This window comes from Drosophila elegans, unplaced genomic scaffold (assembly GCF_018152505.1).
Source record: "Drosophila elegans isolate 14027-0461.03 unplaced genomic scaffold, ASM1815250v1 contig_183, whole genome shotgun sequence".
Classification (NCBI taxonomy): domain Eukaryota; kingdom Metazoa; phylum Arthropoda; class Insecta; order Diptera; family Drosophilidae; genus Drosophila; species Drosophila elegans.
Window position 1 is genome coordinate 3,878,933 of NW_024545550.1, and position 121,742 is coordinate 4,000,674.

Below are 121,742 nucleotides of genomic sequence, written 5' to 3' on the forward strand. Positions count from 1 at the left end.
TTGCGCTAATTAAACAAAATTATGAAACAAGTGAAACGCTCAACTGACTTTTCTCAACACGTGTTTTACAGCGGTGTTTTTGAAAACTAACTAATGACTGGTTTTTTTGGCTTAGCCAAATAAATACTAGTATTCGCTGGTCTGGATATGCCCAAACAATTAGCAATTTGAATATATGGGATCATATATATTTGAATTATTAGTCATCGGGTATATTGATTTACATTTTAGCACGAATTTGTGATATTTTGTTTAAAAATTTCTCGGTTTCTTTTTTTTTATTGTGGGGGGCTCGAATCGCATGCGATTTTTTTGGCACGCTATCAGAAAGCGTAAAAAAGCCAGTCGACCGACAGTCGACGACGGTGAGCTTCAACCGTCGACAACAATTTAAACAATTTTTAACCGTTTTGCGCTGCTCAGTCGCTGCTGCTGCTGCTGCCGTTGCCGCTGAAACTGAATCTGCGACTGCGACAGCGGCAGGTGGAAGTTTTGCTTTAAATCGTCGCCCAAGTATATATGCCATTGGCAGTCGCCGATTTAGCTTCATTCGCCGCGCGACGTTCTCAGCAGTTTGATTCGATTCGATTCGATACGTTTTGTTTCGGCCGGCGAGCTGCCAAATCCAAATAAGTACCAACTAAAGCATACTAAATAAAGTGAGTTTCGGTACAACCTGACCACCCAGCCATTAACGCACTATTTTCTCGAACCTCTCAACGGGAAAGTCCAGTTTTTCGAATTTTGAATTGGCGTAGTAATTACGAGCGTAGTATTTGGCGCCACAACTCCATCCGATATTTTTTTGTCGGGGACTGTGGTAAAATTCCATGCAAAATGTGTGCCACGAAGAAGTTCGAGAAGAAATCATTAGCAGAGATCACCTGAGATGATGGCTTTGAGTGTTTTGTGATCGCGAATCGCTGTTTGTGCCAATAGTGCGTATCATTGCTAATTTTCCATAACAAATCAATGGGGGACGGGCCCCTTAGATCTACATTTTAGGTCTAGCTAAAAAGATATTTCGATTTTCAAGTTTAAAAAAATGTATTCAAAATATATCATATTTAGGAAAATTTCAACCGCTCAAAATTTATTACAAGAAATGGAGAATTTTAAAAAGTGTTTATATTTTTGTGCATAATATTGGAAAGTAAGACAACAGAATAGGCCGTTATTATGCTTGGACTGGCGCTTATTTCGGCTTCGACCGAATTTTATTTCAGTTAGCGAAAAATTTGCATTTCAAATAATAACAGGTTTCGGTTATTTGGATTCATTGAACCGCGACCACTATTCGAAACAATTTCAATTTGTTATGTTTCTGGCTTTCGGGCAAGTAGTGATCCGTGATCCGTGGGTTCCGCTAATTCCAGGCCTTGGCAACAACCCGGGAAGCTGTGACAGCCAAATTGTTGCAGTCGACTGACCAAACTAAGGATTTGTGGCTTTAAGCCGACTGATCGAAGGAAGTATCTGGGTTAATGTGCAGGTTTGGGTCTTCGCGAAATATTCACACAACCTACTGATTTATGCAACGATCTTCGATCTTCAATCTTCGATCCGTTTGCCCAATCAACTTATGTACATATATTTTCGAATCGTGAAATTATGAATAACTAGGGACAATATTTGACAGTCGTGATTTTTATTAACATGTGCCTGCAATATTCGCAATTGTCGCATTGATTTCGCACTATTCAATTCACCGAATAAATTGACAGGTATTTACAATCATTATAGAGTGTATATCAAACTTTTTTTTTACATGCGCCACGTAATTTTCCGAAATTTAATTATAACGTGCAAAAATGCAAAAACACAAATTATATGATTTCAATGGGAATTGGTGCAAAATGCCAGTTCGCTGGTGGGTGACTGAGGCTATGAGAACCGAAAATGAACAAAAACAATGATCTACAACAATAACTGCCAACTAACTGGGTTCATTACCGGTCTTGATTTGTTCGCCAGTTACGGTTGATTGCCGTCGACTAAATAATTTGCAGAGTTCTATGCCCAAACACACACCACTTACACCCTACATCAGCAGATAAGTGACAACAAATGGGACTTTAATGGGTACTCTGTTACTGTTACTGGTACTGAAACTGGAGGATCGATCCCAAGGGGAAGGGAAGGGAAGAGGGCGAGCAACCTCGAACCAAATACTCTATTTACAGAGTCTCCATAATATAGAGTCTTTGCTCGAACCATGTCAAGCGGTTATGTAAATGGAACGCATGTTGTGAATACCAAATGTTTTTGCTTCATATAGGGGCCCTTTAAGATCCTCCAAAAACAAGCGCTTTCCGATTGTAAATCAAATCATTTATCGGGGCAATACTTGTTAACACAGTCCACCAGCGAGGTCCACTGCGATTGCGGCTAATTGACGATTAACCTGACTCTAATGACGTTCGTTTACAAGCGGATGGCTAAATTATCACGACCATGTCCATGCGTCGCATTCGACTATAGTTTATCACTTTATGACACCTCTTTATGGCCCATAAATTGTCGAGCTGATTTGATGGAGTCAATGATGGTGGTTACTCTGCTGATAAAAGCGTAACACTGCAGATTAGAGAACGAGAGGCTGGCCCGGCATTAACTTAATTTCCCCATATAACCGACAAGGGGAAAAGCCACAAAAAATAACCTGCTTTTGGCCAAATGTCATATTTGTTTGCACAATGCTCTCGGTTTATCCAGAAACAGATCGCTGTAAACAATCCCGGCAATTAGCGGTTCTCCAACTTACTATTAAGCCCAAATTAATGCCGAAGGTCATTAGCTGCGTTCTTTGATCTTCTCTCAAAAGGTATAATTAAAAACTTTCAATTCACGTATTGCGAATCAATAATTCCGATCTAGTGCCCAAAAGGTGTTCAGTTCCGATTGTCTGCCAAATTAGTTTCCCCGAATCAATCTGCGGGTATTCACAGCCAAGTCACGTCAACCAAACCCCAAATCATTGCGAATTCCGGCGGGTCAAAGGGGTAGATTGCTTCTGGGTTCTCTTCTTTTGTCCATAGATACAGTTATCTAGTCGTAGGATACGACGATATGATATAAATGGAGAAGCTTCTATATTCGGAACGAAAAACAAGCTGAGAAGTATTTTTACTACCCACTGTTTGCATCTACTATATGTTATTTGTATTTGCGGGATCGTGCTGCTGTTAAAGATAAGATGGCGTTAGTTTAAATTGCAATTCCTTGGTTCCATTCAGTAGAATTGATTGGTTATCACGCCGTTTATAGGGTATACCTATATATTTATTGGGCCTCTTACCAATAAAACACATAATCGTATTTTATGATTTAAGGGGACAATTCACACTGTGTGTTGAGCAGGGGAAGTTCGTTTTTGGCACTATAGCTTTGAATTTTGGCCGGATATATATAGGGCAATAATCAAGCAATCCAACAAGTGTTCGACTTTAAACTCCCCATTTAAACTCCGCCATAATTCACAGCCCTGTTTATATGCCAGTACGCCAGTGTACGCCTTTATGTACGAACGTTGAAAAGCTTGTGCGCAAACATTTCTTTTGTGCAAAGTGCAGCGGGGCAGCTGTTTAAATGCTTCGATTAGCAGAAAATGCTATCGTAGCCGCAGCGTTGGGTTCCATCTAAGCCATGCTATCGCAAAAAACGTATCCCACAGATTGTCCCGGATAGAATGATTTGAAAATGGGGCTAGCATGCTGTCGAACAATTACCATATTTACCCGCTCAGCTTCCCCGAAACTCCGACACTTTCGAGGCACGATCGGCATTTGAATTTGTTATGTATTTTGTTTTGGGCCGTTACTCAATTTGCCTAAACGGGGCCACTCACGTGCCGACTCTATATAGTGGCAATTGGGACGTGCTTATAAAACTTGACAACTTGCACTGCACGCAGATACCGCCGAAAGCACTTTCGAATGATACGGTTTTAGTGGCTAGTACCCACACAAATGTCGGAAATGCAGGGCTAATTCTAAATAGACTGCTGCACTTGCAGTTGTGATTGTCGAGTTTTAGAAACAGTTACGAAGACATCTCTATGCAGCTAATCGGCTATCACTTTTAGATTGCACCTGAAATTGTAGTTTAATTGAGCTGAATTACTGAAAAATGTTACCTTTTAGTTATTTTGATGGGATTGTAACAATTAAAATTATATACACATTTTTTGTCTATTAATTTATATTGTTTTAAAACTGTGTTAAGAATAGCCTATGACTACTTAGCACTTCATTGTAAAGAATTGAAGATTTCAAAAGCCAAATGAATTATAACTATTCGTCTATGTTAAGTTATTGAAAGATATATATGTATTTAAAATTTTGAGGTCGAGAAAGATAAGTTCTAGTGCACACTAATAAATAAGAGCAATTTATAAGTTTGATTATAAATCTGAATTAAATAGTAATGATTCAGTGGAGTTCTAGTGATTAATTTTGTTTCTTAATCAACTTCAGTTGGGAGTTGTAAGCCTTACATTATTGATTGAAGAATAATTGCTTTTCGAATAACAATTAACGCTAAGCTTAGTTATTTTTAAACCTAATAAAATAAATTATTCAAAAGAGGGAGTTAAAACTAATGGTTATTTTATACAAAACCGATTATAAACTTTTACTTTAAGTTCCGATGGACAGCCAATTACCAAACACAACTGACACCGACCATTTAAATGATAATTTATTTAAACTAACAGGCGTCTTCGAGATCAGGTGTTTCCGAAAATAGCACACGATGACTGGGCACTTCCTAGTAACTCATTAAATTTATGCGGCAACAATTTTTTGGCAAAAGCCTCGGGCTTCGGGGAATACCCCTGAATTCGTAAGGTGATCTGCATAAGAGTCTTGCTAACAGCTTCCTGTTGTTGTCGTTTCAGCTGACACCTGACGCGAGCCACCGGAGCCATAACAAAAGCCGCCGAAATGGCCTTCATGCCATGCTGTAAGTATCCAAAAATCCAAATATATACTCCACACGAGTCATGTGCGAATAATGTCCCATCAATATCAATAACGACTCACGTGATCTTCGCTCGGCGGTGTGAAATCCCCTTAAATTCGTATCGAACTCAAACATTGAAATTCGCGCATGCGCAGTCCATTAGAGATCTGTGACCCGCTGAAACGGGAATTGGGATCTTTTTTCGATCCGCTAATTACCCTAATGTGCGGCGAGGGGCCTGTGCCTGTGCTTCTATCGAAAATTGAATAATGGATCCGTCAATAACCAATATTTGCTGTCGTTCGCAGTCTATGTGCCGAAGCGCGTCAATCTGGCCATCATGCTCTTCATGGCCTGCCTTCTCAGCTACATGATGCGCGTGAATCTCTCGATCAACATCATCGCCATGGTGGAGGACACCAGCAGCCACGAGAATGGAACGGAAGTGGAGGCCCTGCCCAATGTAAGTTCCCCAGGCTAATGCGTTAATCAATACCTTTTATTGAAAACATTAGCATTAAACATTCAATCTTACCCGATACCTCAAACCTTCCTAAACTAAGTACTCTCTAGGAATAAAATCTCTTATCAATTATCCTCAGAATACTGAAAACAGTGTGTATCTTTTACCCTTCCTATTTATTAATATTACTTATTTATTTTTGAAAATTCCTTGTACCTTACCTATATACCAAAAACTAGTGCATTGTACCAGCACTGATCCTAGTGCAATAATATAGTTATAGTGCTTTATATATATATGTTTAATTAACGATTCCATTTCTCACAGTATGGACCTCGGTATAACTGGACGCAATCGGATCAGGCCCTCCTGCTGGGTGCCTATTTCTACGGCTATATGATCACCTCCTTGCCCGCCGGCACCTTGGCCGAAATGCTGGGAGCCCGGAATGTGGCCGGATACAGTTGTCTGGTGGCCGGAATCCTTACGGCTCTGACTCCGGCGGCCGCGGCCTGGGACAAGTACGCGGTCTTCGCCGTGCGCTTCCTGATCGGCTTCCTCAACGGCGTGGTGTATCCGTGCTGCCACAGCCTGGTGTCCAAGTGGGCACCTCCGGACGAGAAGGGCAAGTTTGTGGCCTCGCTGATGGGCGGCACCTTCGGCACTGTCATCACCTGGCCACTCAGCGGAGTGATCATCGAGAACATGGGCTGGGACTGGGCCTTCTACATGGTGGGCATCTTCGTGTTGATTGTGGTGTCCATTTGGTTCTTCCTGGTGACCGATACTCCGGCTCAGCACAGCACGATCAGTCTCAAGGAGCGGGAGTACATCGAGAACAGCTTGGGCAGCACTCTAAGCAACAAGAAGGTAAGATAAAATTATTTCCTTACACTGACAAACAAAATGGAAAAGTGAATATAAATATCTGACTATTGAAATCTTAATTTTATATCAAACATTTAACTTAAATATTAAATACAGTGCATAAGGCATTATTTAATATTAAACTATTCAAATCAATGTGGAAAATAAAAGATTAAAAATGTTTCCTGTTTGGTTTAAATGCCTTTTAAATTTAAATAAGATTTGCAGATATTAGAATCAATTTCGAAAATAGTCAAATGATAAACTTGAAAGAATTATAATATTGTCGTATTTAAAATATCTAAAAATTGCAATGTACTAAATCAAAGTGAAAAATATTGAAATATTTTCATGTACCAGTGTATATATTTTCTCATTTGTAACTTTCCGAAGATATCTGAATTATTTAATTATTTATTTAATGTATTTTAGAATTTTTTCAAAATGGTATAAACTTAAATTCACTTCATTCCAGACATTCATTATTACATTAAGAGCCTTTTAATTAATTGTGATAAATTAGTATGATGTATTTATTTTATAAATTGGCTTGATAAAAAAATTAAAATAACAAAAAGAAAGAGGACTCAGACTTTGATATAAAAAATATATGTTTATGTGTGATAACCAACTTAAATATGATCCGATATAAAAATGTTTACCTTTTTGAAGATAAACTTTGAAATTAACTTAATTTGCGGTATCTTGACATTATAAAAGACTTAAATATATATATTTTTTTTTTAATTTTTGCAGAAGTGGCCCCCGTACAAGGAGCTAATCCTGTCGCTGCCCTTCTGGTCGCTGATGTTGCTTCACTACGGCAGCATGTGGGGTCTGTTCTTCCTGATCACCGCCACGCCCAAGTTCTTGAGCGAGGTCCTGGGCTTCAACCTCTCATCTGCCGGCTTCTTGTCCAGTCTGCCGCATGTGGCGCGTCTGCTCTGCGCCTTTGGATTTGGCGCCGTGGCGGATTGGATTCGTCGCCGGGGCTGGTTGTCCGTGACCCGGATGCGCAAAGCATTCTGTCTGCCCTGTAAGTGTCCTTGAAAGCTTTAAACTGAAAGTATTGTATAATATAATGTTCTTATTTCATCTGGCTTAGCTCACATTCTGCCTGGTGTGATGCTGATTATCCTGGCCTATTTTGGTCGCGATCCTTACGTTTGTGTGGCCATTATGACCATATCGCTGGGCTTCAACGGTGCCGCCACTGCCTCCAATTTGGCCAACTCGCAGGATTTGGCGCCCAACTATGCAGGCACGCTGTACGGAATCATCAACTGCGTGGGCACCACTCCGGGAATATTCTCGCCCCTGATTGTGGCCGCCTTCACGAAGAACGAGGTAAGTCTTGAGCACTTCTTAAAACACTTTATCAATATTAATACCCAATTTCCCTTGCCCCATAGAACACGATCGATCAGTGGCACTGGATCTTCATCATTGGAGCCGCTGCCTACATATTGCCCGCCCTATTTTTCTGGGTCTTCGGATCGGGAAAGATCCAGAAGTGGAACGAGGTGGAGACCACCGAGTCTCGCGAGGATATTGTCAACACAAAGTTGTAGTTTGTGCCCTGGCAATCACCTGTGATGTTGTGTTTTTAGTATTATGCCATAACTGCGATGCGTACTTGTTTATGGAGAGTCCTATTAAAGCTTTAGCCGTGTATTTATTATTAATGACAATGATGGTTTCATTTAGCACACGGCAGTTCTGATTCACGCATCAGGTGAGGTTGAAACCAGTTCGGCACAACGACCTTAGCCTGGTTTGGTAGAAAACACTTTGGCGAACTGGTTGCGCTTTTTTTGCAGAACTTTATTCAATTAGGCAGTCGGGCAAAAAACGAAATTGACACTCATTATTAGCCAAATGCTAATCAAGTTTGAGGACATTTCTACCCAACAAATTCCCGTTTTTAATTCCGAATTAGCTTCACGTCTATACGACTTTTTACTGGGCTACGAGTTAAGCCGAAACGCCATTTATTAGAAATTTCACAATAAATTTAGATTTATATTGGTTACTCACAGACAATGTGTGGAATTATAATATGGCTATTAGTGGGCTGTCGCTTTTAGAAGTATATCATAAAATTTCTTATATTTTTTTTTCTAAGTAGCCAAAATGGCAGCTTTGAAATATTTTGTAAATACATTAATAGAAAATTAAGAAAAACATCCATAATGCCATGGAAAAAACTGTAGTTTTGGAGACTTTCAACTAAACTTAACTTGCATTTATACTCCCACTTTTAAAGACTTTGCTATGGAAGTTTCACTGTATTTGTAATTATTTATTTTAATTTTTATATCTCACTCACAAGCAGGTTTAACAAGAAAAACATTATTTATATATTTTTACGGCTGTTCCTTTTTATGTGTTAAATAATTACTGACGAGCTTACAAGATATATATCATCGATTCTTTAATGAACACTAATGACCACAACAAATGAGATACTTTCTCCAGACAAGTTAGCCACTTTACCAACCCATAATTAGCACCCAAACTTTGGGGCATTAAGGACACCATACTTACCTATAAAAGCCTGCGCATTGTGTGTCATCACAAGTTAGTACGCAATGATAGAACCGGGAAAGTGGCCAACACCTGGCAAAAGGACCTCCGAGACCAGTGGCTCCAGGGAGAAGAGGAAAGAGCCATCTGTATGGAAGGATGCCATGATGGCCACCTTTTGGGAGTACACGGAGCGGACCAAGTTGAGCGGCATGTGGCTGATGCGAAGGAATCGCACCCACGGCCTGTCCAGGTTCATCTGGTCCTCGGTTCTGGTGCAGCTGCTCCTGCTGAGCATCTTTCTCACCCTGCTGCTGTGGCTCAAGTTCTACTCGTACCCCATCCTGAACACCATCTCCAATGACCTCTCCATCACGGACGTTGCCTTTCCGGGCGTGACCATTTGCAGCCCCAAGGTGGTCAACTCGGAGCGGGTGGATCGATATGTCAAGACGCTGTGAGTAGAATGGTGATGATCCCTGGGGATTGGGTCATAAGAGGTGTTTCTTTTTCAGCAAGATTCCCAAGGAGTACGACATTGCTGAGGTGATTGCTGGCTTTGACTTTCTCAACGCCTTTACGGACCAGAGTTTTGAGCCTCCGGCTCACGAAAGCTATCGAGCCACCGATGCCGTACTCCGGCTGAATAATGTGAGCACCTGGGAGGCGGCCATGGCCGTCAGTCCGGGATGCTACGACTACGTGAAGCGGTGCTTCTGGGGCCACACGGAGTTCCAGTGCAACCAGAGCCACGAGTACTTGTCGTTCATTCCCACCACCGCCTACCTGGGTCCCTGCTGCTCCTTCAACTACAATCCGCGCAATGCCAGCTTTGTGCCCTTCTCGGCCAACATCTTCGGCATGGATGGAGGTCTGACTTTTGTGGGTGCGGAGGGCAGCGAACGGAACCTCAACACCGGCCTCATCGTCCTGGTGCACCATCCCATGGACTATGTGACGCAGTCCGCCGCCTCGGTCACAATCACAGCCCAATCCGAGAGCTTCGTGGAGGTCTCGCCCACGGTGCAGAGCTCCTCGGCCGAGGTCCTGGAACTCTCGGAGCGGAAGCGGGACTGCCTCATCTCGGACGACCTGCAGCTGAGGAACTATCGCCAGGCCGCCTGCCTCCTCGCCTGCCAAACGGAGGCCATTGTGGAGAAGTGCGGCTGCCATCCGTACCTTCTGCCCATCGAGGGCAACAAGTTCAAGGAGTGCAACCTGAACGACACCTTCTGCTACTCGGACAACTATGGTGGGTTAGCTTAAGCAGACTTTTGCCCATATCTTTTCTGGTTAGCTGGGTTAAGGATCTATAACTTATTTATTTCTTACAAATTATTCTTTAACGAATTGTTCAACATTAGGTAGTGCATCCCAATATTCAATACTTAAACTTTTTTGAGAGAGATTTATTTAAATAGTAGTACTCAAACTACAAATGGCTTTCAAAACAAAAAACTCCATTTAAAGTGTTAAAACTAAAAACATTAAAAACCCTTGATATTATTAATATTTTTTCAGTTTATTTATATATTTAAAATACACCCAGAGGCTAAAATAAAAATACAATTTATTTCAAAAAGTCTTCATTTTATAAACTCGTTTTAAGAAATTAGAACTAGAAATTGTCAAAGGAAATACGGTAAAGGTGCATTAAAGGAACCATAAGAATTTTTTTAGTTATTAAAATATATTTTTAAACTGTTTATTTTTTAATTAAAAAATCTTTTATCAAGTTATGTTTTTGATTTTAAGAAAAACCGAACTTGGGTAAAAGATGCACGATCATATGTAATATTCTGAAATTCATGTTTGAAATTACATTTCGCGTTTTAAATGCATCAGCTGTAAAAACTGTAAATACTGTAAGACCAACTCAAATAAATCATCTTAATTTCCCTTTTTTCAGACAACTTCAAGAGCGTGCGATGTGACCAGTGCCTGCCCAATTGCTACGATGTCACCTACTCGACGCTTTCCTACAGGACGGATCTTAACCAGCACCAGTTCTCAGTGAACCGATACTAGTGAGTAATGATTACTTTATGGGATCCTACAGCTTAAATCCTTTCCCAAAAGCTCGCAGGAGCTGCTCAACAGCGACAGTTTCGTACTTCGGGTCTATTTGGCCAAGCAAGTCGTCCCCGTAATCCGGAAAGTGACCGTTATGTCATGGATAGGACTGCTATGTAAGTAAATAAATCTTTTCTATTAATGAGGAAATAACAACAGTCATTTTCAGCGGATTTGGGTGGCATTTTCAATCTCTGCTTGGGACTGAGCATGATATCTGTGGTTGAGTTTTTTTACTTCTGCACTTATCGCTTGTATGTCAATTATCAACTGCAGAAGGCTCAGCTGCCTAGACAGGCATGGCAATAAAATTATTCGTTTTTCTTCAAATATATCAATTTTTAAAAAATGTTACACTGGAATAGCTGCTTAAATAAATATGCAGGTGTTCCAATCGACTATAGCGAAAATTCAATATAACACTAGGTTGGGATTTTAACTTAAGGAAAATTCAAAAGTACGCGGCAAAGTCAGAAGCAGAGATATCGATAACAAGGTTGTCGTTGATATTTTATTGTCGTCATTTTGCTGAAAGTGTGACCGTTTCATCAAAATGACAAACATGAAATTTATTTCCGTTAGTTATTCTTTAATTAAAAACACAATCTTTACCAGTAGACTGATATCGAAAATGAAAAAAAATAAACAGGAAGCAAATAAATTATGTGAGAATGAAAAATAAATAAAGTAATAAATTAGTTTAATTAATGTTGTAACAGAAGTTTTAAAGATAATGCTTTTTTCCTATTTTACATTTTTATAAAAAACGTCATTTCTTTTTGTTGTTTACACTTACAAACAAAACGGAATTTAAAAATGTGTTATTCACCCTTTTATTATACGGTCACACTAGTGGCAAACATCGATAGTTGCAGCAATCGATATGTAACGAAATAGAAACCATCGATGCATCGATAGCGGTCACCGCTTCTGTTGGACTCTACATTTTAATTTGTTTAACAAATTCTTCGGCCAGTACGCAAGGCAACGCGGCGCCGCAAAAAACACTTTTAGCACAAATACCACAAAAAAGCGCGCAAAATGGCCGAGGTTGAAGCCGTGCAGATAATTGCCGAGTCATTGAAGCAACAGGTAAGAGGATCACCTGGTGCTCCGTCCCTCAGTCTGTCCATCTGTCCGACATTTTGGCAATGCAGTTATATATGTACATACATACATACATATATGCACTTGCAGGGGGTAATGAAGTGTATATCTTGGCTATAGGGAATTGTGGAATCTGCGGAGCTGGCGAGAACAATGGAGTGTGGTCTTATCTGGAGGCACCTGTTTGTTGTGCAAAGTTCAAAAACACCTCCCCGATTACTCCCGTTAATAATTTGATAAAGACCGTGTTCCAAAGGTTTGGGACCACGACCCAAACACCCCCTCTGCCTACAGCGGCGATTACCCCCGGGGGTTCAGATTAAAATCAATAAAACTTTAACCGGATTCCGGGCAAATCACTTGAGGACGTGTTTGCACATTGCCTACTGATTTGGTCTATAAATTGACCAAGTGATGTGACTTAATATCTGATCGATGCCCAAGTGGTCGATATAAATAACCCTAAATTATCTGTAATCCGCTACAGGGCGTGGAGTATGTCTTTGGCATCATCGGCATCCCGGTCATCGAGCTGTCCATGGCCTTCCAGGCCGCCGGATTGAAGTACATCGGAATGCGGAACGAGCAGGCCGCCTGCTATGCGGCCCAGGCCATTGGCTATCTGACTGGCAAGCCGGGAGTCTGCCTGGTGGTTTCCGGACCCGGACTGCTCCATGTAACAGGTAGGAGCTGCACGCAAATGAGACCTGTATAGTTACTAACCACTCCCTTTGCCAACCAGGTGGCATGGCCAATGCCCAGGTCAACTGCTGGCCCCTCATTGTCATCGGTGGAGCCACCAACCAGGATCACGAAGGCATCGGCGGCTTCCAGGAGTGCCCGCAGGTGGAGCTCTCTCGGCCGTACTGCAAGTACGCCGCTCGTCCGGCCACCGCCGCCCTCATTCCGCTGCATGTGGAGAAGGCGGTGCGGTATGCCACCTACGGACGCCCTGGCGTGGCCTATCTGGACTTCCCCGGCAACATATTGCAGTCGAAGGCTGAAGAGTCGCGAATCTACAAGGCTCTGGCGCATCCGGCTCCGCCACTAGCCTATCCCCCACATGATGATGTGATCCGGGCCGCCAAGCTGCTGCGCCAGGCCAAGCGACCGCTGGTGATCGTGGGCAAGGGCTCCGCCTACGCCCATGCCGAGAACACGCTGCGGCACTTCATCGAGAACACCAACCTGCCCTTCCTGCCCACGCCGATGGGCAAGGGCGTGGTCTCCGACACGGCGCCGCAGTGCGTCTCCTCGGCCCGCACGTTGGCGCTGCAGAAGGCCGATGTGGTGCTGCTCCTGGGCGCACGCCTCAACTGGATCCTGCACTTCGGGAAGGCGCCGCGCTACGACAAGGACGTCAAGTTCATCCAGGTGGACATCAATCCCGAAGAGCTGCACAACTCGGTGGTGGCCTCAGTGGCCATCCAGGCGGACATCCGCCCCTTCGCCGAGCAGCTGTTCGAGCAGATGAACGCCGTGAACTTCCGCTTTGGCTACGAGCAGGACTGGTGGAAGCAGCTGGCCGTCAAGTGCAAGCAGAACCGCGACACCGTGCAGAAGATGTCGCTGAACACGGAGACGCCGCTCAACTACTATGCGGTGTTCCACCACCTGCGCGAGCTGCTGCCCAAGGACACGATCATCGTCAGTGAGGGCGCCAACACCATGGACATTGGTCGCTCCATGCTGCTCAACGAGCAGCCGCGCCATCGCCTCGATGCCGGCACCTTTGGCACCATGGGAGTGGGTCCCGGATTCGCCGTGGCCGCAGCGCTCTTCTGCCGCGACTTTGCCCCCGGCAAGCGGGTGCTGTGCGTGGAGGGTGACAGCGCCTTCGGCTTCTCCGGCATGGAGATCGAGACCATGGTGCGCTACAAGCTGCCCGTGACCATTGTGATCGTGAACAACAACGGCATCTACGGCGGCTTCGACAAGGACACCTTCGAGGCCATTCGCAGTGAGGGTGATTTGACCCAGATGTGAGTGCGCTCGCCGCTTATCGGCCTGGTATCTGGTACATGGTACAACTACTTACTACTTGCGGTCTATTCGGCCTAATCTTATCTTGCAGCACACCACCATCGGCGCTGGGCGTTCAGGTGCGCTACGAGGAGATGATGAAAATGTTCGGCATGCAGGGCTACTTTTGCACGGAGATCGAGCAGCTGCAGGCGGCTGTGAAGGCGGCCAACCAGCTGACGGACAGGCCGACCATCATCAATGTGGCCATCAGCCCGTCGTCCGACCGCAAGCCGCAGTCCTTCAACTGGCTCACCGAGTCCAAGCTGTAGGATACCACCATCGATGTCTAGGTCTTAAGCACAAAGTTCACCATTCCGAAAGTTATATTGCCACGAATTTTTCTGTATATACATGCAATTTTTGATAAGCGCCTCCTTCTCGACTCCCTAACTGTTGGCACGCTTCAGTTCCTCCTCCAGGCCGAGGTAGTCCAGGAACCAGGTGAAGTCCACCAGACGGCCCTTGTGCAGGAACGGCAGCTTGGGGCACAGCTCGAAGGCGATGTTGAGGGGAGCAATGTCGGGCACCTGGTCGCTGCGCATGTTGAAGAAGGCCAGGAAGTCACGCACCTCGATTTCGTTTTGCCCGTTGCGCTGCAGCACCATCAGGATGTCCTCCACGAGCTCCAGACTGAAGGGCAGCCGGCAGCCTCGCAGGGTGGATCGCACCTGAGACTCGCTGATGTACGGCCTGCAGGCCGGATTGATGTGGCTCAGGTGGTCGTTCAGTTGTTCCACGCCGTTCCACAAGTTCCGCTTCAGCTCCAGCTGGGCGGCCGCCCGCACTCGATTCCTGTCGCAACTGGGGGGCATTGCCTGCTCAGCCGAGAAGTAGCGGCACACGGTCACTATTTCGTGGTTGAGCAGGCACTCCTTGGACAGGTAGGACTGGAGGGTCGAGCGCAGGGTGTCGAAGCTGACGGTGGTGAAGTCGCCGAGGTCACCATCCGGCTTGCAGCGCAGCACAAACTGCTTATAATCGGGACGCACTGCGTCGCGGATCTTCTGCATTATCAGCCGTATGTCGGCCACGGGGAACTGAAAGAAAAACCTTTTTAGTTGGGATTTTGTATGTTTTTTAAAAGTTGGATACTATAACAAAACCCTAGTTTCTTTTCATTGCCAATTTTCTAAACTATATGTACGTGGTTTCTTACGGGTGCATAAGAAACTATTGATCTATGCAAATCATTTAAGAACTGTTCAACTGTATCAACTTAACAAATTGCCTAATCGAATGAAGAAGCGTTTCTTCGCTGTAAATATGATCCCTTCAGATTTAGCTTGATTTTGGTATTAAGAACTGTAACTCAAAGTGTTATTATCATGATACGCTTACCTCGCTGGGATGCTGTTCCATGTACATTAGTGTAAACTCATCAGCCGAAACAATGTGAAAGATGTGATCCTTCAGAGTCATAGTGCGTCCTATGTAGAAGTCGTTGGCTTTATAATACTCAGGTCGCGAGGAGCTGAACATATCTTGACCCGGTAGAGGAACACGTGCCTTTTTGAGGAACTCGCCGCCCAGGAAGCCCGAGTTCCGACGTGACGACTCGTAGATCTGCACCGTGTCGTCGGCCAGGAAGTAACTGATGACAAAGTCTCGTTCCCCATTGTCCCGAATGGCCGAAATGAGCTTGGCTCCGAAGCGCAGGATGCAACCGTCGTACTTGAAGAGCTTCTTGAAGTCGGCCTGCGGTGGCTTGGGCTCCACTGTGATGCAGTTACCCTCGGAATCCTCGTGGCTTCCCCAGCCATTGTACGGTGGCAGTCGACGGGATGCCATGCCACCTTGAGTATAAGGTCTAATATCGCTTCGTTCTGGTATGGGTTGAGCGCAAAATTCCTGAATGCCATACTTAAGAAGGTTAGGTATAGAAAATGATTATTAAATTCAATAGATTTTTAATTAACACACTCACCTTCTCCCTGTAGTAACTCTGGGTGAACTGGTCGCAGCCTGTCAGGATGACAGCCCGTCCAAAGACATTTAAAGTGGCCCCTATCTGCAAATCCTGGTCGGTGTAGTACTGCTCCTGTTTTTGGCCCGTGTTCAACGGGTCGGCTACGTAACGCACGTCGCGCATACTGTTGCCCAGCACATTGAGCAGTGTCAAGGCCGTCTGTTGACCCGGCAGCGGGAGTCCCGAGAACTCCTTTGGCAGCTTACCTCGTTTCAGGAAGGTACTGGGTCCTTCGCGACCAGAATTTCGCGGGAATTTCTCCTTAATATCAATGGTGTCATCGGCCAGATAATAGCAAATCTCCAGCTTCCGCACATCACCAAACTCGCTGCGGTCATTCCAATATCCCTGAAACTTGAGCACTCGTCTGTCGAACTCCAGAAACTGGGCGAACGAGTGCTTTTTGGGCACAGCCGAGGAGCAGGAGCCAGCAGTCTGCTTCAAACCGGAACGCTTTCGGATCTCCGTGGTTGGATCACTAAGGAAAAATAACAAAAAGTTTAAATACTTAAAAAATAATACAAAAACAAAATATCTTTTTTCGACTAAAAGATAGGGAGCTTTCGTAAAAAATTATTACATTTTGTAAAGTTCCTAAAAGACAAATGGAATTCCAGATAAAGCCTTGATTTTTATATAAATATGCAAAAATTAATACATTTTTGCTGGCAAAAGCTAGTTTAAGTATATAGAGGAATGTCTAGAATGTTTTAGGAGATATTTGTAAAGTTCCAAATACACAAATGGTGTTCCAAATAAAACGGTGATGTTTATATAAATATCAAAAATCACAGTTTTGCTTACAAAAGCATGTACAAAATTTTTTGAAAGCTCAATAAATTATAAAATTTAGAGGAATGTCTAAAGTACGTAGTACGTAACGTAGTAGTCGTAATGTTTTACTATTTTTTTGGAAACTGTTTAAAGACTTTGGAATAAATAAATAGTTTTTTAAACATGTACTTATTTAAAGAAAACTAAGTTAATAATAATTGGCCATCATCTTACTTTGGTTCTTGCTGCGCCTCGGGCACAAAGATGCCGGCTCGATTGAGGAACTGGCGCGTGAACACGTCACATCCGCTGATGTGGTAGACCCGATCGAAGATCTGGATGTCCGTGTCCACGTTCAGGTCGAAGATGGAGATGAACTCGCGGTCGGTGGGCGGGGCCCGCGGGATGCGCTGTCGGTGGACGAGGCAGCCCTGCGGAATGCCAGAGTTCTCCACCTTGGGCTCGGTGACCTGCATGGTGCCGTCCTCCAGGTAGAAGTAGATGCGCACCTTGCGCACCTGGTAGGGGGCGTGGTAGACCTCGGTGAGGTTCTCCTTGAAGTAGGCGCTGAAGCAGAGCACCTGCTTGTCGTAGGCCAGCCAGGGTGGCAGCTTGGTGGTGGCCTTGGGCGCCCACAGGCTGTTGAGCTGGGCGGGCACGGGCGGACACTTTGGGTCGGCCACGATGCCATTGGGCTCCACCAGTTCGGGTTCGCGACGGTCCGAGAGCATCTGGATGCCCTGGTAGTGCATCAGTGTCTGTTGCCTCGGATGACGACGCTTACCACGCTGTTGAAAAGGTTTTAGGTTAACGCATAAGGGACACTCCACTGTACCACTCACATCGTAGAATTGCGCGCCCGGCAGCATGGGCATTCCAGGAAGTCGCATCATCGTCACGGATAATTTTGCACTCCTTTGGATATTCCAAAATGTAATTTTGTTGCCAATTCCCTTGCCAAATCGTTATGGTTACATTTGCCTCGAAGCCAAAATCAATTCTGTGGCAGTTAACGCCACGCAACAGAATTCTGGACTGGTCGAGTGCTTCGACATTTCCGCTGCTATTCGATAAATGGAACAAACGCAACTATGGCAATGCCAGCTCGCCATGGCAGCCCGAAAAGTCAACTGGCCAACAAGTCAACTAACTGCAACTGGTAGTGGTTTCCATGGAGCGTTTTGAACAGCCTCTACTTCTACTTATTCATTGTGCTAGCTTATTAACTTATTAAGCCTTTTGGAGATGTACTTATCCCTTTTTTTCTTAAATTTTAAACCAAATTAATAGAGCAATAAAAACAACTTTAAACCTAATTTTGAAATTTTCTCATCATGTTATGGATGTTTTTTTTAAGTTATTTTACTAACATAGATATTTTTAATGGAATTTAAATTAAATTAATATGGCAACAAGATTAACTTTTGGCATAAGCCATAACCATAAGCCAACTAACTGCAACTGCTAGAGATTTCCATGGAGGGTTTTGAACTGCCTCTACTTCCACATAGCCAAGACTTAATTAATTGTGCTAAGTTATTAACTCATTAGGTTCTTTTGTGACGCACAATACAAGCATTTGTTTTCATAAGATTTAAATTGGATTAATAGAGCAACAAAAATAACTTTCGATTTAAATCTATTTTGATGAAATTTTTTTTATGAATTTTAAATTTAAAAATAGCGCAAATAAAAAACCGTAAGCTACAATTTTGATCCTTTTTTTATATTTGCAATTAAGGGCGACAACTTGGAATTTCGTCTCAGATCATAAAAGTGTTAAGCTAAAAAAATTCTATATACCAACACTTACCCATGTTAAGTGTATCACTCTATCTTCTCGTTAAGCTTAACCAACCTTCAAGAGACAGTGCCACCTGTAGTTGACTCATGTCACACCTACTTCCCATATTGTCTTTGAACCTGAAAGCGGTCCTATGACTTTCTAGAGTCATGGCCACAGTAGGCTGAAGTCGCAGACGCAGTGCTCGCTAATTAGTCGGGCAGGCATAAGTAGGAAACCCACCGAAGCACGTGCTTTTTCTCACATCTCACTCCAACTCAAAGCCGTACCCATATGCCCATCTACCTGGGCTAACAAAGCATCTTATAACGATGCCAAGACACTGAAGCTGTTCGAATCTCGGCGGTAAACGCTGACAAGAGCTCGAGCGGACAGCACAAGAAGCGGCAAAATGAACCTATTGTGAGTTGACTGAACCGTGAAGCGGTAAATGTTTGATACCCACTGACAAGTGAACCTCCAATTTAGAGCCAAGATGATAGTTTTCCTTGTGATCCTGGAAACGGCGGCTGCCGTGGACGCCAATCTCACGGCATGGCGACATCACAGGCGACAGAAGCGCTTCCTGGTCTATCAGAACGGTGGCGTTGTAAAGGTTATAGATCAAATATTTATTCAGGGTATAGGATAAACATCGATTTGTATCTTTACAGTTTGTTTCTGGCTGTGCATTTCCAGTGCCGTTTATGGAGAAAAAGGTCTGGCGACAGTTGGTCTGGCTGATGAACTTCCACTACCAGTTTAGTGAGCCGCAAACGCCCATCTACTGGTGGAAACTCTGGGACAGTTCCCGAAATCTTAAGGGTCCTTTGGCCAACCAGCCAGCAGCTCCATCGATTCCAGTTCGTCTTTCGGTGGATGAGCCGCAGTTGTTGCTCTTCAAGTTCGCCGAGAACTATATGAATCAGTTGGGTCAGAATGGCAGGGCCTGTCTGGAGCGACTGATCTGCGAGAATGGTCAGGTGGACGAGCACAGTGGTCTCTATGCGCAATTGCTGCACAGGCTGTTAAGGTGAGCTGACTTTAGTCTAAACTAAGAACAGAAATAATGCCACAAAACCCATTAGACCACATAGAACGCTGGACAGGCGTTATTTGGATGCCTATAGGATGGGTCGACATGGCGTCCACTGTCGCAGAGCTTTTCCAGAGGCCCATCACTGCGTTTTGGACGACTACGTACACCTCCATGAACGGGGACCCACACAGAGTTTTCTTTAAGGCCTAGTTTTAGATTTCGCGCGAGCTTTCTCTTTGAACAAATGGCGCCGGTTGCCAGTTGTTCAATAGCATTTACATGACATGTACAAAACTAATTAATGGTAATTAAAGATAATAATTAAATATTTATACATGTATGACTATATATATATAGTACAATGAGGTCAGGCGAAATCCATTAGCTCTACTTGCCACTGGACACGTGTGCAGCATCGGCGTCGTCGTCATCATCATCGGACACTCGCCAAGTCACTTGGTAGTACTTTTTGTCATTGCTGGCCAACCAGAGCAGAGCACACCGGTTGGTGCAGAAATTGCAGGTGAACAGCTGCTTGGAGGTGCTACCACGCCTACAAAAAGTAATTACAATAATATTGGGAATTAGAAATATTGGTTATTCATGGAAGAAAGTTCAAAAGTCATGAGTAATCTAATTCAAATTGGATTAAAATCGATTGGAAATCTGACTTTTGGAAAATTCATTACCTTTGCATGTAAACTAGAATCAAAAACTTAACTAACACAAAGTAAAAAATAAAATATTTGAAAATTAATCTAAAATGGAATTTGGTTTACTCGAAATGTAGGTGGGTCTCACTTCCTGCTTACTCATTTGCTAAGAACTTAGATTCTTATTTAAATAGTTGTAATTATTATCACTTATCGAACATTATTACCTTATACAATAATGTATAATTGTGAATATAAATTACGTAAGTATTAAATAAAGCATGGAAATTGTAAATGTTCACATCTGATTTTAAATTCATTTTATAACTTATTTACGTTAAGAGTTGAGTTGCTTTTCTGAACAATAGCCATCGAACTTTTAAAAATATGGGTATAAGTAAAAAATTAAATTAAAATGTCTGCCTATTCGAAGTAGGCAGTTCGCACTGTACTTCTTGCGGTTGTGATAGGTCCATGTGCCCCAATTAGGAAGCGGACCGGTTGCGGCGGTACCAAAACAATGACCACATGACCAACGCAACTCCGACCCACCTCTTCACGACCATGAAGTAGTACGAGGTGTACAGACAGCTCGAGCAGGTGGAAGTCGTGCAGCGGGCGATGGGTCCGTTGTTGATGTGTGCGCCGATGTACGGCTCCGGGAGCAGGCGGTGCAGGGCGGCGTTCTCGTAGACGGGCACGGAGCGGTTCAGCGACTGGAGGGCGTGCAGGCAGTCGTCGTAGAGCGTGACCCGGTTCTCCGCCGACGGAACCGGAAATACTGTGCGGGTGCCCACCGGAAGCACCAATCTGGAGTTCGTCTCTAGCTCGCGCACCCAAAACAGACCCTTTCGACGAACGGCGCTGTTAAAATAAAAAAAAAATGGTTATGTTGGTGTTACTAACTTCATTTAGATATTAAAAAAAAGGAAGGAAATCGAGTTAAATAAGTTGCTAAAAAGAAAGTTTGCAAAAAATCTATGAATATCTTTTGAACTAAGCTCAATTGAGTACTAAAACAAAATTTGACCATCAACAAAAGCATTTAATTTGTTCTATATAAGCTAGATAAGCAGCTATTATTTAATCTTAATTAAACTTTAAAAATTTCCTTATAACATATTTCATCAATAAAAGTTTGAACAGTTGATCCTTTATAAATAAAAGTCTTTATGCTTTAGTTAAAATTGTTTAACCAATGTCGCTGTGCTCTTAAAAATTCTCTTAGTCATTCCCAAAGGCAACGTGCCAAAAAATTCGCCATTTCTTTATCGACAAACATTTTCGGGTGATATTTTAGCTACGTAGATAGGATTTCATAGCCAAATATTTCTTTACAAACGGGAAGGCATAATGATCAATCAACTGGCAAGTTATTTAAATCTATGCCATCCTTAAAATTGTAAAAAAAAAGTAAAAGAAACTTCTTACATGGGAGTGCTCCTCTGGCGGTTGTCGTAGAAGTTTTGGTAGAACTTCTCGTAGACCATGGGTATATAGTTGATGGCCGTGTTGTGGAAGATGCGCACATGGTTCATGAACTTGGAGAGGGCGGCCGGCAGGTAGACAAGAGCACAGCCTGCCGAGAAAGAGAGATCGATGATCGGCGAGATGATCCCCGGTCGACAGGTTTACTCACGATCGGCGGCGAGGGACTGCAGCATGGGCAGGTTGGAGATGCGCTCGGGAATGTGGACCAGCGCCTCGTTGTCGCTCACGTTCAGCTCGTTGAGACGGATGCACTCGCTCAGCTGAATGGGCAGGCGGCGAAATTGGTTCTTGGCTATGTTCAGGTGCTCCAGATTGCGCAAGTTGCTCAGCTCTGAAAGGGGATGTAAAGGTGTAAGCTCCATAAAGGTCCTACTCAATGGGTCCAACTCACCCACTGGCAGTTCGGCGAGTTGATTGCCCGAAACATTCAGCTGCTGGAGACTCAAAAGGAGACCTAGAGTGGGGGGCAGCTGCTTGAGCTCATTGTTGGACACGTCGAGGAACTCGAGGTTCTCCAGCAAATAGATGTCAGCGGGCAGTTCGCTCAGATTGTTGCCTGCCAAATGGATAAACTTGAGTGTGGTGATGTTTAGCAGCCACTTGGGTATGACCGAGATGAAGTTCTCCTTGAGGTAGACCTCCTCGAGATCCTCGTACAGAAAGAGATCCATGGGCACATCCTTGAAGTTCAGATAGCTCCAGTGCAGAATCGTTTTGTTCATCGCAATGCCGTTGCAATTACACAATGCCCGCACTGCTGTTATTTGGTTGATTTGGTTTATTCGGTTTATTTGGTTTATTTGGTTTATTTGGTTCGCGGCGCCGTCAGGTTTGTCTTGCTTATAGTTTGGTGGTGTTTCAATTATATTTATTTGCGTCTTTACGCGGTCACGATCATCATTTGGCACCGCCGCCCGCCAAACAAAAACTGCCACCACCGCCACCAGCGCCACCACAGCCACCCAGTGGCTCAGGCCCAGTGGCAGCACCACCAGAATCAGCAGCAACAGTTTGCTCTCCGCCGAGAACGAGTATCTCCTGCGACACGCGGTTCGGATCGGTCAGTCTTGGCTAAATTTGTCTCATTCGCCACACGAGCACCGCCTGCTTTCTTCGTCTCTGATTTTTATTTAATATTTATTCGCTTATCGCATCAATAGCGCTCACCCATCTTTCACCCACCTTTCACTGTCGTCCAACGACGTATACGTAATGTGGCTGAGTGCCCGAAAGTATACCGTTTCGTTTCGGAGGCGTTTTAATGCCGCCCGAGCTTTGGCACTGACATTGAATTTTCCGGCTGCATTGATTCACTACCCCAACCAACCCCATCTTCAGGTTGTTGCTTTTGTAGCCTTTGTCGAATTCAAGGTCGTTGTTGCAAGCCAAATGCAAAGGGCAAGCTTCGGAAGCTTCAACATCGAGAGAGCTTTGTGGTAAAAGAATGTGGGCTGATTATGGCAAGTTCCCATAAATTGACCAACGGCACGAAGCACACTTGGTTGGCAAATCCAAGCTGAGCTTTCACGAGAAAAGCCATAGGTATGGAAACGACATAATATTGTGATAACCTAAACAATATGTTAATATGTTTCTGAAACACATACATTGTTCGTTTGTTAACTTTATTTTTATAAAGAATTTTGCTGGAATAAATCTATCTTCAAAAAACACAGTTAAGCAAACAAATGAAAACTCAGTTTAAAAAACACTTTTCCCAAGCAAATATTTCTTAAATATAAGAAGTAAGTATATATTAATTGGATGGACGTAAACTAAAAGACAATAAAATAGAAGGAATTACATAGAAGCAATTTAATAAATAGATAACAAAATAATAAAAAAAACTTTAAACATTTTTTTATAAATAATATAAAATAAATATTGTTTTATTTTGATATATCAAGGTTTTCATAAGTTTTACGCTTGCGCCTTAATCTTAAACAAATTTTCACTCTCACGCATCGTATTCCTAATATCCATAGTTTCCGTATCCGTAATCGTATCCATATCCTGGATGATGGTGATGGTGGTGGTGATGTGGGTACGGATAGTAGTTGTAGGACGGTGGTGGAGGCGGTGGAAGTACTCCGAATCCCACGCCAATTGGCAGCGGAAGAGGTAATCCCACCACAATAGGTGTTGCCATTGCTCCAGCAATGCAGAATACAAAACCGATAAGAGCGATCACAGCTTTCATGTCTCTGGCAAGATTTCTTAGCAAACTGACAAATCTGAGCTGATGCTGCTGGCTTTTATGCCTTTGGGGGTATTACGTTTTTGGGAATTTCAACCTTAGCGCGTGCAAACAAAATGAATTAAATTTCACCGGCCGAAAGGTGCGAATTACTCCGTGAGTTGTATTTCCCCCTCAAATGCAAATTGACAATTGTTACCGATATTTGCTTTATATCACATACGAGATTTTGGCAATCTCTCTCTTGCAATTTACTAAAATTTGTTTGATTACAATTTGGTCTTTGAATTTTAAACACCCTTCTTGTGAGTTTATTTTATTTGAGTACAGTTGTAGAAATTATAATTTGTTTTCTTTGATTCAATCAAATATTTTGTTTTGAAAATCAACACTTTTCAGTAATGATGGTGGTGGTGGTGATCGTAATGCGGATCGTAGTGGCTACCGTGGTGATCATCGTGATGATAGTCGTGGTGATAGTCGTGGTGCGGATTGTAATGTGGATCGCCTCCAAAATGAGGAGCCGCAAATGCGGCTGCAATGATGAACAAAAGTCCAATGAGGGCGATCACAGCATCCATGTTTCTGGCAGCTCACTTTTACAAAATGATGCACCTGCACCGATGCATTGGCTTTTAAACCATTTTGGCATCTGGATTTTGGATATTTCACAACAAGGTGTGCAAACAGAAACAAAACTCAAGTAAATTTCATTGTCCCCCTGGCAAATTGTTAATTGTTTTCGATATTTCTGTACGCTTGTATAGTAATGTTTGGGTTATTTATTAAAGCTCTACACCGTTTATCACAAGTCTTAGGGGGAGGACACTGGAGAATTCTAGGCTCCTGATTTAACATTCACAGTCAGCTGTTTGAAGTCACGATCGCTGAGCAGCTGCCATTTGCAGCCCAAGATCTGTGAGATCTCCCGCTCAACAGCCTCGTAGGATCTGGAGTTTCGCTTCAGCCAGGTGTTAAACTCGTCACTCCATTCCGGATGTCTTGGCCAGTCGCATCGCAAAATCACCGCAAATCGTCGGACATGGAGATGCTGCAGATTCTTGGCCGTTTTGGCAATAAGCAGGAGCGTCGAGGTTGAGACTTTCTCACGGATGATCTGGGCGATAAGGCAATAGGGTGTTAAGTGGGCCTCTTATATTAAAAATACCCTACAAATTGGTCATCTTATTGCTAACTCTTAAATTAAATTTATTTAAGTTAATGTTAACTAATTAATAAATAATTAATACATTAAAGATTGGCCTGCCTTGATACATTTGTCCTTGGCTTTCATATATATGCTTGTTTTAGATAAATTGTTAACTTGCTCTGAATAAATATTTTAAAATTCTATAAAAATGTTTGCATAATGTTTGCTTATTATTTGATTTGAAAATAGTTTCAGATATATGTACATTAAAGATCAATCTGTTTTTAAGATTTGAATTTTCTGTCATGTAGTTAAAGATTGTCGTCAGATGTTTTTATGGCAAACATTAATAAATTGACATATTAACAACAGTTATGGGTAAGGAATTAATGCCCAATGAATCAATATCTCTGATTCACTTTCTCATTGAGGCTAGCGCTTGGGTTGTAAAGACCTTTACAGCCCTTATCAACAGCTTTCGGCCGCAATCGTAGTTTTTTTTTGCATCTAACTGATTGTTTGAACTGCATATATAGACTCACCAGAGTGTCCATGTTGAAGCACTGCCGGCACAAGAGCAACATCAGACTGTCGATGCGGCTGTGAAATGGCTTGGGGCTGGAAAAGCGCGGCAAGAGCTCGTGGCCGTACACTGCCAGGGTGTTCCTATAGTGGTCCACCATGCGGACGAGCAGCTCGGCCCGTATCCGTGCCTGCGGCGCGCAGTACGTGATGCTGTGGACAGGCGCCTCCGGCTGCAGCACCACCTCGCCATCCGCCAGGTTCTCCACGCGCAAATGGACACGCAGGCGCGGATTGGTTGTCTTCACATTGCGCCAGGCCTTCACGCCGCAGGCACTTATTGTCAGGTGGTTTGGCGTATAGCAGTTTTGCAGTAAGTGCAAGTGCCGCAATTTGGTGTCCGCCAGCAGGGACAAAACGTCGTCGTCAATGTTCTGCGGCGATATGGTGAGCACCTAAGTCGAAAACTTTTTTTAGCACTGTGATAGCACACATCCGGTACAATTGCATTCACCTGCAGATTGAGGAACAGACCCACATGCATGATGGGACAGTGCGTCGTGGTCACATTCACCAGATTGAGAACCCTCATCTTGGTGCAGCAGCTGCAGACGACCTCGTCCAGCAAGTGATTCGCCTCGAAGCGTTCCAGTACGAAGTCCACCAGCTTGAGTGTGTGAAGGTCCGTCAGCCGGAGGAGCAGCTCCTTCAAAACCCGCAGCAGCTGACCTCCGGTGCCGAAGAGCTTGATTCCCTCCGGATCGTTGGGCTGCGACATGTTACACGGGAAGTGGTAGACCAGAGTGCGGATCCGGCGACCCATGCCAAAAAACTCCGGTCCAGCATTCTCCTCATTGGCCTAAAGCGTTTGCGATTATTAATATGCGATAGGAAAGATGTTACCATCATTTTAATACCTTGTCAATGTTCCAGGTCAGCATGGTCATAAACTGGAAGATGTTGTTGAAGCTGTGCCACGGCCGAAACTCAATCCCTCGCATATATCTGCCGATTCTCGACAGGCAGTACTGGGTTCGCATATGATCGAGGCAGAATTGCCAGCCGGAGTAGTAGTTAAACTTAGGCTTGGTCAGTGTGCGATCGTCCACCAAAAAGTTGTTCCAAACACTTGGCAAATAGAAAGCTCTATACCACTGGCGGCAAACCTAAAAAAAAAAAGAGTTAAGAATCCTTAGATATTGAATGCTAGGTTTATAAAGCAGAATAAAATAAATTCGAAACCAAATTATTATATATTGTTGGCTGACATGATTAACATGAACATGATTAAAAAAAAAAAAAAAAAATTTGTTTTGCATCGGCCGGGAATCGAACCCGGGCCGCCCGCGTGGCAGGCGAGCATTCTACCACTGAACCACCGATGCTCGGTGACAAACTGGATTCCCAAAAATCTCCATATTATGTTAGTTGTTCTATTAAATCGCCTAAAAATAGATTTATTGGGGAGTTGACACTCAAATAATTTAAATTATTATCAATTTTAGAGATTTACTTGGCAAAACAAATTGGTGAAGCGTTTTAATAATACATAAAGAAAAGGGAACTTTGAATTCAACTAGAAACCAATTTTTAAATGTCATATTGAGACGCCTATGTTGTAAACTATTTTAATGTGAATAAAGCACCCAATTTATAAACAGATTGTGTGCTATTTCTATATACGCACCAGTCCCGCATAGTAGCGCTCTTTGGGGCTGAGGTAGGTAAAGACTTGCTCTAGTATGAGGTCAGGTAGTAAGCTCCACTTCGACTCAATCATTCCTTCGGTGTCCTGGTCGTCATCCTCATCGACATCTATGTAACAGGCTGTTTTTTTTTTGGGGGGAAATTCAGATTATTTGGATGACATTGCATGGAAGACTTTTAGTTTACCCTTCTCATCGCCATCGATCTTCCAGCCAGCCTTTTGCATAACCTCCAGCTGGCCGCTGCCCTTTCGCCCCATGCTCAGTGAGCTCATGTTGGGATATTGTTATTATTATTCTTTCAAATCGGCGTATTATGATTTTACAACGCAAACAACCGCACAGAACTATATGTACTCTAATTTTGAAATTATTTTGGCACAGCCTGCGCTGACGGCTTCTTCTTGCTTTCGGTTTATTTTTATATAGTTGGACCGACCGACTGTCCGCTGCACTCGCAGTTGCGTCGCGTTTGGCCAGCGACTGTCTCCCGAATAGATTGTGATTCCTTCACGTATTCAAATCGCTCTGCTGGCTATTTTCGAAAACTGAAACTGAAAAAAAAAACGGTTTTCAGTTCTCGTGTTCGAAATTGTTAGGTTCTCGCAGCTCGCAATTGCCAAAGACCAGCGATCTTGTCTTCTCTTCATCGCGCTTTCGATTTATTTTGGTTATTATTTCACTGTTGATGTTTGGAACTTCGCTCGAGATATGGCAACTGTTGTGATTCCAATTCTCTATTGTTTTCGTTTTCCGATGTTAAAATTAGATGCCGGCACTTTGGGCAAGGTCTTAGGGCCGTCGTTTCGTGGCACAGAACTGGGGCAACTTGTTGATGCTACTGGCTGGCTTTTGAGGTGTAAATTATAAATAAACACTTTCGTTGTTTGGACTTGTTGTGATCCGATCGATCTGTAGTTCGTTGCATGTGCATTTTTATGCATACGGTTTCAGTGTATATGCACGTGTCTGGAGTATTTGTTGCACAGAGAGAAATACTTTAAATTTTTTAAATAGTCGTAGATTTTCCCGACTTGAACATTTTTTTTTCATCTAAGGGTTTGATTGAAATATTTATCGCTTAAAAAGGAGAATATATAAATGTCATTGTAACATTATCATCATAAAATTTTTGATAATTAATTGAAATGCTTAAGAATCTTGTTATATGTAATAAACAAGTAAGATAGATTTCTAGGTAATATTTGAGTGCAATCTAGACCTGTTTAAAGATATCAGAGCTTCCGAAATTTCCGTTTTCAATCGACCGGATGACGTGCCCATTGATGGTAATTAAAAAAATAATAATATCTTTTTTACATAAAAGCGTTTTTAATTTGAAATTAGTCAGTTTTTAAAATTCAGGAAGCCCGTATGAATCTACTAAAAAAAAGCTTTCCTGTATTTAAAGTAACTCTGCGAAATATTTTTTGTAAAAGAATTTTTCTAAGCAAGGCTTCAAAGCCTCTAATTTTCTATCTGACACGATAAGTACCACATTATTTGAGCCAAAACTGCTGTAAGCTACTTACCAATCCTGTCGCTATCTTGCTCGGCGTTGGTGACACTTGACCCCACTTTGCCGGTAGAAGGCGGAAGAAAATTCCATCAGGCCACCAAACGACGACATCGTCGTTTCCTTGACGATGCCACCAACTGAGCCAGCTCTTATCCCGTTTTCCGATTTTCCGCTGTCCACTTGTGCATGTCCGTTCGACGCTCCACAAAGGAGCATTGTCATTTTCCACACACACACACACACACACACACTCGTATTGTGTGGGAAAACTCCTCGAGTGTCCAGGTACACTTAGCGGAAACAGCTGTTTATGTTGATGGGCAGAATGCAGAAAGCAGAATGGCCATTTTACTCCTTCCTTTTTAGCCCCGCGGCTTTCTTTTTTAGCAACAACTTTACCGTACTGCAATTTCCTTTTTGCGTTGCATACTTTTAGGATCACGGAATTTTTCCGCGCCCAAGCACTTAAAAATATGCTGAATATTGAATGAGCCCGGCTGAGTGGGAATGCGCTGGCTGGAGAGCTGTGCTGCAACAATGCGCAATACGGGCTTAATTAAAACAATTTTAAAACCAGTTAAAACACACTCGCTGGTCACACACACACAGCCGCACACACCCGCACACATTCACCCACACATATGTACCCAGCCAACCGCTTGACAGTTGGCATCGCCCTTCCGCCTACGGTCGCAAAACCGAAACATCAAATATGACAGCGCCCGGCCTGCGACCAAAATGTTGCCATGCAAATTTAAATGTCAACAAAAACTTGCAGTTTAACCCAAAAACCCTATTTGTGTCTGCCCGGCAGCCGGCCATCACGTTAGGGTTTTCCAGGGCTACCCAGTTGTGTGCAAACTCCATTAAAAGCGTGCAGCGATTAGAGATGAGTACGTTGGCTAAATTCTAGAAAAGTCAGCAACATTTGAAACGATTTCAAACATATTAAAATTTAAAAATTGAAAAGAAGTTGCATATCTCTCAAGCCACTAAATATGAAATTATTTATAATCGCCTTATTCATCTTACATTAATTTTTAATTTAATTAAATCTACTACTTGGCTTGCTGTCTATTTCGAACTTCAAGTATGTAAAATAAACTTTTTAATTTGATTTGTGAATTATATTGCACTTTTAAATTATACCAAATTAGTTAATGATAATAATAATATAAGTTAAATTTCATTTTTAGTTTAAGTTGTAACTTTACTTGGAACTATTATTTTTAATTTGAATGTATTTAAATGTAATGCTTTAAGATTTATTTAAGAACTACAAATTCATTATTAATCAAAATAATGTATGGAATGAATAAAGGTATCTTCCTATTATTTTTATTTAAGATTTATTTTAAAAAGGTATTCAAATTAATAATTCTCATTCAAAATTTTAATAAAATATTAAATTTCTTTAAATGTTTTTCAGTTTACGCCCTTAAAAATATTTATAATATTAAAAAAGAAGTATTTTTATATATATTTATTTAGTTTCTTAGCATCATCTATTGCCTTCAACGCTCTCGCACCTCTAGCACGCATTTGTGAAAATCATGGGTCTGGTTTGCCGGTCGAAATATGCATATGGATATTCCTCTGTGCGTGCCGGTGGGTCGGTGGCGGCTTAAACTGGAGAACAGGAAGTGGCTGGTTGGCTTGGCTAACCAAGCCGGCAGGAGCCGGCCAACAAGTCCTGTTATTGTTGTTCCTGCCGGTTTGTTTGGCTGGCCTTGCTCAGGTGCATCGCACTGGCAGCTGTTTGGGGCCATTGTTTGGCCATCGGATGTTGCCAAGTTTCGGAATTTAATGTATAATTTTGTAGCATTTTAACTACTGCCTCACCCGTTGTGGCCCATTCTGCATTCTGCCACACTGCCATGTGGTTATGTAAATTGTTGACTGCTGCTTAGGGGACAACACTAAGAAGGTTGATGTGTGACTGGATTGTGCATTTGTGAATTGCATTTTAATGGCTTCTTGGTGGGCATTCAGTTTGACTGGCAGTTTAGATGTAGCATTCATTGGTGACTCTAAAGAGAAATGGATTAACAAAATGGCCTACTCATTTCCTTTCAAATTTCATTTATTTTCCTTTAATATTTTCCATATATTTTGTGGCGGAAATAATAAAAAAAATTATTTTGCATCGGCCGGGAATCGAACCCGGGCCGCCCGCGTGGCAGGCGAGCATTCTACCACTGAACCACCGATGCTTAGTGAAAGCGGCGATCCCGTAATGTCTCTAGTTTATTTCGGAAGCATTATCAAAAATCTAAGAATAGACTATTAAGGGAGTTAACTTTAAAATTGATTAAGTAAAGATTTATTGTAACCAGTACATTTGAAATTAATTTTTTTTTTGGTTTTAAGAAAATTTCTTCAGAATTTTGTTTATTTTTTTTACGAATAATTCATTTTTTGGAGCAATATGATTTCTTTAAGATACATTTCAAACACTCTGTAAATTCCTACCTTCTTTCTTGAGGTTTAAATTTGCTTCACCCGATTGCATACTGGTTATTTTGTTCATTTTGTCCATTTTACAGCCAAACTTTTTGTGACAGCTCGAACTGCCTAAAAAAACATTGAAAGTTGTGAGCGCAGCTGCTGCTTATGCAAAGTTCTGTGGTGAGTGGATAGCTTAAAGCCCGAAAAGTTTGAAATAAACATATAGGGCTCAATCACATCAGCAATTTCCACCACTGCGCTGGTGCTCTCGACTTCCGCCCTATCCTGACTCAATTGTTCTGCCATTGTCACAGCAAGCAATTTGCCTTGACAATAGTCATGCATTTTAATTGTGCAGCAGCTGCGGTTCATCGGAAGGAATTCCCCGCCCCCTCGATATGGCGACTCTGCTAAACGCAGCAAATTGTGTGGCCATTAAAAAAATGGCGTATAAAATAGAAACTTTTTCGAAATATTCCGATTTTGGTGCGGCAAGCAGAGGGGGGAGGCGATGGCCGGCAATTATTTGTAAAATATTTATTTTACAATTGAATTGAAAAAGTTTCTGCCTGTGGCAGTTGCCCCAAAAAGTACAGAAGGAACAACTTTGGCCCACTAATCAAATGAATGGGAATTAAGGCAGCCCCACTAGCCGGCACTGGTTGAAAAAGAATATTTTCGCTGGCGTGTGCAAAACAATTAAGCTAAAATTGTTATTGCAATTTGAAAACAATTGTCAAATTATGCAAATTCCGTCTGATTGCCTCGAGTATTTTCCAACAGGGCCCCCGAGTCCCCAGCTAACAAGGTAAACAAGCCCAAGACTTTTCCAACCTACTCCCACCAGTTGCCGCTGGGTGGGTGGAAAACACTGCTCAAAGATTTATGGCGCCGCCTCAAGTGTTTGGCGGGGTGGGAAAAACTTTTCGGAGTGCGTCGGCAGCTTCACTTGGTGCCGACGTTGTCAACTGCAAGGCGACTGCAATTTGCATAAAAATTCATTGCCTTCGCGGCAAGTTGACAAAAAAGGTAGCGGCAAGGAGCGGAAAGAGAAATGTCCCTGGGATAACAAAATGTTAATACTGCTTAAAGAATATTTTGGTGAATTAAAACTTTGAATTAATTGTAAAAGTTTATATATCAATGGGTTGGTTGGTCTTGTCTTATTTGTTTGCTTATTTTGAGAATCTGTCTTGTTTTCTGTGAGGAAAAAAGTTTAACATTTTGTTTACGTTATTCGAATGAGCGCAGAAACTTTTTCTTTTTGCGGAATTGGTTGATTCTGCTGCCACCCTAAACACATTAAAAATAAAGTCAGTATCAGGTTTGTCATCAAGAATTACAAAGATATACTTTTACAATCTCAATTATTGAAATCCAAATTAAATTTGTTTAATAATTTCACATTTCAACGGTAAACCTTTAAGTAAATATATAGGTCTACCTATATCTTTTAACTGTTTTATTCTTGATAATATTATTGAATGATTAAAATAGTGAAAAAAATTAAGTACTCAATAAGATATATACGCTAGCATATTTGGAAGTTGATGTCCAATTCTGTTCAATATTTAGATACAAATTTAAACTAATCTGCTTAAGGTTTTTCCGTGGAAAGTTTAAACATCTTGAACACTTATATTTTTATAATAATTTTGAAAGAGTTCAGCTGGCAAGTGGATTCCTGGTGGCAAACCCTTAGAAACCCGTAGAAAAAAACATAATGGCCAGGATCAAAACATGTGCCACCAACTTCCCCGCAACATTTCCGTTACATTAACAAAGCCCCATTGTGCGGCACGAACGGCAGCAACAATAATGGCCAAGTCAAAGGACAGCTGCGAAAATGGCGCACACACTGCGCTTTACAAGCGAAAACTATTTTTTTTTTTTTTTGGGCCAAGGAGTGGACAGCAAACATACTTCCCCACTTTCCCTTTGCCACCGAACGTGTGAAGTGCGTGTGTATTTTTCGGTCAGTTTTGTAATTGAATCACGTTTTGTATTAAATAAACTTTTCAAATTATCGAAAAATTGACTTGCACTACAAACGGCGTTCTGCCTAGTTTAATTTACTTGTGTGTGCGTGCCACACTCACACACAGAGGCAGTTGTGCGTGTGTGTTAACCATTAACATAAAAAAGCAACCTAACTGAAAGTGCTCCCTCCCTCAGGCTTTTTGGTCGCTTTTTTTTATGCAAAACACTTGACAGCCTCATTAGTATTGAAACGGTCAAAGTTGTTCGAGCGGTTTCCCTTCCTCCCTCTAAAATGTTGCCCTCCTGTTCGCGCATTCACGCGCCCGCAAATAAGTATGCTATGAAAAAACAGGAGAAAGTGGAATTGGGGATGGAAATAAGGATATATTTGAGTAAAATTTATGAAATACCATATCTATATATAAATAATAATATAAATTTTAATACAAAAATAAAAGAGTTTTTATTAAAGTAATTTTAATCTTACATACAAGGCGAACATGAGTATCGTAACCTAAAATAGTATGGGTTTTTGTGTCAAACTTATTGGTCGTGTCCTGTTTTATTTACTTTTATATTTTATAGCTTTTTTACAAAATAATTTTTATTGATTAATGAATAATATGCTTTACATTCAAGAATGCATAGTTAAGAACCTTAAATTTAAACCAATATCATTTACAACTTACATTTACATTTATTACCAGAACATCTATTTAAAAATTACGTTTAATTGTTAATGTATTTAAATTCTCAATTTGGTTTTGAGTATTTCGAAAATCTGATTTAGAATCAAAGAGATTTTTTAGAACATGTAGCCACATGTCATTATTCGTTATTGGCAATGCTCTCTACTTTCCAGCTTTTCCAGAAATGCACATTTATTTATGCGCATTTATTTTCGCTCGTGTTGTAGCCTTTAATTCCATTGTTTGCGCATAATTGAGATAAAATGAGTTAACAAACAAATGGATTAATTTTTGTGATCACGTGCGTTCCGAGGCGTCCATGCACTTGCTCACTTATTGGGCGCACGGGCTGATGTACGTGTCCAACGTGTCCGACCGGCAACCAGAGCACCCAGACCACCAAGAGCAACAAAAACCACACTGGTAATACACAATACAAGGTCCGAATTCTTTTCATAACATATTTTGCATGCAACACTGCGTGTCCGGCAAAGCTTGGCGCCATCATTTTCACCCATGCAATGGCTCTGCGTCCAGCCGCCCCTTTAAGCCACTCCCAATTTGGCCCACACACTCGCGGGCCAACTTGTTTTCGCGCCATTTGCACGCGTCATGAATTTTTCATAAACATTTAAAGGGATTTCATTACATGGCTTGCACACATGCAAACACCAGAAACTCCATACGCTGCCATATTTAAACCGTTCGACTGCCCTTGTTGAAAAGTTTTTACAGTCGTTCTACGAAAAGTTTTATCTTGAGGAACTGGAATCAAATTGAGTGGTGATAACTATATAAAACTTGAATTTATTTAATTTATACTAGCCCAGTTTCAAAAGCTAAATTAAAAACATATTCCAAAGTTAAGATCTTGAAAAGAACATGTTTTACAATTATATGGGCCAAGAAGCGTTTTGTTTTCCACTGCTTTAATTTTTAAAATTTTCACAAAAACCGTTTTATGTTCTAGAATTATTGATTCCAAGTTGTGATACAGGATTATTGCACCCTTATAGTTGCGAAATGAACACAGAATTGTTATTGATTCTTATGGTGAAGCTTGACTGTATGTTTACATACAACTTCTCTCTCTCTCGGTCTCTTTTCAAGAATCATGTAAATTAAAAATTTAATTCTGTTCACAACATTCGTTATGCCAACAGTTGTTATTATTGTTGTTGCTGATACGTTGGCGTCCATTGTCCATCGTCCATCGTCCTTTATCCTGAAACCTGACGTTTGCTCACAAATGACAAATATGTATAAGCCGACCAAGGCTATAAGTGCGGTTTTCGTGAGACGTCATTCAAAGCGGGCTGCTGGGAGTTGAAGCCATTAAGAAATTATCATTTAATGATTTTCCACCCGCCAATAAGTATTCAACTTTTTGAGAGAGATTTAATTTTCTCTTAATGGGGCATACTGTTTGCTAATAAGACATTAAAATATAAGAGGCTGCAGTCTTTATATTAGATCAGTGGACTGTTTGTTTATTGAATAGTTGTGCTATTTATTTTGCAAACCTATTAAAGCTTAGTACAATTTAATTAATTTAATATTATCCTACAATTTATTGACGAACATTCGTTTTGTTTGCAACCAAATTTGTTAAGTTAATTATGAAATTATAAGCTGGCAAAAATTGGTCGTGCTGGCCTAGAAATATTGAATAATTTAAATGCAGTTTTCTGCTTAATATGCAATTTGCATAATATACTGTGTATATTGACACCACCTAGTTGGTTAACAAAAGAATCGCCCTTGACAATTTTCGCATCAGCGTTGACATGTGTTGTTCTTTGGTGCAGCAGGACACGCCGACGGACATTTCGTGACATCCTGTGGATGACCCCAAAGGAACATGCCACATTTAATTGCATACCGAGAAAAAACAAATATTTGAAAGGTATATTTTGTATAGTTGAGTTGAGTTACAGTTGGTTCATAACAATAAGCTGTTTTTGCTGGAAATTCTAAAATAATTTGAATATTATTAATGTGAATGTAAAAATTGTGACACTTACTAAATACAGAATCGTTTTAAAGCCTTAATATAATTTGTAAGATTGACAATTAATAAATGTCGCTGGCTCTCATTCCAGGTCGTCTTCATTCTAATGCATTCTCATAAAATTTAATGATTATCCCTGACACTTGCCATTCTTTTTATCAGCCCAGAACAGGTTGTCGTCGAGCACGGAAACCTAAGCCATCTTTACTTGACTACGCATTTTAATTACCATCACGTGGCTTCACAAATATTCAACTGTCAGGAGTAAAATGCAAATACCTCTGCCTGTTCATCCGTTTTTCGCCGCGTCACCCGAGATGTTGGCTTAAAAGTACGGGCAATTTGCAGTTACGAGCCCGTGAAAGTGACTCCGCCGCATTTCATTAAAAATAACAATCCAAACCTTGGCCAAGTCAAACTATCATCCCCTTGAAGAGTCACCCGCTGGCAGCGAATTAAGCTAAATTAGTGTGGCAGGAAGGGGGTTCATTAAATAGGTTTAGCAAATACTACGCACATCAAACTGAGCACTGAGCACTGAGCACTGAACACAGAGCACCGAGCACATGCAGCAGCTCAACTGTGGCTGGATTGCTGGTACTGACATTATTCATATTTCATGGCCCCAACGGCGGCTGCTGACTACGACACAAAAAGCGAGGAGCGAACTCAAGTTGCCAAGTACAACAATTATGGTTTCGCTCTATTTGCCCTGCACAAGCACGGTGGATGGGGGTTTTGGGACGGGATGGCATTAGGATGGGGTCTTAGGAACCCTTCTTTATGGAGGTGTGTTTGTGCTAGCGATTAGCCTGACGTGTGCATAAAAGTCAGCCTGACATTATAATGCCTTTAGTTTTTATGCCCATTCGGGGCTGGGGCTGGGGCTTGGGTTTAGGTCGGGTTATGGCAAGACCTTTGCCAACATGCACAATTCTTGCATATTTATGCACTTTTAATTGTGTGTTTGTTTGCACGCGCTTGTGTGCTAATTATTGTCAGTTAGCTGGCGCATATGGATTTTAATTAGCGGGTGTATGGGGTTGGGAGCTGATTCCGAAGAGGCGGTAAAATGTAAAGCCGTAGAAAAATACACTGATTTCGGTAACCATTACCAATCATGAGCGAGCGATGAAAACTAAGGAAAATAGTCAGTGTGAGCAATATTTTCATGAGCATTTTTCTATTAAAAAAACATCTGAAGAAGCAACCACTGATTCCAAAATTTCTGTATTAGCATCACCATAAGATTTGATAATCAAAAATGATTGAAAGAGAAAATCGGTTTTGAACTAGAAGATAAAATACAAATTTAGAAAGATTTTTCAACAAGTGAAGAAAATAACAAATACTTCATCGATGTCAAAGATTCTTACATAAAAAGTTATTTAATATTAATGCAACGAATTAAAAAAGTCTTCTTTGAAGTTTTTGGGCAAGAGATGGAAAAACATTTCAAAAATGAAGTATAAGTATTCCAAAGAAACTTTCAATACTTTAACTGAATTGTTTAAATAAAATATATATTTTTAGTACAGTACCTCTACCATCCTTTTTATTTAGTTCATTTTAAGGGCTGACCTAAGCATAGACCAGTAACAGTCGTTCGCAACAAAGCGAATACAAATATATACGCAAAGCTCTTTTGTTGCCTTTGCCTTCCAATTTGCAGACACATATCAGAAACGCATATTGAAATGTAATATACAAAATGTAACTAAAATGTTTTGAAAGACAGCCAAAAACACAAAAAAGGAAGGGATGCGAGGCAACGTTTATTTCATCGTCTAAATGGAGTGCAACTGGGCGAATCTGAAGCGGGCGAATCGCACTGGGCTTCATGCCATTTGTTAAGTGCAAGTTCAATAGCATTAAGAGTGCAACACAAATAACCATAAATTCGGAAAAGCTGCAAATTTTGCATATTTTTGCAAGTCGCCCTCGTCGAGAGTTTTTTGGGGAAACGGGAGTGGAACTCCTGATTGGTAAGCCAAAAAATATAAAAATTGCGCTTTCCCAACGCAGGGCAGCTGGAGTGGCATTTGTTTGCCAATGCCATTTTCAAATAGATTACGTATGCGCCCGGTGGTACTGCGTTCAATGCTCTTTTTCGTGTGATTTATTGGGGCGCCTCGATGTCCACACGACCAGACCAGTCGGCCAGTCAAGGAATTCCTAGCCGACTTCCTTAAGTTATTTCAATATTTACACTCGTGTAACATATGGCCAGATGGATGGGGGCGGTACGATAAATTGCCAGGCCAACCGCAATGATTTACTGCCCCAGTCCGTCCAAATACATATATAAATATATATAGGGAATAGCTGTACCATGTATACCATGTATACCCCTCCCATGCGTGAATGTAAACGCACCTTTGTGTGCGCCAAATGGTCCTATGTTTCTATTTTCTACTCAAAACCGCATTTATATTTATTACTTTGGCATAAATCTTGTCGCATTTTCACATTTGTGTCGAATTTGTCGAGTTCGCATGTGTTTATGTATTCACATAAGACCGGACCATCGCCAAGGATATTTCCCACCCCCCGAAAGCTATTGGCACGTCCACAGTTTTTGCCATTATTGCTGCTGTAGGTGTAGGTAAACAATAAACTGACCCCCAAGTTCGGGTCAACAGGCAACAGCAGCAGCAGCAGCAGCAGCAGCAGCAGCAGCAGCAGCAGCAGCAGCAGCAGCAGCAGCAGCAGCAGCAGCAGCAGCAGCAGCAGTCTGCACCTGATGTGAGTTTCCTTCACGGGGAAAGTGCGAAATATATGGCGTGTGTTTCTTTCGTTATTGTACACGAAATGAAGTGTACATAATTTGGCAGCGCACATTGAGTTGCATAAATTTAGTACGGTGTCCCAATAAAACCATTGTAGTTGTCAAATACAAAGAGGGAGTGTGGAATTTTTACGCAGTCGTTGGAGGGAAAAGGTCAATTGGAATTTTGGCGAATGAACAAGGAGCACTAAATATGGCTGTCAACGTTTTTTCTGGTAATTGTTTTCTTTATGGCTGCAATAACCGTATAGTATTAAATTCCTTTCTAGCTAAAATAGTATATTTCTGTAGGAGATTTAATAGCAAACACACATTCAGATAGGTGTCTGAATTAAAGGCATACGTCGTGAACCTAAACTACTACGCTTTGTTGATCATAACTCTGGTATTTAATATGTTATGCTCCAAGAGACAACTAAAACAAACAGTTCATAATCATTTTGCTAACTCACCTGATAAATTATAAACTTCCTCTTTAACACTTTGCCATCGTTATGGCACTTTATTAAACTTTTTTTAATTATCTAATAATGCAAATAGAAAACAATTTAAATTTAATTGCTTGACATGTGCAGTGTGAAATTTTTGGGCATAATTTTGCATGTCGACCAAATCAACTGCCAGTCAAATTGTCAAAGTATTTGTACAAAAAGTGTTGGTCAAATGTCAAAGCCAGGAAAATGAAAACTATTCCACTTCTGACCATGACACGACTGTCAAATATGTAAATTTGCCTTGCACCCTAGAACGCTGGTTGGTATTTAGAGCTCCTAGTTTTCAGAGAGCGTGGAAAATGGGAAATTGTTGGCCAATTATTCGAAATTGGTTATGGCTGCCCTTGCCTTTGCAGTTTCTGCAAATAATATTGCATGTTAGGCAAACAATTGCAAATATTAGCACTATTAACTGCTCGCCTGGAAGTTTGCTTCAAAGTGGAACTTTGAAATCAATTAGGACTGCGTCAGAGGAACTCAGAAAATCATTGGGAAAACTTGGAACCAAGTGAAAATTGTGTCAACCGAAATCAAGGGAAATCGCTCAACCTCCAAGGATGCGGTATTATCGTAACAGGAAGGACACTTCGAGGAGTATAGTGGCAGTGGGCCTCTTTCGGTTCGTTGGCTCTGCTCAAAAATAACAAACTTATTGTTTAGATTTTGCCAATGACAGCTTCCCATGGCCTCTTGTGTGCATCGAAGTAAAAGTAAAGCATAACACACAGGCGGGTACCATCCAGAAAATAGAAGCTTTAGCTGCAGCAAAAATGGCAACTGGCAGCATCGGGTGCCCCTGCCCCTAGATCCGGATATGGATCCCTTTTCACTCCTCCTTCTACTCGGAATCTCTGCATAAATGTGGCTAAAATGTAATGCAAACAATTGAAAAACTGTCAATGTGGGTGGCTGACGAAAGAAGACTCAGCTGCTTAAGCGGCAAGAGCAGCAAAAAATAAGTGGGGGCAATCGAAAGGCAAAATGTGGCATATTCAGATACTTTCGGGGACTGAGCCAATATTGTAGCCAATATTGAACTGCAGTTATTCCAATTCTTTACGATTTGGCCAAACATTTTTGATGTTAAACACTTTAAGCACTACAAATCTGCTGGCTCAACTCGTAACAAGAATATACTTTCTAGTATTATTAAAAAGTGAGGGACATTTTTTAAGACTTATGTATTTGCTTAAGTTCTTTTCGTTTTTTCACAATAAGTTAATAAGTTTTATCGTATTCTGAAATACAAAAAATATTTTTATTAGTCCACCAAATATTTTAGTTGTCTGACTTAAAATTTATGCCTATATCGTAATTATTGGCGGACCGAAACGTTCACGCCAATCAGCCCATGAAATATGTGCCCAAAACGGAATTATTGGCGGACCTCAACATCCAACCAAATACCTCCATCAAGAGTAGGTAGAAATGAGGTTGGGACGTATAAGTTGTCCCTGCGGGTCTTTGGATTGAGCTTAATATTGAATTTGCTGATAAGCTCACAATTAAAGCCTTAACTTGGGTGGTTGCAAAGCGCATACCTATTGAACACTCAAATAATAAGTATCAAGCTAAAACAAATTGGATTTCAACTGACCTAAGCGAGCACGTGGACCATCTCCGAATCTTATGTAGACACCACGTTCGCGCAAGTTTTTTGAGACATCAGGATCCATAAAGCGTTCAGGGTTGAAAGTCTGTGGGCTTGGAAAGTATTCCTCGTCCTTCATGTAGCAGAAGTGAGGTATTAATACGACGGTTCCCTGTTCCACGGTGAAATTAGGACCATCTTTGTTGGGAAGTTCCATGGATTCGGTGCAAAGTTTGGAGGTCAAAAAATCGGGTGCGAATAATCGTATAGTTTCTGTAAGGTCGATTTAAGGTTGGGTTAGGTAAGTACTTAACGTCATATTTTATCATTTTTAAATGTGTTTCAAGATGTCATATTCTTTTAAATACAAAATATTCTTTCTGATAGATTTCAGTGAAATTTCCCACCATGCATGCAGGCATCCAGATAGGGCAAGTCGTCTAGCTCATCATAAGGTATGATGCCATCTTGAAGATGTGCCTGGATTTCCTCGCGTAGCCGCTGCTGCACCTCTTCATCGCGGCCAAAAAGTGGCAAGCGTTTCGAAGCCAACCAGAAGGAAGACCGAGACGAAGCCCAGCAGAAGTGGTGTGAGGTGTGTCTAGGTTCCTCTTCTCTCCGATCTGCATCAGGTAGTCCAGAAAGTCGGTTCGCTGAAACTGGCCAGTTGCCAGTTGGGATTTTCGAGACTGAACTGCCTTGTCCATTAGCTCGACTAAGAATCGCTCCACATGAAGCGGTATAAAGCGCAGTTTGATCAAATTACTAAGTGAGGGAAAGGTACCGACCAGGGTTTTTAGGATCGAGAAAGTCCAGTATCGGTTGTAAGGCTCCTTCATGTTGGCAAAAATGGGAGTCGGGTTGCCTGTAAAACTTTCGGCACTCAAACCGAGCACACAGTCTGTAACCACTTCGGAGGTGAAACAGAGGCTCAACTGTTGGGTAAATATATGACATATGTAATATCAATTTACTTTCTAAAGTAAATGTACTTACATCCTTGGCATTGATACCATCGGCTGCACCCAAGCGAATTTGCCTTTTCACCCACTCGCTCGTTAGCTGGCACACCTTGTTCGTCACTTGATAGACAGATTTTATCTGTTCGTTTATAATAGGGTGTAATTAACTGCAGAAATCGATTTATTACTCCACTTACCCGGCCATTTGTCAGACCGAGAATGATATCGGCCCGCCGTTCCTTCCACCTTTCGCCGGAAATGCAGAACGGGTTAACGGACATAAGATAGTTGCTTTTTTCATCAGCATATTTACAATATTCATTGCTATGAAAGTTTTTAAGTTCGAAACGAAAACTCGATACGCCAGCTCTGGACTTATAAGTCATAAGTTCTGGAAACCGTCCATTAAAGATGACCACAGCATCGTACCGGTTTTTGTACTCTCTAAAGGACACAAATTGCTCAGATCAGACATTATAGCAGAGTCGATATTCGTACTCATAGATGTCGTTCAAGTCGTGGATCATGTTCCGCTTCATCTTCAACAGGTTAAGATAGTTGCCGGTGAAAAGTTTGGGCTTGGGTCCTGGCACTTTTCGTTTTCGCCAGTGGTTGAAGTTCCAGGTCATGATCACATAGAGCAGACCGGCCAAAGTGAGGCCCAAAGCTAACGTAACCAGAATCATTGTACTTCACTTAAAAGCGATATGCGTACTCTGCGAATTTCAGAATGGTTCTGTTTAAAATTTCAGCTTAACCGCTCTATTTGTACCTGTTCGCGGCTTGACGATTAGGTGAAAAATAAACAGATAAACAATTTCCTTTTGGCGCCAAAAGCCACAGTAAATCTTCGCTTACAAAAAGTGATAAACTTCATAAATATATAGCCGGTTTATTTATCCTATAAATTGATACAAAAATAATATTTAAATGTAACAAGAAAGAAAGCAAACTTCGATAAAAATATATATACTGTATGGAGTTGCAAACTTTTAACTGGACAATAATACCCATTCCAAGGGTATATTTTATACAAAGAATACCGTACTTATTAAATCATGTCATACTCATTTACTAATGAAGTGTTTAAAAGCATTCGCTATCAGGCCATGATAAAAGCCTTTAGCGTAATTATTGACGGTCCTCCATGTCCAACCAAATTCCCCCATTTAGATTAGGCAGAAACATGGTTGGGTTGTACAAGTTGTCCTTGCGGGTCTTTGGATTGACCTTAATATTGAACTTGCTGATCAGCTCCACGATTGAAGCCTTAACTTGGGTTGTTGCAAAGCGCATACCTAATGAGCGCTCAAATAATAAGTATCAAGCTAAAACAAATTGGATTTTAACTGACCTAAGCAAACACGTGGCCCATCTCCAAATCCCATGTAGACACCACGTTCGCGTAAGTTTTTTGAGACATGAGGATCCATAAAGCGTTCAGGGTTGAAAGTCTGCGGGCTTGGGAAATTTTCCTCGTCCATCATGTAGCACAAGTGAGGTATAACCACGACGGTCCCCTTTTCCACGGTGAAATTGGGACCATCTCCGTTCGGAAGTTCCACGGATTTGGTGCACAGTTTGAACGATATAAAGCCAGGTGGGAATAATCGGATTGATTCTGTAAGATTGGTTAAGGGTTGGGTAAGCTAAGTTTATCACCAAGATTCTTTTGGATAGCCTTAAGTAACATTTCCCACCATGCATGCAGGCATCCAGATAGGGCAAGTCGTCTAGCTCATCATAAGGTATGATGCCATCTTGAAGATGTGCCTGGATTTCCTCGCGTAGCCGCTGCTGCACCTCTTCATCGCGGCCCAAAAGCAACAACATGTGCGCTAGAACGCTGGCAACTGTTTCGAAGCCGTCCAAAAGGAAGATCATGGTGTGGCCCAACAGTTGTCGAGTGTCCAGGTTCCTCTTCTTTCCCAGCTGCATCAGATACTCCAAAAAGTCGGTGCGCTGAAACTGGGCAGTGGCCAGTTGAGATTTTCGAGTCTGGACTGCTGTCCCCATCAAGACGGTGAAGAAACGCTCCACGTGGAGCGCTATAAAGCGCAGTTTGATCAAAGCACTTAGGGAGGGAAAGGTGCTGACCAGGGCAAAGAGGATCGAGAAGGTCCAGTGGGGGTTGAAGAGGTCCTTGATGTTGGCTAAAATGGGAGTCGGTTTGTCTGTAAAACTGTCGGCACCCAAACCCAGCACACAATCTGTGACCATTTCGGTGGAGAAACAGAGACTCAACTAAAAATATAATAAATACTCAAATAAAATATAAGATTATATTCTGGAGATATATAAAAAGGTACTTACATCCTTGGCATTGATGCCATCGGCTGCACCCAAGCGAATTTGCCTTTTCACCCACTCGCTCATTTGCTGGCACACCTTGTTTGTCACTGGATAGACCGATTTTATCTGTTTTTTTTTTATAATGGGGTGATATTTACTGCAGATATCGATTTGCTACTCCACTTACCCGACCATTGGTCAGACCAGGAGATATATCAGCCCGTCGTTGTTTCCACTTTTCGCCGGGGATGAAGAATGGGTTATTGGACAGGATGAAGTTGGTTTTTTCGTCAGCAAACTTGGACAACTCATTGTCATGGAAGTTTTTGAAGTGCGAAACGAAAACACGATGCGCCAACTCTGGACTAATGACCAGAAGTTGGGGAATCCGCCCGCTAAAAATACCCACCGCATCATACTTGTTTTTGTACTTCCTAAAAAGACACAAATTCTCAAAATAAGATAGTGGTCTTCAAAAAATTATAGTTTTACTCACTCATAGATGTCGTTCAAGTCGTAGATCATGTTCCGCTTCATCTTAAATAGGTTGGGATAGTTGCCGGTGAAAAGTTTGGGCTCAGGTCCTGGAACCTTACGTTTTCGCCAGTAGTTGAAGTTCCAGGTCATGGTCACATAGAGCAGACCGGCCAAAGTAAGGCCCAAAGCTAATGTAACCAAAATCATTATCATTTACGAGGAAGCGTCCTCTGCGAATTTCACAATGGTTCTGTTTGAAGCTTCGGCTAATCCGCTCTATTTGTACCTGTTCTCGCAATAAGTTGCCCGCGGTCAGGGAAAAAGCTCGGCGAAGAGATAAGAAGAAAAAAGTAAACAAACAATTATATTTGGCGCGATAAGCCACAGTCAAACTTCGCTCACAAGAATTGAGAAATTTGCATACATAAATATCCGTTTTTTTAATCTTATTATTTTGTGCAGAAATAATATATAATTTGAAATGCAGACCAGAAGGCATAGGTAGTATACAAAATATAACAATTCAATTCAAAATTTAAACATTAAAACTTGCGTACAGTTTGCGTATGTAGTGCATTATTTAATAACAACAAAAATAAACAATCATTTATGATATCAAAATTTAACAAACTCAATTGAAATTCAATCATTGATTTCACAAAAACAGCTTTAAGCTTAAGGCAGAAGAGAAAATATTGCGAGAATGACCAAACATAAATATAAATAGATCAAGAAAGTTTACCATTTCTAAAGCTTTATTCGTCGTTTGATTAAAATTTGTTTGTTTAAGAATAACTAAGCGGAGATAAAAGTATACGGTTAATTAAAAATAAATACGCTATATTTTGGGTAACATATTGTGTTATCTATTTTCAGTTAATCATATGGGGCTTTTATTATCCATGCCATTTAGCTCATATAAAAAATCTAAACTAATTTGTACAGTTCTAAAGTCACTTATATGTCATTATTACTAAATAGCTTTTTATATTTTTTATAGATTACATTTGTTTGCTAATTTAATCCTTTAAAGGCCAAAAGGCAATATATTTTAACTTTATATATGCTACACCACCGCAATGGAAGATGAAACGTTAGAACTCACTTAACTTGTTGGACGCCCACAGCCACGCCCCACACCCCAGTTGCCGCCTACCTAACCAACCACACCCACAAGCCCATGAGTCACTCAAAGCCAACATCCACCCTCGCCAACTCTAATTTGATCAGACTCAATTCAAGAACCACCGGGGTAGTGACTAGTGACTAGTGACTCCTTGGCAGTGACATGACTGCTACCTTTTGGCATTCGAAAGCTGTTTGCCGGGGCGACAGCTGCTGTCGCATATTCCGTCACTTTGTTATTAACTGCGAACCGCGTTGCCCTTTTATTCCTTTTATTTCCAGCTCAAAGTAGGGACCAAGACGAATATAATTCCGTTTCAGTGGCGGGAAAACCTGTCACTGCTGCACGACAGATGACAGGATGGATTCCGCGTGTCTCGGTGGCTGCCACAAATAAACTAATCTAATGGCAATTTGCATTTGATTGCGAATTTGATTTGATTCGCTCGTTCCGCGTGCAAAGTTTCGGTGACAGTGCGAGAATTAAAAAACCATTGGCACTCCAACTTGCTGCGGTCCCAGCCACAGAAGCAGTATTTTTGTATATATATATATTTTTTTTTTTTTCGCTCCAGTTAGTGTCGCCACAACCGGAGGAGGACTTTAACTTGATATAGCACACTGGAAGTGGGAACTTTTCGGCCACAATCGTTCGGTTTTTGGTTCGGTTCTGGCCCAGCCAGATAACTAAATCGAGCTGCAGCCGCTCCACTCGCATAATGGCACACTTTCCGCTTCCGCATTGTCCGCTGCCAACTTTGTGCCCCCTTTTTTGGGGGTGGGGGGCTTCATCAATAGCTCAAACGGAATAATTTTAATTGCAAGAACCAGCCAGCCAACAATGGCAAACGAATTGCCAGCACTGCCCACAACTTCCGCCGGCACTTGGACGTGGCTTCAGTTGGCTTCAGTTGGTCAGCACTTCTCTGCGCTTCAACAATTTTAATTGTAACTTTTGCTGCCAACTGCAGCAAACAGCTAGTAAACAGCATCAACAGCTTCGCTCATTGCGGCTTCAGCTGGAGTTGTGTCTTAAAGCGCTCACAGTTAATATTTGCTTTTGAGCTTTGTTTGCCTGAACTCTAGTTCCCAAAGGTGACTAATGAGTTGAATTGTCTATTAAAACTTTGTGATTTTGTTCTACTAGCATATAGCAAAGGCAAGTAATTAAAGATGTTGTTGTAGAACTGAAAATACTATTTTATACTTTTCAGTTTTAATTCTACAGCGAAGAGTTCAAATCTGTAGGCTAAGGCTTTATTTTTAAACAATACACTTTCGTGGTAATAGTTTAATACTCATTTGAGGGAGACATTTTTTCTTACCCAATATTTAAAATGTACCCATATTTAATAGTTTAGTTTTTATGACATTTTTTTTGGGCTTGTAACAAGCTATTTTCTAGTTTTTAAATAATAAAGTCAACATTCTTTAAATAATTTTCATTTTTCAAAATAAGACGAACAATCTTAAACGAAATTTTTGTTGTATCAAAATAGTCTTAAAATTAAATTAGCATACTCCCTGTTGTAAAATAATAATCCTTATATACGGTGGTAAACTTGATAAAAAAGCGTGCATAAAATACTAATTCTGAAGGAATTTACATACCAGCATTATGTAAGTAATTAGTCAAACAAAAATGCGGAATTCATTTTTTTTCAGAAAACTACGAATATGTTTAAGAATGTTGTATTAAATAGTAATGAAATTACATTAGATAAGCTGCGAATCGAAACGTGAACATACTTTAAATGAGTCAAAACTGTTGTAAAATATAATAAATAAAATAAGTAAAGTCTTACTTTAGATCTTACCTTATACACAGAAAATAATGTTTTGTTGGGCATGTTTAAGACCATTTCTCTCAGGCAAAACTGTCTTTATTTTCTATTCTCATAGTTTCGTTCTGTTGCCCCTTTGTTTTGTGGCCTTAGCCTTAGCCTTAGCCTTAGCTTAGACCATTTTATGAGGTTGACCATCAACATAGACATTTATCGAATGACACATTTTTTCCTGCTGTTCTGGACTTGCTGGGGCTGCTGTTGCATGCGGATCGGCAAATTTGCGGCTTTGCTTTCTTGTGTCAATTATTTAGCTGCTTTTTCCGCTGGCCCCTACTGATTTTAATTGAACCTCATATACAAAGCAGGGCCAACTGCAGCTCCAGCTCCAGCTCCCAAGTTGGCTTGTTGCCGCTGCTGCTGCCACTGAACCCGAAGCTGCGGTCCATCGGCGATGCCGATGTCGATGCCGTTGCTATCAGGCACTTTTATCGCCGGCCACATCTGCACCAAATAAAATAATTGAACGTTTTGCGATAAGCATCACCCAACTCGAGCTCCAGCTACAGCTACAGCTCCTCTAAAGAAGCGGTCCAAACGAGCCATTTTGGCCAAGTTGTGGCGGCTCCTGGCTGGATTCGTGTACAGCAAATGTCATGTTTACAGACCGCACTCAGCCGATTTGTGTCAAAGTTGAGTTTAGTATCTATAAAATTATATAATACACTTCCTGATTTCATTTTTTGCCGTTTTCTTGGCTTAATTCCTTCTTTTTCTTTTCGTTTGCAATGAAAATGTAGTTCAGTGTCCGCAGGTCTGGCCACTGTGTGTGTGCTCCCCCTTTGTTTTTTTTTTCTTTACAAGCCGAGTGGCATTGTTTGGACTTGGCCCTAAGCTGCGACTGGATTTGACTGCACCTCAGGCCTTAACCATTGTTGAACTTGTTAGGCAAGCTAACGCTGGCCCACGGTCTCCACAAGGTGGCTGGCCAAAAAGCTGAGTTCGGGGCTTAGAAATTCGCTGTAGCACTTGGCAATAAATGCCAGTTTGGTACTTTATTTGGCCACGATCAATAAAAACTAATTTTAGTAATTAGTAATTAAACAAAGGTAATTTGTTCTATACCTAAAAAATACATTAAATTAAATGCGAGTGCTTAAAAAAATATAATTCAAGATAATTAATTTGCTATGTGTTAAAATTCACAAATGGTTTACATTGGTATACAGAAAATAATGGGTTTTCAGTTGTAAAAAGTACGTTGTTTCTAAAATCAAAACATATAACTGTGCTTATTTATGTTGTATGCCTTAATTAAATTAAACGGTTACAATCATTAATTTCCGATCTTTATTTTACAAGAACTTTATTGAAAAACATCATTGCATTTCACTTTGAGTGCAATCATAAATAATTATATTCATTTATTTTTAAATGACAACTGCTCTGAATATTTGCTTCAGCCAGTATGGGCGGTTTCCTCTCAGCTTCTCAACGATGTGCCGATAAATGCTACTCAGTTAATAAATAACTGCCCGGGGTGGAGCACAATCTTCGGCAGGCAGTGTGCTTGAGTTGTCTTGGCCCTGTTGGCCCGGATTTTGATTAACTGTTGTCAAGGCACAGAGCCATGGCACGAGCTTCTCCGGTCCGATGGCTTCTCTCGATTGCCGCTGCTGCAAATTACTTATGCATTATTATAGCTTTGATTTTCGGCTTACGACGGTGGCTGGTCGGCCGATACACCAGAAACAGATATTGGTATATTTAATGGCCGGCAAGGCTGAAGCTGAAGCTGAAGCAGAACCTGAGCGCACGCTCGTTTATCTTGATGCGGACGCATCCTCTTCATCTGGAGGCTCCAGCACCGATTTTTCAAGAGCGGCGCGTTATGCTGTCTTCATTGTGGCATTATCTCAAGCTCGACTTCAGCCTTTGTTTCCTTTTTTTTTGCCCCCCTCTTTTCTGCTGTATTTTATACTCGTTTTTTTTGGGTGCATCCGTCAGCGGAGTTGCAACTGATAAGGAAACGCTGCGAAGCTGCTACCATTTTTGCATTGTACGCTAAAATATTTCTCATGTAAGGGCCCCCTGAACAGGAGGCTCTGATTTGGTCAGGCGATGGTCTTCGGATTCCGCTCCGCAGCATTAAGGCAGCAGCACCAAAGGGTAGATCTGCAGAGCTGATAACATTACGTATACGCCGGGCTGTCTTCCTGTATTTGTATTTACCTTTCAGCCGCTGCCACGGCCTGTGAATTATTTTTGACAACTCTCTGGTCATCGATTAAGCAGCTTAAGGCTTATCAGCCATGCGGCTGTCGGCCGATTCCCAAAAAAGGGGAGCAATCAGAAAGTCTTCGGTGACTGACCCCAAGCATAAACTTAAGTTGTTTGTAAATACAGACGGCCGTATAAATACGGTCTGGAATGTTCGGTAAATAAACACAATCGTTGTATTTGGAGGATTGTAAAATTTACAAATACCATCCGCAGAAAAAATGCATTGTTTGCTCAGGAAAAAATTCAGATGATTTTTAAAATTTTGAATATTACAGAATTTTATAAACTGGAGACTAAGTAAATTAATCTATTATTATTATTTTTTTTTTTTAATTTAGAATATTTTAATTTAAAGAATTTATTTCTGGAAAAATTATTAATCAGAGACAAGTTGTTGAGCGGCTATGTACTAATTGTTGTATAAGTCAGAACGACAACTCATTAAAAATGAGACACAAATTACAAGAGCCGTAAGCCTCATTCTTCAGTTGGCAGCTGCATGGGCCCAACTCCAAAGATCGGAATCAATTAATACAAGCTTCTTTGTACTGCTTTTTGCTCCACTCCGACCACAAAATGCCAAGTTCAAACGGATTGGTCCGGAGATATACGAAGAAACGGAGCTCGAACTCCCAGCTAAACGATTTATTAATGCAAACTGTCTATCGCCGTTGATGCGGTTGTGGTTTGATTCGCTTTTTGTTTGTTTAATTGAAATGAATTCATTAAGCCTTTGATTTGCCTTGCAAATTGCACAGATGGATTTGGATATCGAGCTCGAGCCGAACAGACTGCGACTGCTCCTTTTCGCTGACTAGCCTTACCTTTGGTGTCTCGTCTTTTGGCCCGGCTAATGGTTAACGGATGATGTGGTGATTCGGTGATGTGGTGATGGTGATGTGGCGATGGTGATGGGTGACGGGGCGCACATCAAAGAGCGGCCAGCTAGCAACGTCATGGCCGCTCTACAATAATTTAAAGCGAATTAAATATACGAAAATTAACTGCAGCAACAGTTGCTCCAATTCCCATTTCAGCTCGATTCCTTCTCGGCGGCAGTCGCGTCGCAACTGTTGCACGTTTTGCATGTCAGGAAAATTGCTTCATTTGTGTCCGCGCGAATGTCAACAAGGAACATGATAAAGCGAACAGACATAATGAGAGTGACTGACTTGGAGGGCTTCACCCTTTTTTTTGGATTTACCTGGTCAAAGGGCTGACTAGCTAACAAGGCAAGCGAAAAGACAAAAAAAAGCCATTGGGTTTTGTGAAAATGTTAATTATTTCCCTTGGCAGTTGGGACTATCGTTAGTATAATAAAATATTAAGCACACTAGTTTAATTCAACTTGAATAAAAACGTAAAGTTTCATAATCGTTTTTTTGCTCAATTAAAATTCCTTACAAATTGGCAATAAAATATAATCTTGCTTAAATATAGACTCTGGAATAAAGGTATTAAAATAATCTTTATTTGAGACTTAAGAATATAAATACGTCAACATAATTAAACTTTTTCAACAATTATTCATAAATTTTAATACCTGCCCACATAAATGTAAAAAGTCAGATTCCAGTACTATTATAAACGAATATTTTTGCGACCCGCTAAAGTATTTTAGCTTAGTTTATTTCTTAATAAATGTTAAAAAATCGCACTAAAGGGAATAAACATATAAACATACAACGGTTCTTTAAGTTAATTAAATCTAGAAGTAAATGAAAGTTTTGAACGGTAAAATGACTTATATTTGCCATGTTTGATGTGCACACATTCAGGCCACCAAAGTTTTCAATTTTCCCGCAACAACAATGGACTTACCAACGCGTTATGGCTACGTGACTGCCCGAAAACTTTGGCCAAGAGTTCTGGCCGTGCGGCAAATTAAGACTATTGCCACCCAACTAAGAGTTTACTTGATGGAATATAGGGCCAATGGCACGTGCTTATCGCGCATATCGGTTGGCATTATGTCGCCCATCGAGCGATTGAACCGAAGATTAAATAAGTGTGCTATAAAAATTGAATTTGCACTTGAGTTGTGAGCTGCTTGTATTTATGAGCTGAAGCCCCGCGGGCTAAATGCTTGGCCAAGAGACTCGAGTCTTGTGGATGCAGGGCAATTATGCAATTGTTTGTGGGCAAATAAAATCATGCCAAGTATTTGGGGGGAGAGACGAGAGAGTTCTGGCGAACTAAAAACTCCAAATCGATATGCAAATAAACGAATGAGGCGTATACACAAATCGCAAAAACGAGCTGAGCTGCCACGCCCCCCGCTTCATGGGCAGCCCCCACTTTCATGGCCACAAAAAGAAGTTTTGACCAAATTCGTCGACGTCGTAGTCGTCGTCGTTGTCGTCGGGACCTGCATTCGGCCGGATTCCGATTCCGACTTTGGATCCATTCTCTGGTGGTCCTCCGTGGGTATTTTGTTGCTGCTGCTGCTGCCTGCAATTGCTATTGCTACCAATTGTGCATGCAATTTATTTTTAAAGAAATAATTGCTTCGCCGCATGTTGGCCAGCTTAGCTCAGCTCGGTTTGGCTGGGTTGAGCTGCCTGCGATTATGCAAATATTAGTAGACCCGTTGTCGTCCCCGTCGCTGTTTTTGCTGTTTTTGCTGTTTTTGCTGTTTTTGGTCGGCATTCCCATATAATAATAAAGAACGTCAAGTGAAAGAGTGGCCGGTGTTTGCATATAATCTAATTTGAATTTGAATAAGCCACACACAGAGCACACAGAGTGCAGAGTGCTGAGTCTGGGATTGCATTTGGATAGTGCCATCTTCGCCTTCTTCTCCTCGATCCACTTTTCGCATAAATCAATAATAGCACAAATATTTCACAATTCCACACATTTGTTTTTAAGGTTGGGCTATTTATGACACCGCCTGAAAGTATGCCACAGCATGCAATAAGCTTGTTAGTTCTCTGCTCATAATTCATAATGAAAGGAATGTTTTCATTCCTCTGACTTAAGAGGTTTTGTATACATTGTTTAAGGAAGTCAATTAAGAAGCCATTGTAACTGGCACCACATTTGGGTTTCAAAAGAATCAACAGAGATTTCCTATTAAAATTTAATTGTTAATTAATCTCTTTTAAAAACGTTTTATTTGGGAAAGGTGATTGTGGCAAAAATATGCACCCACACCGATTAAAAAATGGAATAGTAAAAATAAATATAGGACTTTAAAATTTATGAAATCTCAAAAATAATTAATGTTTTACTTAAGTACGTTTTAATTATTTTAAATATGGCTTAAATTTACAATAAATTTTAAGATATTAAAATCAAATCCGAACATAAAAATAAAAAAAAAATTAAAAGTGTTTAATATTAAAAATAACTAACAATTGCAATTGATGAAAATCTAAGCGAAAAATGTTTAAATTGAGTACAAAATATTTGGATTTCTGCGTTTTTTTTACCTGAGTAAGTGTGTATTAAAATATCTGCACTTAATGGTGTGCGACTATATTCCCTTTAAATACTGAATACTTTAACATGTATAAAGATATCTTATTCTTCACTATTTTATTCGAAATAAGCCTCGTACGGCTAAGGAATTACTTTAAGTGGTAAAAGGAATGAAAAGAGCAATTTTCGAAATTCAGCTACAGTATTTCTGTACACTACAGTACACTCTCGAGCTTTCCCTGTAAATAACTGATTGATAGCAATCGCTGAATCTGGAATACAATCCCATTTCATTTGAGTTCCGTTCGCAGAAGTGCCTCCCTCCACTGCGGAAAGTGTAAACATTTGTGGCCAACCCGCAACTCTCAGCGAGAACTTTAAAACACACCAATTCGTTTATTTTATTCGACTTTGATGCTTTTTCGTTTTTTTTGGCGGGGGGTGGGGGGATGGGTTTTTGGCATTGGTTAATGAAAGTGCCAGTAAATGAAATTGGCATCGCGTTATCCGCCGGCTCCTCCAAGAACTGTCCTTATGTGGGCCCCGTCAGAGAGTTGTTATCTTATAAAACAACAACAGGCACTTAAGTGTTATATGCCACCGTTTTACAAATGCCGGTCCTCAAAATTGGGAAGGTACCGCTCTGTGTTTCTTTTTCGTTCCCGAAAGGCAAACGCAGCGCAGCATAAATGAAGAAAGCTGATAAGAAGGGCAGCCAAATGGCAACTGGAGAAATTGCTGCCCGCATCTGAGTCCAAGTTCGAGTCCGAGCTGGAATGAAATCCGAAATTGAATGTTGGGCTCGTGGGTTCGTCGTTTGCCATTCGCCAGGTGACAGGCCGTGGTGTCCCCCACAGGTGGACGGTTTATACATATTAGCAATTGCCTGGGGCCATAAAAAAACACTCTGACATGGGTTGCAGTCGCCGGGGGCAGTGTAGGTGAAAATGAGTCGGACGCGAGGCCCTTTCCACGCCTGGGTGTTGCACCCATGTCTCAGGGCACATCCCCACATGACAACCGGCGTTAACCACCAGTCGGATTGCATCCCATCCAATCCCATTCCATCCGTTTGGGGAAAGTCTCGCGGTTCCACAGCCGCAAATCATAACGTATCATATCGCCCCGTATCGCGGTATAATTTTTAATGAGTTGAAGCACCGCAACACCAATTTTTATTTCCGTTCATTATTTTTTGCCGATTTCCTTATCTTTTGCACGTTTATATGCATTCGTTTCATTCCCTTTCCTGGGCTGAACTTATCAAAGAAACGTCATTGTCTGTCCGTCTGTGTCAGTAAAGGTTTCGGATATGTTTGCCAAAAAAAATATTATACAAAAGTAAACACAAGAGAGAAAGTCTTGGTGTGAAGGGCAAAATATAAAATACTCTTTAAGTTTTAAGTATCTAAGCTTACATATATTAAAATAACATTTAGGAACTTGGACAATTATTAAGTTTTTAAAATAAATATTGTCTTTTGACTTTTTGTTACGATAGAGAAATTCTTTCTTATTGGCTTACTGAACTGAAAACTGATTATTTGGGATTGGACCTTATTTTTGTTTAATTCTTTCACCACGTCCCAAATTTGAATTTTACAAATTCTGTTTTTCAGACCTGTAATGGCTAATTATTCTAGATCCATGAAATTAATAGTAATATTAGTCACATGTTTTTGAAATGTTTCAAAGTAGCACACTATTTTAAATATGAAATAACACACATTTTAATATTCTTCTTACACCCTTGTTTTAAAAGTTAATTAGGTAATTTATAAGGGCTTAATCAGATTAAAATTGGATAACTTTTTTGCGAGGGTAAAACAATCGTCGTTGCCGAAGTGCCAAAAAATATCAAAAGTCACTTCGCTGTTCTGCCAAAAGCGATTGCTTGAGCGTCGCCAATTAGGAGCTGCTGCCATCGGGGCATGCAAACATTGGGCGCCTGTTTGGCCAGTTGCGAGTTGGCCGTGCCAAAGCCACTTCCGTCACATAATAAATTCATAACAAATCACACGGACGCAGAGCCAAACGCCGGATCACACGGCCAGAACATGCGACATTATAATGCCACATTATGTTGCCAGTGCGTGAAAGAACCGTACATCAGAACATCATGGCGACAATAAATCAAAAATCCGCACTCACACATGCAATGCGATCTAAGCCGCGTCTCCAGTTCCCCAGCTCTCCAGTTTTCCAAATCCCCAACTCCCCAAGGCTGCTGGCTCGATTTCTGCGTGTATCTGCTATTCGCAAAATTATTACACTTGACATGATTGAATACGCCGCTGAGTACCAGTTCCAGATCGCCAGTACAAGTACCAGTACCAGTCCCATCTGCCGGTAAGCCATCCCATCCCATCCCGCAACGTCCCTCTTCATTCGAAGCATACTGCATACTATATGTAGTTGTGACTGGACATACATAGTTTTTCGAGGTCTCGGCGGATGATTCCCGTTTCCCGCTTGTATGTTGTTTTGCAGTAAGTTGACATGCCGCATAAATGTTGGAAAACGCATTGTTCGGCAAAAAAAATACACTGGTCGCAGGAATAAGTTTTTGAAATAATTACAATTTTCAAGTTTTGAAAAGCTGCCTCTCTAAATCTACCCAATTTCAAAATACTGAGATAGTTATAACATATAATAATACATTTTCTTATTTTAGTTCAGAATACTAGCATACACTCAGAAAATTGTATGCTTTGATTTTAGGAAACGTTCCTAATCATGGCTTTAAAAATTATTCTCGCATGTATACTAGGGTCTTGTTCACTTAATTTATATTGACTTAACTTTAAAAACATGTTTAATTCATTATTCCTTAAATAAAGAAATGTGTTCTAAATCGGGGAAAACTTTTTTAACCTTACAAAAATGTTGGCATGGCAGAAACAATAGTTTTTTCAACACCTAAACTATTTGTTTTTCTAGATAGTTATAAATAAAATGGGGGATATAAACTTTGTGAAAAGCTTCAAAAATTTTACAGCATGTCAATAATTGTCTGTCAGAGTATGAGATTCGTTTAATTAAGTTTTTCTAGGCCTTTAGAGTATAGCCTTAACATCTACTCGCTCCGCGGGATTCCATTAGCTTCTCTAAATTTTTGAGTAATCACCACTTAAATCTTTGGTGGAGCTTAAGCAACCATCTTGTGCCGTAGCCAGAAAGTGTGATCGCCATGTGGTACTCTACGGAAAATAACCAGCAGATGGCACTCATCAGTCAGAGCTACCAGATCCTGGCCGAGTATAATTTGGTGAAGGAGGAGCTGAAGAACATCTATGCAATTCCCAGCTATGCCTGCGGATTGCACTGGTTCGGCGTGATCTTCGTGCACGGTGGAATCTATGCGGGCAGCGTCTTTCGCTTCTCCATTCTGCTGCCGGACAACTTTCCGGACACCACCACCCTGCCCACGGTGGTCTTTGCCACCGTGGTTCTGCATCCGCACATTTGTCCGCAAACCAAGACCCTCGACCTGTCGCCTTTTTTCAGGGAGTGGCGCAAGGATCAGCACCACATCTGGCACTTACTGCGGTACATCCAGGCGATCTTTGCAGATCCCGAGGGCAGTATCTGCACTGGACAATCGCCAGCCGGCGACTTGGTCGTCATGGATGAGGTCAACAATATGGAGGCCTTGAATATGCTGGCCAAGAGTCGGCCGGAATATGTCAAAAGGGTCCAGGAACAGGCCACCTCCTCGCAGCTCCACATATACGACCGTCCGCTGACGGATGATCCGCACTATATCATCGTGGAGCCGTATTGTGCGGAACGGCACATCCGGTTCATGGACCAGCTCAATAGTCCCAGCTGGAAAGAGGCCACCTCCGTGGACTGCTCTCATCCTTCGGAGTACATGGGACACATCGATACCGCTAGACAGCTGGACGAGGAGGAGGCCAATAAGATTATTGGAGAAGCTCCACAACGAGCGGAACCCGGAATCTCAGCGTGAAGAGGCTGTGGTCTCTTAGTAGCTTAATGGTGAATCAGGCATAAAAGCAACATGTCACACTTACTAATACAAAAGGCAATAAAATTGATTAAGTAAATATACTAAATGTTTTCGAATTTGGACTCTTGGTCTTGATTTAAGATCTAAGCTTAAGATAATTTTAAATGAATTCAATCTCTTTAGACTTGCTACTCATTCACATGTAATAATATAAAACATTTATTTTTCAATACTACCTTGTTTATTGACTGTTTATCCAAATTGTTATTTTAAAGACATTTTTTTAAACGTTATTACGTCGTCATATTTTCCACTTAAATATTTAACCTTTTAAATTATTGCTAATTTTTATTGTGGCTCAACAAAAATGGGATGTAAGTGCTGAACGTGCATACTTGGCATCGTTTTATTAGTTATTGTGTTGAAAGTGGCAATTAACTAAACAAAAAGGCAAAACAATAAACGTTAAAGAGTCTATGTATTATACAATATTGTTTCAACTAATGTTTTTTATTATTGGCATTTATGTTGCCCTTTAGTGTGCAGAAACAATAGTAAGGACCCACTCACTGTATCAAATTTCTAAAATGTAGTTGACCACATGAAAGGAACCATTTGTAATCGAACTCCGATTTCTCCCAGTGAGCCACAACTTCAAGTGTGCGCTTATGTACGTGTATCCCATCCCTGTTTCGCCACATTAGCGATGTTAATAATGTCATCTTTCAGGTGCAATAATCAAAATAATAATAATTATGACTCGTTGCCCGTTGGCAAAGTGAAATGCTGTTCTCCCGCTTTTTGCCCCTTCCCTTGGCCGAACGCATTTTAAGGCTGTCGCTTGCATGCAATGCAGTGGTTCTCATCGTAATAGGACTACTTTTAAAAGGGGATTTTTGAATGCAATACATAATAATTTTAATAACCAACACCAAAATTTACACAGAAAAACCTAGCAAAATTTGTATGTGCAAAAGGCGGGTAAAACGTTTTTTGCCTTTAAAATGCAGAATTTTTGAGCTCAATTTTTTATAGTTACAAATCATATAGAAATAAAAACATAATATAAACAAACTTTAAATTAGGTTTGAATTTAATAAACCTTAAAGTGAATACAAACATTTGCAAGCAAATTGCTTGTAATATTTTTTTGTAGTTAAACAAGACTTTCACAGTTACATTTTTGTGCCCGCTGCTGTGGTTAAACGCATCAAGAGTCAGCTTCGCATGCATGCAGCTCAGTTCCAAGGGAGACGGCATCGTCAGCTGGCGCAAATATACAAAAGTGACAATCTGATTTATCACTGCACTTTGCCAGCAACATCGTCCGAGCTGGTTTCCCTTCCCGGATCCTTCATCCGACCTGCTGCGTTTTCCTCCTGCAGGTTCCCCAAAATTGCTCATGAAATTATGGACGATAGTTGGCAGCCATATTTTAGGCTATTTCGCTAACGGACCTTCTAAGTGGGCGACTATATCACAGTCGCACAGTGCATTTGAACTAATTGCCTGGGAAGCAGATCTTCAGCATATGTATTTCCGGATTTTAGTTCACCATCTAGGGACAGTGAGAAATGTGCGACAAGCGAGTTTCACCAGCTGAGAAAAATGTGTGGGAGTTGCAAATGGGTATTTGGATTGCACAGCCATTTGTTTTGTTTTATTGACTTAAATTGTAATTTCATTAGTTCCGTAATATGCATTTACTTGGTTTAATATAATTACCACTAAAGGAAGAATTGATTTCCCCAAATGAATTTAAAGTTTCGATATTTTGTAATTTTAAGTTGCTTAAAACATTCCGTCTTCAATTCAGAAAGTACTACAAGACTGCAATTTAACTAAACCCTCTTCAGCAATATTGTTCTATATATATAATTCAGTCACGTTCGTTTGGGGAACCGCCCAACATTTATTGCGGCTCTTCATTGAGTGGGCGTTACGCCAAAAATTAAGACATATTCGTAAGCTCCACACAGCAGATACAACAGCGCACACACAACAACTTAAACGTTAACAATTAAGTTGTAATAAATTTAAGCGGCATCGCGTGGGCTGGAACAGCTTGGCCAATGTTAATGCTCTCGGCTGCTTCAATTAAAAGGCCATAAAGAACTGTTTCCAGACTGGTGACAAAATATAAGGTTCCATTGTATTGAACTTCGTTTTGTCGGGTTTTGTTTTCGGGGTCTCTGTCCCCAGTGGAATCGAAGTTGGAATGGGGATCGGAATCGGCATCGGAATCGAAATCGGCATGCCCCCCGCAGCTGCAGTTATCAGCAGCCATCAAAACAATTGCCACCATCGTGGCGGATGCGACAATGATCATCGGTATCGGTCTGCTTTGCTCTCCAGTTGGAGTTGGAGATGGTGGGACGAGGGTCAGGATGGGGATCAGGGTGAGGATGAGGATGAGGGTGGGTTGTGGGTTCGTTAGCTCCGCATTCGTTTGTCTGACAAGTTGGCGGACTGACTAAACTAAAACGCCGCTGCCGCTGCCACATCCACTGCCGCCGCGTATTCAAGTTCAATTGCGCCAACAGGTAAAAGACGGACGGACAAGACTGCCAGACGTCACTATACAGTGGGCCAAAACTAAAAATTAGCATCAAAAATTATTGCTTGAAACGAAAATTTAAATTTTTAAAATGATGGGATGTTATTAGCCTGAAAAGTATTAAATTAAAGGCAATCTTAATAAATTAGTTTGCTTAAATATCTATAAAAGAGAAAGTACTTAAGAATAAAAATGTTTCTCCAATATAATAAGTTTAATTATCTTTTATGAGTAAGAGGAAAATTTGCGAAACTTAATGAAATTTTAATTTGAGATATATTTATATTTAATAAATAAATCGGGTTAAATGTTTGTCATTTCAGATGATTTAAGATTGCTGCAAACCTGAGGGTTTAAACACTTTTGAGAAGAAGTAATAGCAAGTAGCGTCTGATAGTATAACTTAAGTGTTATGAGTAACATACAAGCCACAACCACTGTACAGCGCCTGTTGCCTGGGCCTGCGGGCTGGCCAGATTGAACTCCTGCTCGGATCTGCGGCAGCGTTTCGATTTCCTTGGAAAACCGCTAGAGACCGCCGACCCCCGATCTGCTCTGCTTAGCATGCCCCGTCGCCCTGGCCCACGACTTTCCGACTTCCAGACTACCCAGACTAACCAGCTAACCAACTTCCCGACTTCCCGACTCCCCGAGTGCCCCTGAGTGCCCCACTGCTCGAGTGGCAAAGACACAGATTGGTATTTATATGCAAGTTCATGGCTCGACCGAAGCGCGCACACACATCATCATCGATTATAATCGAAATGGGATTGTAAATCAAATCGCATTGAATGGTAGTGACTTTAAAATGGGCTTCATTATCGCCGGCTCCCCAGCCGCGGATCCACGTCCGTTTCCACGTCCTGCACGGCTGCAAAATCGGGCTTGAGTTTGTCGATGTTGCCTTGCTATTGCTATTGTCGGCGTTTTGCCGAATCGGCGGTGGCTGAAGTGACATTCAATGCCATAATTTATGAGTTTATCTTTTTCGCGCCGCCAAATCGTACGCTAAATGCTGTCTGCTCCAGCGCGGTTTTCGGTCTCAGTCTCAGTTTCGATCCGCGGACCATATTGCCGGGGAATTGGGATGGGAATGGGGATGGGGATGGCGATGGGAATGGGAATGGGAATGGGGATGGGGACATATGTATGCAAACCAATGGCAAACAAACGAAACGTGCATATTTTATGGCGGACTGCGGACTGTATTGCCACGGTCATATCCAAAGCCCAAGTTGCGATTCAACTCTGCAGTTGCAGTTGCTGTTGTCGTTGTCGATCGTTTAATGTCGAGCAATTAAAATTGGAGTTTTTCGTGTGGCGGCGGCACATTTGCGCATAGTAGACCCTTGGTATTTGGTATGTGCTGCAGCTTATGAGTTATGGCCCTCGTTGTCGGCGGCCCTGCATAGCTTTTTGTGCTGTCAATTTCGCCAGTGCCATTAGATACGACGCGAATATATATTGCCCAGCTGTTGGACTGCTGGCATTGAAAACGGTAGGGGGAAAATGGTTGAAAACTCTTGTGCTGCGAGTGTGATAACAATTCGCACGGAATGTAGCTTTCTTATGATATATAATTAAATATGTAAAAAGGTATAATATGATAAATAAATTATCCATTGAGCTTAGCCTAACACTCTAATAAACGAATAAGATTGAGACTTTAAACTAAATTTTTATTTAGAGAACTATTGTACAGCCTAGAAAATATATTAATAAGATGGTTTTCATACGCAAAAGCATTTTAAGTTTTTTAGTTAATATAGATAAAAAGTTAATATTAATTAGGCAGTTAAAGCAGTTTTAGTGCCTCGTTATCTTAGTAAACAATTCATAAATATAATGTATTTTTGGCTTTATTTAATAAAGTTTATACTTCACAACAAACATAACTAAGATAAGTGCCTTGTAAAATATTTTATGCAAATTATTTGTGAAGTTTTAATCGACTTATATCACTCTAAAAACAGCACATATAAATACCGCATTTCCTGAAACATTCCTGGATCCCATGTGGATCACCACCAGCAGCATCGGTAACATGAGGAAAAGCTAAAGCCATGGCAACAGCAACTAACCAACTTGATGCCCACTTCTTTTCAATTTCAACGCACTTGAGTTCGTGGCATGGGGCACCAAAAGAAGTATGTAATCACGGCTCCTAATTCTAAACCGTTTTTCATGGCCGAAATGCGAACCGGTTGGCCAAGTTTAACTAATACATCATTACGCTGGCATTTTCCTGTTGCTGCTGATGCTGATGCTGCTGATGTTGTTGTGGTGATGTTGCTGGCGGTCTTTGGCGGTGTTTGGCGGTGTTTGGCGGTGGTACTCTCGTAATAATCAATTACGCGTCAGGCACGATCTTGGCAAAAGAGCGCGCGATCCTCGCATGCCTGCCCGCTCAATCATCATCATCATCATCAGTATCATTCGGCCTCGATGTTCGTGGGGGCTCCATAAGCTCTATAAGCAATGAGCTCCCAACTCTCCTGGATCTTTTCGGCCTGCAACTTACTGCGCCAATAATAAATTACAAAACAAAACTCTAAGAACAGGTTCAATTACATTTAACAAGAGCGACGGCCAAACAGCTGATTTGTGGTTTACGATGGACCGCCGGAGAGGAGAGGGGGGTCGAATTGCATGGGGCCCAATGGCAAATTAAATAGATTTACGCTGGTAAAGTGTTGCTGATTGGGATAATCAACGCGCTGGCAGAAATGCAGCTATGCCGCTCGATGTTGCTGCTGTCGAGCCATTATTACCACCGCTTGTTATTGCCTGTGTTGCTGTTGCAGCTCTTGTTATTGCTATTGCTATTGCAACTAGCTCAGAACAAGTCGGGTTGGTAATCCCAATTTCGGATTGAAATTTGCATGGCCGTTGACGTTCAGCAGCAGAAGCAACAGCAACACATAACACACAACACCATTATCAACACACATTGACACACTTTTTGCCGCTGTTGTTGTTGTTGTTGTTGCATTTCCGGTGGCGTTGAAGTTCGCGTCCGGTTTTAATAAAATTGCTGGCTCCGCTCAAGTGTTGCCGTTGGGTTGATGCAGCAGCAGCAGCAGCAGCAGCAACGACATCAACATGTTGCCGCCTGCCTTTGCTGCTGCTGCTGCTGCTGCTGCTAGGTTACCATGTTGATATCACCCGCAGCGTAAATCTTCTGGATTAATCCAATTTAACACTTTATGCTGCACTGCGCTTTGGCCATGTTGCTGCTGCTGCAGCGGCAAACGGCAAAGTTGCGGTAAGTAACATCAGCAGCAACAGCAGCTACATATATCAGCGATATGGTTGTGGGCCATTGCACAGCGAGAAAGCGATTGAGGGTGGCAAAACAAAAAAAGGTATCTATACAGGAAGGTAAAGCAAAATAATAAAATTACTCTTTTGAACTTCATAAATATATTTTTGAATAGCTTCGATTAGATAATACACAATCTTAGCAACAAAAAGTAATTTTTGTGTTTTAAAAGCTGCGGTTGGATAATAAACAATTTAAATAAATATCAAGACAGCCCATTTTAGTATTTTACGAAATATTTTCTATTTTAAAAGATGATCGAATTGATTTTAAAGTGTTTAAAAAATTAAAAGAACTTTCATCTCGATGGAACTATTATATTTTTCTTACCATCTAAAATGTGGTGCAGTAGGGCATTTATTTTTGTATTACCTTCAAACTTGTTGCAGCTTTTTTATTTTTCTTTCAGTGCTCTGTGCTGACCTCTTCCACTGGCAGTCACTTTGTGACTCTGTTAGTTGGCTACCTTTGGCCACACACATGGCCGGAACCCCCTCGTCGCCACCTATGGTCTTACTTTAAGCCATCCCGGCCAAGTTCTGCCCATGTCTGTTATTCGTGCTTTTATTTTGTGTTTCGCTTTTGCCTTTTTTTTTTTGGAGGAGCGAACAAAATTTAATACGCTTGTGGTCACATGTGTTGCGCGCGGTTTTTCCGACATAGGAGTATTTTTTAAAATAGCAAAGAAAGCAACAAAACCTTCCATCCCCCTTGTGTTTCACTTTGGCGACCGTGTTGCGCATTTCGCTGGCGGAGGTTCTTTTTTAATTTCGTTTTTTATTCGGGAGAGCAAAGCGCGAATTTAATTAAAATATGCAAATCGCTTTGTGGCATTTTGATCAAGTGTTGAGCTCGCTGCGAGTCCGCTTAAGCTGCGAAGTTCCACTGACACTTTTTCCCTTTTCGTATTTGGCAACTCCAAGTTTGTCGATAAAACCTGGCGATAACAACGGACGAAGTCGGTGGAGCCCTCGGTCCCTGCTCTACTTATACTCATTCAAGCAGATTTGTATGGCGGGCAGGAAGGAAGTCGCACACACCCATCCCATTCATGATCCTCCTCCTTCTCCGGGGGGAAGTGTGATTTTTATTCCGCTAGCAGTGCCAGTGCCAGTGGAAATTAAATTTATTGCACATTTTATTTTCTTTGATGTTCGTTTGTTAACAAAATTGTTTCGAAGGGGATTAAGGTAACGGACGCGGATTAGCCGTGGCATTAACCAAACACAGACAACATCGTGATATGGCGTAACTCTTGCACTTCATCACTTCTCCTCGTCGCCTTTTACTTTAGCAGCTCTGCTCCCCGGTACATCCCCGATTTCCCCCGTTTTCCCCTGTTTTCCTGCGGAGTTTTTCATTTGCATTTTTATGGCAAACGTCTGCGAGGGAGAGGTGGATGAACAACAAAGTCGCGCAAATGCGATTAAGTCATTTGGCTGGCTTGCACTGGAGGTTACCTCCTTAGATTCTCCGCTTTTCCCCGATTCCTATGGAGATAGGTCCAACTTTCGGTGCTCGCCTCCCATCGCCTTTGTTCGCCGCTCATTGTGCGCTTTTAATTTGGTCTAATTAAACAGAGAAAGTGTAACGCGCATCAGAAATAAAAGAGTGATAAAGCAGAGTTCTTCAACTTTGCAATTTGGCGACAAAACAGCCAAATTTACATTTTAAACAGAGTGGAAGAGTGTGAAAATAGGTTTTAGCCAGTATGAAATCGAGATTTTCCTATCCCTTAAATTTAACTTGCGTTTATATTTAAGGCCAATTGGCCACCAAATGTTGCTTTTCTTTATTAAAAACATACCAATATGTTAAGCAATGAAAAAATATTAAGTAACCTTAACAAAAATTGCATGATGTCATGAAAACTATTTACTATTTGTTTTTTCTAAATTAAAAATTGCTTTGTTTTTTTGCTACTGTTTTTTATTTTGCAACAATTTAATAATTTTGTGGATAGCTATACCATTGCAATGCCCAAATTTATTTTTTCCCCTAAGCTCTTGGTAAAAAGGTAACAAAGTCTACACCCAATTCAATTTGCTTTCATACTGTCTTTCAATATCCCGCCAAATGTTTACGTTATATCCGTTCCATATACACTTCATCATACTCAAAAGCCGCCAGCACCTGTGCAAAAGACCATTCGAGACCATGTGAACCGGGCCAAAAGCCCAACTTTGTATGTTGGATGGTGTGTGTGTTGTGTTTGTGTGTGTTGTGACAATGTGTGCCAAATTCTAGTCAAGGAAATTTCATTTTTCTGAAACACTGCAGAGTGGCGTGGCAAACCAGCAGCTGTCTGCCAAGAAGGAAGTCGAAACGAAACAAAGCGATTTGGCCCAGGTAACAGGTAACTGGTAACTGGTAACGGCGAAGTAAACGGGGGTAATGTTTGAATTTTCATTTTCTTAGTTTTTAGCTCGTTGTTTTTTTCAGAGAATTGGGGGGAATATTTGCAGTGGCAGGATACTTTGCATTGGTAATTTGGCGTCATTTTCAGATAGTTGCCACTACGTGTCCTGCCGGACCGAAAGAATTGACCCAGTTCCGTTCCCTCGATATTCAGCAACAAAGCAACTGGCAGTGGTAGTGGCAGTGGCAGTGGCAGAGACAAACAGAAAGCCTGGCCCATTGACAAACAAGAATATCCTTGCAACTTGAGCCAGAGCTGTCCGCAACACGTTTCCCTTGCCCACTGGCAACATGCGATGCCAGGACAAGGATGTCGTCGCATTAAACAGACCGAGTTTTGTAGTCCTGCCTCCTGAATCCCGCAATACCGCAATACCGCCATCCCGCATATCCTCGAGGGCCAACCTGCTGCTGCTGCTGCTGCTGTCTTGGCCATCAGGTTGTATTTTCCCTTAGCCCGATCCTGATTTTCGCATGAGCTGCAGCTCAGCAGAATGTTGCTAAAGCTTCTAATCAATTTTTGAAATGGCAGAAATTCCGATTCAAGATTTCTATTTTCCTGACCCCATTGTTGTCTTGTTTTCTTTCCCTTGTTTTTTTTGTTCCCAGCCATTTGGTGTCTTATTCCATGTTTGATTTTTCTATGTCTGTGGTTTTGGTGTGCTGTTTTAAAATTCGAGCACTTATACTCGTTGCATGTGCATTGTAAAGCATTGCGAGCCAAAGGGGGAGGCCTAGTCGAAGCGGCCGTCTTTGTAACTTTGGTAGCTGTCATGCACAGGATGTTTGACATGTCCACTTTTATTTACCTTTGCCTGGACCACCTTGCCCCGAAAAATCAACCCAGAGCCAATGGCTATTGCACAACGGACATCGCCTGCAGTTGGCTGACAAAACGCACTTTGTATAATCGAAAATTCTTTTAATTGAATGCAACTCGGTTTCCATTCCAACTTTACTTTCATCCAGCGTGTGGGGGCTTTCCTCCGGCTGTCCAAATATTTGTGCTTCAATTTAAATTCCGTGTAGTCGTAACTGATTTTTATTTCGCCAGGATTGAGATTGGCATGTGATTGTGTGCGGTCAGTTTTGGAAATTAAGTGGAGCAGTTTTGTGCGTGTGTGTGTGTACCCGCATGTGTGTGTGTGTGTTTTGTTAGAAAACTTTTGTTGGTTTGCTTTTGGTTTCGGGGCTTTGTCCTGAATTCGGTTGACCAGCTCAGAACAGGCCAATCAATTTGGGAAAAAGTGCAACGCCTGCAAATCTCCGAGTCGAGTGGAATATTAAGAGCGGTATGTGATGCAAGCGAATAGAAAATATTGCACAATAAATAACAAATAAATAATTGCTTTAAATGGTTACCATTTGTTGTTGGAAACTTGAACCGATTCACGTTAAATAATGTTGGTTTATGAGCATGCTAAAATTTATGAGATTAAATAAATTCAAAAAATTGTGTAATGCATTTTTTAAAACTTATTGACTATTGTCAGACTGTCTGCAAAAGTTCTTATTCTTACATATTTTATTTCAAATAAATATTCAATGTATTTTAATTTCAATGCTCAAATGTTTGAATAGGAACCATCAAGGTAATGAATATATTTTCTGGGCAAGTGTTAAATACCAGCATATTTAAGTTGAACATATTAAACATTCTCACAAAAAGTATTTCTAAATTGTTTACCTTTTCTTTACATAGAAAAAGATTGCGTTTTCTGTACGCAAAAATCACAAATGCATTTTGTGAAATTGCATTTCAACGATTGCATTGTTTTTATTTGAATCCTAGACCAAAAAATTCTTGAACAAAAATTCTATAAATTACTTAAATCAACCATTTATAATGAATTATTTAGAATGCGGCTTAATGCCAGGACTGCTAGTTGATTGCATATGCCAGCAGCCACAAAAACATATATGTGCATGTATAGCAAACTTGTTCAATTTATATAGCCTGGCTAATTCAAGCCCACCCACACACAAGGTTGGCTTTAAAATCAATTAAAGTTTCCGATCGCTCTCGAAACCGCAATCCAATAAAACACAATGGCAATGCAGTTGTTGAAAGTTACGACAAAAATGTGATTTAGTTGCGACGATAACCACAGACCCCGATTCAAGGAACAAGGTCTCAGCAGGCGGCCAAAAATCAATTAACCGGAAGAACAGAGGTGAGGTCTGATTTGCAGATAAGCCGCAACAAAGTAATTAATTAAAGTTAAACGTGTCTAATCAAATAACGTATCAAACAATCGTATTTATGAACAATAGAAGGGAACTAGACTGAGATTGCAGTTGTGAAATTTATTTCGCCCCGTTTTTGGTTAATTGTGGCTGCAAGCTGTCAACTGAAAACCTGAAGGCTGGGAGTTGGCAGCCAGGAACTGGGACCTAGAAGCTGGATAATCAATTTGCGGTTACATAAACATGCATCAATGTCGCTGTCCGTGTGTCCGTCCGTCCGTGACGGTGTCCGTGTCCGTGCCCGTTTGTTCTGGCAATCTGGCAGGCTGACAGCCGTGGAATGCTCCGACTGCTCATTTCTGGTAAGATAAGAACGCTGTAGATTTAAGATTTCCTTCTGACTGCGATCGTTTGAACAAGCCTGGCTACAAGCGCCAATTAGAAAGAGTTGGAAAAATATTTCACTCATTTTCGTTTGTCAACGAGCTCAGCTCAGGGACTGGTTCTTAATGCTCCATCCCCATGCCCATACCATCCAAACCATCCGTGCTCGAAGTCCATGTTCCAATGTTCTCTGATTACAGGCCGGGCCAACAGCGGAATGAGACTGAGACTGAGAATGAGAATGAGAATGAGGAGATGTCTGTGTGTGAGTTGCACCACCAGATCATAGATAATAATATTAAATTGGTTAAATGCCGTCTTGGATTACCCGAAGCAGACATGGGCATACCAACTGCAACTCCGATTCCTGGACAGGCGACGACCACCCCGGGAGAGGTGAAGAAACAAAACTGCATTTTGGGGGCCTATAGGCCTAAGCCTATCATCTGCCATATTGATATTATATTTTAATGGGGAAATCAAGATGGTTTTTAGTCGCTCGGTAATTAATACCCAAAGTTCAAAATGTTTTGGGCTGCCCCGAACCGAGAGAGAGCGATAAGTAATCGATTTCGTTGGCCCGCTCTGACATTATTGAATTACCAGACAACATTTGATTAATTTGCATACGACAACAAATTCGTGATCTAAATTATTTCCAGCTCTGCCGTTGGAGGCTGTGAAAAGCGGGCATACTCTATAGATCGATGAATTGAGGTAGGTAGATCCGTTCTATCCTTCACCAGTTTTGTGGGTTCTGCCTTTTATGGCCAATTGTAAATTGTTAAATGTTTTCCCGGATTTTGGGATCTGTGTGGTGGCGTGATTGAAGGAAAAGGGCATGTTTCCCCGCCGATGACAAGGCGCCCGCCTAATGAGCTACCATAATTCAATGCCTTAAACGACCCAAATTTGAATGCCGCTGCTGCCGATTCGTTTGTTTGGGAAATTTGTGCACTTCAGCAAGATCTGCATTTCTGTTTTTCGTTTCCCCCCCACCACCCCACCTCTTTCAATTTATAATTTCACCAGGAAATCGGTGAACAATGGCAGCGCGATTTTATTGTTTTATTTGATTGTCCGAGATCATGAACTTGCTCTGTGGTCGCTGGTCCCCCAAAGCCTTTGTCTTCCGATCACTTTGGTAGCACAAATCAATACAGAAAATAAGATTTTAAGCGGCCATAATGTGCCACAGCAATGTATTGCAATATTTGTGACACAAAATCGGGTTGGTTCTCGTTTTTTTTGGTAGCGAACTTTGGGCCCGTGGTTCATATTATAACGGCTTATGGCCTGGTAGGTGGTGCAGTTGAAGAAATGCATTTTGATTTAATTAACTAACAAACACTTTGTAAAATCATAAAATATTGAAAAGAAATTTTAGCATGGCTGGATCTTTGTTTAATTAGGAAATGTTTATATTATTTTGTCATTCGTTTTTGACAAAGAAGAATTTTTTTAATTTGTTATTTAATTTTTTGTTCATACCTAAAAGTTTTTCTCTACCCCGGAAAAACAAAATTAGTGACGGTTTAACCAGCATTCAGTTATATTTTCTTGTACTATGATTTCATTTAAATTCATGGAAATTGAAAAGCCAAAGCATTGATATAAATTGGATGTAAAATGTTTAATGCTGAATTAAATTTAAAAAATGAAAATAGCCTAAGGAATCCTTCGTATAATGTAATTGTTGTTTTTTTTTAGGTCACGAAATTCATTAAATAAATGTTGTACAGAAAAGTTTTGTGACTGCTAAATTATAATGCTTTTATTAAGTTTTACCTCAGGGGTTGGATAGCGTTTAAAGGTATTTTGTTTGTTTATGATTTTATTTGAATAAATGTGTTTGTGTAAATTAATTAATTGAATTAATCCACCTTGTTGGAGCGATTAAGATTAAACTGTTTTTTTTTTCGGACTTCCGTTGACTAGCCTTTTATTTAAAGTGTATTCCCTAGTATTCAGCTTTAAATTCAAAGGTAACTGTGGCAAAACACAGCAACAACGAAGCGGTTAATTTTGCTGCTTTTGTTGGTTGATTTTCCCGGCTTTGTTTTTCCAATGGCAGGCAGCGAAAGCACAGTCAGCAAAGTCAGCTCAAGTCACAGCCAAAGTAGGATTGCGATTCGGGTTGAAGTAGGAGTAGGAGTAGGAGTTGGAGTCGGGCAATACCTAATTTCATGTCATTAGTTTGTGTGATAACTGTTACCATTGAAAACGAGCCAAAACGGAGAAGCTAGCCGGCTAACAGTCGTCCTCGTTGTCGTCTGTGTTTCTCTTTTCGTTTTTTCTGGTTTTTTCTTCGGTTTTTTTCGGCCAAGAAATGGCCAAGTCGAACTGAAAAGGGGGAGCAATCCGAGTCGCAGGCAGAGCTATTGAAATCATTTAAACCATTTAGACCATTTAAGCTATTTACAATTTGCCATCATCACGACATTTTCGGCTGCTGCTGCAGCCGCTGCAGCCGCCAGCGTTAGCGTTAACGGTTTGAATTGGTAGTAGGAGTCTTGGCCAAAATCAGAGCAATTCAATTGGAAACATTTGTAAAATGTCTCGCTGTTGTGTTGTTGTGTGCCTGGCCCAGCCAGAGCTCAGAGTTGTCCCTATATGAGTGCCAGGCACGACGACGACGACAGCAACTGTAGCAACTTTGGCAACTTTGGCGACTCTAGACCAAGTTAAGAAGTCACACAGAGCCGGAGTCGCGGAGCCAAGAGCCATATGTCAAAAGGTCAATGCTGATTTTTGTGATTTCCTGCCGTTGCTGCCGTAAAATTTGTTAGCAAAACGTTTGGAATTGCTTAAATGTCAGCTCCGGTGGAGTGGTGGCCTAATGGTGACATTTCTTTCAGCTTTGGCTCTTTCCAATCTTTCGGTTGCAGCCCAACAAAATAACAAAATTAGCCATGCAGCCATGCAGCCAGCCAGCTCTCCTAATGGAGTCAAAGTTGCTCGCGTTTCGCGTTTGCATTTGCATTTGCATTTGCCGGCATGATTCATTCGCCTGTCATATTAATTAAAATAGAATGACGGGACCCCCACACGAGGACCGCCTTGATTCATGCCTCAGGTTTGTTTTCCTTAATTTTGATTGCATTTTGATGCATTCTGCTCGGCTTGGGGATGCGATTTGAGATTTGCAACTAGCGATTTACGATTTACGATTTGCATGCCTCTGAGTCAGAGTCGAAGTCGGAGTCGGAGTCAAAGGAATCTGCACGCTCGCTGCTCTCCGGTCATTGATTGAAAGATCGATCGGTTAGACAAAGGCCCCAAATGAATTTCCTCCAGCTTGAGTCGCAGTCCCGGCCGCATCATTGTCTTGCCAGTCGGCTCCTCCAAATGGAGCAGGGGCCTTGTCAAGATTCTCAAAATGCAAATGCAAAATGCAGCCAAGTGACTTGGCGTCTGGATGTTTTGCAGTCCCCCATATCCATCCCAAACGCCCCTCTTTTCCAGCAGTTTGCCTTTCTTTCATTGCGCTCATTGGGTCGTCTGTCATTGGCATTGATTAAATTGGCTCAAAAGTTGTTAGTCAGTTTCTGCTGCTAGGGATGGCACAGGCACGGTTTTCGAGGCAGTGTCCTAAGTGATCTGTTAGAATTTTGACTTTTATAAGGTATTACCTTATTATAGCCTTTTGGTTTTCAAAATTTTGAATATTTTTCGGCTATATTACAAAAGAATTTCCATAATGGGTGTGTGGTTTTAAACCATTTCAAAATAGTAGAATATAATCAAAAGTAATTTTCATAACAAATACACACTAAATACCCATATTGCGCATTCTAAGCTTATAAAAGAAATTTATTTCCTAATTTGTTCTGTTTTTTTGTATGTAATGTAAACGTATATATATAACATTTTTTTTCCAATTAAAAAATTACTTTAAAATAAAATAAAATCACAGAGAAAACTATGATTCAAATCATCATCAAATATTTTTCCATCCCTGGACCTATTGTTATCGCTTCTCTTTACCGTTTGGCCAAATCGAAATGCAAATTATGATGATCTCGGCTTAATTGCTGTAATTGAACTCCCACTGTGAGCTCCCCCTAGTGAATATGTGTGTTTGGAACAATTAGTTTGGATACATGTTTGTTGGCCCGAAACTGGCAGCAGTAAAAAGCCAGGAGTTTACAGAATTTGTAACCAACTATTTAGCAAACAAAACTTTCGCCGGACTTTTATTGCAGCCAGCATCCGGGTCCAGGACACGCTGTTTTGCCCTCCAGCTTGCCAAGTCAGCGAGGTGGCCGAGTTTTTTGTCCGGCGAAGCGGACATGCGGGCTGCCAAAAAATTATGTGCAAATCTAATTAGTAAATTACTTGAAGCGTGAAATTGAAAAATGATTTTGTTTTGTCCACCGGCGTTGCGTGAGTCCTGCGAGATGGTTGTAAAATCCAGTTAAGTTCTCATTCTCAATCCCAATCGATATCCAGGTTCGCTTAATGCAGATTTTTTAAATGCGCTCAGCTGTAAGCGGTCAGATACGCAAAATGCAGAAGCTGAAAAAAAAAATAAAATGTTACCGCAAAAAATGCCTGTGGCAGCTTTCGTTTATTTAAGCGCAAATAACGCATACAAATGGAAATGACAACTGTTATTTTAACGCTTCAGCTGCGATTTTGAACAACAAGTTTTCGCCTGCAGCCTATAGTATGGGTAAATAATGAAAGCAAATATAAATAATAATTTCTTATATGTGAAAGTCCTTTGAACTCACAAAAACGAAAATAAAATAAGGAACATTAACTAAATTTTATTTCAATAAAAAACATTCAGATGTTTGTGAACTGTTAATTTTCAGGCATACTCAAACCAAAAAGGGTATTCCATTTTGTGTAATGAATTTTCCCAATTGCCTGTGTATATCTTAGTGCCTTGGAACATCTGTGGTGAAACATTTTCGATAAAGGCAAAAAGTGAGAGCAAGAAATGGCTACAAAACGATTTTTCTTCCGGACTTTCTGCAGGCCATTCTATGGAGAACGAAAAACTTATACAAAATGCTAATTTACCGGAAAGTGATGGAGATGGGGCCACAGCTTTGTCTTTGCTGCAACTCAGAGGTGACGACAGTCTAGTAAAATTAAAGCAATTTTCAAATTGAATTCGCATTTATGAATAACAATTGCCGGCAACTGCAATTGCAACGGCAACTGATGATCAACAGCAGCGGCAGCAATTGCAATTGCAACTGCGACTGGCAACTGGCAACTTGCAACTTGCGCCCACGTGATGTGGATGTGAAGTTTCAGCTCCGGAGGACAGACGGTAGCCATGATGCACAGTAGGCAGCAAATTGGTCTATTTTCCAAATGTATTCGCTTCCTTGTGTCCCCGGTGCCTTTATGTGGGCCGAGTAACAGCGGCAGCCTAAATGGCGTTGTTGTACGCGCATTTCATGTCGCCAAAGTCTCATCATCATCATCAACATGATCATCGTCCCCAGAAACCCCCTTCAGAATCATCATCATCGTGATTATCCACAGCCAGAGTGGAGTTCCATCTCCATCTCCATATCCATCCGCACAACCAGCTCCATTTCAGCATCATCGTCATCATTGCTGTTGTCGCCGTCGTATATCATGCACAATTGTTGGTCGCATGTTCGCCGGGCCGGGCAACAATTGCGGAGGAGATGACAACATAAACAATCCTAAATGTAATCCAACAGTATCATCAAGTCGAGCGCGACGCAGTGGAGCGGATCGACCCCCAGACAACTTCTGCACGGTGCCCGAAAATATGATTGCATACAAATCAGCCAGCGTTGCACAGTGGCTTGCCCATGGTATAAGCTCATTTTTTATTTTATTTATTTTTTGCTCTATTTTCCACTTAAGCTTAAACTCCTTTCCGCCTTAATATTTTTACTGGTAGAGTTTTTTCAAAATATTTTAAGATCTTACCCAAGATTACTTTATTTTATGTATTTTTAGTTAATTGCTAATTGAAATGTGGTTGTTTTAGAAAAGTATATTATCAAAGTATATTTTCAAAATATTTAAATATGAATCGAGTTTAAGTAATTCAAATATTAAATTTTTTTTAAAATATAAATATATTGTATTGTTTTGACTTTCTTTTCTGCTATAATTTTGTATTATTATTTGTATGACATAAGAATTTAAAGGAAAATTTTTGGGGACTTCACATATTGTGATTGACATTGAATTTTCAGTGATTTGCCCCACTTTGCAGTGGCCACTTGGCAGGCAGGCGTGCATTATGCGAAATTCAAATGCCTGACGGCATATTTCACAGCTGTCGCCCGACTAGCGAAACTTTTCGCAGTCGCCGGTGGCGTCGTCGTCGTCATCGCCACCATCGCAGGGTCGTCCATCGTTCTCGGCGCTCCAGTGCTCTGAGTGCTATGGATCTGAGTCTCCATTCCCGTTCCCATTCACCATTCCGCAACGCAATCTCCGTGCTGCAGGGAGGCATCTGGCGCGATGACACTGCCCCTGGCACTTCGACATCCACATCCTCATCCATGTCCACATCCCCGCTGCAATGAGGCATGTGCTGCAGCGGAATTGTCGCTGTAAAAAGCCCACTATTCGTTGAGTTAGGGTATTGGCATGGAATCGGTTTCGTTTGGATTAGATGGTGGTCGTCCAAGGGGGCTGGTAAACTGATGTTCCACTCTGAAACACAACTTTTAAAGGCACTCGCTTAATTGGGACATTCTTGTCAAATGCCAATTTAAGTCTGTACATTTATAAACCTTTAATAAGTTGCAAAAATAATTAGCGGTGTCACAGAAATATCATTCCATCTGAGAACCAATGAAAAGTTGCCTAAATAAATAAATTCTAAAGAGATTCCTATGCTGATCTTTACATTTGATAAATCTAAATCTAAATCTAAAATATGCAATCAATTGCACATTCACATTGATTGTTTTCTATTAGAAGAAAGGAAAATGGTTTTATTGCCATACTTTTTATAGTTGGACTAGGCACTAGTCGATATAATAAAAATAATAATCTAAAATGTACAAGAAATTAATGCTTTAATTTTAAATAGATAAGCTTTAAGCTGATTAAAATAATGCTTTTGCCTTAAAGAAATTAGGGATTCAAAAAATAAATGACAGACAAATGACTAGGGGTACAACCTAGCTCACTCAGAATTTACCACACACGGTCATAAATTGCACACAAATTTCATGAGCATCGCCTGCTTCAGTTGCATTCACATTCGCTATAGCAACTACTGTTGCAGTTGCAGTTGCAGTTGCAGTAGGCTGCTGCTGCTGTTGTTGTCGCTGAATTTTGATTTAGTTACGCGGCATAATGCATGAATTTGGAAGTCGGGAATGCCAGCAGCTGAGCGGATGAAGTTGGGGGTTTGGAATGGAGGATGGACGATGGGGTCGCCATGAATGTGGATGTGGATGCATTAATTGAAAATTGCGCGCGTCGCCTGTGAGGCGTTTATGCCGCAATGCATCTGTCCGCCTGTTTGGTTGGCTGCTCGGCCCGCTCATTACACGTACGCCCCGACATGATATGCATATGATATTTGTCGCCTGACTGCGCCTGCAACTTGACTGGCTGACTGGATGGATGGCTGGATGGCTCACTGGCTGGCTCCCTTTACACACAAATACACAGAGCATCAACACTTAATTTCAATTGTCAAGCGGCAGTCCACAACCCACACCCGACCTGCCGGATATACGCTTGCCAATGTCATATATAATTATACTAACTCAATTTGCTGTGGTGGCAGTACCGCACAGTTTAAGTGCAAGTGCCGAGGATCTGATCTGGGTGGATCTGGGTGGCCCACAGAGGGCATTTCAAAAGCCAAAAGCGAATCGCCGACACGGCATTGCTTTAAATTAAGCACGCCAAGCGGAAATCAATAATAGCCGATGTCTAGTTACTCTTTAATACGACAAAAGTGTCACAGAGTAAGCAAAATTTCCATTTAATGGGCAACGTTTTAAAAACGGAAATGGTTGAAAAAGCGCCATGAAAATTAACCTTTCTGCTGTACAAATTTTGTAATGTATAATGTATACTGTTAATTTAATTAGTTTCATAAAGTGTACAAATAGGCTTAAAATTCTTAAAAGCTTTACCAATAAACTACTTCAGTTCAGTCAAACCTTATAAATATATAAGCCAACAAGAAGATTTGTCCAATTGTTTATAAATAAAAGGCCTTACATAATAAAAAGTTTCCAAAAATGTTAAAATAAATGTAAAATATGAGAGGAGTGATTTAAAGTCTCTTTTTATTAAATATTACAAAAAATCATTAATTTATTTATTAATATTTATTTATTTACACAAAATGCCTAAGCAAACCATTTAAAATAGTTGAAGTTCCCCAAACAAGCGACTGTGTGAAATGTGTCCGTGTGTAAAATAAATGAGGAAAAGACATTAAAGAAAGTCATTAATATGCAACAGCAGACTGTCAGGCGGTAAGGGACAGAAGGACGGAAGGACGGAAAGTCAGACAACCGGACAGCAGCTGTCCGGACAGATAGTTTCAGAGTAGAGAGTACTGCGGATTGGAGATGGGAGATGGGAAGAGATGCTGCGACGCGGCAGAGTATCAATTACTTGAGAAAAATTACTTGTCCATCTTGGCAGGAAAACCAAACTGAACGCGTGTGTGTTCTTGGCGGCGGCGATCAAACGCTTTTTTGTGGGCCAACAACCACAGCACATCGGCATATTGGAAAATGCTTTAGAAAACGTATGAATTTTCGTGTGTGCGAAGGTGTGTGGTGAGTCCACAAAAGTTTTGGGGGAACCAGCAAGGAAGTCTTAATTTCCTATGGGTAAACGTGGCCATTTGTCGTCGTCGTTCGGCTAAATGCTCCATTCATTCAGGGCCCTCAATCTCCGTCTCCTTCTTTTTTCCCCCCCATATATATTGAGCTGTGTGGGGCGGTGCATTTTTTAAGCCTCGTGTTTTGTGTTATATATTTTGCACTTCTAAGACATAAATTTTATTGCGACTGCGGCCCATAAATATGCACTGAGTACGAGAGAGAGGCACGACCACCATCGCCACCCAGTTTTTTCCACCGTTCGAAGAGTTCTGGTTCGCTTTTTTTCGGATTAGTGGATTGCACTTGGATGGGTCTATAAAACGGAGGCCAACGAGCTAGGTGTGCCAGAATGTACACAGCCATTTGGGTTTTATAATGGAGGAAATGGTAATCTTTCGAAATGCATTATTTTTATATACTTTTGGTAAAAAATATTTTATTAAAAGCTTTTGCATATTAATGGTTGCCAAGTCACGAAATCTTATTTAATTGTGCTATCCTACAGCATTTTTGGTAAGGATTTTTTGATAAATATGGTCGATATTTACTAAAAGTTAAAAACTTAGGATTTATGTTTATGTTTATAGCATTAGATAAATAAACAAATAAAATAGCAAATTCAATCTTTTTTTAATTAGCTTAACAGAACTTGCTTTTACAAATTTTGTTTTCTTAATATTTCTATAATTAGTTTATGTTTAATTTTGGAGACTTTATTAAATGTTTTATAATTCTACTAATGGGTATTCCAATGTCTGCACATCCCAACCGTTGCCAACTTGTTTTATCTGCTGACGTTGACTCAATGTCGAAGCCAAAGTCAAGACAGAGAATCTCCAGCTCCAGCTCCAACTCCGACTCAGAACCCGAGTGCAAGTCCAAATCCAACTCCGAACCCGAATCCGACTTTGTCCCTCAGAGCTCAGTGCTCTGGGCTCAATGAAAATGTCATCCTGCTGTGTTCCAGTTACTTGGCCCCATGCATTCGTATTCGCAGTCGCAGTCGCATTCGCGTTTGCGATTGCCTCGATTGTGCGACTGGGCGATGTATCTTTTGGCGGCTTGCTGCGCTGCTCAACTCGATATTGAAACGGTTTATGGTTTTTAGGAACGCACGGGGAGGTGAACTCGCATCTATGGGGGCATATATATAGAACTGAGACTTCTACTTCGGCTGCGAGTGCGAGTGCCTAGGCTGGCCAAACTTGATTTGATTTTTCTTATCGTTTTGCGTTCGTTTTTGCATTTTTGGAAGGCATGGCAGTGGTTCTCCCTTGTGGTGCACTTGTGCAGTGCGTGGCATTGGTATCTATAACTGCAAATCTCGAACGTGCCTCGGTACACATGGTATCATGGTACCCCTCACCCAGATCCCCTTAAGACATCCACGGGCGGAGACGCACATGCTCCACAAAGATTAAGCCAAAATCGTATATCAGGCGCGGTCTTATTGCGCATATGGCCATGTTGTGATTTGTATGGCCAGAGCGTGTGCAGCAAACCGGCTCGATCCCCATTCTCCCCCTAATATATCCTATATCCCATCACATCCACCACTCCACTCGCATATTGGGTGGCATGGCAAACATTAATAATGTCAAAATTGAGACACTCCAAATGAATTCTATGTCGTTTGTAATTAAAGAGCAATGCTTGCGGTTATAAATTTCTAGCATACTGTATGCAACTCCAATCGAATATACATATGGCTCAAAGGCTTTTGCAGGTTGACTTTCTTTCTTTCTTTCTTTATATTTTTTTCTCCTTCATGTCGATTTTATTCTTGGTTCGTTTTTTACGCATCGTTGATTGAATTGTCCGTCGAGCAAACAGAAGACTTACAAATGTTTGTTTGAGCATTATGAAGGCATGTGTGTTATGTTTCTTTTCTTTTCGTTCCGAACACTTTTTCTCCGTTTCCGAAACCACATTTGTCAAAAGGCGAATTTTCTCCACTTGACGGCACACGTCGCTGGCTCTTGTGGGTCACACGTGTCAAAGGTGGGCAGTTGACTGGGATTGCTATTTGTTTGGAGCCCCATCTCCTTCTCGTTCCCCACTTTTCCACCTTCAATCGGGCCTGACTAATCGAGCATTCAGTTTTTTAATGAAAGCGTATTAATATGACGCTAAGTAAACTCAAACGGCTGGCATGCCGAGTGTCTGGGCATTTGTTACCTTACGTTTCTATTTGGCTGGCTTCGAGTCAGTTCGATATTTGTTGTCTATTTTTACAATATTTTTACAAGCTCAGTTGACAAGTGAAACATGTTGCGTGGAAATCGGTCGGGAAATATATCTTATAAGTCGAACTAATGCTTTTCTGACTTTCGCTTCGAAATTAAAGATATTCATCTGATAAAGAGGTTTTGGGTTAGGGGCCGTTCTCTGCCCGAATAATATTTGGTAGATTAATTTTAACAGTGAAAACAGTCAATACAAAACAGACGTCACCGTTAGCAATATCATTTTTTTTATTCTCAATTTTAAACAATTATTTGGATTTTAATGTATTTTGCTAAGAAATACTTATTTAAAAAAAAATTTAACAACGCTTAAAATTGTTTTTTTTTATTAAAGTAATTAATTATTATTTGCACTCCCAGGAAAATATAGTAGGTACATTTTTTCAAGTCCGAGGCAGACGCGATAGAGAGTATTATAAACAAGTTATATACCAATTTTGAAAGGAATCGGTTCAGCAGAACTCGAAATTTCATTTCAAGTGGTTCAAAAAAAGTTGTTTCGAGATAAAAGCGCTTAATGTTTAGGAAAGATTTATAATGGCTCGGATGCAACTTCATAAAATCGTCTGTACTTCCCAAAATAATTCGAATTTTAATTTCGTTTGAAAGCCTTACTGCTATGATAAGGTCTGCCCCTGCACTTGGGAAATTAGTCACTAAAACGCCCTGCATTATTTGCTTGCAAAAGTCCTTATCTGTGCATCTAGCCAATGGATCCATCGGAGGCAAGAAGGCACGAAGGCAAATAGAAACCAATGCAAACATGCAAGTAAATATCACAAAATTGCCAGAAGTAGGCAGCAGTATCATCAGGGGCAGAAGCAAGCCAGCAGAAGAACAAAACCTGGACCAAATCAGAATCTCCGGGGGCTCCCGTCGCAGGCACATACATAACATAAACATAACTTTGGGCCCAGGCTTAATGCCAACGATTTGCGGTGCGATTAGACCAAAATGATGCATCACATCCAGTGCAGGAATGGGATTTGGAATGGGAAGGGGAATGGGAATGGGGCGACTTTCAGTTTACATAGACATAGACACACGCAGCGAGAGTTAAATATGCGCACCGTGGGCACTGCGAAACGCAGGAGATGGCTGATAAGGAGAAGTAACCATTTCATAGTTAGTTTTGCCTACTTTCAAGGAAACTTGCTCACATAAGGGCCGAGGCAATCTGCGTAAGAAATGCACCAGCAACACATTGCACACTACTTATGCTGAGCAAATAGCAATAGCAATAGCTCGCTGTTGTTCTTCATCAAGTGGTGCTAGTGCAGTCGAGCCAAACCAAACACAACTATGAATAATCCAAAATTTGCAAATACACCGAGCACGTTGCGGATTGCAGGAATCTCCAGAAGCAACAGCAGAAGCAACAACAGCAACAGCAGCAACACCAACAGCATCAGCTTTTGAATGCTGCGAATCTCTGCCACTTTATCTCAGTGGTTTCTCATTTTTGTGCTATCCGCACCCAGCCACTCCATCTCATGCCCAGAATATTTTCACCATGGCTCAGCACTTGAGTGAGTAGTTTTGGCTGGGAGTCTCGAATAGTAGCAGCAGCCGCTTTTGTTCATCCAGATCCCACTGATAAGCATTTAAATGAGGCTCTGTTCTTGGTCTGTTTCTTGCTGTTTTGGTCCATGGTCCATGGTAGATGGTCTTGAACCAGGCGAAGAAGCCTCCGCTTCGCCATCAGAGCTTGGCCAATCTTGTACACACAGATAGTTGTGCGTATTATACAAATATTGCACTACTTTAGTTATGGATTTGTGTAACTAGGATGCAACCTTGGCCTAACACAACCAAAATTGCTTCTGTGTGCAAGGCACAGTGGGATGAAGTCGTTACTACAAAAATGCATTTTTTATTTCTATTGCTTTATCGGAAATAACGAATTTTTTAAGAATTTTGTATTCTAGCTTGATATTGAATAAATTTGCATTGTTTTTCCTAATCAGAAACAAAACAAATATGCAACTATGCTATACACTTCTTTGTTAATTCTTAAAAAATAATTTTTAATTAACTTCAAGTTGATCAATTAATTTTTAATATTTTTAGGACAGTGCCCGAAAACAGTTGTTATATGAAACTTAAACTTTTAATGGTATTATTGTTTACAATTTACCAAAATTGTATTTATTTTGTTGGCAAGTGTGAATATCGTCTAAATGTTTTTTCAATTAGGGTATTTTAAATACAATTTAAATTGTTTCGTTTAGAGAAGCTCTTTAAAAACAAAAGTTAAAAAAAACGTCCCAGAGAATTATGCAAAATATTTAAAATGCGAATATTAACGCAAGTCAGATGTTTATTTGTTTTATTTAGAGGTCTTTCATAAACAAATGCAAAACAAGGCCAATTTATTTGTTGAATGCGTTTTAAAACATGGTGCAACATAGTGTCCAACATTATGACAATTCATACAAACTTGTACAAGAACTTCTGGATATTAAATTACCGAAAATTGTCTGGTAAGCGCTTAAGTTCCTTTCCTCATAGTTTCGATGAGAAATGTCCGTGGCGGAACCATTCGCCAGTACCCAACCCACGGCATTGTCCACGTTCCGAGGAAAGCAAGTGAGGCCGACCAAAGGCCCGGACATTCATTGCCCACTTCTAAGTAAAGAAATCGAAACCGGGCAACAATAAAACACAAGGGGAGCGACGAGGGGGAAAATCAGTGCGCCTCCGGGCCTCCAGGCGATATGGATGCAGTCCAGACCAGAACAGAACCGAACAGAAAAGACCCTAGCCACAAATGGGAAATTCCTTGGTATTTAGTGCAGCGGCAGCAACAAATGCACTTACGACTGATATTATGATTATTATTACGGCGAAGCACCACAAGACCGAAGCCCAGGACTTGTGCAACAACAAAGGCAAAGACAATAAATCTGCAGCAGCTTCTTTTCAGCGGCAAATGAAAATGTTTGAAAGCGAATGCTGCAGCAACAGCAGGAGTAGAAGGAGTTGAAGGAGCAGGAGGAGCAGGAGGAGCAGCAGGAGCAGCAGGAGGAGTTGAATCGCTTGAGGTGCTCAGATGCATACCAGCTGATAAGGAATATCTCATATTTTTGTTTCACTCCTGCCTACTGCCAGTGCCTTCGTCTTCTTCGCTTAAGTGCAGTAAGTAAGCCCTTAAAAGTAGTGCAGCGATGTTGCTGCTGTGCTGTTGCAGGTTGCAGGTTGCAGGTTTCCAGTTGCGAGTTGCCAGTTGCCAGTTGCCGGTTGGGAGGAACGACTTCAAGTCAAACTGGAGTCGTGGCGTTTTTGCAAGCGCGTTATCGCTGAACAGCCGCATAAATAATGCGGCTTAAAGAGCAGGTTGACGCCTACAAAAACAAAGGCAACTTTTGGCTCAGGAGAAGTCGCTCCCGCTCCCGCTCCCATTCCCAATTCCCAATTCCACTCCCTAACCCTGTATCTGTACCATCCCGTTTTGGTTACCTCGGGTAACCCTAAGTAGTTGTTACTTTTTGGCATTTGTTGAAGTTCCGGGCGGTGATTAAGTTGGCCATCGTATGGCTGTCTGTTCAATAACTTTTTCCCTGGAAAATAATTGCAGACGAGTGCATTTTTTTTCACCCCTGTTCTTTGTTATTTATAACTCTGACTTGTGGGCTTTGACTGTTGCTGTAGCTGTAGCTGTAGCTGTAGCTGTGATTTCAATTAAAATGTCCGGGCCTGCTGGCATATAAAAATCTCAACTCAGCGAACACCTTTCGGCCGAAATTGCATAAAACCGCCCAAGTTAAATGGCAGTGCAGTTGAGTTTGCTCTATGTAAGCATCGGTGGGCTTTTTATGACAATTTCTCTTAGCCCGGTCGCCAAACTGGTGGCCAGGTTGGCGCTTCCGTTGCCAACAGCAGCACTAGGCTCATGCCCAGCTACATGCTCATCCACATCCACATCCACATACACTCTCGACCAGTCTGAGAGCAATTATAGCGATGGCAAAAGGAACAGGACCGGGCAACAACAGATATTTTACGAGCCAGCATTTCGAACTCCATTAGCTGCAGAGTTATGAAAGTTTTATTGCCAGTCAACTGGCCTTCTGCCCGCTCCTTCTGCGCCGTACATTTCTGTAAAAGAAGTCATTGGCATTGGCATTGGCATTGCGATGGGATGGGATGGGTTGCGATGGGATGAATTGAGTGGAGATGGTACGGGAACTATCTCCTGGCATGCATCTAACTGGACATACACATGTTTCTGCGATATTCGGACCCCTCTTAAAACCGCCTCATCCATGTAAGGCGATGACTTGGTTTTGGTACTGCCGGTGCATATAACTATTTTATAAATTTTATGTTATTTACCAATGCCATGGCAATTTGTTCTTTCCCTGGCAGGCATAAGTTCGTTTTCCTCGTCCGAGCCGAAATGAAATTTAATATTTTAGCACTGAATAAGAACAGTTGTCAGGTGCGTATTCAATTTTCGAACTGCTATTTATGCTTTAAACCTGATGCCTACAGAAGGGCTTTAAATTTTCCAGCCTGCTTTATGGTATTTAAAGATTTCCTTAATTTATTGCTAATATTGAATCAAACTAATTTGTAATGCGAGCTAGAATTTGATATTAATTAGTCTATATTAAGACAAATTTTCCCAACTATTAAATAATGATTTTACTTGTCTAAAATAAAACTGGTTACCTAGACAACATCTTAAATACCTTAAAACTCCATCCAAAGAAACAATGAAAACAGACTAAATTACAAGCTATTTACTTCTTGAAAGTTCATTTAAGTCCATGCCGCGGGCCAAAAATGCAACAGGTCATCGGGAGCGGGGAAAAAAACGTTGCCAAAAAACATTTAGCAGTCGCAGACAAATAATTTTTACAGCGAAGTCAAACAAAAAATGCGAAATTCGAACATTGTCTGGGCTTGGGTTTGGGCCAAAAGGGAGTCGTTTTTATTTTCGTTCTTACAATGGCGAATAGCCATTTCTCGTCGTTGTTGTTGGCTGGTTTTTATGGCAGACAGCGAAGTTTAGTTTAACGTGCGGTTATGTGCAGCAATTAAAAGTCACAAAGCAGACATAAACATTCCACCGCCCACAAGAAAAGGGAGTACAAAGAAGAATTCAACTAACGGCTAAAAGAGAAAAAATATTGTTACGAGCTGTTGATGATAGAAGACCAAGGGATGTTGTAAAATAGTAAAATACAAACCAGTGCTCCAGGTTATTCGCTTTCCGCGGCGGCATTTGTTTTATGACTTAATTAGAAACTGCAGCGCCAGATCCGAAAAGATTGTTTGTCAAATCAGCGTGAACCATAGCGGTGTTCTTGGGTTCCCCGAAACACCTTGCTCAAGCCTCTGCTTCGTCTTGGTAATTATGCACGCGACACATGTTTCCGCGCACACTTTGCCAAAATGCCGACAGGCCCCCAACTTGGAGCAGAAGGTGACCATGGGGGTTAGTCGACTTGTCTCATTATCATTACAATAATCACTTGGCGGCGTCGACGGGGCTGCTGACGTTGATACCGATCGGCGAATGTCCCGGCCAAAGCGTCATTATCAGCCACAACTATGCGCCTCATCACCATGGCTTCCCCTGCGTATACGTATTATGAGGCAGACAGGGCCACGCCCCCTTGACGCATTGGCGTCAGTTGGCAAGAAACCAAGCCTGACACTCGCCGGTGGGTTGACTCTCGGCGTTGTAGCTGATCGCATTGGGCTGATAGTGAAATAGAAAGACGGCAAAGAGGTTTGTACATTGTCTTTCCAGTTACCAGGACCAAGCATGCATAACAATATTATTCTTTGCGGCTTATAAACTCACTGTGACAAGATGGGCTATGCGAAATAATCACAAGCCTGATAATATTTAAAAAACATATACTTTTTACAACATTTTATGTATAGCAGACAGCATAAATAAAGTAAGCTTGTAAATAACATTATGTTCCTGTCGAAATACCTGACCAAATCCCCTATGCAACATAAGTTTTAAATTTGCATCAGTTAACAACTTATAAATAAACAAATATCATTAAAGTGAGCTTAAATTTGAAAGAGTGGCCTACTTATTTGTAATAATGGAACATATTATAAAATGGTTTTTTGATTTTTAATTATCTCTTTGCATGCAAAAAAATAATTTATCGCGTATGCTCAAAATCTTAAATAATTACCGAATATCGTTTTTTCGAAATATAATCCATTTTAAGATGATGTGTTAAGAAAGTGCATCAAATCGGTCGAAATTACTTTAATTGGTAAATATTTTAATGAACTATATTCTATTTATCTTATGAAGCTACTTTAACTTTTCTCCCAGCGACCTTTCAGTGTCTCATTTAAATTAAATTATCTTCAAAATATAGCTTTCTTGAAACTTTCTAATGTCCGTTGTCTGCCGCGACTCCTTCTGTCCTTGCCGCCCTCACTTTCACCCTCTGGTCGAAATGAAAGGTTAACAGATTTAAGGGTTTTTCTTTTCTTTTGCGGCCACGAAACTAAAACTGTACACTTGTCGTCATCTTGCAGTCGTCGTGGCTACAGTCGCCTTGGAAATCACAAAAGTTTAACAAGTTTTTCATTTCGTTTTTCAGCCGCCCTGCAAAGTTGCTTTTCACAATTTTCTTTCGTGTTGTTTGTCTCTTCCGCTCGGAGCAGCCAGAGCTTAAAGGGAAATTTTAATTAAACTATTCATGCGGCTGTTTTGAGGAGGAGGATCGGGATCGGGAATGGGAATGGGAATGGGAAATGGAGAGCAGCTGCCTGGAGCTGGGTTTTTTGTGCAACAGCTGCCAGACACGAGCACAGACACTTTTCAAGTGCGTACTTTCTAATTTTCACTGCAACACGCAGCTTGGCAAACAAACAAACGAGCAACAAAACAATGCGAAAATCAGTGACAGGCTTATTTGCCAAAGGAGCGGTTTGAAGGAAAAGGCACACTGCGCGAAAAGTACAATTTGTTGGCATGTTTTTTAATTGATCTTCATCTATTCCTCAAAAAAAACATACGCTTAATAATTAAATACAATAAAATAATTGTATGGTATTCAAAACTTTATATTACAAATATTTGTATAGTGAGTATTCCTTTTTCGTTATGTGCACTTTTTATTTTGTTACAATTACGAAATTTTATGTCAAAGGCAACATACGTATTAGTGATTTACCATTTAGCCAATATGCAAGTCCTAAAACAAATGTTGTTCAACTATTTCACTCAGAAATGTGTAAGAGTGATGGAGTACAAAGTCATAAACTACAAATGGTTTCAAGACTATTTCTCAAGCGAGAATATGAACCAAAAAAAAGTTAAAAATGCCTCTGAATAATGGTTACTTATTTTTATAACCCTTTAAATAACAATTTCTCGCAGTGGGCTCTGGTGTGACTTTTGGCAGTGCTACTGGTGGGTGTCTAGGCATCCGTTATTGTATCTCGTCTCGTGGCTGCTTAGTATCCCCTCCTTTCCCTCGTTGGCGCTGTCTTCTGGGGGAGATTTCAATGTCGAGACACTGTCTTCTCTCGTTGTCGTGGGCAACAAGTGCAGATGGTTGGGTGGATGTGGATGTGGTGTGGATGCTGTGAATGCGGATGGCAGGGAGCTGGAAAAGATGGGTTCATCTCAACAAGCAGGCATTACATGTGTATGTCGGCAAATGGTCTTGTAAGCAGTCTGCAATGCATATTAGGGAAATGTATATGCTTCTGGCTTGTTATCCTTCATAATAATTAGTTCAAGCACAGTTTTGGGAAGAACTAATAACGTACAATTGCTGCATAATACCCTCTTTAGTTGAAGGGGCTGCTTTTTGTTTACCTCTTCTAGTGTTTTTGTGGAAAAAAGGTATTAGTCTTATCATGGTTATTATAGTTTTGGTTTTTTGTTAAAGGAAATTTAAAAATTGTGTGTTCTGGTGGCAAAATGTTTTTTTAATCCAATTGATATGGAATAAAGAATAATAACAAAACTTCAATTTTTATTCTCAGATATGAAAAATGACATTTTAAACTAAAAGAAAATAAGAAAAGTAAGTCTGTATTGGTATAATACGAAATAGGTAGAATAAAATTTAATTATATAGTGCTTTCTTATGGCAACCGCCAACGTGAATAAAACATTCCAAGTTTTATTTTTTTAAAAGCACAATTGTAAAGCCGCAAACGATTAATTGGCGAGGCGTTAAAAATATATTTAACACAATCAGATCCCAGGGCATTTAAACTATAAATCAATAAAACTGAAAGCGTTTTTTCCACATTTTCCATTCCATTTCGTCCCTCATCTCGAAACTGGCAGAGTGCTGACTGTTTATGACATTAACAAATGGCAAATTGTAATAAAAGGCAACAAGAATAGGAACAACTAGATAGTTTGGCCCACAAACTACATTCCGAAAATGTAGAACAGATCCCGAAAGAGTTCTCCGCCGGAAACTTTACGATAGTGGGACGCAGCAATGTGCTTTCGGACCACTACGAAATTATGTTTTCGTTTTTACGAGAGATAACAAATTTTTATTGATGCAAAGTAGAGGGGTGGCTGGAAGCTCTTTGTTGGGCATCGGTCGTCGAGTTCAAAATGTCAAGCTACGAACAAGGCAATCGAATGGCTACATATATTTATATATTTTTTAATGGGCGTTCGTAAGCCAGGGAAGTCTTGCAACACTTTCAATATTTCAGTATGTGTATGTACGCCGAAATCGAGGCAAAGTGCTGATAACGATTTCCGTTTGCTTGGGGCCCCCTTAATGACTTCATCTCGAAAACGTTTTGTTCGTTCGGCTCTTAGCTGCATTTGCATGGCCCTTGCTGTGGTTGCCGTTTTGTTGCCGATAAGCGTTGACACCATTAAAAAATTAAAAAATATATTTTCGTTACTCCAGTGGTGCTGCTGCTCCAATTATAATTTTCATCGGCTTCATCGGCGATGGGGCATCATTCATTTGCATTTTTCTCCGGCATTCGCTTTGTCCGCCCTGACTGCTATCAACGCACAAGTGACAAACTGGAAATTTATGATTTGAAAGTGTGTCGCTGGGGCTTTCCACCACTCTCCTCAAGTGTCAATGCAATAAACACTTTGGCTTGGACTTGTCCCAACTCCCAAGACACGTTGCATGTGTCATCTGCAGTCGCAGCAGCATCTCAGTCGTCTTGGTCGTGCCTCAGGCACTTAGATAAGAGCCTGGGTCCGGACCTTTCGAGTGCCTCTCACTCCCAGCCTACAAATTGTCAACTGAATATGCATTCCACACGTCCGTAAGCGCCTTATTCGCTTGCAATCAAATAAATTTGGGTGTATTTGTTAATGGCAATGACTTTACTAGCGACCTAGGGTTGGAAAGCACTTGCCATCAAGCATAAAATAGTTGAATGATTCGGCTTTGGTAATATTTGGAATTAAATGAAGAAGGCTCGACCTGCCAGGTTATTATATTGTGAGTATAGGGGAAAAGAGTATTTTATGAGCATTGCATTTTAATTATCAATTTTGTTTGACTTTACTAGATTAATTTAAAATAATTTAATAACTTATTTGTTTTTGGCGACTATCATGTTAAGCATTGTTATTACAAAGGTCAGAGGAGTTAATCAAACATGAGATGAAACTTAAGCGTTGAGTGCTCTAGTTATGTACCATATCTATTACAACATTTAAACTGAATTGAAAATCGGACAGCAGAAGTCCCTAATTTAATGTATACCGAGATTTCCTTGGATCAAATTTGCGATTAAGCGAGGTAGAAAATTTACTTAACTCTAATTCAATTTAATTAAAGATTTGTAAAATACTGTCAAGTATTTACACTGTTGGTGTGAGGTGAGGACATTGTTTTTAAAGTGGAATTCGTCTCTGACCCTAACCTACTTAACCTATATAAATATAAAAGTCAATGACAAATTAAAGTATTTACTTAAAACCACTAGTAAAAGTTTTTATTTTTCATCCAGAAAATTTCAGAAATTTTATTTACTATTTTAAAAATAAATTGTGTGTTCGTTTAACGGCAATCAGGCTCCGTTCGATCCATCCCTAAGCTGCACATCCTCTAAATTGGCCTCACACAAAGTGCAGTTTAAGTAGCCGGCTCACAGCAGTTGACAACTGCAAAATGTTGATGATGACTTAATCTTGGCAGCCCCAGTCGTCGTAGCCCCATTCCCATTCGGAGTCACAGTCCCGGCAGCTGCATCTCCTGCTCCATCTCTATTTCCATCCCGATTCGAAACTGCATGGCCAGTAGCGGCAGTTGGCAAGTGGCATTCTTGGAGCGGGGAGTACTACCAACAACCAACAACCAACAGGCAACAACCAACAACCAACAGGGCCATTACCAGACGCCATTTGGCTGCCGCATCGCATCTCGTGGCTTAACGAGTGCGCCTCCCCTGGCCCGCCAGTCAACAGTTAATCTGCAATTTTATTATAATTTGATTTTTTAATGCTCAGCGAGCAATGCGCGCGCTTCTTGGCTCGTTATATCGGCCCAATGTCTGTCGGCTAGCTGAGAGTTATGCTTTCTTTTAGCCGGAGTCGACGTTTTACGATTCTCGGCGTTTTTACATTGTTGCCCACCCGAACTATCATATCGGGGCGGTCGCTTAATAATGCACATTTTAATATTCGGCGGCGAGGCAAATTAATTTTTTTTATTCCGTTTACTGTTTTGGCGGAGTGGAGCTCAAATGGCATATGAAATGTTTCCGCCTCGACGACGTTGCTTCGTGTTTTAATAAAAACATAAACAATGTTAACACACACAGCACAGCCGTGGTCAAATGGCCAGCTCGGCTGGATGGACTCGGCATAAATATGGATATGGGCTGCCGTTTCTGGCTGCCACGGGCACTGACTGAATTTATGCAAAAATATGTTTTTTTTTCTTTCGCTGGCCATTTTTCCCACAACAATCAATCAAAAATCAAGTGACATTCTAAACGGCGAAGCCCAGCAGTACGAAAAGCAACGACAAAAAATTGTGATTTTAAATTGCTACAGAGAGGTGAAGGCAGTAACAGTGGTCAGTTCGTCATTCGGTCATGTGTGAGCTGCTGTGGGAGCATTGGAATACCGCTCAAATCGAGGATTGGCCATTACCATATATGCAGACGGAAAGCCAGAACAAAAGTTCAGAAAGTTAAGGGGCTTACCCTCAGGGGAATGATGTTGAAACGTAAAAGTATTGGTCAGTAAAATTGAATCTATGATTGAAATATCTTCGATAAAAATATAATATTTAATGTAGCATTAAAAAATTATTTTAAGTAATCTCTAATACAATTTACATATCATTATACTTTTCAAAACAGCTTATTTACTCATACTTTTATAAAAATACCATTTGTTTGCATACAGATGAAAGTATTAGTAATATAGATCTTAATTGGTTAATGTTAGTAAGGTCAGATTAAAAGTCTCCGTAACTATTGCTGAATTACCTCCTGTAGTTTAATGCTTTAGCTTTTGTTTACAGTGTATGATAAATATATAAATAAACATTTAAGTGTTAAAGCTTGTCGCTTGGCTTTATTGCAAACATTTTATTTTAAGCTATTATTGAATTTAATTATTTTTAAAACATTATTTGGCACTTAAAGCATATAAATAACCAATATCCATAATTTTTAAGACCGCTCAGTACTCAAGGTTATGATAGATATTCTCATATAATATTCGTTTACTAGGTATTTGTTTTAAATAAAATACTATTCGTTTTTTTGTATGATTAAGATATATACAATGCACTTGATACTCCGTGCATTGTACATATTTAATTTAAAATCTTCCCCAATCAATTTTCACTATTTTTGCCAAGATGTTCAAGTGCAAAACCCATCGACTTTGACTCGCGGCCAATTTTGAAGTCTCGTCAAAACGGCATTTTGACGTGAATATCCAGAAACTCCTTTTCTTCTGCTCCGCCAGGCTCTGAGTCTTCAAATTGGATTCTGAGCCCGGGTCTGGGTTTGCTGCCAACTTTTTTGATGGCATAACGACGCAAACCGATGCAGCCAAGTTTCGTGGCGGGTGTTGCGTCGAAGGAAAATAAAGATTCCCTCTCTTACAAAAAAATAAAAAAAGAAGAAAATTCTGAAATGCAATTTGCTGTTATTTTGCCTTTCGCTGATTTGTTGTTCTGTTGGCTGCTGCGCTGCCTCTTTTGTTTTAACAAATTCAATTGTATTATGCAACAGCTGCTGCTGCCGTTTGCCGCGTATCTAAAACTTAAATTTATACAAAAATGCAATACATGAATCGGATTTGAACTGAGCTCTGCTGCTCTCTCAGCCGGCAGCATTTATTGTAGCCATCAATAAAGTTATGTAAACCCAGGCGCACACATACCATCCGTTTTACATATGCAACATTTAAGGTTTTCTCTTCATTTCATCGACCCCGAGCAATGAGACCGCCGGGCAGATAGGCAGTCAGTCCGTCAGTCAGTCATTCAGCCATTCAGTCAGTCAGCCAGGGAAGCAGTCAGGCGGCGAGTGAAATTTACATGAAGTACATCATTGTTCAGCGTTGTCAAGCGCGCAAAATTTGTATGAATGAATGCAGCACAAGCAGTGGCAAAAACACACAAAAACAACCACATTAAATTAGTTTTAAGCGTTCAACGACTTTGAAATACTCTGTAGAAAACTCAGACATTATGCGAAAAATAAAGAATAAGTAATAGCAATTCAGAAGTCTTTTTTTTCAAACAATGAAGTATTTATCACAAGTGGCAATATTTTTAATTTTTAAGAAATAATTATTGTCAATTATATTTTGAATTTCATTATGAAAAGATTTTATAAAGATTTATTACATACTATTAATTTATTATGAATCATTTGAATTATTTCAACGGTTTATACCTCAATTGTTTGTTTAATTTGGTGCTGACACAAATTTCATTATTTTTACTAAGGTGCAAAATTACATTAGATATGTGTTTATTGTTCTTAGCTGAAACTTTAAATTCCATATAGCAAAAATTGAATTAAGGAGCTCAAACTTTAAATTCCGTGCAGCAAAAATTGAATTAAGGCAAATAATGAGAACAATTTTAAAAGTAATTATAAAAGAAACAAATTGTGATTGCCCAAGTCCAGTTGATAGCTGACATTCTTTGCTGCGCAAGTGCAACCATAAATCGTTACTTTTCCTACCTTTTGCCAAACGTGGTGTGGCTGGCTATTGTTGCATGCCGAGAACAAAACGAGCACACTCAACAAAGGCGACTGGACAGGGCCAGAGATTGGGTTTTGGGTCTTGGATCTTGGGTTCGGTTCGGTTTGGTTTGGTTTGCTTTGGTTTCGCCAGCAAGAAGGCAGTCAGTCAGGCTCTCGTTCAGCCAGGCATTTGCATATGTTTCCTGTGACTTTTGACGATTATATGATTTTTCTGCTCTTTACACGAAAGCTGGCTTCAGTTTTTATTTTGTATTCGGTTGCCACTTGCGCAACGTGTCCGAGACGAGCAACTCCTCCAGAGCTGGGCTGCTGCTACTTCTGCTACTTTTGCAACTGCAACTGAGCAGACGCGTTGCATAAAAATAAATCTCTGCACAGAATAGAAGCGCTCGGACTTGGAAATGGAAATGGCAATGGGATTGGGAATGGGAATGGAAATGGTGTCTCTCCCCTGGCAGAGTGCAAAGCCCTGGAGATTTACGTGCAATTCAACAGTTTTATGACTTTACCATCTTTATACTGCACTCGTATGTATAATTCCCTCCCCCCCCGCCTCGTCTCTTTTGGTTTTTATTTCACGTATTTCAATTCTGCTTTTTGGCTCGGCGAGCATGCTTTTTGGCTTGTTACTGACCAAGATTTGCTTTTGGGAATTTTCTGGCATTACTGAAAATAATAACAAGAAAAGAGTATATTTCGCAATTTGTGGTGATTTTTCAGAGATAATTGATCAAACTAATTTGCATACTTTTTGAAAGCTATTGACTACATTTAAAACTAGCATTGCAATTAAAATTTTTAAGAGTTACGTATTGTTGTTAATGTTTAATATCGACAAAAAATAAGAAAATATTTATATATTCATTTTCATGTATTTTTCCATGTTTTAATGAAATTATTATAAAATACTAACAGAAGTTAGAGAAGTCATAACTTTAAAAATATTCATATAAATTAAGCGCTTACCACCGCATTTGTCAAAAATTAGCATCTTAAAGCCACTAAATATTTCCAGCATAAACTTCACATTGACCATATACGTAAGTATTCATGAAATTAATGGTTATTTTAAGTTCATTCAGGCAACCGACCATTGAATGGTTTTTTTTTTTTTTTAGGAAATAAGTTGTTGAACAGTGGGCTTCGTTTGGGGGAAACCAAAGTGAACTGCGATCTGCGACTGTTTAAGGCATAGTCGAGGTGACAACCAATTAAATAACCATATTTTTCTTTGCCCAAAGAGGCCATTAATATTTCTTAAACATACAGCTGCTACAGGGGCACAAAAGCCTAAAAATCGAGGATGGAGAGGCTGTGAGGGGCTGGACGAACAACTCACTAGTAAATGAAGCCATTTAGCTGCTTGTTCTCAGGTTGGTCAGCAATGGATCATGGGATCATCGGATTTTTTAGAGCATTGTTATGCAAATGCCATCGACTGCTGAGCACGGATGATATATGCCCGAAATCGGAAAATAAACTCTTAAGAGGCATTCGAGTGGCGGAGACAAAAAGCCCAATTCTTAATTATAAGCCATGAACCGAAAACCAGTTACAAAACGTTTTCGGCCGTCCAAGTCCGATTTGCATATGAATCGGTTGGCCCAACTACAATGTATTAACTTGTTTTATGTTTGCCATTATTGGCGATTTTACAGACAACTCTCCGGGCTACCGTGCACCGGGGACACTGGTGGCTGGGTGCCGAGATAATTATAGGAGACCCTCGAGCCACTGGCAAAGGCGATGGCAAAGGCGAAGGCGAAGGCGAAGAAGTGCCACAGCAGGTTCAAGACCAACTCCCGTCGCCGTCATTAACACGCGGATAGATAGATGCCAACAGGTGAGGGTCCAGCGATGGGTCGGGGGGGTCCCATTAAACTATGTACCATTTTTAGTGGACCTGGCTGCTGGTCCGCTGAGCCGCTGTGCTAATGAATATTTATGGCATCTTAAACATAAATTATTTTGCATAATATCGAGAAATGCGAAAGCCAGAGAAATTTATAGTTAATTTGATTGATTTTATGTGCAACAAGGGAGCAGCCCCCCCCCAAACCCTTGTACTCCCCTCACCTCTTCACCAGCAACCGCAACACAATAAGGTCTTTTCGTGAACAATTTGTAGGCTTCAAATTGATTAATGAACCACCTATCTTGAGTGTGTCTCAGTGGCCCAGGGATGTGTGATTTCTAGCGCGCCCATCGATCGATTCAGTCGGGTGTTAAAGATGCGCAATCATTAGGCAGCTGCGATCCTTTCAGCATGACACCGCAGGATCAAAAGGGCTAAGATGGGCTACGAAATGTGCTATTCACACAGGCGAACAAAAAACCGCTTAACGATTACAAAACAAATTCGATATTGATTATGGTGCGGCATAAACAAAACGAAACGGTCGAAACACAATCAAAACGCCTCAAAGTGAAGAGCTCTGCGAGAAAGATCATTAGATTGATTGATGCTCAAGGATGTGCTATGTGGGAACCGAAGGTGTTGGCATTATGGCTTGTAAATTGCTTAGCCGTAAACTAAGTCTAAGTCATGTTTTGATTTTAATTAAACAAAATAAAATTTAGTTTAAAAAATTTTTAAAAATAAATATTTTGCTAATTAAAGATACTGTCTTTAACAAAATAATAATTATAAAATAAGACAATTTTGAAAAAAGGTTAATTTTAAAGCTGGAAAAAAAACGACTTTTAAAAAGTGGTCCTAACTTAATTTAAATATGGAGAAGTCTTTAAATACACATGTTTCTGAGCTATTTTAAAGGAAAAAATGAAACAATAATGTGGGTAGTTCTATAGTTTTAAAGGTTTTTTTTATTTTTTAAGACCACAAAGACAATAAGGACCACTTAACAAAATTATCTTAGTTGAAAAAGTGTTGCATTCTTTCTAACGGCTTACTATTTTTATAAAAGCATCAATATGTTAGATTACACGAACATATATTTTATGCTTGTAATATTTATCGGATCAAATAGACATTGGAAAAATATAATTTTTTTATTTGTCAGAAAGAGTTTTGTAGTAAATTGACTTTTACTTGTTTAATTTTGGCTAGGAATTTTCCCTCTGGCATCACTTGTAAATATGAGTTTATTGAGCATAGGAAATGAGAAAATTCCTACAGCTCCTTTCTCATCTGGAGGGCTATGTAAATCAAAGGCTTTTGCGTTGGTTGGCAGGCGCCCTGCAGCTTTCTAACTAATTAACACTTAATTCTACATCATCCATTTGGATTGGCCGTGTTGGGATTGGTAGCAAGGGAAAGTGGGGACGGGAAAACAAGCAGATGGCCAGTTGGCTTTTCCGGACGGCAGCAAATGCAATGCATTTCATGTTGTAAATTTTGTGGCAATGTCTTCGAATTTCGAATTGTTGTTAATCGCATGTTTGTCGAGCGTGTAATGCGCTGCATGCAGCGGCGGCAATTACTTTAAACCATGTGCCCAGACAACTGGGAAAGTGGCTGTGTGTGTGTGTGTGTGTGTGTGTGTGTGTGGGCCTACACATGTATGCATAATGAAACAAGCTGCAGAATGTTTGGCTTAATGATTCACAAAACTGTCGAAAATTTACGGCAGCCCGACTAACAAAGTTCATTCTGCAATCTGAATGTGTGTGTGGCATTAATTATATAGCCCTAGTAAATGCATCGATCGCATCTGGCCCCGCAAAGTAACTAATTGTTATTTTCTTCGCAAATTGGGTTTTCATAGAGATTATGGCAATACATTTTACACATCCGCATATGGAAGTATTCTCACAGCTATTGATATATTTCAGTTTACATATGTGCTTTGTTTGCTGGCCGAACTGCTAATATTTGGATTGGCCTGAGTGCAGACTTACCCAGATGCCACGCTGGGCTAATAGACTAAAAGCCAGGTCTATTAAATTAATAATAATGATGCCACCCAGTTATGAGATCTCGACCATTTCCACAATCAGCTCGCAAACTTTCCAGACAAAGCTCGAAGGAATGGCTTGGTCCATGTGCAAAATGTTTTTGTGTGTGCCCTGGGGACCCGTAACTTGTATTCATAGGGACTGCATTTTCCAAGCCAGCCAGAGCGAGTCCCGAATCGTATGCAGCCGTATCAACTAATAAGGAAAATAACAGCCGCCCAAAATGCAGTGGATCTTCTTTAACTCGAACTTCGCCTTACAGTCGAGTCATAAATAAGATACCGAACATAATAGTAAAATAGTAAAATAGTAATAGTAAATCCCATTTGTAACTGGTTACCAATAGTATATTAAGTTTTGTGATTTCAATAGTTTTAATTTTACAAATTGGTTTTTTTTATCTATTGTACAAATTAAGCCTGTAAAATAAACCTTAAAAATGTTTAGCACTCATTCCCAGTTGGTAATTATTCAGTAAAAATAAAATATGAAATATGGCTTGAGTAGCATTACTGCCAAGAAAATGATGTATTATTTATTGACAAGAAAATAGTTGCAAACTGCCATTAAGACATTACAAGAGGTGGTATAAATTTACTGACTTTGGCGTTGTATATTGGAATTGCTAGCTGATTAAAAAATTTAGTTATAATTTATTTAAAAGAAATGATAAAGAAATAGAGCTTTGCCACATATAAATATACAAATTAGTCTTTAAAGTTGTATCTTTATGTTAAGTGGTAGAACACGCTGCTCCACTGTAAGTTGCAGACGAGCCCAGGCGCCACATTCCGAGCGGTGGGCGGTGGGGCGTGGAGTGGCGCCCGTTCGCACTCGTGTGTGTGCCGCCTCACGCACAGTCGTTGCCGTTTGAGGCCAAAAAAGGGGGCGGTGGGGTGGCTGGGATGGCTTGGATGGCTGGATTGTGGGGCGGGAACGGACGCCAATTAGCGTTCAACATTTTATGACAATTCGAGCGTGGCATAAGGAACGTTCGTGCGAGTGTATGTGCATGTGCATTGCTTAGGGGTGCAAGCGCAGGAAAATTGCAAGAAGAGAGATGAAAATGAGGAGGAAGTCTCCTCCGAGAGGAACCAGGTGCCCGGGGGAAGGTGGCAAGAACAGGCAGCTCTTAATTATAATTATGGCAGCGAGCTGCTGGCAACTCCAACACATGCAGCACAGCCAGCACATCCACACAAACAACAGGCAGCACATAGTACACTTTATAGAATGTCCTCCAGGGACAAGGCGACTCTTTGACATTGGCGCGACATTGACACAAAATGTCGGTTAATAAATCTCCCCCTGGCTGAAAGCGAAAAGCTTATTCGCAAACGTTTTCAGTGTCAAGTGGTGATGACACTTGAACTCCTGTGGCATGGATGAAAAACTCGGTAAGGGGCAACAACCAACTAGCTGGAAAATTCACACTCGAATGCAATGTGTCTTTAAGTTCTGTTTGAATGTTATAAACTTAATAAACATTTATGTTTAAATGATAAGTAGCGTTGTTGTTTTCATACAAAAATTCATCACAGTATTTAAAATGGTTACTTCTTAAATTAACTGCTACAAATAGTTAAAGTTTGTTCCGGTTTTTAATCCTTGATCAAAATATTTTCAATGATCTGAGCCGAAATTCGATACGGGTTCATCATCAAACAAAATTCCTCCGTAAATTAAAGTCACACCTAGTTTGCCGGCAATCATTTGCTTTCTTTTCACATTTCTTAATTAAAAATAGCTTTGACGTCACGCCAAATGGAAAAAAACAGGCCAAAATTAAATATGAATATGCAGAGCTCTGGCCTTTGTGACTGCACTGCACTCCTGATAAATGGCCACACCTTTAATCACTCCGCCACCGCAAATCCAGCATTTTTCGACTTTGATGTGGCCGAAAGTGAAGCGAACTCATTTCGCGTGTGAGCCGGCCAGCTTAAGCTGTTGATTTGTGCCGAGATATTCGACGAATTCGCAGCCGAAAATGATAATTTATTTAGAACAGCCATACAGCCATACACCCGCCATTTGGAAGTGGAAGTGTTGCCGAAAAGAGCTTCTGCTTTTGCCGGCCTTCGAGTGAAACAAATTCATTCGAATTTCGGGCTTAGGGTCGTGAGTAAGTTGCCAGTTTTTGGGGCTTTCGCATTCCTTTTTCCGGACTCCCGGGCCAGGCAATTAAAGCAATTCGGCCTGGACGGAGCTTGGAACTAAATCATTGAGTGAGTGAGTGGCACTGTGCGTTTGATGTGGGGCATTTCTCGACAACTCCTTTATTTGGCCCAAAACAGTGCTCTTTTGGGCCAGTCTAAGCCTTTGAGCATGGCCAAGGGGATCAGCCGAATGAGCGATGCGGGCAGATAGAGATTATAATTAAATGGGCTTACCTGTGCGTTGTTTGCAGTTGAAGCAGCAGAAAGCGATTTTTATAACAGGCTTACGTTAATCTTAATGAGGTTATTCCCATTAAAATGCTTGGACGTGCCATTAAGTGGGCCGAAACAGTGCTTAAAACGTTAATAACTTAAATCGATTATTGTTACCATTGAGCGCACGAAACTCTATCGAGTGTCAATAATTGCACGTTGTACATTGAAGCGGGCTTAATGCATTTGACTTTACCATTTAAATAGTAATTAAATCTTGCTTAAAGCCTTCGATTTGACACTTTGACTGGCCAGTGGCCACACACACACAAACTTATACAAAGTCCAAGTCAGAGGAGAGGCCAGACAGCCCATGAATCACGCAAATTGACTGACACTTAAGCCAAATTGGAATAAAACGAGGAAACGACAACAAAAGCTTCGAACAACATGACAAAGTTTGATGGAGTGCACTTAAAGCTATGCGAAAATGATTTCCAGACTTAACTCCGCACTCCGGACTTACCATTATCTTTTTGGGCTTTTGTGGGCCGGACCGCCCGGGTGTGTAAAATATAGTATATATCTTGCATATGGTGTTGTTTGCACAGCTGTTGGTGTTATTTTTATCAAAGTCTCTGTTGATTTAAAGCGTCCTGCAGCGGCCAGGAGCGAACCGCGTACCTTGTGAAAAAGGTTTATAATGCATAAAATATATAATTTGCAAAATTAATTAATTTTTACAACACATTAATTTCACCCCGGCCAGCACCACATACACACTCACACACACACACTCAGTCGCACACACGCAACGGCACTCAGTCAGCCGTGGCACATGCACCGTTGTTGCCCCACTGCCATCAGGCCATGTCCCTTGTACCGTATATTATATGGCATACACTTCCACTATATCCCATTCCCGACTTCCCCGATTCCCTCAGCCACCGACCAAAGTTGCGGTCGTCTGGCCATTGAGGCAGGAGTAACTGAAAAAGCGCTTCCAGCGCTCATTATGCTGCGCCACTTGTATAATTTTTATTTAATTTATTTAAAGGTAGCTGAAAGAATCATACAATATGACCGCAAATGGACCAGGGCTGCCAAAGAGCCACGGAAGCTGGGCGAATATATGATAGATTTCGGTCATCTATTATTCCATTTCATTTGAATAATAATCGTTGTCATTGGTGATAAGAAAATAACATTTACTTTACACAAACTTATTTGCTAGATTTTTATGTATACATTTTTTTAACGGAAAACAATTATAAAGAAAATTTGAGATAAAAAAATTACACTTACTAAACAAATCCCAATACTATTTCTAATGCAAAAATCAATAGTTCATCATTTTATGTTAAAATATAAAAATGTAAGTCATACTGATTTTCTGTTTTTGAAAGAAAATTTGCAAAGTATTTTTGATATTTTTTATTGTTAATTTGAAGGGGAAAGATATTGCTTGTTAATGGGGAAAACAATTAAAATGTCCATACATGATATATATGTAGCTAGTCTTTTTTTCCTTGCGCCTATTTTATAAGTTCTTAATCGATACAAAAGGTGCAACTTTGCATACGTTTTCGAGCATCCCTGGAGTAAACATACTCCTCTCCCTTGTAAATGAGCGACGCTCCTTTATGAGAGGTGTGCGACACACAAGTTCATGTAGCACTCGGGTGTATGTAGATTCTGCGGAGGAAGCATAACGTTTTGAGGGCTCCGATCATTAAGCCAGGACCCCCGACCGGACTGGATCGGACGACTCCTCCTCCGGCCAGCTGGTCATGTTGAAAATGATGTCTTTTGACACGCAGGTCTTGGTTTGGGATCCCCGCCCGAGGGCCGCCAGAATGAGAATGGGAATGGGAATGGGAACTCAGCCAAGGGTGGTCGAGAGCACACTTTATAGAGTTGTGGGCTTGGACTTGAACTTGGGCTTCCATCATATAGAGCTGTTGTGCGAAACTAAAATGTGCTACATTCGCATGTTTAATTAACGAATTGTTTGACAATGGCCAGCGCCCTATCATTTCGACCCTTTCCGTTGCGGTGGAAAGCGCCTTTGCTTTGATGGAATGCCTGCTCAAAATGCCTGAGCAGGCACGCACATGGTGTAAGTGTAATGGGTCTCCTGCATTATTGAAATCGACACAATTTTACTTTTAAGCAGCATGTGCATCCAACCCCCTTGCCATCGTTTTGTGGGCTGAGTGACAGAGCAGAGTCAACCAAAAGACCCGGCAGCAACAGCAGCAGCAGGAGCAACAACAACAACAACAACAACAACAACAACAACAACAACAACAACAACAACAACAACAACAGCAACAGCAACATGTTGCGTGCATTCTGGCCCGGCGTTGGTAATGTGTGTTCGCCGCAGACAGACCCGCCATCAAGTTCAAAGTCGAAATGCTTGTAATATGCAAAAATGTTTTAATTAATCACTTTGATGCGCACCGGCATCTCCTCCGGAGCATCCACAGTGCAGGCTCGTGACATATTGGGCGAAGATGATGATGATTGCCAAGGCACCGCGATTTCGCGATTTTGCGGATCTCTGCACCCATGGCGTCCACGGTAATTTATGTCTTAATAACATCCATTAATCGATCCAAAAATATGTATAAAGGCGATATGTTCGCATGCATATCGCTAAATAAGTTTCACCCGCAATTTGTCAAGATTCGATCAATGAGAAATACGTTTTGCGTTCATATTTATGGTCTGATAGGGGTTTGCCTTATTGATCATATCGTATCATATGAAAATAAAAAAAAAGATTTAATTTTCAGGACAGTTTAACTCACGAAACCGAATTTGTGGTTTTTAAGTTGCAAATTTTTATGTATACATTTATCGTATAATATAATATATAATTGAATTTCCTTTTATTAAATTAATTAAAGTAACTACAAGATTTCTAGAACCATAGAAACCATAGAAAACGAACTGAGTTTTAAATGATATGTGGTATTATAAGTAAACTTAATAATATCTTATGGTTAAAACTACAAACTAGCAGTAAGAACTTTATCTTAAAGCTCTTGTGGGAGTAAATATTGTTGCAAAATAGTTATCTCGTTTAATTTTTCCTTCTATTAAAAAATTTTTTTTTATGTTTAAAAATTTGTGCAATAGTTAAATTTGTTTTTTGCTCAATACAAAACTGCATAATTAACGAGAATTTTGAGTTAAATCAAATTAATGATTACAAATTGATATTTTTTCATAAATTGTTGATAGTATACTTATTAATTGCTCCATGCTGTGGTTTTCCATTAGTAATGCAATGGAAAAAAATACTAAGTTCAATGCAACTTTAGCCGGCCAATTCGATTTTCCGCCATCAATTTTATGCCAATTTGGCTCATAAAAAACAGCTCCGAACATTAATGAAAAACGATATTGGGCCATTAACATCCGACTCTTCCCATTCCGGCTGCCATTTCGCATAAAGTTAAATATGCAGCTGGGCGCACCCGCAAGTCAGGCTCTGAAGGCTACAACGAGTTTAATTTCATTTAAATCTCGGCCCATAAAAAATGTATACATATACATAGCAGACTGTGTAATTCAGCCGAACGCTCGGTCACAGTAGTTCAAACTGGGTTAATGACAAGCTTAACGGGCCCAGGCGGAAAATTATAAAAAAAATGTTAAGAGTGAAGGGCGAAGGGAGAGGCTAGAAAAAATTCCAACAGAAGTGTGAAAAATGTCAGGCCAACACCGCTGTCGTTGCCGGAAAAGTATAGAAAATATTGAACGCAAGGCACGCGGATCATTTTGTGGGGGAGGGAGGACGGGGGCAGGGGAATCCCCGTTGGCCATTGTGATTGGGTCGGATCCAGCGGGATTTGACGTACCCGAAAATGTAATTTAACTAGCGTATTTCGCTGCCACAAAGAGCGGAAGCCAAAGCAAAGGGACATTTTTAATCAAAATTCACGGCTGCGGATGTGGGTGCCTTTTGTCCCGTCGAACGCTAGAAAATGATGCCATGGATTTGCAATATTAAAACAGCGCAGCCCTAGGTTGACAACTCAAAGCTTTGATGCTGAAAAATATGTTTTTAAAATTCACTCTGATATTCGAGTGGGTAACTAGCGAATATTGCGCAGAATTGTTTTGCATTTTTAGTCAAGTGAAAAAATAAAAGTATCGAATTAAATCCCCGTATTGCACAAGAGCATAAAAATTACAGTGGAAATTTGTATTTGTGTATTCTGTGTGTAAAGTAAAGCAAAATACACGACAAAGTTTTATAAAAACGAACATGGCCTTGAAAGAGTTCGACTTGGAACAAGAAATTCAACTATATGGCAAGTCGCAACAATAAGAACATAAAATTCCATAAAAATATGCTTCTCTTGAATGGCTTTGTGTGCGATATTTCTTAGTTTTTTGTCTTTCTCATTATTCGGCCCGAATGCCACACAGAGCGCGGACAAAGGTCTGTTTTGATCGTAAAAAGTTTCAAAAGCCAACAAGTCAAATGCCAATAAAGGGAACAAGAAGAGGGGAAGCAAAAACCAGCACCAAGGAAACCCAAATGGAGCGGCATATTTTGCTTTTATATAGATGTTTTTAGTTACCTTAGCTTGCCGCCATAAAGCGTAGAAATAAAAGCACTTAAAGTTTGTCATCAGCGCGATCCACAGCATGTTAAAATCGAACTGAAATTGCGGCACTTAAGCCGGCCTAGAAGTCCGAGAAATTTATGACTCGGGTGATAATGCGAGGCGCCGCAAGGTGCACGCCATAACTGGATTTCGGAATCACGGTCCCAGCCCTCATATGCATTATAATGATGATAAGTTGACGAGCTGCATCGATGGCATGCTGGCCAACTTCCGATTTATCTCAATTGCTGGAAATTGAAACGCCAGCGCATTTAGCACCAATTTAAAACACGAAAACCTGAAAACCGATACATTCTAAAGGGTTAACCGAACCGAACGATTTCATTCCGTTCCATTCGATTCGATTCGATTCGATTCGAATGTCTTCATTTCACCATAGACAACGGCGAACGGCTTTGGCATATTCTCCAGTTCGTTTCCAGCTTCATTATGATTATTATAATATATTTTAGGTGCGGGGCTGTTAACTTTTTGAAATTGGAGTAGGCTGAGTGAGAGGTTAAGAGACGGGAGAATGTGTAATCAGAGAAGTGGGAAAGTCATTGTAATCTTGGGTGTTTAGTGAATACAAAATGACGACAAATGTTCGAGAAACATTTAAAGGTAAATCGGCTTTAATTTCCCCTTAATAAATTTGAAATTTATCGCGTCTTGTGTTACAAATCCATTGATTTTACAATATTATATGTATTGAGAAATAACATACACATAGAATCTCAGCATGCATCGCTTGACTCGTTCAAAAGCAGCTGTTGCCGCGGAAGTACACGCCCAGCAATAAAATTCATTGCACAAAGGTAACATATCAAATTTTTTGCAAAAAAAAAAAAAAAAATTAAGGGAAAATAATCTGTCCAAACACTTCAAAATAATTTGACATCAAATCGCCGGATTCCCACAAAAATCCCTAAGCAAAAGCAGATTTCACAGATATTTCGAAGATTGTCAACCTAATTTGGCGCAGGTAGTCTGCTTTTGTGTGTGTTTGCGAGATGTCTGCCTGCCCCTGCTGATCATTATGAAGATGTTGAATAAAAGTATCGCATGACAGAGCTCTAAAAAGGTTGACAATCGTCTAGAATTTCCATGGTTCCAAAGGGGGGCGGGGGGGCCTCCTGGATCGCAGTCAACGTTTCCGAGGGCTAAGTTTCAATCTGTGGCCAAGCCGAGTTTATGAAGCATATAATTTTCATATGCAACACCTGCTGCTGCAGCAGTTTTTCGTCTGAGAGAATCTGGAAGTCTGGGAGTCTGGGATTCCGATTCCTTAATGGCCGCCGAGATTCTTGCATAAATAAAAACTTTATAATTGCCGACGGACTGTATGTACGCGGCTGCTGCTGCCGTTGCATTATGATGCCTGTGCGGGAGCGAGGGGTATGTTTATAAATTAAGTCGAGCTCCCACGGCCACTGCTTGTACTGTACATTAAGGACACTTGATAGCTTAATTTATTGCGAGTCTGAAGATGCAGGACGAAGGACAAGAAGCGGCAGTTGGCAGTTGGCAGAAAAGGGCAGTGCAAAGATAATTGCATGCAGGCGCAACAGAAGCCGACGACCAGAGGGCCAGAGAACCAGAGAGCCAGACCACTGCCAGGACACCATGTCCTTGTTGTACTCCTGCCCCATGTGTGTGTGTGTGCATGTGGGTGCCCCAGCACCCAGCACCCAACATGTGGAGCGAGTCCTCGCGATGCTGCTGCATAAAACATTTTAAATTGAGCGTTAAAATTAAACGATGCATCGCAAAACTAACAAACGTGGCAGGCAAAAGGGCAACGAAGGACTTCGAACCGCTCCCCTCCCCCATCCCCCCCATTCCCCTTACCCCTTAGCCGCCGGAGTTATCCTTGTTGCACTTGTTTATAAGGCCGTTAATCGTATGTGTATATGCCACCATAAGCAGCACATAAAAGTTCACCGTATAAATTCAAATGTCGAGTGCTCCTCTGTCCCATTTTTCTATGGAAATTAAATTGCACAGATTTGTTTAGCGTGAATAATGGGTATCATTTGGGTTAATATACTTGGGGATTTGTGGCATTAAATTCGATCAAAATGTAGTCCCCATATAATTATCAGTAAAATGAAAAATAACTCGTTGTTAAAGGACCTGTTTTCTATAATAAAACTAGTCTTTAATTGGCAAAGTAACAAAGTTTAATTACAATAAAATCGGGGTAAAGTAAACTAAAACGCAAATAAATAAGTAAAAACGACTTGAAAACGACTGCACATCACCTGCTCCGTTTGGCAAATACTTTCACTTCCTGATTTAATTAAACTGGGTCGAACAAATATCGTGCAGAATTTTTCATAAATGCTCAATGGCTTGGCCCAATGAAAATCAACAAATCGAGGTCGAAGTGGTCGGGGGAAACTGCAGATATAGATAGTCTGGCAGCTAGTTAGTTGGCCAGTCAGCCAGTCAGCCAGCTAGTCAGCCAGTCACTCATCCAGGTACGTCAGTCAGCAGAGCAAACAAACTGATAGATATGTCTAAACAAAAGGGTGCACAGATTGACTCAGTTTAAGTCCTGAAAATAACAACGTAGTGAAATAGAAATGCTGCCTCGATGAAAACGTTTTTTACTTTTTGTTGTTGGTGATTTTTGGCCCAATCAAAAACGAGTCAACGGGGCGACCCAGTTGGCCCGGCCAACGGTTTGGTTTGGTTTGCATTTTTGGCCAGGCTTGCGTTTAGTTTGGGGTTTGCTTTTGGCCCGCTTGCAAATTGACAATTTAGCCTTTCACCTGTCTAAACGAATCTATCGCACATCAAAATAAATATTAAAAACCAGCTAACAATGGCTGGCTAGGCAGCAGGCAGCAGGCAAGGCTAGACAAGGTTGCTGTTGCTGTTCCAAGTCAGTCGGATTGTCGGATTGTCGGATTGTTGGATTGTTGGATTGCCGAACTGTCGGCTTGTTGGGCTGCCAAGTAGCGCAACGTCACTCAAATGCTCGCTCCGGCATTGTTGCTCGTTGATCAAATTTTGAAATTTGAGGCCGCCGCACTGCACTCGAGAGTCAAGGCGATGCCGTGGCCATACTTTTATTGACATTTCGGCGCGTTATCGCCGCGCCGGGCAACAAAAGGAGTCAAGTCGGCTCGAGAGGACAGGGACAGGGACAGATAGACATACAGACAGAAAGACCGACAACCATATAACCAAGCCATCTAGTCATCCAGTCAGTCAGGCAAACAGGCAGGCACTCGGACAGCCCCTAATCAACTCAACTGGTTGGAGGTTGGCTGTGGCCACAAAAACTATGCAGTTAGGTGAGCAGAAAGGAAAATAACCGAACCGAAAGAGATACACACGTCTGAACGACTGGCGAATACCCTCAGCAACATCAGAGTGATTAAACACTAAGGGGCTTTTGATTTAGAAATCTCTAGAAAATGAGTTATCAGATGAGGCAACCATGAAATATGTGTATTTCAGATTAAAGATACATTCAAGACATACATATACAAAAAACATAATATTTTAAATTAAATTCGTATTATTTTACCATAAATTTAAGTGTGACTAGCTTAACATGTTTACAAGATTTATAGATTTTAGGCAACTAATACATAAGTCTAACTATTCCTTATAAAGACTATATAACTATCTTTTAATACAAATTCTATGAGGAACTAACAATCGCGCTAAAAAGATATACGGGTTTTTTTGATTAGTTGGACTTCTTTTAAAATTGAGTAATACCATAAGTTTCAGGATTACAAAATCACACTGGCTTCAACTAAATTAGATATTACGGAATTCGTGTTCTAATCTTAACTGCAAAAAATTCTAATAAACTTTCGTTTAATACTAACCATTTAATTTTTTAATTGGGAATTGAGAATTTTTACTGTTTGGCAATATAAATGAATCACAAACTTTATGATATTTATTGAAATACTGTCACAGTTTTTAGTACATTTTTAAAACTAACGCATCTGTTCGTTTAAAAATACATTTAGCGATTTGTTTGAATCGGCAGAGTAATAGCAAAAAAAATTTAGCGGCAACTGAAACTGCAACTGCACGTTATAATTTCGATTAGAAGACGATGGCAACAAGTTGCAAGTAGCAAGTTGCAAGTCCAAGTCCAAAGTGGCGATGCCATGACTACGGTGATGGCGTAAACAGAGAACTGTCATTATGACAGTTGATTCTTTGCGGCTGCTGTTGCTGCAATTGCTGCTGCAGTTGCTGCTGCTGTTGCTGCTGTTGCTGCTGCTGCTGCTACTGGCTCTGCCCATTTAAAATTATGGCCACCGAGTTGAGTTGCCGCTGCAGTTGCAACAACTGGCAGGCAGAGATATATAATTTTATACTTTCGCATAATGTTTTGCATTAAAATTATAATAAGTTTCAACTTTTGCATTGCAGTTGCTCCGTCGAGTCCATTTGGGGCGCAGAGCTTTCGGTTTTCCCGAGCTTCGTTCTTTGGGTCAATATCGCAGCGTTATCTCGACGGCAGCAGCGGAAAGTGGAGCAAGTCGACTCACACCATCGGCAGTAAGACAGACAGACAGACAGACCGACAGGCTGTCATTTATTCAATGCTCGAATGATGGCGAGGGGAATACAGTGTACGGTATACAGTGTATATTCGTTGCAGGGCATTCATAATAGGTTTTTTAATGACACTTCCAATGGTTAAAAGGGTCGTTGCGCCAAGTGTACGAGTACGAGGGGTTACTTTGTGGCAGGCGCTTTCTATTAACGACATGAGCGAAAGTTTCAACTGTGAGCAGTCGTAATGAGTCTGCAGATGGTTAAGTCCTGCAATGCGAGACCGAAACGCCCAACTTTCTATTCTTGTCCTGGACCAACTTGCGCTTAAATTGAGCACATCATTTCTCGGCTTGTTTTTCACATTTTTCAATTATTTCTTTCACACCTTTCGCCCCAGCCTATCAATAACAAATTGTCTAATAATCTCCACTGGCCCGCCTCGAGCGCCTTAAGAATGATTAACACGAAACTTTGGCCGGCCTCACAGCAAAGTTTGTTTTCCATGGGAGACGGAGGCAGTTACAAAATACCCAAAACATCAATTTATTCTCATTAAAAGATATGAAGGTGTTTGCCTGTCGCCTTGACACCGGCAACAAAAACATCGGCACGGTACCAGATGAAAAACTTTCTGTGGAAAATCGCAACAAAGGCATGCAATTTACAAACTGTTGCTGCCGGGATGCAATGTTAATGCTGCTGTTGCCGGTATAGTGTTGCTGCTGCTGCTGCTGTTGCTGCCGTTGCAGAAACTTGAGAAAACAGCTGCTTTAGAATAAATGCAACAAATAGACCACAATTCCCCCGGGCAGGTTAACTTTCCAGGGCCAAGAGGGTTAAGCCTGTGCAGCCAGAAGGTAATAAACTTTAATTGAATTTTCATTATACGCAATTTTTCTGGGTCCGTCTGCGTTGGGCCCTTACATCTCTCTCCGCTAATGAAAAATGCATTTCAATATTCAATTACGGCTCAACAAACAAACCTGACTTGGCGCGGGTTGCCAGAAAAGTTTTTGCTTTGGTTGTTATGTTTAACATTTTTAACAAAACAAAAGTATAATCTCGATTGTATTGAATTTATAGGGAACAATGTATAAAAATAATATTAATATACATTTTTTAATAAAAACAAATTGATGACCAATTCTTAAAGCGTTGACGGTTTAGGTTATTTTATTAGAGTGCATCATTTTGTTTTAATAATGTAATGTAAAATGGAAATCGGAAAAACACTCAAAAGGTGTGAGCACTTTGAAGATACTTTTATGAATTTTGTGCTGCATGCAATATTATATTGATAGATTTTAAAGAGCTATAAGATATGGGAATAATTGGGTATAATACCTTAAAAGAATTGCATTTTTTATAAGAGTGCAGCATACTGTTTTAATAATATATGCCCAAAAATGAACAGTGAAAGCTGAAGAGTACTTTAATGTTGTATTTAATTGGATGGTATTATAAGTGAATTCATTATGTGGCAGCATTATTTAAGCATTACCTACTGTCACAATCTGCAGTTTATAATAAGAGAAGGGTATCAATGTCCTTGAATTGCACCATTTACAGGGCAAAGAACTCAGGGATTGCACCTCTGTCTTTCAGAGAGGATCTACCAAAGGATAGACCTGGCAAGGAGCAGCATCCCATCCACAGCCCCAGCAAGACGGCACAAAGAGCAGCCCGCAATTTGTGATGCCTTTGTGATGCAAATTCAAGTGGGAGTCAAGTCGCGCCGCTGAGTGCTGCTGGCCACGCCCACAAAGGCGTATGGAGGCACAGCACTTGCCACTTTCGCCCCCAACAACAACAAAAACAACAAGTACAACAGCAAGAACAGCCATCGCATTGGCATTCATCAACGGCTTGGAAAACACACGTTGCCGTGCCGCATGTTGCATATCAATGTTGCACTGCCACATATGGTTGCTGCTGCTGCTGCTGTTGCTGCTGTTGATGTTGCATCCAGGCAAATCGAATCAGTGCCGCATCTACATCATATGAGACCCCTTTAACCCACTCCAACCCATCTCCTCATCGAATCTCCCCTGGTGGTGTCAAGTGCAGCATCTAATAAATCATTTTTGTCGGCGGTTTGTTTGCATTTTGTTTACGTATACACTCTCGACGGAGCTTCAAATTGGTCTCGTTAATGACTCGGCGGCGATGGTTTCTCCAAAACTATTCCACCAAAACACACACATTTTTAGGGGGAGATCTTCAACGCTTTCAGCCCGCTAAACGCATTATCTACCACAAACATTCGCCTGCTGCCGCTCATTAATCAATTTTCACATACGATATCTATCAAATTTATAAGCAGTTCGATTAATGTTAAACATCATCAAAAGTCACACTAGCAAAACATATTTTGGCATGCGCCGTCGCAGCTGATTTACATAAAATTGTATTTTAAATATGTGGTAGATTGATTGCCGGTTTTCGAAAACGCCCCAAGTCTAGTTCGGCGCCTATCGTGCCGCAAGTGAAATTTATATCTATTTATAGGCTTTTAAGGAAGGGGGATGAACACGTTAAAACGTGGTTTTTTGTTTGTGAAAGGCAAAGAAACTTGAAATTGATTTTTTGTATTTTTTACTTTGTAAAAGTTATGTTTACTTAGCTGGGTAAACGCTTCGTTAAAGGAATTTTAAGTGCTCTCTTTAAATCGTTTGTGTATCATTACAGTTTTTAACTACCTCAATTTAATCTTTTGAAACCTAATACTCAGTTGCTTAGCGTATTAAACTATCCCTAATCCTGCTTGAACCAAAAAACTAGTTTATTTATCCATCTTTCCCATGGCGTAAAACATTTTCCCGACTTTGAAATGCCCCCTTAGTTTTCCGTTTCCACTCCTCTAAATGCTAATTTGGCGTCTCCTGGTCTGAGCGTTTCCTGCACCTTTCAGCCTGGAAAACTCCCCTTTGACATTTTTCACGCCGCACTCGGCACTTTAAAGTGAATGCCGACTTTAGTGACTGCGGGAGGGGGAGGGGGTGGGGGAAATGGAGGAGCTAATACTGAGGTGTTACGGTCGAACATTCGGTCTCGGGTGATATAAAGCTAAAAGCCGCAACACTATTCCCCACATTGACAATAAAAAATCTTTATTTAAAACATCTCACGGCTCTGGCAATAAAACACCGAAAAAGTGTTAGGTTCAACCCGAAAACCGCAACATGTTTGGAGCATTTACACGTGCGGCAAACAGAGCGGGCCAAAGGCGATGGCCAGACAGGAAGTCCAAGTATGTGAGGACTGTAACATGGAACAGCACTGAAAAAAAATAATCAGTATATTGTTTTTGTAACCTACTTCACTATTTTAATACCATTCAAAAATTTGAAACATATTCAAACACAAATATGTAGCTTATAAAAACCTAACCGAAGTTTTAACCCATTATCTAGAACTGCTGGAAAATTGAAAAAATTTAAAATAATAAATATTTATTTGCGGAATTACAAACTTTTATGCCTTCGACTCCTGTGTCTTTTAGTTAAATACATTCTGAATAACTAAGTTGTAGTATTTTATTTGTCAAGACTTAAGCCCAGATATAAAAGCCCATGTAAATAATTAACAAAATGTATTGACCCATTTTAACGTGTATTTTTTCCCACTGCTGGTCTGAATGCAGGAGGGGAAAAGGGCTTTTGGTGGCACTAACGTTGGCAACGTTGTTGCCGCTGCAGCCATTTGAGTTCGAAACTGTCTCAACTATAAAGGAAATCAATTACTTTCGCTCCGCACACTGACTGAACCATCGGACAGTCGGGGAGCCAGCCCAAAAGCACTCACACTTCCGCCCGGCAATGGCATTTAGATCGGGATATAGTGCTATACATATGGGGCCTTGGCTTGGTTTGAGCACCTCCTCCGCTGCTGGTTTTTCTAACCGGCTGCAGAGTCACGTGCTCAGCAGAACGCGCTACAAATTTGTTACAACAAATGCGTGGGTGCAATTCGAAATGCGCTTCTTGCTGAAATCGAGGGTTGGTCAATAAGTTCAAAAAGATATCCATTTCACTGTCCAATTGGTGTATGGTTTTAAAGGTAAAGTTTATATTTCTAGTCCAACAACTATTAAAAGGATTGGTAAAGGATTGGTAAACTGATGATATTTATTTAAATTGAAGCCCTCATTATCTGATTTGAAGGAGTTTTTACACTGCACAAATAATTTCAGTCCTCATCTCGACCCGCCCTCGTATTGAACTTTGCACGAAATGGACCTAGAGCGGGCCATGTGAGTTGGGTGTTCGGCTTCTCGAATGGCACTTTGAATATAGTTACGCTCCATTTGGGTTCGTTGACTTGCCCTTGCCCCCGAGTTCCCCACATCACCTCAAGTCAGGGCCAGAAGAAAACGGACAACGGACAACGGACGGACACGTACCCGTCGAACCTTCGACGACGGACACTTTGAAGTTAAGTTTATTTTATCGGAGTTATTTTCGTTCGCGCTTTTGAGTTGCCCAGGGCCAGTCCGATAAGATGCGTTAAGTAATTATAAATGTTTAGCAGCGGGCAAATGCGAAAACGCAACATTTGCTATCTGGCATCTTAATGCAAATATTTGACGCGCTTACGTGCTGGGCTCTCCATCACCCCAAGATGCCGTTTGCCCTGACTTTGACTCCCGGTTTTGGTTGGATTGGCTTGGATTGGCTTGGACCGGGTTATCTAATCACCGCGGCGGAAGATGCCAACTTTCTGCGCTGCCAACTTTGCAACTTGCGACGCTGAAAACGCAAATGCAATCCACTTGCCACTGGCAACTGGCAACAGTCAACTACTGGCGGTGGCACATTAAGCAGGAAAAGGTGTCGGTGGCAAGAGCCCAGTGCCGTCAACACCAGTATCACCACATGCCCCACCAACTTCGGTTCCAGCTCCGAAGGAAGACCCAAGGGAATCGCCACCACAGAACCAGCAGAAGCAGCTACAACAACGAACGACCATTATCAACGAGGCGCAACTAAAATATTTTAATTAACGCAATATTTGCACAAAATAACCAACATTACAAGTTCAAGGCGCTAGATAAGCGAACGTATCGTACAAAGTACTGGGCGGATCGTAAAGGGAAACGGCAATGGGTGGTGGGTATGCGCCAGTCTAGTGAAAAGAAGACGACTGCTGGTTCAACCCAGTAAACATATGGGATGGTTAAGAAACTCACATACAAGTAATTCAAGCGCTTTGAAATCGATCAGTGGCTTGTCAAAATTGTTTAAATATTTATAGAAAACGGGAAAACTTAATACCGAAATTAAAACTGTTACCGGATACCAATATTAATAAAACGAAACTTTAAAGAATTATATATTAACTTAAAAACTTACTGTGAAAAAAAATTAATTAAAAGATATTTATGTTTGGCATTAAAGTTAATGGTAAATTTTTTTATTTTCCTACTAATAACTCAAATTAAATTAGTTATTGTTGTTTTTTTTTCAAAGTTTGTCTACTTATTCAGATTAATTGGTTAATTTTATTTATAATTTTATTTCTCCTTAAACTTTTTATTTTTTTCATTTAATTGAATTAAATTATTTCGATTTCTGTGGAATACTGCTTTCGTGTTCAACCTTGCTGAAATAGACATGTGTGGTAGATGCTATAGAGTTTGTATATTGGTAGTTTCCACATTCGAATTCAATTAATGCCTGAGATTTGCCAACTAAATAGCTTGCTGGGTTACTTCGACTGTTTGTCGCTAAAGTGTTTGGCTGTGTGTGTGCCTGACACATGCGGACCTTTGCTGCACTTGTCTTGCCCCAACACGCAATGGCCCAGAGCAGTGCGGACCAGGAGCGGGCCAAGACGATTCGGGCCAAGAGGAACCGGGCCAGAAAGAGGTAGCCACGCAGGCGTACACCACTCAACGCCTTTTGCAACTGTGCGTGTGTGCCGTGGTGTACTGCGGATAGACATGCAGATATCATTGTGGCAAGTACTCGCTGGACACTAGCGGAGTACGTACATAAGTACGTCGCAGTGCCAGTCGGAGTTCCAGTCCCGGTCCCCAGTCCGCGGCGACTATCGCATTGCAATCAGCGCATGCGTTTACAACCTCCGATCAACTGGCCATCGTCATCGTCCCTTTCACAGTAGCCATCGCCATCGCCATCGCCTTCGCCATCGCTCCGCGGACTGGCCAGTTTGGCAGTGTTGCCAATTTGGCTATACTTTGGGCCAGATCTTGCTCTTACCTCTACTAAGTTTAATTTTTTCCACAGAACATGCCCTTAGTGATTTTGAATCGCTTAGAAATGATCTACATTATATCGGAAACAGAATGGAATGGAATTTTGCAACTTCAATACCTACTTTTAACATACCTTAAAGGCGATAAAAGAGAGTATTTACTTTTTTTTGATTACGAACGTAATTGAGTATTGAAGAATACACTATAACTAACATAGAATTGTCTTTAACTGAGTGCTTTAACCAATTACCAATTGTGAATGTAAAAACCATTATTCAAATGAATCATTAGAACTAAATAAACGATTTGGTATATTTTGATCACCAAAGTAAACTTAGTTTGCATAAGGCAGCTCAAGAAAGATTTTCAGGACAATAAATGCTTCTGAAATTACTTCTCAAACCAATTCATTAATTTATATTCATAATAAATAAATGTTTTGCCTTTTAAGATATATTAGAACGATATTGTATATTAAGATCTAAGCAAAGGATGAACAAAATTACGCTTTTCACATACCTAATTCGAAATCCCGTTTTATAAAATGTTATTTTTAGGCTTTTTAATTTGCCAGGACTTGGAGCTTTGATGTATTTTTAATATGACCAAATTGTAGATTACCCTGCTCGCATCACTGGCGTTCTGGGGTCGCAGTTGGCCGCCTGCTGGTTGATACCAGAGCCGGGGCCTTGGGACTCCTCATCAGTGCGATGCGACGGTCGCGCTCGCACGCTTATCGCATTTTAGTAGTGCAGCGATTTATCAAAGTTAACATAGACTTTTAGCTTGCGCACCGCTCGCCGGGCGAAAGATAGTCCCAGAACGAGAACGGGAATCGGAACGAGATCGGGTGGCGAAAGCGGGGGGAGCTGGGAAGTTGGGAACCGGAGCGGACAACCTTCTCGATGTCCGTTCGCCTCGAGGGCCGCCGGCTGACACTGGCACTTGGCGCTTTTGGCGGCGCTGCAACCTCAACGCACTGCGTTATAAATCATTTTTATTTGTTTGCTCTTTTAAGCAGCACAAAGGGTTGGCCTGGTTGGCTTGGCTGGCTTGGCTGGCGATGGCCTTAGTATCTCTAATGTTTTCGGGCTGGCGGAGATTCCCATGCGTGGTTATCTGGCCGCAAAATCTAAGCCAACAAATGCACATTAATGATGCATCTAAAGCTGGCTAGTTAGGCTAATGCACACACGGCATCTGCTGCTCCGGCATCTGCTCCGCAGATTATACAGTCAGATGTTCGGATATGCGGAATGCTGAATTAAATACCCGTTCGTGGAATGCGCAACACCTTGTGGCTCCGGCTCCCCCTTGCTTCACACACTGTTCATCAAATGGGTTAACTCTAACTATATATCTTAACCAAACTTCCTAGACTTTTTGAGCAAGTTCAAGCAATGACCTTGAGCGGGGTTTGTATTGCAACTTTTGTGCTTCCACAAAGACAACGGCAAGGAGCAGCTTGAAAAAGTTACCTTGCCGGTGCACCACACGCACAAACGGCGTAGTTCGTAGAACAACTTAATTACGTTGGCTGCCAAAAGAGGGGGCCTAAAACCCAGACCCAAACCCAAACCCAAACCCAATTCCAAGCCCATGCCCATGCCCACACCGAACCCAATTGGGATGCCGGATGGCTGGGATGTCTGCGCGGTGCCGAAAATATCACTTAATTAACATTTTCGCCTGAACCTTGCCTCGTTGCCAGCCTCGAATCGCAACGAATCGCAACGAATCGCTCGAATCGCAGCGCGTCGCGTCGCGTCGCACGGTGGCGTAATTAACGCGTCCACTTAATGCAAACGCCATTGAATAAACGAGTAATTGGACGACATGTTCCTGTTCCTCCGATGTGGCCCAAAAGGAGCCGAGGCGCTGGAGCGGAGCGAAAAGCGGGCCTGCCTGTGGGGCAAGAGGCCTTGGCTATGCAAATCATTTGCCGTTGACCAGACTCCGGACCTGGGCCACTTGCTGGGTGGCCGTGCGACAAAAATTAAAACCAAACAACGATTTCCAATCAAAGCAACAACTTGGGCCAAAAAGCAGCCAGGAGACTGGACGGGGACTGGACTTTGTTGCCTGCGCAATTCGCGCCCCGTAATTATGCGACAAATGCGTGAGGCGGTGGCAGTGGCAGTGGCAGTGGCAGTGGCATCACATCGCCAGCAGTGCCGGCGTTCCAGGTTTATAACGTAATTTAATTAATTTATGCACTCGCATTATTCAATGAAGCGCGCCACCTGCATGCGTAATTATTGCAGGCACTGTGCCCAGGATCGTCGCTTTTCGTGTGGCTATATGAATGCGATTCGATCCTCGGGCTTTCAGAGTGGCTGGCGTCGCATCGACTGGCGATGAGGCGCCGCTTTGCATGCCAAAAGGTTGACAGTGAATGCTCCCTAAGGCGCCTGTGGGTTCCGCCGAGGCCATAATACTTTTTACGACCCTTAAGATATTCAAAAGCTTTTATGATAAGGTGCCGTAATGGTCCATAAACATTAAAATGTGCCTGCGGCAAGTGGAACTACAGATGTTACTAAAAAATAAATCTGTTGGGTAATTGGATACCTATTTAAATTATCTATATTTGGATCATAAAAATTTAATTTAATTTTTCCTTTGAACAATGCTAATAACAAGTTTGCCAAATATGTGCAAAGTTTAAGACTATTGCAACTGTCTGTTTAACTCTTAACACAAATATAATTGCTATTTCTGTTTTAATTGTTTTTGGCTCAAAAATAACATTATGACATAACATTGAAAAAATGGAATTGTAAAAATAAATATGAATAAAATCATAATTTTAAATACAACACATATTAAATTACATGATTTAATATTAAAATGTTGAACTTATGGGAAAATATTAACTTTAAAATAGTTCCTATTTGATTTAAATTCATTATACCCTTGCAGAGGGTATTATAATTTCAGTCAGAAGTTTGCAACGCAGTGAAGGAGACGTTTCCGACCCTATAAAGTATATATATTCTTGTTCAGCATCACTAGGAGAGTCGATCTAGACATGTCCGTCTGTCCGTCTGTCAGTCTGTCAGTCCGTCCGTCCGATTCTACGCAACCTAGTCTCTCAGTTTTAAAACTATCTACAAGAAACTTTACCGAAAGTTGTCTTTCTATTGCAGGTAGTATATAAGTCGGAACGAGACGGATCAGACGACTATAGCATACAGCTCCCATAGGAACAATCGGAAAAATACTTTTCTGCAAAGACGATTTTTTCGGATATTTAGAAAGGGGTTACATCATAAAAATGAGAGAAAATCTGCCCGAAATTACAAACCAATTTTTTCACAAAAGTTGTCTTTCTATGGCAGTTAGTACATAAATCGGAACGAGTCAGATCGGACGACTATAGCATAGGAACAATCGGAAAAATAAATGAAAAAAATATTAGAGGTCTATAATTTCATCAAAAACGGACGACTATAACATTAAAGCTCCCATGGAAATAACTGCAAGGGTATATGAACTTCGGGTTTCCGAAATTTGCTTCCTTTCTTGTTTTATTTGAGTTAAAAATCCTTTAAATTTAAATTACATTTTCAGATATTTCAGTCAAATGAAAAATTAAAAAATGTTTTAATATTTGTATATTTTAAACAACTAAAAACCGCAATGTATGGAAATCAAAGGGAAAGTAATTGGACTTCCTACGTTATTTTACCAGTGAAAAACAGTTGACTGAAAGTATCTTATGATACTTATTTCTCTGGGACCTTCTAGTAAGTAAAATACTTGCTAATGTGTTGAAACCATGGCAATCTTCATAAACGAGAAGTTAGCTTCGATTATCCAGTCATTTCAATCAAGTAAGACGCAAAGTATCTTGCCATATATTTATCGCTAAATAAAAACAATGGGCACAGATCACACAATTCACTCATTGTGCTTGTTTCTGTATCTTTTTCGGATCGAGAGGAGGGGTTTTGGGCGGGCGGGCAGGGGAGAGTGGACCCCCGAGGGGCGTGTCGTCTGGCCGGACATGTGCGCGCAATTAGACATGCCTGGCACTGTGTGTAAGCCTAAGTATCTGTAAGATACGCGCCGAGCTGGGAGCTGGGATGTGGGGCTTTTGCTATGCTATGGGGTATGGGGAGCACAAAATCATAATCCGCCACAAGCCGTTTGTACAATTGAACGCACTGTCGTTGTTTAATACTATGGTGTACTATGCGTATACAGTGGAAATCGTAGCCCAAGTTGGGCATCGGCCTCTGAAGTTGATTGAATGACTCGGGTGTGTAGTTGTGAGTGTGTGACTCTGACAGCTGGACAAGTGGACAACTGGACATTCGGATAGTTGGGTCTCGCTTTTGTTTATGCGAAGTATCTGCAGTTGACGTGGTTGTTGCCGTTGCCGTTGCCGTTGCTGTTGCTGTTGCTGCCGTTGTTGTCGCGTGTGACATGACACAAAGTGGACAGTTTTGATTACTGTTGAAATCGAAAGGGAAATTGTCGAGTCGCAGTCAAAGCGGCAGCTTCGAGTGTGTGTCTGTGGGTCAAATGGGCGTTCAAATCCCGTGTGCACCATTCCCGGCCCAAATTGGATTTGGGTTTCGGGTGCAGTCATTTGTTTTTCGTTGGGCCCCATCTCCGTCCCCGGATTAATCGCTCAAATGCCGGACAGGTTCGCGTCCAAAGGTACTTTATGGGATTTTCTTGTTGCGTCGATAAGGAGAAAATGTTGGCTACATTTGGAGTAAACTTCAAAGTGAAATACCTTAAGCCTAACCCCTTTAAAATTCTTGCTACGTTTTTCTACTACATTTTTGTTACTTTTAAGTAATTCCAAATAAAAGAATTAAACAAATAGGTCATAATTTAATTATTATTATTTAAAATCGTTTTAGAGTTTTATTTTTCCTACTAGATATTAAAAAATTATACTCACTTTTAGATATTAAAATTTAAAATAAAGTAAAAATAAATAAATTTATTACTAACAACTGGTACAAAAAAATCAACGGGTTAAATTTGCTTAATTATATTCGCTTATACCATTTGGTTAAAATAAAATTGTTGGCACCTAATCAAATTAACAGAATTTAGACATTTTCTAAACTAATTAAATAGTTAATCGGGCTAACAGTTGTGTGCGAAAAATAAAATGTGTATAGATTTTAAGCAAATTTAACAATTTAATTAGTCTGTGGCAAAACTCAATTCAATAGATATCACCAAAAAATATATAAACGTGTTCTTCTGGGCATTAAGGATGCCTAGATATGGCACTCCAGTCGAGCTTATTAAGCCTCTTTAGCCATAATGAATGACATAACAGTTCCAGTTAATCATAATATCTTCCTGGCGACGCGTCGCTTCTCAGGCGAAGGGGAGTCATTAGATTTCTAATGTTTCCTGCTTCCCGCTTATCTGGAACAAGTCGGGCCCACTCCCAATCGCTTTGTCTTTAATTCAGACCTTGATTTATGATCATTACCATTGCCGTCGTCCTGGTTGCCAAGAACCAGCCCCAGGGCATCTATTTAGATGTGCAGTTCGGCATCCATTACTCATAAGCCGGCACTGCCAACGAAAATCAATTAGTGCAACCCACCCAGGCCAAGACTTCGAAGGAGTCATCGTCATAGTCGTCGTAGTCGTCGTCGTCGTCGTCGTCTTGGGAACTGGATCCTAGGCTGGAGAATCGCATTGCTGCAGAACAAAGTCATCGCTGCAGTCAGCGGGTTGATGAATTGGTTTTAAATCAAAGATAATGCAATAGCGAACGTCACAGTCATAGATACTCGCTTTAAGTCGCGGCCGTGTGTTGGCCAAGTTATAAATTCAAATCTCACAACCACGCAAAAATGGAATTCATTCAGCCGAATGCGGAGCGGAGCGGCGGTGGCACTGGCAGTGCCATTTGGCATGTGGGTTGGGTTGTCTTTTCGGCTTGGCCATGGACCCGACACGAGCTGCCCGTTGTTATCGGCATGGGCAACATGTTGCTAGTTGCTGGTTGCTGGTTGCTGGTTGCCGGTTGTTTGCTTGCACTGCAGTTGCACATGTTCCTTCCCGAAAACACGAAACAAAAATATCAATTATGAAGCGAAAGTCGCCAGACGACGACTACGAAGATGATGATGATGATGGGGTTGGGGTTGGGGTTGGGGATGAGGATGCGGATCTGGCCATGGGGAATAGGAGTAGGAATGGCCAGCCTCGTATCATATTAGTCGGACAAGCAATGCGGCATTTGCGGGGAGCTGGCTGCAACACATGTTGCTACCGTGCTGCCGCAAGTATGACATTTGTTTTAGCCGCTTATCGCGATGCGAAGGCCGAGCCTTGGCCGAGCCATGGCCTCGCCCATGGCCAAGAGATTTCTATTCTGGCTCATTGATTATGCGCTAAATTCCAGCTGTGGGTCGTTTATTATGTTGCCAGTGCCAGCGATTCGGCATTCGGCTTTCGCATTCGCAAGCCCACAACCCATTCCCATTCCCATTCCCAAACCCAATCCCCAACCATAATGAAGGCATCTAATTTGTTGGCTTTGCAATGTAATTGATGCATTGGGGTTATGACATAGTTTGTGATAATGTGCTGCGGCTTCCATCTAATAACCAATGCACCGAGCAATGTTCACTGTGCATTGTGCAATGTGCCAGCCCAGCGTTTGTGTTTTAGGGCCAAGTTCCTACCGCCCACCGCAACCCATCATCCCTCTGCCGCACGCAATTGTTGTTTGGGTTTCGGGCCTTCGACTGCTGCACAAACAGCATATGCCAATAATGGCAGTTGCTTTGGGCCTGCCTGACAACTAGATAACTGTGTCGGACCCTGCCCCCGTTTAGGCCCGGTCGGAATCCATCGTCAATGGCAATTTCCCATGCGGTTTCCATCGCCGGACACGCAACTGTGCGGAATCTAAAAATAATTCGATGTGTTATTTTCCACTTGATGAAAGGGCTGTCAATGCGAAAATATTAATCCCAGCACTGCCATTGCAACCACCGCAATAACTTGCTCACCTCAACAGTTGTTGACCAAATTTAAGCGAGAAAAAGTTAAGTGGAGAAAAAGTTAAGTGGAGGGCGTCAACTCGTAATTCAATTTAGTTGTTACCGTGTTATTTTATGAAAAAATTTTATAAGCATTGAGGCGAAAAGAGGTCTTGGCAAATGAAAATTGTATTATTGGCAATTATTCTTAATTATACAAATAATTTAAAGAAATTATATATTGGGGTACTTCCATTAAAAAAATACCAAAAAATGCCTATTTTTTCATGTGTTAATCTGGTATAGCCCCTTAAGGTAATATTTAATCATAAAAAAGTATTTTCAGTGATCAGAAAAGCATTGTCCATTTACAAAACTCATATAAAAGTTTTAACAAGGTTTGAATCAATTGTTTAATTAACTTGCTTTTAGTTTGCATACCATTTTTTATAATCCAGTAGTGAACCAACAAATGTTTAATATACCAATGCTAGAGTTTTTCCTCTTTAAAATTTAAGAGTTTCTTTAGGAGTAATTATATTAATAAAAAAAAGACTTGGGCTACAATCAAAAAAATAAATTGCAAGGATCTTAAAAATCTGTATTTTAACTATTATTTTAGTGCTATTATATGTGTCATCTTAGCCAAATCTATTACTCATAAAAATTCATTTTTGCCGTTTAACGAGCTTAGTGAGTTAACAGTCCAATCTAATCTAGGAGGTCCAACACTTTTGCCCACCTTTAAAATTTCTCTTGGCCTTAACTGCATTTCTCGGGCACTTTAACCAATAATTGTAATGCCATTTGCATACTAGCCGATCATATTTTTTAATGGCATT

At 40.8% G+C, this 121,742-nt stretch overlaps 9 protein-coding genes, 2 non-coding genes and 1 pseudogene across 11 annotated transcripts; 5 read left to right on the forward strand and 7 right to left on the reverse strand.

Moving 5' to 3' along the window:
- The first annotated feature begins 531 nt into the window (after positions 1-531).
- LOC108144979 (sialin) lies at positions 532-7,977 on the forward strand. The gene is made up of 7 exons (XM_017270130.2): positions 532-659; positions 4,898-4,962; positions 5,271-5,425; positions 5,753-6,295; positions 7,049-7,328; positions 7,398-7,639; positions 7,705-7,977. The coding sequence occupies exons 2-7, from the start codon at positions 4,944-4,946 to the stop codon at positions 7,861-7,863; spliced, it is 1,398 nt and encodes a 465-aa protein (XP_017125619.1). The 5' UTR covers positions 532-659; positions 4,898-4,943; the 3' UTR covers positions 7,864-7,977.
- Positions 7,978-8,748: 771 nt separating this feature from the next.
- LOC108144977 (sodium channel protein Nach) lies at positions 8,749-11,221 on the forward strand. Its single transcript, XM_017270129.2, has 5 exons — positions 8,749-9,275; positions 9,334-10,070; positions 10,728-10,845; positions 10,898-11,007; positions 11,061-11,221. The coding sequence occupies exons 1-5, from the start codon at positions 8,884-8,886 to the stop codon at positions 11,198-11,200; spliced, it is 1,497 nt and encodes a 498-aa protein (XP_017125618.1). The 5' UTR covers positions 8,749-8,883; the 3' UTR covers positions 11,201-11,221.
- Positions 11,222-11,791: 570 nt separating this feature from the next.
- Positions 11,792-14,390, forward strand: LOC108144974 (2-hydroxyacyl-CoA lyase 1). The gene is made up of 4 exons (XM_017270122.2): positions 11,792-11,983; positions 12,486-12,681; positions 12,741-13,980; positions 14,073-14,390. Exons 1-4 carry the CDS (start codon positions 11,933-11,935, stop codon positions 14,290-14,292), a joined length of 1,707 nt encoding a protein of 568 aa, XP_017125611.1. The 5' UTR covers positions 11,792-11,932; the 3' UTR covers positions 14,293-14,390.
- LOC108144972 (EF-hand domain-containing family member C2) lies at positions 14,329-17,996 on the reverse strand. Its single transcript, XM_017270121.2, has 5 exons — positions 17,606-17,996; positions 16,998-17,551; positions 15,948-16,467; positions 15,362-15,883; positions 14,329-15,060 (listed from the first exon to the last, which is right to left on the reverse strand). Exons 1-5 carry the CDS (start codon positions 17,654-17,656, stop codon positions 14,410-14,412), a joined length of 2,298 nt encoding a protein of 765 aa, XP_017125610.1. The 5' UTR covers positions 17,657-17,996; the 3' UTR covers positions 14,329-14,409.
- Positions 17,997-18,868: 872 nt separating this feature from the next.
- On the forward strand, positions 18,869-19,788 carry LOC108144982. The gene is made up of 4 exons (XM_017270135.2): positions 18,869-18,969; positions 19,036-19,162; positions 19,221-19,579; positions 19,635-19,788. Exons 1-4 carry the CDS (start codon positions 18,959-18,961, stop codon positions 19,786-19,788), a joined length of 651 nt encoding a protein of 216 aa, XP_017125624.1. The 5' UTR covers positions 18,869-18,958.
- Positions 19,789-19,792: 4 nt separating this feature from the next.
- On the reverse strand, positions 19,793-23,362 carry LOC108144980 (leucine-rich repeat and death domain-containing protein 1). The gene is made up of 5 exons (XM_017270132.2): positions 22,121-23,362; positions 21,878-22,060; positions 21,670-21,817; positions 20,791-21,102; positions 19,793-20,138 (listed from the first exon to the last, which is right to left on the reverse strand). Exons 1-5 carry the CDS (start codon positions 22,449-22,451, stop codon positions 19,973-19,975), a joined length of 1,140 nt encoding a protein of 379 aa, XP_017125621.1. The 5' UTR covers positions 22,452-23,362; the 3' UTR covers positions 19,793-19,972.
- A 1,331-nt stretch (positions 23,363-24,693) lies between these two features.
- Positions 24,694-27,806, reverse strand: LOC108144975 (F-box only protein 39). The gene is made up of 6 exons (XM_017270123.2): positions 27,492-27,806; positions 27,286-27,425; positions 26,516-26,764; positions 26,113-26,457; positions 25,619-26,053; positions 24,694-25,043 (listed from the first exon to the last, which is right to left on the reverse strand). The coding sequence occupies exons 1-6, from the start codon at positions 27,577-27,579 to the stop codon at positions 24,765-24,767; spliced, it is 1,536 nt and encodes a 511-aa protein (XP_017125612.2). The 5' UTR covers positions 27,580-27,806; the 3' UTR covers positions 24,694-24,764.
- Trnag-gcc lies at positions 26,913-26,983 on the reverse strand. Its single transcript has one exon. It is a non-coding gene; the product is annotated as a tRNA-Gly (tRNA).
- Positions 27,807-30,965: 3,159 nt separating the features above from the next.
- On the reverse strand, positions 30,966-31,036 carry Trnag-gcc. Its single transcript has one exon. It is a non-coding gene; the product is annotated as a tRNA-Gly (tRNA).
- A 9,572-nt stretch (positions 31,037-40,608) lies between these two features.
- Positions 40,609-42,472, reverse strand: LOC108144978 (annotated as a pseudogene).
- Positions 42,473-42,682: 210 nt separating this feature from the next.
- On the reverse strand, positions 42,683-44,789 carry LOC108144956 (probable cytochrome P450 28a5). The gene is made up of 6 exons (XM_017270101.2): positions 44,575-44,789; positions 44,266-44,512; positions 44,100-44,204; positions 43,487-44,030; positions 43,141-43,407; positions 42,683-43,084 (listed from the first exon to the last, which is right to left on the reverse strand). Exons 1-6 carry the CDS (start codon positions 44,766-44,768, stop codon positions 42,918-42,920), a joined length of 1,524 nt encoding a protein of 507 aa, XP_017125590.1. The 5' UTR covers positions 44,769-44,789; the 3' UTR covers positions 42,683-42,917.
- An 11,371-nt stretch (positions 44,790-56,160) lies between these two features.
- On the forward strand, positions 56,161-57,249 carry LOC108144957 (protein crossbronx-like). Its single transcript, XM_017270102.2, has one exon. It carries the CDS (start codon positions 56,361-56,363, stop codon positions 57,141-57,143), a length of 783 nt encoding a protein of 260 aa, XP_017125591.1. The 5' UTR covers positions 56,161-56,360; the 3' UTR covers positions 57,144-57,249.
- Positions 57,250-121,742: the final 64,493 nt, after the last annotated feature.

Bases quoted from the DNA above. Each gene is read 5' to 3' on its own strand.
- LOC108144979 (XM_017270130.2), top strand. The intron at 5,426-5,752 runs GTAAGTTCCCCA...CATTTCTCACAG, and splicing joins AAGTGGAGGCCCTGCCCAAT to TATGGACCTCGGTATAACTG. The intron at 7,640-7,704 runs GTAAGTCTTGAG...CTTGCCCCATAG, and splicing joins CCGCCTTCACGAAGAACGAG to AACACGATCGATCAGTGGCA.
- LOC108144977 (XM_017270129.2), top strand. From the start codon at position 8,884: ATGATAGAACCGGGAAAGTGGCCAACACCTGGCAAAAGGACCTCCGAG. The intron at 9,276-9,333 runs GTGAGTAGAATG...TTTCTTTTTCAG, and splicing joins GATCGATATGTCAAGACGCT to CAAGATTCCCAAGGAGTACG. The intron at 10,846-10,897 runs GTGAGTAATGAT...CTTTCCCAAAAG, and splicing joins TTCTCAGTGAACCGATACTA to CTCGCAGGAGCTGCTCAACA.
- LOC108144974 (XM_017270122.2), top strand. From the start codon at position 11,933: ATGGCCGAGGTTGAAGCCGTGCAGATAATTGCCGAGTCATTGAAGCAA. The intron at 12,682-12,740 runs GTAGGAGCTGCA...TTTGCCAACCAG, and splicing joins CGGACTGCTCCATGTAACAG to GTGGCATGGCCAATGCCCAG. The intron at 13,981-14,072 runs GTGAGTGCGCTC...CTTATCTTGCAG, and splicing joins GAGGGTGATTTGACCCAGAT to CACACCACCATCGGCGCTGG.
- LOC108144972 (XM_017270121.2), bottom strand. From the start codon at position 17,656: ATGATGCGACTTCCTGGAATGCCCATGCTGCCGGGCGCGCAATTCTAC. The intron at 16,468-16,997 runs GTAAGATGATGG...ATTTTTCCTTAG, and splicing joins GAGGCGCAGCAAGAACCAAA to TGATCCAACCACGGAGATCC. The intron at 15,061-15,361 runs GTAAGCGTATCA...TTTTTCTTTCAG, and splicing joins TGGAACAGCATCCCAGCGAG to TTCCCCGTGGCCGACATACG.
- LOC108144982 (XM_017270135.2), top strand. The intron at 19,163-19,220 runs GTTATAGATCAA...GTATCTTTACAG, and splicing joins AGAACGGTGGCGTTGTAAAG to TTTGTTTCTGGCTGTGCATT. The intron at 19,580-19,634 runs GTGAGCTGACTT...AAAACCCATTAG, and splicing joins TTGCTGCACAGGCTGTTAAG to ACCACATAGAACGCTGGACA.
- LOC108144980 (XM_017270132.2), bottom strand. From the start codon at position 22,451: ATGAACAAAACGATTCTGCACTGGAGCTATCTGAACTTCAAGGATGTG. The intron at 21,818-21,877 runs GTGAGTAAACCT...CTTTCTCGGCAG, and splicing joins GCAGTCCCTCGCCGCCGATC to GCTGTGCTCTTGTCTACCTG. The intron at 20,139-20,790 runs GTGGGTCGGAGT...TACTTTTTGTAG, and splicing joins TACTTCATGGTCGTGAAGAG to GCGTGGTAGCACCTCCAAGC.
- LOC108144975 (XM_017270123.2), bottom strand. From the start codon at position 27,579: ATGAGCTCACTGAGCATGGGGCGAAAGGGCAGCGGCCAGCTGGAGGTT. The intron at 26,458-26,515 runs GTATTAAAATGA...CAAACGCTTTAG, and splicing joins TGACCTGGAACATTGACAAG to GCCAATGAGGAGAATGCTGG. The intron at 26,054-26,112 runs GTGAATGCAATT...TTTTCGACTTAG, and splicing joins GTCTGTTCCTCAATCTGCAG to GTGCTCACCATATCGCCGCA.
- LOC108144956 (XM_017270101.2), bottom strand. From the start codon at position 44,768: ATGATAATGATTTTGGTTACATTAGCTTTGGGCCTTACTTTGGCCGGT. The intron at 44,513-44,574 runs GTGAGTAAAACT...GTGTCTTTTTAG, and splicing joins GACTTGAACGACATCTATGA to GAAGTACAAAAACAAGTATG. The intron at 44,205-44,265 runs GTAAGTGGAGTA...AAAAAAAAACAG, and splicing joins CTGGTCTGACCAATGGTCGG to ATAAAATCGGTCTATCCAGT.
- LOC108144957 (XM_017270102.2), top strand. From the start codon at position 56,361: ATGTGGTACTCTACGGAAAATAACCAGCAGATGGCACTCATCAGTCAG.